General features: G+C 44.9%; 3 protein-coding genes and 1 long non-coding RNA gene across 7 annotated transcripts in view; 2 read left to right on the forward strand and 2 right to left on the reverse strand.

The window, feature by feature from the left end:
- Positions 1-8,639: 8,639 nt before the first annotated feature.
- On the reverse strand, positions 8,640-13,539 carry LOC125392091 (uncharacterized). Of its 3 annotated transcripts, XR_015005157.2 has the most exons (4): positions 13,357-13,539; positions 13,054-13,284; positions 12,869-12,979; positions 8,640-11,452 (listed from the first exon to the last, which is right to left on the reverse strand). It is a non-coding gene; the product is annotated as an uncharacterized LOC125392091 (long non-coding RNA). The 3 variants fall into 3 exon arrangements; XR_007229402.3 differs by lacking the exon at positions 13,357-13,539 and having other exon boundaries at positions 13,063-13,350; XR_007229397.3 differs by lacking the exon at positions 13,357-13,539 and having other exon boundaries at positions 13,054-13,350.
- A 4,785-nt stretch (positions 13,540-18,324) lies between these two features.
- Positions 18,325-33,070, forward strand: LOC146892044 (N-acetyllactosaminide beta-1,6-N-acetylglucosaminyl-transferase-like). Its single transcript, XM_087896673.1, has 2 exons — positions 18,325-19,804; positions 32,904-33,070. Exons 1-2 carry the CDS (start codon positions 18,883-18,885, stop codon positions 33,068-33,070), a joined length of 1,089 nt encoding a protein of 362 aa, XP_087752799.1. The 5' UTR covers positions 18,325-18,882.
- An 18,062-nt stretch (positions 33,071-51,132) lies between these two features.
- On the forward strand, positions 51,133-113,638 carry LOC125391899 (N-acetyllactosaminide beta-1,6-N-acetylglucosaminyl-transferase). Of its 2 annotated transcripts, none has more exons than XM_085699412.2 (3): positions 51,133-52,651; positions 107,073-107,165; positions 110,735-113,638. In XM_085699412.2, exons 1-3 carry the CDS (start codon positions 51,733-51,735, stop codon positions 110,923-110,925), a joined length of 1,203 nt encoding a protein of 400 aa, XP_085555538.2. In that variant the 5' UTR covers positions 51,133-51,732; the 3' UTR covers positions 110,926-113,638. The 2 variants fall into 2 exon arrangements, with proteins under 2 accessions (XP_085555538.2, XP_048277562.1); XM_048421605.3 differs by lacking the exon at positions 51,133-52,651 and adding an exon at positions 77,226-78,493.
- A 25,830-nt stretch (positions 113,639-139,468) lies between these two features.
- The window catches only part of C14H6orf52 (chromosome 14 C6orf52 homolog), a 5,201-nt gene continuing 490 nt past the window's right edge, over positions 139,469-144,179 (reverse strand). Inside the window, 3 exon segments of the mRNA XM_048430320.3 lie at positions 139,469-139,848; positions 139,850-139,899; positions 143,425-143,470. Of these exon segments, the coding sequence (XP_048286277.3) occupies positions 139,717-139,848; positions 139,850-139,899; positions 143,425-143,470 (228 nt within the window). The 3' untranslated portion in view covers positions 139,469-139,716.

Here is a 144,179-nt window from a genome sequence, read left to right on the forward strand (position 1 = left end):
TGGCAAAAAATGGCTAGAGGCAGCATGGCCTGATAGAAAAACTCTCCTAATTTTGTGATTGCAAGATTTAAAATAAAAATAAATAAATAAATGAAAAACAAGGAAGGAAGGAAGAAAGGAAGGAAGGAAGGAAGGAAGGAAGGAAGGAAGGAAGGAAGGAAGGAAGGAAGGAAGGAACTGTCTTGACTATATGTAATATTCTTTAAAAAATGCTAGCAGGCAGTTCCCCAGTGGCCTGCCCAAGATCCCCGGGTGGTAGAGACCGCTCTGGGAGCAGCCAGTGCAGGGGGGGGGGAGATGTGTGGCGGTGGCGGGGGAGGTGGCAGACACATGGTAGGCAGGAAGGAGACAGAGACATGGACATGTAGAGTGAGATTGAAATATTTATTCAAGGAGTTATGAAGGAGAAAGGGAGGGAGGCAGAGAGAGAAAGGGAGGGGGAGAAGAAGAGGGAGAGAAAGAAAGAGAGAGAGAGAAAGAGAGAGAGAGATGGGGAGATGCACGCAGCCCCCAGACGACAGCAGTAAGAATATGTGTTCCAAGATGGCGGGGAGAGGTCAGGGGTCGCCGGGAGTGGGCGTGGCTTGCCCCTTAAAGGGCCAAAAGAATAACAATATGACTATACCAACCTAAGCTTGTGGACATGACGGTCTCAATACACTACAATGACAGATACCTAAAAACCTAAGCTAAATTTGTCAGCCTGTCACAATCCATGGCAGGACCGCTGAGCATGGCTGGTACCCAGCCGAGGTACAACAGGCAGTGAAGGACTGTCCTCCTGGTCCCAAGTCCCCAGTGAGACACAGCCTTGCAGTGGAGAAAATGGCTTGCACCCCTCCCTGCTCCCAGCTTCAGCTAGCCAAGCATATCCTGGTCTCTAGCAGACAGTCAAGCTACAAAAAAGCAAAGCTAACAGCCCTATCCTAGCAGACAGCTTGGGGTGGCAGCAACAGCTTGGCCCTGCCTAGACAAGTGTCTACAAAAATATAAATAAGCAAGTTGAGCCTGTCAGTTAGGCAGACTTATAGTTTGGATTTAAAAGGTAGCTTATAAACGTTTGATAATATATCCAATGGCCATGGTTTTATTTATTGTTACTTATAGGGGAGCATGAACCCTTCGATAAATCATTAAATAAAAAAAAAATCATCAGTCGCCACAAAATGCCTTAAATCATGCCCACTTACTCTAAACTTTTTAAATGTGGATACCGGTGAGCAGTCTGCCACAGATAGATTTTGGCATGATGGCACCAAGGTGACCTTTGCTAAAGTAAGGTGAAAAGACCCTAGCCCTGGGTTATAGAAAGGACCTGATCCAGTCTTAACATGGGATCAAGGGCATATTTGTGCTTTTTTTCATAGGAAATGATGAGGTGAAGATGTGCTATACAGAAGGATGCCAGCCCTGCTGACATAGCAGCCGCTGATGACTCCACAGAAGTAGCGAAAAGAGATTCCTGCATATAACATCACGTTGCAATCTGAGAAGGGAAAGAACATTGTGCCGATGACTGGTGATTCCTAATTTCTTGGTGGACCTACTGCACAGTCTTCCAGACCTTGATGTGTCTTGTTTACTTTGGAGCCACTCCAAAGACACTGACAAAAGATTTGACAGTTTATCCATACTATATCTTGGGACACAGAACTCATTTTGCCACTGTGGTATTCAATCTGCTGTTGAAATAAAGGACCTAAAAACTGAGACCTCAATTTTCCCCTCTGAGGAAAAAAGACTCATTACAAAGAGTGACTGAAGCCCCCCTTCAGAGGTGAGGAGGGTAGCCTAAAGTTTTTACTGCTGCTCAGAGACTTGGACAATTGCTTAGAAGAAGAAATATAGTTAAGACTCTCACCCATCACAAAAACCTTTTCTTGGCTAGGCAGTGGTGGCACACGCCTTTAATCCCAGCACTCGGAAGGCAGAGGCAGGCAGATCTCTGTGAGTTCGAGGCCAGCCTGGTATACAAGAGCTAGTTCCAGGACAGGCACCAAAGCTACAGAGAAACCTTGTCTCGAAAAATAAGCAAAAAAGAAGAAGATTTTTCTTGTCTTTTGATTAAAATGGATTTAAGAGAATTATGATTTGACAAACTGTGTGTTTGTTGTTAATTTCCACACTAAAATTATATTGACCTGTTAATGTTTGTAACTGCTTTGGTTCACTATAAGATGCTACTGATATTTTAAAAAAAGATTTCAATTTGTCTAAGAAAAGTTTGACCTTACCGACAAGTTCTTGGATTGGACGTGTTTAATAAGGAAAATTTAGATTTTGATACAGCTGAAAACTGTTAAGATACACCCTAGACCAATTCAAAAGGGCATTCCCACTCCTGGTGATCCTCCACTCCTTTAATTAGGAGATACTGTAGCCGTATGCGTGTGTGTAACACAAAGCACTACTGTTTGTTTATCATCATCTAATTGCTGATGAACTTGCTTGACAGAAATTTGACTCAGAAACAGAGCCCAGAGGTGCACTCTTCCTTAACCCTTTGCTTACAGAGGCCGACAGTCAGAGATGGGTAAGATCTTTACCCCCACCCATCCACCAGGCACCTAAGACAAGGGCATCCATGAATAGAACACATGTAACAAAGACAGGTAAGTCTCTAAAATAAAAAAAAAATGTTCACCTAAGACAGATGCAATCATCTGTAGCAAAAGCTCAGGCTTTATTAAAATTAGTCAAAAGGAAGAAATATGTTGAGGCCCAAAAATGTGAACCTATTACACTGTCTGGAGGTCAGAGAGTTTCAGCGTGCTCAAAGTTGTTGACAACAGCTGTGGCTACACACCCTGACCTAAAGAGTGCTTACTTGGTGTTTTGAACATTAAGATGGCCCATAGAGGTATCCTTTCCACCTGACCAAAGGTCAGAGAGTTCAAGAATCCTTCTGCTTCTTTTTTTGAATTAGGAGGTTTGACCTAGGGAGTGGCTGCCTTCAGAATACTTGGTCTAGGGTGGGTTCACTGCCTAAACAACAGAATACTTTTCTCATGAATTAATGACTTGCCATCTCAAAGCACTGAAGCAAGTAATGTCTCTAGTTGCCTTTTATATTGTGTTAAAGCAGTCTTTTTGCCTCCCCTTTTTGTATTGGGGAGTAAAAGTGTATGGAAAATTAAACACGGGTGAACTCAGAACTCAAAACTCAGAAGTCAAAAGAAAATTCAATATTCAATATTCATTGACTCGCCATCCCAATACTATCATAAGTCTCTGTGGTTCTTTCTTTTCTCTGTTACCAAACTTCTCTTATCCTCGTGCCCCTACCCTGAAATATATGCAACCTCTGTGGCTAGGACTGCAGCATAAGTCACCCTAAAAAGGTGGCAGATGGGAGAACAAAGGGAGTGTAGGACACAGCCTAGCAATGACCTGGGCTTTCTCGGACACATGGCAGTCAATGGCACGGCTTACAACATTGCCCTTCTTCAATAATAGCTTGATTAACTATCACATGCCTTATGACATCTCTCAAGTATCATTGTGTTAGCTTTGCTGGAGGATGGGGCTGACCACACAGGCGACATGGGGTTTAGAACCTCCGAAGGTCACATGGAAACACTTCTCAAGTCTTCCAAAGTTTGCCCTTTTCTTCCAGCTCCTTACAGTGTGTTTGGGAACAAAATGCTCGCCTCCTCCCAGGCACAAACTTTTGCTAAAAAAAAGGGGGGGAGGGGATGGGGAGGAGCTGGGCCTGGTGGCATAGACCTGTAATATCAAGTCTGCACAAAGCTGAATGAAAAGACTGAAAGTTCAGGGGCAGCCTGGGCAACTTAGTGAGACTCTTTCTTGAGAAAGAAAAAGGAAATTGTTTAAGAGGATTAAAAGGAGCTGGACAGTTTGGTACATACCTTTAACCGCAGCACTCAGAAAGCAGACGCAGGTGGATCTCTATGAGTTTGAGGCCAACCTGGTCTACAGAGCAAGTCCCAGGACACAGTTACACAGAGAAACCCTGTCTCAAACGCCCCTCCAAAAGAAAGGAGGACAAAAGACTGGGGTTCAATGGTAGAATGCTTCCGAGAGCACGAAGGCCTCAGGTTCTATTTCAGCACTGCCAAGAAAGCAAAGGACATATTGAACTACTTTGTACAGGGATACTGGGTGGTAGCACCACATCTTGACCAAGTTTGGGCCACAGTTGGGCCACCATGGAGCCATGGGGGACTTGGCACTATTGGCAGTGCTGTGAATTTGCAGGTATACCTTAAAAGTGACTCATATAAGTAAACAATAGGACCTAGCATTTGAGAGTACTTATCATATGCTGGAGTTGAGTGAATTCCAGTTATTAACTCATCAGTTATCCAAACCATTTTCTCTTTATTTTTCAAAGAGATAGAAAGAGAAAGGTATCATATTGTGGGGTGTCCTCTAGAGAAGACCTCTCAGACACGGTTTACAGACAATTGAACATCTTTATTCTAGCAGGTTGGGGCTACACTAAGATCTTTGGAACTCAAGTGCAATGTGAAATGTTTAGAGTAAGTTGGCTATTTTGTTTTGTTTTGTTTTGTTTTTAAAGATAGTATCTCACTTGGCAGCTGCAGGGGGAGGTTTTGCACAAGCACACAGTTTAACAGAAGCTAAGGTAAACAGTTAACTGGAGGGGGAGGTTCCTACAAGCAGACTGTTTAACAGAAAATAAAAGTTAACTGAGGCAGCTTGACCTCAGGTTTCTAGAATAGAGTTAAATAATTTTCCATGAGATTCTCCATCAGAGATATCAAGTTCTGGTTAACCTAAAATGGCCTCAGCAAGAATACAAGATGGAGGAACATCTACACTGTTTGTCTTGTCAACAAAAAGAAAGAAGTAGCTGTGTGGTGGTTGTGCACACCTTTAATCCCAGCACTCAGGAGACAGAACAGGTAGATGTATGAGTTCAAGACTAGCCTGCTCTACAGAGTAAGTTTCAGGACAGACAGGGCTACACAGAGAAACCTATCTCAGAAAAAGGATGCAGGGGTGGGGAGGCAGAGAAAAGAGACAGAGGAAGGGGCAGAAGGAAGACTAAAGGAAAGGAAAAATTCAAGTTTAAGTCCCATGGTGCCGTTCACTTATCATTAGACAGTAGGTACCATTCAACCATTGCTTTTTAATATTTTTATTTTTAATTAATTATTTCTATTTTATAGATGAGTACTCTGCATATATACTTGAAAACAAAAGAAGACATCAGATCCTATTATAGATGGCTGTGAGCCACCATGCAGTTGCTGGTTATTGAACCTAGGACCTCTGAAAGACCAGACAGTGCTCTTAACCTCTGCACCATCTCTCTACCCACCCACCTCCATTCACTTCTTGTTAGAACACTCATCTTTGAGTTTCACCTTCCCAATCTGCAAAATGAGTATGCAGCCAACATCTCACTGGGTGTCCATGGGACAATGGAGACAAACCTGCTGCAGAATATTGGCCACCGTTCACTTCCATTTTCTTCACTGACAAATTGAGTTGACGTGAAAAACATTTAAGTTCCCTCCAGCCTTGAAAAGTAAGGCTTGGTAGTCTTTATTTTTAGATCCAAGTATGGAGCAATTGCGGCTGAGGGGTTGTCAGTGGAACCCATCTTAGTACAGCTATGATGGCCTGACTTGAAGAAATGTAGCCATCCCTTATGTTGTCAAGTGACGTCAGTGTTGGTGCCAGTACTTTCTATACTGGAAGAATACTCATAGAATAGCACACACTCCATCACCACCCCCCATGAGTTGTCTACCCTGAGTTGGCCACTGAGACAGGTTTGCAGGATCTTCATCCGGCATCGACCTGGAGGGAGAAGCCCCGCATCGACCTAGTCAGCTCCTCTATCAGCGAATCAGTTGTTTCCTGTGTTTCATTCTGAGTCCCTCAACTCCTTCCCTATCAGACAAGAGCCACAGACTTGAGGTTAATAGATTTTTCCATGAGATGATTTAATTTCTTGTTTCACTTCCCCTCCTTGCCAAAACAAGAAGTTAGAGCAGATCAGCCCTCACCCTGCGTCTGTATATAGATGAAGTCTGGCTGGCATCAGTGCCGAAATGAAACCAGGCAAGTGGCAAACCTAGACACGAACATCATAGGAAAAAAGGAAGCAGACAACATTCAGGGTTGTCACCGGTGCTGACTGCAGTGTCCACAATTCCTGTACTGTCTCTTAACAACTTAGTCCCAGAAAAATCCCTGAGAATAAGAAACATCTCAAATGTCTCCGTCATTACAGAAGTCTGTGACATGATTGTGACAGAGGGAAAAAATGTATTTGGTGAAAATATACCCATTACCCCACTAAGGAATAGAACTGGCCAAGAATATTTGCATCAAAATCACTACCCAATGAGCATGTCCATAGAAGAGACTGAGTTCCCTTCGTCTTATGTGGTAGTTGTTCACAAAGACTAGCACTTTTGAAAGGCTCTTCAGGGTCATGTACACAACCCCAAATGTCTACTGTGTTTGAGAAGGACACATTGGTAATAGGTTCTCTGCCACCCCTTCCCATAATAGGTTTCTCTGCTGATGCAGTAAGCCAGACCAAGCCAAATCGAAAAAGTGTAACAACAGGTTCATTTGAGCAAAGCAACTCCCATGTAGGTTCGATCCCAGAGATCAAAAGCTGGGGCAACCACAAGCCTCAGCTAAAGCAGGGAAATAGGATAGCCTGTAGGCAAGGGGTGATGTCATGTCCACCACAAGCTGGGTGTGTGCCCAAGGACAGTCAAAAACTGGAATGCTTAGGTGGGTACTTGGGCTGCTGGTGGCAACAGGAAAGGAAGTTGCAATAGTTGCCAGCAATACGAACTGGGCTTTTTGGCATCTTTGTTGGAGATTCTCTGAGAAGGCAGGGTTTGGAGGGGGGGTGGGGATGGGGCTTTCTGGATCATGCAGGGGTCATCAGGAGGTTCCAACTGAACAATCCAATTTTAAGGATTTGATGAGAGGGCTTCTCACTTGCTTCTCAAACGCCTTTCTGGCCTTGAAGAGGGAATCCATGGTCCTTCAAAGGCTTCAGAGTGACTTGAACTACAGGGAAGACCTTGTGACCTCCAAAGTCCCCTGAAAGTACGTCCTCAATGCCTGTGGGCAGGACTTCCTTCCCCCTGAAACTAAAATAGTTCAGGGCCTGAAAGGGCTTAATAGGACTAACATTACCCAGGGCATCTGCCTCCTCCTTATAGCATCAGAAGGACTAAGTATAAATACTTGGAACAGAAATACTTCATGGTGGACATGCATACAGAAATACCCTTCTCCTCATAACTTCAGCATTTGCTTTGGCTTTGTTTATGTGGCTCTGACAGGGGAATTTGTTAATTTTCTTCTTGTTTTTTTTCCCCTGAGACAGGGTTTCTCTACATAAGAGCCCTAGCTGTCCTGGAACTCGCTCTTGTAGACCAGGCTGGTCTCAAACTCACAGAGATCTGCCTGCCTCTGCCTCTCGAGTGCTGGGATTGAAGGCGTGTGCCACCCCCACCTGGCTTGAAGAGAGGGCCTTTGACTTACTTGCGTGGCCAAAGGATACTTACTCTCCTGAAGAACACTTCTTAGTGGCTGTGGCTGAGGACATAGCCTGTCAGGACCCCAAGGTCAAGTCAGTCCAGAGGCTTGAATACGACCCCCTGTGAGCTCTTACCACTGAACTGTATCCCCAGTCTTTGTTCATTTTCTGCATTGCTGAATGTCGTTTGGTCCCAGTGATGACATAATCTTGTATCCCACTGCTTTCCCTTAGCCGGCTGCCACACGACTTCTCCCAGCCCCCTGGAAGCAGGAACCCAGGGCTCCTGCTCTCACAGCCTGAGCAGACCACACCTTCCTCTCTGCTCTCTCGGTACTTGGCGTCCCTCCTGGTTCGCTTTACTTTGTAGTGTGTAATGTTCGCATGCAGGGTATTGGATTCCATGACGACACTTGCATTCACACAGATCATTCTGCATTGTATACTTCTCCCCCATGGCCTCCCTCGTCCCCTCGTTTCGGCTGGTCCCTTCCCTCTCTATGAGAGTCTTTCTCCTTCTGTACATGCCGCCCCAACAGCACTCCACGTATGACAGAAAGCATGATGTTTGTTTTTCTTCTTGTCCTGCTCTCCCATTGCACATTCCATCCTCTCCCATTGCACATTCCAGCTTGTATCCCTCCACTTACAAGCAATGCAGTGAACTGCCTTTGCCTCGAAGAGGCTAAGAGGATTGGGGGAGGGGCTCTGCGGAATACTTCCAGGTAATTTTATCCCTCTGGGAACCTGCAGAGAAGTGGTTGGGAAAATACATGAAGGAGGACACTGTAAGGACCTGGTTTGCCACCATTACATCCATCTAACTCCCCCCATGGCAGCTAAGACTCAGGAGACTCATACTCATTTGGGCTACACTTAGATTCTTCATTTCCAGAACCGAGTATAGTGTTGACCAGGGTGGGGTGGGGGGTTATATGATGGGATATGAGTGAGTGAATGAATTGCATTGGACCGTGACACCGAAGAACTCTGTTTCTAAAGGCATTTTTAATGAATAGCTTGTTGCAGGGACAGAGTCCTGGAGGAGTTGGAAGGGGAAGGGGGCGCATATAATCAAAATACATTGTATCCATATGTGAATGACAAAACAAAAATAATAACACGCTAATCATAATTTGTTTCTTACTATAACTTTCCACTTTTACTCAGTAAATTCACATTTGGGATATGATAAAGGATTATCGACTACATTTACATAAATATGGGGAAAATGCAAAGAGAAGTTAAAGCAAATGATATTTATGGGGTGTGGAACAATACTGGGGTTGGTATTCATAAAATCAAAACAAGAAGCCCAGCACATGTGTATGCGGTCTTTATTCCAGCATACGCAGGCAAGGCATTCTTTCTTTTTATTTATTTTTCTCTCATATATTACACTGTAATTGTAGTTTCTCCTCTCTCCTCTCCTCCTGGTCCCGCTCTCTCCCGCTAGATCCACTCCTCCTCCTTTCCCTTCAGCAAAGGGCAGGCCTCACAGGGATATCAACCAAACATGGTATATCAAGTTATAATAAGACTAGGCACATCCCCTCATACTAAGGCAGAATGAGACAACCCAGCAGGAGGAAAAGGATCCCAAAGGCAGGCAAAAGAATCAGAGACAGACCCTGCTTCCACTGTTAGCAGTCCCATAGGAACTGGAAGCTACATGACCATACCATATATGCAGAGGTTATAGATCAGTCCCATACAGATGCCTTGATTGTTGGCTCTGTCTCTGTGATCCCCTATGAGCCCTGGTTAGGTGATTCTGTAGGCCGTTTTTGTGTGGTGTCCTGACCCCCCCCCCCCCCGGCTCCTGCAGTCCTTTCTCACCTTCCTCTGCAGGATTTCCTGAGCTCCCCTTAATGTTTTGCTGTGGATCTCAGCATCTGCTCCTATTAGTCACTGGATGAAGACTCTTTGATGACTATTAGGCTAAACTTTGGTCTACAAGTATAGTAGAACATCATTAGGAATCATTTCACTGACTTTTTCTTTTTCTTTTTTGCCCGTCCTGTTTGGTTCTATCCCTGGTCTCTGGGCAACCCAGTCTCTGGTTCCTGGCCATCTAGGCATTGTCAGTGAGGGGCTCCCTCTCCCACCATGAGTCTCAATTCAGAGCAGTCATTGACTGACTGCTCCCACAAGTTCTGCACCACCTTTAACCCCAGCTCATCTGGCCAGCAGGACCAATTATAGGCCGAAGGTTTTGTGGCTGACTTGGTTTCCCAACCCCTCCACTGGAAGCCTTGTCTGGTTACAGAAGATGACCAGTTCACCTTCCATGTCTCCCGTTACTAGGAGTCTTAGCTAAGGTCACCCTCATAGATTCCTGGGAGTTTCCGTTGCATTAGGGTTCTACCTTGCCCCTGAAATGCCCCCCAATTATCCTCTGAGAACTCTCTACGTCCATCCCACACCAACCTAATCCTTCCTGTCCCCAGTTCACATTATTATCTGTCTTACTATGCCGTTAGTACCCATTGATATCCTCAGTATGACATTTGACATTTTACGAAAAGAATGCTTATATTATACTCCCCAGTTCCCTTTTTGAAAATAAGTTTTAAAAATTCTAGAAACTAGTAGACAGCAAATCAGTCCTTAATATAAAATTCTGTAGAAAGGGACACTGGCAAGAAGAAAGGCAAAGATGGCTTATGCACTAGATGTGGCTTAAGACAGTGTGGTTTTTCTGTTTGTTTGGTTTTTGTTTCTGCTTTTTTGTTTTGGTTTTTCAAGACAAGGTTTTTCTGTAGCTTAGGAGCCAGTCCTGGAACTAGCTCTAGTAGATCAGGTTGGCCTTGAACTCACAGAGATCCACCTGCCTCTGCCTCCCGAGTGCTGGGATTAAAGGCCTGTGCCACCACCACCTGGCCTGTTTCTTTTTTTTTTTTTTTTAAGACTAGGTTTCTCTGGCTGTCCTGGAACTCACTTTGTAGACTAGGCTGTCTTGGGTGTCCTGGAACTCAGAGATCTGCCTGTCTTTGCCTCCCAAGTGCTGGGATTAAAGGCCTGAGCCACCATAGCTCAGCAAGATAGTAGTTTTTAAAATCCTTGGACTGGACAGTTTTCTGTCCTCTTCTCCTATTGGTTGGAACTTACACTCCCAAACTCCAACTCCCCACCGCATTGGCTGAGGACACAAAGCCTCATCCAATGAAGAATTTGGGTTTGGGGTTGCCCCTCTCCCATTCTGATCTTTTTGACAAGCCTTTGTCAGAAATCAGCTAAGAGAGGGAAGGCTCTAATGCCTGCTTCAAGTCTTGAGAACTTAAGTGTATCTCAGGTTGCAAACAGACTGTAACAACTCATTTCTCACCCCTAGACAAGGTGAGAGGCTAAGAATTTAATAGATAATTGACACTCTGGATCTTAAAATGTATATTAACAAAATCCCTTCAAGAACATTTCCATGGAAGCTTGGACTTCCTGGAAAGTCCAAATGAAAATGAGCCCCTGAACCGGGAACTAGCGAGATGGCTCACTGGGTAAAAGGGCCTATGACCAAGCCTGAGGACCCGAGTGCAATCCCCAGGACCCACAAGGTAGAAAGAAAGAAACTTAGCAGGGCCTCCTTCCTCAGCTGGTGACACATTGGCCAAACAGAATAAAGCACCTATTGATTTATTCTTAAATATTATTTTTAATTTTAAATATTATTTTTATTTATGAAAGAGCTGCGGACTGCTCTTTAAAACACAGGGGGACTGGGCAGTCTGGGGTTCCCAGGCCTGGTGACCCTGCAGCAGGACAAGCTATTCTTTTGAGTACAATTATGACTGAGCAGAACATTGAAACTGGAAGAAGGGAGGTGATGTTCCGTTTTGGCACTCTTCCTAGTTGTCTCAGCCTTGTATGGATTTCCATCCACAACAGCCATCTTCCATTTCTCTAACGTCAAAGTCAGATTGTGGACTTGATGAGTACTGGAACTTTTCCCTACAATATGATGGCAGTGTGTAAGATATATCCCCATAATATAACACCAGTGTATAAGATATATCTGACACATAAAATCTATCCAACCATTAAAACACTTGTGACAGCTAAGCTTGGTTATGAACTTGACATATCTAGAACAAAGAAACCTCAGTTGATGAATGGCTTCCGTCAGATTGATCAGTGGGCATGTTTATGGGGCATTCTCTCTATTGCTAATGATGCAGGAGAGCCTGAATAACCGTAGATGGTAATACCCTCAGGCTGGTGGACCTAGGCTGTCTAAGAAAGGCAAGGCACCAAGGAGCACTCCTCCAGAGTCTGTGCTTCAGTTTCTGTCTTCAGGTTCTTACTTGAGTTCCTGCCTTGCCTTTCCTTCATGATGGACTGAGTTAGACCTGAGGGGGAAAAACATTTCCTTGGTTGTCTGATTAAAACAAGTTGTATTTAGAAGTGCACAAGGAACTGGCCAGACTGCCTCCCCCTAAGTTGGGGTTTCAGAGAGCAGTCCCTCTCTGGCTTTTGAGGCCCCTTTTATGGGATGGGTTAGGTTGAGATTAATTGACGAGTAATAACGTGAATGGAAGAATGGGAGACTCAGAGCTCCAGGGTGCCTTCGGGGTACATCAGTTGCTGTGGGATGAGGCTCTTGTACACTGTAAAGATTTGTCACTCGTATTAGTTTAATAAAAACACTGATTAGACAGTAGCCAGGCAGCAAGCAAGTATAGGCAGGGCAACCAGACTAAGAGAATTCTGGGAAGTGGAAAGGCAGAGAGTCAATGACCAGCCAGATGCAGAGGAAAAAGATGAGAGTGTCTCACTGAGAAAAGGTACTAAGCCTCATGGCTAAACATGGATAAGAATTATGGGTGAATTTAAGTCATAAGAGCTAGTTAGTAATAACCCTGAGCATTAGGCCAAACAGTTGAGGATTACTATAAGCCTCTGCGTGTTTATTTGGGACTGAATGGCTGTTGGACTGGGTAGGACAGAAACTTCTGTCTACAATAAGTGTGAGAATATATCATGTAGAAGAATATATATTATGTACAATAATATATCATGGACAATAAGTGTGAGAATATTTCATGTAGAAGGAAGGTCATCACAGTGTTCAGGAGTGTAGCAAAGGCAAAGGCGGTGGGCATATATCATGGGGTCACAAGTTCAACACAGTGAAAAACATGGTTTGCAGGATACATTATACTTAGGAATCAGAAACTTATTCTTATAAGGTATGGAGAATGACTATCATGGCTAACAATGTGACTCCCGAACAACCATGTGGCTCCTGTTCCGGTTTCATAGAAGTTGTCGGATGAAATAAACGCTTTCCTCGCCACGTTGTTATAAACAGCAATAGAAAACTAGAACAACACCCCATCTAAAAATAGAAATATACCCAAGTCAAACCTGATCATTTTCTGCAGCAAAGTGGGGCTGTCGAAGCTCCTGTGGTTTGGGGCTCCCCTCCTTCCTCAGCACTCAGCACACGAAGCCTGCAGCAGCCCGGGGCTTCTCTGCCTGCAGAGGAAGACAGGACGCTCGCAAGCACAGAAGGCCTTGGGCCTTTCGGCTCCAGTTCCAGCCTTGTTTACCTCACTGACATTTCTTGACTGGACTTGACAAGATGGACTGACGTCTCTCCTCCTTCCCCATTGCTCTGTTTCCAGTCACTTTAAGTTAAATCATGGAACCTGATCATTTTCTGCCCATTATCCTTTTCTTCCCCGTGGCTTGTCTTCAAGGTCTAAAATTAGCTTGGGCATCACTGGCCAGCCATGAGCGAGCGGGTTGGGGGGCGGGGTGGTGCCACGGTCTTCCCAGTACTGCAGGACATCAGTGTCGGTTATTTTAGAACTGAAAGAAAAGAAAAAGAAAGACTGAGACTCGTGGCTGACCTAACTCTGAAGGGAAACCAAATCCCGAAGCTGTCTGAGACAGAGCAGGTGGGAAGGGGCTTGTCTTCTCAAGTTCCACCCAGACGGAGCTTGGGAGCACGAGAACACATGACTATTGGAGGCTCCAAGCCTGTGGAGAGAGAGCCACCTCTTTTCACCCAACCCAGGGAACTTTTTAACCAGGCTTCCTGGCTATTTTAAAACCCCAGCGGGTCAGGCTATTTCCTGTGACTGCTAACACCAAGGAGACTGAGACCAATAGGGCTCAGAGCTCAGCTGTAGGAGCAAAGTAACTGGAGGAAGGAGGAAGGAGAGCAGGGAATGAGCCCAGCAAGATGCCCACAAACTCCACGTTAAAACACGAGTTTAATCTAGGTTCTTCTCTCTCTGAAACCTCACCAGGCTTTCCTAGATTCAGAAGTCCCAAGCAGTCTATTTAGCTGCAGATTTGGGCTCAGAGATGATGTCATGGTGAAATGAATTGTGGGAAAACTACCTGGGGTGGCATAGGTGAGCTGGACGAAATCCCCTCCCACAGGCGCTGGTGTAAATTCAGCTCTCAGTATAGTCGTCTTGATGTAATAAAAATTGGTTAATGTCCTTCAGTGAGAGTTTGTGATTATGCCCTAAGGATGTAGCAATATGTTCCGCTGACCTCTGAAACACCTGCGACCTGAGATTTAGCAAATGGTTAGCAGGTCTATACTGGTTCCTAACTTCTTTATTGTGCTTAGTCACCTCCTGAACTTGGAACGTGGGGTGTCGACTTTAATCTAATGTTCAAGCTGGATTGAACTGTCTCTGATCCTTTGGGTCACTTATTGCCCTGCCCTAATGGGAGAGCTTAGAAGTCAGAATGGCTGCCTCTGGGGTAATGAATGGCTCCAGATATGACAGGGCTGTAGAGATGATTCAGGAGGCTAAGAGCCACTAGCTGTGCTCACAGAAGACTTGAGTTTCGTTGTCAGCACCCACGGGGCAGTGCGCAGCTGTCTGTAACTCCAGTCTCAGGGAATTCAACAAGGCCTCCGGGCTTCCTCCAGCCTCAGGCACACACATGATACACATACGTAAATGTGGGTGAAATCTTATACACATAAAGTAAAAGTAAATATAGAAGATGAGAAAGAAAAATACAATCATCTTCATTTTTTATTATTTATGAGTATGTGTGCATGCATGAGTATGTACCTCTGTGTACACTTGGAGGTCAAAGGACAGCTATGGATGTCTTCTCTCCTGCTGTCCTGTAGGTCTCAGGGATTGAACTGAGGCGGTTCAGCTGGTTGGCAAGTGCCTTTCCTGATTAGCCATCTTACTGGCCTCTACTCATTCTTCTTGAAGTGACTAGTATTATTCAAAATTATACTGTAAATAATCACAGACATTTCTGGAAGGAGCCTTGTGGCATTTCAGGTGAAGCGTAAGATAACACTGCAACTGAGTACCAGCATCTACATCTATGGCTTTGCTAGCCAAACCTAGGGAGCTGAAAAGTCAAGGAACAGCCAGGCGATTCCAGATGCTTCTGTGTCTGTGATCTCTGCAGGGGTAGAATTGAGGTGACGTCATCCTCTGGATAAATCAGAAGGCTAGTCCGTGAGAATGGTTACCCCAGTTCAGGCAAGCAAGTGAGGCAAGGAGGTCTTCATGTCCCCTTCCCGACGGTCAAGTTCATTTAGTTTGTACAATTTCGACCTAGAGGGATATGAAACTTGAAGTACAAATTAGAAAAATTGTTTTCCTCTTCGGAAATATTTTTTTTTCCTGTATCGAGGAAGTGATATGTTGCAAAGTGGTGGGGGCTGTGGACCCCCAGACCCTGAATTTCCTGTAAACAACTTGCTTTTCTGTCTTTGCAACTGCTCTGAGCACGAGACCCTCAGGAGTTTCTGATGGCGGGGGAGCGGTTCCTGGCGGGTTTGGCTGGGGCGTGGCTGTCAGTTAAGGATCCCTATATAAGCTGCCCTGGAACATGATAAAGAGGGCATTCTTGTTTCAAGGATGATCTGTGTCTCTCTGTCTCTGTGTGTCCTTGTGTGTTTAAATCTCCAGGCCCTTGCCTGAGACTTGCTAACCGTCTTGTAATGCAGGCGCCACACTACATGCGTTGTACTGTAGTATGCGTAGTACAGGCAGACGGTACACCAAGCATTCTGGATGGACACCAGAAAGGCCCTTAAGGCAAGAGCGTAAGTGTTGGAGTCCTGTGCAGCTGCACCGTAGGAGGCACACAACTAGTTCCTGGAGCAACTAGAGGCTGTCACCGTCCTCAGGATTTGCCCGCAGCTCCTTTTCGTTCCCTAGGTCCCTGATGCACGTGACACAGAACTGGGAAGGATCCTAATCACATTGCTTCCAGCTGCGGTGGGAAATCAAGCCATCAGTGACCCTGGCCTCGACTTCTAAAATAGTGGATTCTGAAGTCAGTGACAAGAGCCACTTTGAAGGGCGATGGCCTGGCATCCCTGATTTAAACAAGAGGATAGAAACTTGAATATTCGCTTGGTTCGTCATTTCCTTATCTTTTAGTTGAGTTTCTTTACTGCATTTATTTGTGAACTGTGCTTGTGTGTGTGCACGCACACAAGTCTACCCAGATGAGAGAATAACTTTCGTTTTTTGTTGGTGGTGGTGTTTTTGTTTTGTTTTGTCTTGTTTTTTTGTTTGTTTTTGAGACAGGGTTTCTCTGTAGCTTTGGAGCCTATCCTTGGAACTAGCTTTATAGACCAGGCTGTCCTTGAACTCACAGAGATCAGCCTGCCTCTGTGAGTGCTGGGATTAAAGGTGTGAGCCACCACCGCCCAGCCTAGCTGAGAATAACTTTCAAGAGTCAGTTCTCTCCTGCTACCACGTAGGTCCCAGGCATTGAATGCCAGTCATCAGGTTTGGCAGCAAGCGCCTTCACCGGTGGCTGAGTCACTTCACCAGCCCTTGGTATTTTTTTCTAAAGTTGGGAACGAACCAATGACTTGCAGCATGCTAAGTAAGTGGTCTACCAATGAGCTACACTGGGGATCCTCTCTGTGTCTTTAATCAAAATGTGTATGTCTGTGAGTGTGTGTGTGGGTGGGTGTCAGATGAAAGTACAAAGTATGAAAACTTTATTTATAAATATTATCATGTTGCCTCTGTAATTAAGACACGTTGGAAACGCAGGGATGTTTAGTGCGACACATTTACAGGGACAAAATCTGTCTCTCACAAACCATCATTGCCTGCGATCTCTCACTAAAGTGAGCAGGGAAGCTGGGACGTGACAGCCTAAGTGTCCAGTCTGCGTCTATCTGATTGCTGTGTGCAAATGATGTGGAAAGTGATAGACAGATGAGGACACCAGTGTGCAAGTCCTTAGAGACGCCCCTTCACACGCATGCCGCCGGCTAGCAGACACTTATCAGTGGATTCTAACACATAACACACTTGGCTGGAGCTCAAGGAGGAGGGGTACAGGAGGAGGAAGATTTCAAACAAAAGTCAGAAACAATGTCATTTTCTGGAAGCATGGGTGATAGGGGATCTCCCCCTGACCTCTGCTGTGTGTGTGTGTGTTTCCTGTTCACAGTGGCACGCTGCTCTTTCCCCTGTCTCAACTTCTATTTGGTAAAGAATTCTTTTATACATTATCTGAAGTTTATTCTGATGTTTGACCTATGGTGATAAAAAATTGTTCTTCCTCCCTATGCTCAAAGACACACCCTTTAAACTGTTTACAATCTGAACTGGGAGTAGTGTCACCGGCTTGGAGTCCCAGCTCTTGGTAACAGAGGAGGAACTAAACCAGACTCCACCGAGATTAACATGTGAAAGAAGTCGGTTTGCAGAGGAAGACCAAAGACCTTTCTAACCCAGGCTTCAGCGTGTGAATAGCGCATGCGTAGAAACAAAACTCTCAAACTACAACCCAGAGAGGGTGGGGACTGAAAATGACCATTTGCTGTCAGGATTCTTTCCTCAGCTCCCTAACCCACATCCATCCTTGGGCGAGCAATTCCTTTTTCTGTTTCTTCCCACCCTGCGCCTAACTTAAAAGGTAATATCCCCCTCCCCGCCCCCCCACCCCGTGCGCCTCCACTGTTCCCTCCTCCCGGCCACTGCCCGTGTTTTCACTTGCGCTGTATTATAACCTGCACTGTACTCTTCTTTTAAACGCTAGTGAAGTAGTCCTGGTGTTTCTTTCCGAGTCTTTTTGTTTTGTTTTGTTGGTTTTGGAGACCGGGGGGGGGGGGGGTTCTTTTGCAGCCCTGGCTATCCTGGAACTCACTCTGTAGACCAGGATGTCCTCAAACTCTCAGAGATCTGCCTGCCTCTACCTCCCGAGTGCTGAATTAAAAGCATGTGCCACCACTGTCCGGCTCTGGGTCCATTGCTAAATTCTTGTATGAGTGAGACTAAGAACCTCAAAAGGGAGCCTCAGTTTCCCTAGTAAAACTGAAGAGTTCCAGGAGGAAAAAAAATCCACTGAGGTCTGTCATTAGAAGTCAGCCTGGACAATAAGTAAATAACCGAAGCTTCAGGACCTGAACGCCTTTACGCCTGTACTGTTTAAAACTGTCTTGGCTCCTCTCCCTTCTCTGGGCATCAGAACATTCCACCCGTATCCTGTGCAGGGGAAACACAAAACAAGCTTGACATTCAGTAACATTAGCTTCCACGGAATTTGAGAGTGATGGGAAGCTGTCGCTTCTAAACGTTTTCCTGTTTGTTTTGTTTTGTTTTTAAACATTTAGCCTTTATTCAGAATGTCCAGTAGCGTCATGGGAGTTAGATGGTGAGGTCTGCATAGTAGGTAATATGCCTTTTTAAGGACCATCTCTAGCAGCACAGCAAATTAAGCCCCGGAAAGAATTTGGCTCAACAGTCAGTCCTCTGCCTTGCTTTAAAGCGTACCCAGCCGGGGAGGAAAGGGGCGGGGAGTAGGGGTGGGAAAAGGCAGGGTTAAGCAATTTATTGTCAAGCATGACTTTTTTTTTTTTTTTAATTGCCAGAGTCTCTCTCCAGGCAGGGTTCACATGCTCAGAACTTTAGCTGGGCAGAGCTGGTTAAGCAAACAAACCCAGTCATTTGAATGCAATGATTAACAGGAAGCTGGGGAAGCAGGCACAGTTACCACCAGCCGTCCACTGGGAGAAGAAGCTTGGCTCAGAGCTCTAGAGCAATGCATTGCCGGAAGGTCACTGATAGTGATTTCCCTGTGGGGACGCATAGGGTCACTGACCCCAGGATTCTCCCTGGGGTGGGGCATTTTTGTTTAGTAATTAATTGGATTTTTGTGTAGTAGTTGGTTGTAAGTTGGTTGGAGGCTGGGCAACGGAGTTACTAAGGAAGTCTGTCAACGAAAAATGAAAATATAAGCAAGCGTGGAAGAAGGAAGAGGAGAGGAGAAAGGACCAAGACATTACACGCTGCTCATTAGAGCCACATCCAGGAGGGATGATGTCTGGACTTGGAGAAAATGTAAGTTAAAAGACACGCCTCTCCAATCCCGTCTGTAAAGACACTTTGCTCGTTTCCTGGCTTGAGAAGATGGGCTCCTGGAACTACCGGCGTCTTTTTAGTCTGTCTGTTTTTGTTGCCTTGATGTTTGTCTTTATTTACAACAGCAAATTGTGGGAGAACAGTCACTTCCCAAGGGTGATTCCCAACACTTCGGTCTTAGCAGAAGTCTGTTTTCAGATAGTAAGTGGGGAGAATTTTTACCCAGCATACAGTCCAAGGACAACTACCCTGGAAAACCTCACCTGTTCCGAGTACAGGGCTCAAAACCACTACATAACAGAAACTCTCTCGGAAGAAGAAGCTGGTTTCCCTTTGGCTTTCATAATGACTGTCCACAAAGATTTTGACACCTTTGAAAGGCTCTTCAGGGCGATTTACATGCCCCAGAACGTCTACTGTGTGCACGTGGATAAGAAGGCGTCAGAGACTTTTAAAGATGCCGTCCGGCAGTTACTAAGCTGCTTCCCCAATGCCTTCCTGGCCTCTAAGACAGAAGCCGTGGTCTATGCTGGTTTCTCCCGGCTCCAGGCAGACCTGAACTGCATGGAAAATCTGGTGGCCTCTGAAGTCCCCTGGAAGTTTGTCCTCAACACCTGCGGGCAGGACTTTCCCCTGAAAACCAACAGGGAAATAGTTCAGTACCTGAAAGGGTTTATTGGGAAGAATCTCACCCCAGGGGTGCTGCCTCCTGCTCACGCCATCGGAAGGACCAAGTATGTCCACCAGGAACTATTAAACTCTAAAAATCCCTTCGTGCGCTTTACGCCAAAATTAAAAACTCCTCCTCCTCACAATATGACCATTTATTTTGGCACTGCCTATGTGGCTCTCACCCGTGCGTTTGCTAACTTTGTCCTCAAAGATCAGCGGTCACTGAACTTACTCTCCTGGTCCAAGGACACCTACAGTCCCGACGAGCATTTCTGGGTGACACTCAATAGGATCCCCGGTATGTACATTCTGTTTCCTCTCATCTTCCTCTCAATGGTGTTACTTATTTATTTAAAGAGGCTTAGTTTGCTGTGTCCATCCTGGGCTGGGCTGGCCTGGGACTCATGAACTGTCATGACTTCCTGAGTATCTGGGCGATTTTGGTTATAAGCCACTGTATCTGTCTTCATTTTCATATATATATATATGAATATGACATGATTATATATATATACATATGACATGATCATTGCTCAATAAGCTTCTCAAAAGATGGTAGAAACAAATAACCATCTTTTGTGGGGGGTAGAATTTCGAGACTAGGTTTCTCTGTGTAGCTCTGGCTGTCTGACCTTGAACTTAGAAATCCACCTTCTAGGATCAAAGGCGCCTGTGCCACTGCTCCCAGAAGTAAATAATTTAAAATAACAAACTTGATCGTTTCCAATGTTTTTGAGCGTGAAATATTTATTTGTAATTTTTTTTAATTCCTGGTTTTATTTGCAAATCGTGACGTTACATGTTGATATGAAGGACAACTGTGAGATGAACACTATGAGATGAAGCTACCGAGGCTACCTTGCTTGCCTGTCGTTCCTGCAGGGAGGGCATGACTCTTGAAAGCTGCTGGTAGTTGATGTCCAGTCGTCAGTAGTTACAGGGTTATTCTGCCTTCTCTAACCTATTCCTCTGTCTGCCAGGGATTTTGCACCCTTTGACCAGCAACTCTCTATTATTCCCTTCCTACCGCCATCATTCTTCTCTCCTGTCAATTCATTTTTTTTTCTTTAGGGTCCACGTATCTGTGAAATCATATAGTATTTTATCTGTCAGTGTCTGACTTTGTTCAGTTTGCATAATATTTTCCTAGCCTGTAGTTTTTTTCCATGTAGTTACAAATGACTGGATTCCCCTTTTAAAAGATTTCGTGTCCCATTTCATTTATATATATATATATATATATATATATATATATATATATAAATTTTTGTTAATGTAAATAAAAAATTCCTTACAGGCATTCTGCTCACAGGCTGGGAGATACGACTCAAGCCTGTTTTATAGATAAACAATGGATTGGCAGAACCAAGGTGCAAACTTGATTGCATGGTTTGGTTTTGCCGACCTCCCCAGCTCTGGACCTGTAGACCCATCCTAGATGTGTATTTTCTCATGACACAGGCAGAAGATTGAGCAAACACTAACTACTCAAAAGGAAAAAATTAAAACTACTTCCTATTTTAGTAACACCACAAGGAGGCAGCCAGAGGGAACGTCTGTCATTAATCTCAGCCTTTAGGAAACAAAGGCAGTCCGAGGTCTATAAATTTACTTAATTGAGTCCCTGGCCAACCAGGACTACATTGTGATGGGGGGCGGGGAGAAAGAAAGACATTATAGTGTTGGAGAGATGGCTCAACAATTAAGAGCTTGTACTACTCTTTTTTTAATTTAAATGTTTAAATAACATTTTTTTTCATTTATTTTATATACTGACAGAAGTTTTTCCTCCTCCTCTCCTCCCAGTCACCCCCACCCCCACCCCTACTACTCCACCCCTCCACTCCCAAACTCCTCCCCTTCCACTCCTCAGTAAAGAGCTGGACTCCCTTGGGCTTGAGCAAAGGTGCTCAAGTTGAGGCAGAGCTGAGTTCCTCCCCTTGCCTCAAGACTGGGAAAGGCAATCCAGCATGGGGAACAGGTTCCCAAAAGCCAGCCAAGCATCAGGGACAGGTCCTTATCTCACTGCTAGAAGTCCCACAAAGAGACATGGACTCTGAGCTTGTACTACTCTTGCAGAGGACCCAAGTTCAGACCCAGCACCCACATTAGGCCGCTCACATGTACCTGTAACTGAAGCTCCAGTTGATCTGTTGCCCTCTTCTGGTACCCAAGAACACCTTCCTCTCATGCAGGTACCCACACATAGATAAGCCCCACACACAATAGAGTGAAAACAAATTAGCTTGCTTGAAAAGGGAATAACTTAAGGTTAAATAATATAAAAATAATTTGAATGGTGACTTAAATATTTTTACCCCCGTTACCTCATGGTTAAATTTCCATCCTTTTAAATGGGAAGTAGCTTGATCACCATGGTCTATGATCCCAGCATTTGGGAGGTGGAAGGCTCAGGAATTCAAGGTCATTCTGAGTGAAGTTCGAGGCCAGGCTAGGCTACTTGAGTGCCAGCCTCCAAAACCTAAAACTTAAAAGACAAAGTGGGGGAGGGGATCAGGGGGCTGGAGAGATGGCTCAGCAGTTAGGAGCACTGACTGCTCTTTCAGAAGTCCAGAGTTCAATTCCCAGCAACCACATGGTGGCTCACAACCATCTGTAATGAGATCTGGTACCCACTTCTGGCCTGCAGGCAGAACAATATATAAAATAAATTAACCTTTAAAAAGTGGGAAAAGAGATAACCTTTCTTTATTTCTCTTCTTTTCCATCCATCCATCCTCTCTCTCTCTCTCTCTCTCTCTCTCTCTCTCTCTCTCTCTCTCTCTCTCTTTCGAGAATGTTCCTTCTTGGAATTGAATTAGAAACATAAACGACCCCAAGAAGTTCTAGACCAGTGCCTTCTTAGCAGAAACAAAGACATTCCAAAACTGGTAGATCACACACTCATGTCTCAGTAGTGAAGACACAGTGATAAGCCACAGTCTCCTAAACTTCACCTTTTAAAGCTGATGTTTGTTTGTTTTTCAAGACAAGGTTTCTCCAAGTAGCCCTGGCTATCCTAAAACTCACCCTGTAGACCAGGCTGGCCTTAAACTCAGAGATCTGGCAGCCTCTGCCTCCCGAGTGCTGGGGTTAAAGGTGTGCGTCACCATCACCCAACTAAATCTTTTCTATTTTCTATTGTGTATCAGTTGCTCCTGAATTAACTCTACCTTCCTTGACACAAGTTCCAAATTATTTGAGTGATCTCAAGTTCCTTACGGTGATTTCAGTCAGTGCTATTTGAACTCAACCCTAAATAACAGCTCATGAAAAGCCGCTAGAGGTGGACTTGGTGGTACACATCTTTAATCCCAGTGCTCAGGAAGCAGAGGCAGTTGGATTACTGTGAGGCCAACCTGATCTACATAGTAAGTTATAGGCTAACCAGGGCTACCTAGTGAGAACTTGTCTCTGGGGGTAAATGTAGCTGCCATCAAAGTTCTGGTCAGATTAGAGTTTCTTTAGTTTGGAAATTCAACACATATTAAGAATGTTACCATCACCTAGAACTTAAGAAGACTGCCAAAGACTGCCCCTCTGAGGTTGGAATGAGTGGGCAGAGCTCCCCTGTTGGGTTATGAATCATTGAGAAGGCTTGTTTTAGATCTGTGCCCACAAAGCTTCCTAGACATAGGAAGTGTTCAAAGTCTGAATTTCTCAGAACAGGAAGCAGGCAATGTACTGGCTTAAAAGACTCAGGCTTCAAAGACAGGTTGGAACCCCTAAGTATATTATATCTCCCCCTCCCCCTCTCTCTTTTCCCTTCTCTCCCTCCCTCCCTCTCTCTGGTTTGTCGGGATAGAGTTTTTGCATGTAGTCCAGGCTAGCCTCAACCTCTAAGCAGTCTTCCTGCCTCAGTGTCCTCAGCACTGGAAGGAGAGAGATGTCTTTGTGCCCAGCCCTCCCCGCTACTTTCAGAGACGAGAATAGGAAAAGTGAAATCCCACTTCTTCCTCCCATGGTACTTACACTGTGACGCGGGTTCAGGCGCGCCACCAAACTCGAAAGCATTGTTCTTGGGAGAGCAGCCAAGTGTTAAAAAAACCAAACACCCCATTTCTTGTTTTCTCAGAAAGGACTAAGATAAGCAAAAAAAGTACTCAGTCTGGGAAAAACCTGAAGTTTCTTAATGAAAAACCTTGTCACTAAAGGAAGAACAATCTCTGCGGTGTGGGAAAAAGAATCTAGGGCCAGGTAGACGGAAGATGGCAGAAGCAGAGATGCTGGGAACCCAGTGGGCAGCTGTGTGACACAAACCTAAGCCAAGGAGGTACAGGCTGAGGAATGTTGTGGGGGAACCCCCTATGTTGGACACATACATGACCCAGAGTCTCTTCCATCCCAACTTGAGAGTTCATAGTTGTTACCGGTTGGTTAAACAGAAACTACTGACAATATCCTGCTTCTCTGCATGATCCATCCTTTGGACCTGGACTTCTCTTTGAACCCTGGTGGGCAGTGGTATCAGAAAAGAAAGGGAAACCAGAGATGCCAATTCAACTCTGCATAGCCCCTGGGTTAAGTGGGTGGAGCTTCCCTCCTTGCTGCGGAACAGAGTCTGGACTTGCCAACTCTTACCCTACTTAAGGGAGGCCTGTAGATAGGTCTGGGTCATGAGGGTAGAAGTGAACCAAAGATCTAGGTGTTGGTCTTGTTCAACGGTTAGGCTGCCGATGTGGGAAACAGCGGCATTTTTGTGGCAAGGGCTCTTCTAGTGATGTGTGCAGCTTTGGACAAGAGGACAGATTATTATGTTGGTCACAGTGATCGGAGATTTATAATGAAGATTCTCTGTGATGGCAAAAGGACAGAGAAAAAGATATCACAACTGGAAAGGAGCAAGGCAAGTGAGTCCAAAGGGCAGTGTCCATGGATCGCTATGAGTGTGGCCCAGCATATTTGTAGATGGCAAGGTCTTGTCATGATGTCAAAAGTTTGAACACGCTTGAACTGGAGTAGACAAAAAGAATATTCAATTTGCAAAGGGCTTGAAGAATCTTAATTTAAAGATTTGTTGTTTGGGGAGTCAGAGGCTAGAAGATTAGGAGTTCAAGGCCAGTCTTTGCTATACAGCAAGTTCAAGGCCTATATGAAACTCCAGTTCAAAAATAAAAATCTAGAATAGGAGTATGACTCAATTTATAAAGTATTTACCATGCAAGCATGAGGATCCAAGCTTGGTCCCTGCCAGCTACATAAAAAAGCTAGGCATGGCTGTACACACCCAGAATCTCATCGCTTGGGGTTTGCTGGCTGGTTTAGCCAGCCTAGCCAAACCAGGAACTCAAGGTTCAGGCAGACCCTGTCTCAAAAAAATAAGGTTCAACTAGCAATTGAAGAAGACAGCATTGACTTCTGGCCTCTGCACACACATGCTTATGAGTGCACACAAACATGTGAGCATAGAAACACACACAGTTTGACCAGGCGGTGGTGGTACACGCCTTTACTCCCCGCACTTGGGAGGCAGTGACAGGTGGATCTCTGAGTGTGAGGCCAGCCTGATCTACAGAGCGAGTTCTAGGGCAAGCTTTAAAGCTACAGAGAAACTTTGTCTCAAACAACAGAAAACAAAACAACAAGAAGAAATGCACAAATTTTTAAAATTTAGATTAGAATAAATTAAGATTCTCTAACAAATCAAAAATGGAACCAACCCCAATTTTGGAAGAAGAATCTAGGCTAACAGAGTCTAGAAGCTTGCTTTTGTGAAGAACGAGAACACTGCCCAAGAAAAGTGAATGCTGACTACGTGTCTACTTTTAAAGTTCATAGGTGCCACACTAACCCAAACAAAAGGAAACTGAGAAGTTGATATAAATAACATCATAAGTAACATAAATAAGTGTATGAATCAGAAATATCACTTCTCCATGTGGCCAGTGGGTGGGGACTGTCACAGACGGATCATGCTGCATGCTGTCCACATACCAGTTCTCTCTCTCTCTCTTTCTCTCTCTCTCTCTCTCTCTCTCTCTCTCTCTCTCTCTCTCTCTCTCTCTCTTTTGGTTTTTTGAGACAGGGTTTCGCATACCAGTTCTTGCTGCCATGAAGAAATGGTCAGTCTGTCTCTCTCTGCTTGTCTGGCTTTGCCAATTTTCCTCAAATTCCAGAGTTCGCACCTACTGGAGCAGTGCACTAACCTGTGACTCAGAATCTCTTCCCTCCCCTCTAGTGTATGTTTGATTCCATGCCCAGCCATCTCTGAATGCCACCTGCTTTAGATCCTGTAGCAGGAATGTAGCAAGATGGACGTTTACTTTCTTGCATGCAGCTGCCTAAATGTATGTTCCAAGTGGGGCATCTACTATAAGCCAAAAGGCTGTGTCCTGTGCTTCAAAAGAAGGAAGCAAAAACATGGCTACCTGCACATACAACCTTTGAGAAGTTCTTTCCTTGTGTCTACTCAGGTAGATGGGATATCTGATTAGCAGACAGGGAATTCACGCCAGGTTTCAGGGCATTACTCAATAAGCTTTGGTCACCATTGTGAAATAGGAATCCCTGCAAACAAACCAGGAGCCACGTTGTTATACACTGTTATTAAACCTCCCTACAAGAATAAGTTTCTGTTTCCTAAGCCTAATGTATCCAGCAAACCATGTTTTCCAACTTACACTAAACTTGTGACCCCGTGATGTATGCCCACCCTTTTGTCTTGCTGAACTCCTGAACTTTGAGATATGACTGCCCTTTTGCCTGACTAAAATGTGTCTTCCTACACACCTTGATGACTCTGCTTCCACGAGGTGTGTTCTTGCCCTTAATCTACCCCACAGCCAGCCTTGAGCCCTGACTACCCGACTCTTCTGTCCAGTTATCTCGACAGCTGATTTCTATCAACCCTAACCCTTCCTCATCAAAGGGATCTAAAACAAAAACAAAACAAAATAGTGAGGGTCTCCTTTCTGAAACCCTGACTGTTAGGAGAGGCAGCTGGCTATGGAACTGTGTTTTCCCTGAGGTCTAATAGCCTTCCTCACTTCTTCCTTGTCTTTCCAGTCCTCTCTAATCCAGTCACAAGATGCTGTTTAACTTTGAGTCCACCATGTTACTGGATTGTGAGTGATTTCCACCTGCTGTTTTCCCCAGGCTACTGATCATCCACCTGTTGTTTTCCCCTGGGTTACTCATCATCTAAGCTGCATGACTCCACTGCAGATTAGGAAATCATGTTGGGTTAGTTTCTTTGGTCCAGTATCCCTTAGCATTAATGACTTCCAAACTGATCAATGGTTTCTACTTCCTTTGAACCATAGTTTGTTTCAAATTTATGTTAAATTATGAATGAATGAGTGAATGAGAGAAGAGCCTTAGAAACTAATCTTTGTGAGAGGCAAGAGGGAAAGAAAAAGAATGCCAAGGTCTTAGTCAGCTTTCTGCTGCTGTAACAAAAACGGATCTTTATTTTTTATTGTTTTGTTGTTGTTTGCTTTTGGGACAGGGTCTCTCTATGCAACCCTGGCTGATCTAGAACTATGTATACCAGGCTGGCCTGAACTCACAGCTGCCCCAACCTCCCAGGTGCTGGGATCAAAAACATGCATCACCAAACACAGTCAAAACTGATTTTTAAACAATAATTGCACAGAATAATTATTTTTCTGATGTCACCTTCACATGAGGACTTCATGAGCTTTGCTCATTTCCCCAGTTACCCATTCTTGCCCTATCCTCCCTCTTCCCATGTGTCCTTGTTTGCCTTCTGTGGCTGTCAGACAGACACTGATCAAAATCAACTTGGGGAAGGGAATGGGTTTATTTGGCTTACAGACTACAGTCCACCAGCAAGGGAGCCAAGACAGGAAACTGAAGGCAGGAACCAAAGCAGAGAGCAAAGAGGAACGTTAAACATTAGTCAAGAAAATGCCCCCAGAGACTTGTCTTTGGGCCAATCTGATGGAGACATTTTCACAATTGATGTTCCCTCTCTGAAGGAAGATGACTCAAGTTTGTGTCCAGTTGACAGGCAGCTAACCCAGCACACCATCAATCCGTCTCACTCCTTTTATACCTTCATGCCTTACATATTTGAAATACATATACATCCATGTGTGTATATGTATATATGTACACACACACATACCCACACACACACACACACACACACACATATATATATATATATATTCATTTCCCACATGAGAGATAACAGATGATATTTATCTTCCAGAGTCTGACATCACTTGGCATAATGATCTCCAGTTCCATCCATTTTCCTACAAATGACACAATTTTATTCTTTAAAGCTAAATAAAACTCCATTGTGTCTAACAACACATTATCATCCATTCATCTGTTGGTAGACACCTAGGCTGACTTTGTCCGTCGACCCTGGTGAACCACACAGTAATAAACAGATATGTGCACATGTCTGTTGTGTGCTGGCTTAGATTCCCTGCCTGTATGGGCCAAAGGTGATATAGCTGGATCACATGACGTTTTTAGTTTTTTGAGGAACTTCCATGCTGATTTGCATAAAGGCTGCACCTTCTCACACCCTCTCCGGCAGGGGGCAAAGGCTCTCTTCTTCACCCACATCTTTTCCAACATCTGCTTTCCTGGGTGATCGGCATTCTGACTGGGGGAGCTGAAATAGCCACGTAGATTCGATTTGCATTTCCCCAGGAGCATCTATGTAAAGTAGTCAAGATTTAATTTGGTTTGCAGTTTCGGAGGGTTTAGCCCATGGTTGCTTGGCTCTGTTGTTTTTAGGTCTGAGGTGAGGCAGAGTATTATGGCCAGAGGCACACAGTGGAGCAGGCTGTTTGGCTCCAGGTTACTGGGAAGCAAAGCATTGGAGAGAATGGATCCGGGACAAATCATACCCTCCGGTGTGGGGTTCCACCGCCTGACATTTTTACAGTCTTCCAGCCTCCCTTTAAACTGTGAAACCATTGATGAGGTCAGAGCCCTCATGACCCGATCTCTTCCCAAGGCCCGACCTATGATCACTACTGCCTGAGAGGCAAAGCCTGAAACTCGTGAACTTTTGCAAAGATGTTTCACTTCCAAACTAGCACAGTGCCGAAAAGGGAAAGAATAGAGGAAGGAAGAAAGTGGCGATGGTGAGCCAGGAAACAGACTCCTCTGTTTCTGCATTCTGTTGCCCTTGGATCTGGGCTCTGAACCAGCACGCTTCACCCCATAGCAAGCATCTCTCCTGAACCCTGGACAGGGCAGGCTTACTGCAGTTTCATTTTTAGTACTGTCTATGTAATCCATTGAGACTGGTGTGTTCCTTGAGCCCAGGTACCAGGAGCTGAGATTTAAGTAGGGGAAGCATGTTGCCTCCGAAAGAAACAAGTAGACCACACCTGAGGGATGACAGTCAAGATTGTCCTCTTGCCTCTATAGGCATGCACACACACACACACACACACACACATACACACGCGTACACGTATGTGCACACACACGTGTATGCACACGCACGCGTGCGCACATGCACAGACACACACACACCTGTGTGCTCTCACCCACATGACACATAAAGAAAAGGAAAGAAAAACGTGTTGAACAATAAAGATTATGTTGCCCCAGGGCTGGAAAGATGGTTCAGTGATTGAGAACATCTATTGTTCTTGCAGGGCAGGGGTGGGTCCCAAGTTCAAGTCCCAGCTTCTACATCAGGCAGCTGACAACTGCTTGTGACTCCAACTCCAGTGGATAACACTAACCTCAGGTACATGCACATATATAAACATACACACATGTGCATGCAAATAAATAAAGATATTTTTTAAAAAGATTATGCTGCCCCTTTATTCTTATTTATTTAGGTCTTTTAGGATCTCAAAGAATCAAACAAAAACACAAGTCAGTTTTTATAATGTATTGTCCCTCTAGCAGCAGTACCTCTCTTCCCTCCCTCCCTCCCTCCTTCCTTTTTTTCTTTCTTCCTTTCTACCAAGCATTTCTTCCTGTGGTGACCTATCTTAATTTTATCATGAGGAAGTTAAAAGTCGATCGGAAGACCCAACAATATGGCTCAGTGGGTAAAGGCATTTACCATCGAGCCTGACGACCTGAGCTCAATTCCCAGGACCCACACATAGACATATACCAAATGAATGAATTTTAAGGCTTTTTTTTAAGTTTAAATAAAATTTGATTGAAGAAACTGAGAGTTGAGGACAATGGTGTTCTGGTTTAGATAGAAGCTGCTCAGTTCCTCGAGGGCCAGTGGGCCGGGAGAGGCGGAGGGTCCCAGGCGGGGACATGCAGCAGGTGACTCAAGCCCCGGAGGGTGAGAGAGAAGGATAGGCACACCATGCAGAGAGAGGGTTTGGGTATAGTTTATTTAGTGGGTTATGGAGGTGAAAGGGTGAAGGGGAGAAGGGGGAAGAAGAGAGAGGCACAAAGAGAGGGGGGTAGAGAAGAGAGAGGGAGAGAGAAGGAATGTGTACAGGCTGGAGGAGGCAGGGTATCTGCTTCCCTCAGCAGAAGGGTAGCGTTTGGGAGAGGGCTAGGCTTGTCTCTTAAAGGGACAGGGTACCCAAGTGACAGACCAGGCCAGCAGATCATAACAAATGGGACCAGAGCCGCTGATGTCAATTGAAATACATTTTAGATTTATGAAGACTATGGAGCAGGATCCATAGACAACCTACACATCTACGTATTCCAAACAGTCAGAAGGTACTCGTTGATGGGATATCATCATCATCATCACTACTGTGGTGCTGAAGGTGGCATCTGATCCTCACACAGGATAGGCATGGCCTGTGTCTACCACTGGCGCTACGCCCTCAAGCTAAAACAAGGAGAGTTCGCAGCCAGGAGTCCTGGCTTAAAGCCTAGCTCTACCATTAACAGTCTTCACACAAGATACCCGATTTCTCAGAGCCTAAATCCTCTTTTAGATTCTGAGGATGAAATATCTCTTTGTAAGTCTGGAAAAGGGTTAAAGAGTTCACAAACTGAACGTGACTCAAGCGACGCAAACCTGGTTTCCTTCCTTCCTTCCTCCCTCCCTCCCTCCCTCCCTCCCTCCCTCCCTCTCTCTCTCTCTCTCTCTCTCTCTCTCTCTCTCTCTTGCGCTCTCTCTCTCTCTCTCTTTCTTTCTTTCTTTTTTGAGTGGTTCTGCCTGTCCTGGAACCTGCTCCGTGGACCAGGCTGGCTTTGAACTCAGAGGTCTGTGTTGCCACTGCCCAGCAAACAAGAATTTCTTACTGTTAACTCTTGAGCATTTCATATCACTTTTCTAAAACTCCTGTGTAAGGTTAAGAAAAATAAAATCAAACAAAGCCCATGCGCGTCTGGCTTGGAAGGCATCGGGTGAAGTTTGTGATTAGGAGGGGGAATGTGCCCACAGGAGGTCTCAGGGATTTTGTTTTCTTCCTGTGTCACCTGTGTCTGTCTGGTCTTTACTTTCTCAAGGAAGTGGCACTCTGGGACTGGCTAAAAGTCTCTCCTAAGAGCTTAGGTCACTTTAGGTTGTTGCTCCCAAGACAAATATTCTGCCCGCCCTTTTACCTGCCCTCCCTTTGTTCTGGAATGTTCTTGACCTTGTTCTTTCCTATCAGCTGCCCTTGAGATCCAACGGGGTGGCACAACTCCTTTCCATTCGCCTCCCCCAGAACCACCCCCACATACTTCCCTTTTGACACCGCCTTGGCATCCAGTGGATCTCAGGTCCGCCTATAACTTGTTCCTCAGTCCTCTGCCAATACCAGATGTGAGGAAGTGAAGTGAAAGACTGCAACCCCATTCTATATTCACCTAACTTCATCATGCAGAAGGGTGCCAAAAGCTTATGGAATGAGGAACATGATTAGGGCAGAAAAGATCCATCATTCCTCTGGACAGGCTTGCTTTCCATCTTAGGGTTCAGCTAATCTTCAGGTGGAACATAGGAAAGAAACAAAAACAGCATCCTGATCTTTTCCTTCTCGTTATTTCCTAGAGTCTAGGGCCTAGACAATATGGTATATAACACTGCTTTTACATTGTGTTAAGTATTTAAAGTCATCTAGAACTGCAAAGTGGTGGTTCAAGCCTTTAATCCCAGCACTTTGGAGGCAGAGGCAAGCAGATCTCTGAGTTCAAGGCCAGTCTGGTCTACAAAGTGAGTTCCAGGACAGCCAGAACTGTTACACAGAGAGACCCTGTCTTGAAAAACCCAAAAATAAATAAATAAATAAAGTCATCTACAACTGATTTAAAATCTACAAAGAATGTTTAGGCTCTGTGCAGGCACTGTGCCATGATATAGAAGGGACAAGAGCATTTTCAGACCCTGGTTCCATAGAGGGGTCCAGAACTAAGCCAGGTGCCCACAGACTGTTGCACTATTACACTCATCTTGGAAAATATTGTCTATAAACACATTTTTCCCTTCTCTTGCACCAAGTTTATCTAATGATTTTTCAGCCCCTGACTCAAGTTTTTAAGCAGTTTTTGGGGAGAGTTCTATGCTACTGGGCCCACGCCCACGGGCTTCTTCAAAGGCCATACCCTTTGCCACCTCTGTGACACCATTCAGAAAACACTCTCGGGCGTGTGGGTGATCTGTGGGGTGGGGGTGGGGGGCTCTCAGTGGTCAGACTGCTCAGTATAAACAACCTCTTTATGAGTCTGAAGATTGAAGTTGTGTGGTTTTTGTTCCTGTCTAGAAAAATGAGGGAATTAAAAAAAAAGCATTTATGGAATTTTGCTTGAGTGATTTCGGCCCTGCAAGGCTTTGGTTTAAAATGTCCAGAAAATGTAGTCGAAGTGGGTTGTTTGGCTCTGACTTGGAATCTTGAATAACTGCTGTTCCCAGATAGACCTTTATGCCAGCTTTTCCTTTAGTCCTTTGCTTAGAAAAAAAAGTCATTTATTATTGATGATTATTAAAATTACGAGTTATTTTGTGGTGGTGTTGAGCCCACACGAACTGCTCTGGTGAGCCACCCTTTACATCCTGCTGCCTCTGCTCTCTCCCCACTGAGGAGGCACCACCTTGTTCCCTCTGCTCCTCCCCAAGTGCTTCTTATGGTCACATATCCTCCCTTTAGGGCTATGGTTTAAGACTATGTTAGATACGGGGATTTTCTCTTTGTGAGTTTCCTTATGTTGCAAGAGAATGACCATGAATTCAAAGCTAGCCTGGTCTGCCTAGCAAGTTTCTCAACAGTCAGGGTTACACAGTGTGACCCTGCCTGGAAGCAAATTAGTGTCGCCTCCAAGGGAAACCTAGCCAGGTAAGATGGTTCATGCCTGTAAGCCTACTCACTGACAGTCACTTCCCACACTAATCCTAACTTAGGATCACATTTTCTGGAAGGTGTGTATGAGTAGAAGCATACAGTTGGGGCTCCTTTGTGTGGGAACAATTTTACTCAGGCATGGCTTTGAGTTCATTGTTGTTGGGGCTTAAATCTATATCTCATTCCTCATCTGCTTTGCAGCACTGTTTCATGCAGGAGTGCAGGGCTGCAAGGATGCATGGCTGCAGGGCTGCATGAGTGCAGAGGTACAAGGATGCAGGGATACACGGGTGCAGGGCTACAAGGATGCAGGGCTGCATGAGTGCAGAGATCCAAGGGTACAGGAATGCAGGGTTGCAGGGATGTAAGGGTGCAGGGTTGCAGAGGTGCAAGGGTGCAGGGCTTTGTGCATCCCTTAGGTTACTGACAGATATTTGTGCTGTTCCTGCTTTTACCTCTGAGGAATGCTGCTACTATGGACATTGGTGAATAACTTTGGGGGACACATGCTGTCATGTCTCCTTAGCAAATAACAAGAGTGGAAATGATGATTCATATTGTACCATTATGCCCAATGTTTTCAAAATTTTGCAATGGAGCCCAGGACCTCACACACAGAAGATAGGGGATCTACTGCCATGCTTGGGGTCCCCAGATTCCAAGTTAGTCATTCTTCTGTGTCAAATGGCTACATTTCTGCTAAATGAGATCCGCGAAGAAATGGTCATGCTGGCTGGTGGCACAATCTGCAATCCCAGCTATTTTACAGACAAAAGCAGAAAGACATAAATTAATGCCATCCTGGACAGCTTGGAAAAGGGGGAAGGAGAAGGGGAAAAGAGATTAACTGTCCAACATAGTATAGTTAAGGGTGAATCCAAGTTTCTGCCTAACCAGGCAATTAAACAAAAATAAATTAAAGGGGGAAAAAAAAAACAAAGCAGGTCATTTGATGTGAACAGAGCATGTGGTCACTGTAATTAGGCCCCCTTTCTGTGGATCTATAGGAATCAGGTGGCCTGTCTGTCTGTCCCCTCTCCCAGCTTCCTAGCCTGGAGCTCTCTGGCCTGTCCTAGTATTTCAGGGAGTGTTTGCGACTTTTGCTATTTGGTTTCTCTCACCTCACAGTCTGTCCTCTGACTACATTCTGTTGTAGGCGGAAGGGCGCTGTCTGAGTCTGTCCTGTTGTGGATCTGAAATCCTTTTCTGTCCAGGAGGGCTTTTAAAAAGGCTAAGCTGTGGCCTGACGAGAACGAAGGCTGCTTTGCCTTTTGGCCCTGCCCAGTCCAACATGTTGGAGGTCTGTTCATTGCCTCTGAGAGCCATTCTCTCCGCCCCAGGTCCAGGTCTATATTGCCATGAAGCAAGTTGTAGCGCTCTGTTCACAAACCCCATTTAAATGCTCTGTAGCCAGACCTCCCCAAAGAATCAGAGTTTGTGCTTTCAGCACTGCCCCAGAAGCCGCTCTTCCAAAACTGCACGTTTGTTGTTGTTGTTACTGCTGAACCAGGAAGACCTCTCTTAAAGGAGCTGTGGTGTTCCTGCTCACCACGAGCAAACAGAGCAAGAAGCTGCGTGCTAAACTCTTGGTGTGTGTGTGTGTGTGTGTGTGTGTGTGTGTGTATGTGTGTGTGTGTCTAGAATTTCTTTTCAAGTTCTCTCAGGCTTTTTAAAAGTGGATTTAGTCAACCCACATTGGTGCGCCAATCTATAGTACTTGCCATACTTTTATTTTCTGTGCATTAATATTTGGTTTGTTTTTTTTTTTTTTTTGAGACAGGCTTCCAGGCTGGCCTCAAGCTCACTATGTAGTTAAGGTTGGCCTTCATCTTCTGATGTTCCTGCCACCTGTTATATGCTTGGATAATAGACAAGTGCTGCAATACCCAGCTATGCTTTCTTATGGGTTCTTGCTGCATTGAGGATTCTTCTGTGACTTAGCTTGTCAAATCTGGGAGAGTGTCTGACAGCATTCCACACACATTTGCATCACTTTGGAATAGTCCCCAATGTGTTTCTCCCTAGTTTCCTTATTAGGACTGAAATCAGCTTCCTACCATGGTTGCAATTCTAACCTCCTTTTAGGGCCACTAGGGGTGGTGGTGGCATGTGCCTTTAATCCCAGTACTCAGGAGGCAGAGGAAAGTAGATTTCTGAGTCCAAGGGCAGCCTGGTCTACAGAGAAAATTCCAGGACAGTCAGGGCTACATAGAGAGAAAAAAAAAATTTTAACCTTCCTTTGATATGGGATGTCCTTCTATATATGTGCTGCTTTTATGGGTTAATGAATAAAGCTGCTTTGGCCAATGACTTAGCAGAGGAAAATCAGGAGAGAAATCCAAACAGAGATATAGACAGAGATTAGGTGGAGTCAAGGAGACACCATGTAGCTGCTGAAGAAGAGAAATGCCAGAACCTTACCCAGTAAGCCACAGCAATACACAGATTAATCAAAATGGGTTAGTTTAAGATATTAGGGCTAGGTAGGAAAATGTGTAAGCCATTGACCAAACAGTCTTGTAAATAATATAGTTTCTATGTGATTATTTGGGTCTGAGTGGCCAGGAAACAAATGAGCAGTCTTCATTTACAAAATGAGGCCCACCTTCTTGGGCATGGATCCACATAGGACCTTAAAAAAATTAAGAAGAAAAATAGAAAGCTTCTAGACTGTTGGGTCCATAGACCCCAACATAGAAATTATTTTTCCCTAACTGGACCAGTAAGGAGGCACGGGAAATAATGAGACATAGTTCACACAGCAATATCAGAAGGGCATCTCAGGCTTCATCCATTCCTGAAGATCTCCCCGTGTTTATTATTCAAACACCTTTTATCCCCTTAGGTAAACCAAGGTGGAAACTCATTAATATTCTCTTTCCGGGGGACCTGGACTACCAAAACACCTGCAATTTAAGTCACCAGCTTGGAATCAACACCTCTCCCCAGGCAATCTACATTTTAACAAAAGAGAAGGAGCCATACATCCTAGCCTTTGTTAGGCAGCTGTCTTGGAAATTAAGCATGGCCAGAGAGCCTGGATGCTCATATCTTGTATGAAATATGGGCCTACACTAGACTTACAAAAAATGGGAGCCAAGTGCAGTTTCTTAGTAGCCTCATTTTTTCAGATTAGCTGTTTGCTGGCCGCTAGCAGAGATGCTGCTCCTTTAGGAGAAGGCTTCCTGACTCAGCATTAGCCTCCAAAACTGCCCAGCTTCTTTAAGGGAAGACTTCCTGGTTTGTACTGGTAGCACAAACTCTGGCTCTTTCAGGAGGTCCTGGACTTAGATGGGGTTTTTGAGCCATGTGCTACTAGTTACTTATGACAACATAGACCAACTGCATTCCTGGAGCCGGGGCAGTGAGCAGCTCACAGGGGTGGTGAAGATACCTCCGCCATGTTGGACAGAGCAGAGCCAACAGGCAGAATCATGGAGTTGGTCCTAGCCATGCCCGCTTAGCATTTAGAAATATATAAATGGCACTCCTGGTCAGAAAATAATGACAGATGTGCAATAAAGACAGATTCAGAAATAAAAGGCCTCTAAATGAGACACAGAGGGAAATGTACATAGACTTGGAGAGAGAGGAAAAGTATAGGCAAGAGTGTAGTCATCGATTAAAGGAGTAAAGGTAATAAAATAAATATTAAAAAGTAATAGAATAAAAAACTATTTTCCACATAAAGATGGAAAATACACGAAGAGTCTGGATTATATATGTTATTGTGTGTTCCTTGAATTTTTTGACTGAATGAACTAAGGACAAAGAAACATTTTATTGTGCAGGCCACTAAGCTAAACCAGCATATATATTTTAAAGGTATCTTGACTTCAAAATTTGAGTCTAAGAACATGTTACTTTGGAAAAGAGGTTCTGCTTTTGTTTCTACAGAAGATTAGAACCTGTGAATTCCTTCCATGCTAATATGGTTTGATAGAACAAGAACCCTCCCAAAAAGTCTCCATGAACCCTAAAAATACTTCACTCAACAAACAGCAGGAAACAGTTTGGAGAAAAGAATGTCCAAATTTCCAAAATGATTGTTTATAAATGATATGATACAGAAATCAATACTTCATATTGGTATGGACTTTGATATATTGATACAAATTTAAAGCCAATTTTGTTATGTGTGTGTGTGTATGTGTGTGTATACCTACTGGTGTTTAGGGTATTGTGCTTATACAGCTCATTTAAAGATATAATATGTGGGCTGGAGAGATGGCTCAGTGGTTAAGAGCATTGCCTGCTCTTCCAAAGGTCCTGAGTTCAATTCCCGGCAACCACATGGTGGCTCACAACCACCTGTAATGAGGTCTGGTGCCCTCTTCTGGCCTACAGACATACACACAGACAGAATGTTGTATACATAATAAATAAATAAATCTTTTAAAAAAAGATATAATATGTAATTTAAAATTACAGATTAATAGTCACTTATAATAGTCAAATTTATAGTCATGTTAGGGTTTGTAGATATTCAGAGATGTATTGCAGTTAGATAATCCTCAACACTTCAAAGACCTACAGAATATGGCATTTAAAATGTTTTAAGAACTTAGACTTTTCTCAACAGTGAGACATATCTGTTTCTGGCAGCACCAATTATTTCAGAGAGGTTGATGGGCATCAAAGAAACTCACTATGGAATTTGCCTTCCGTGTGGCAAGGCTAGACATTTGAGCAAGAAACTGCTCTTATCTGGACTGTTTGATGGTATGCTGTATGAACAGGACATGCAGGACCCACAGAACAGTGAGTGACTGCTGAACTTTACAAAGAGAGAGAGGGAGAAAGAGAAAGAGAGAGAGAGAGAGAGAGAGGTCAGAGTCAAGGAGACGCCATGTAGCTGCTGAAGGAGAGAAATGCCAGAACCTTACCCAGTAAACCACAGCCTCATGGTCATACACAGATGAATAGAAATGGGTTACTTTAGGATATAAGGTCTAGGTAGGAATATGCATAAGCCATTGACCAAACAGTCTTGTAATTAATATAGTTTCTATGTGATTATTCGGGTCTGGTGACCAGGAAACGAACGAGCAGTCTCTACTTTTATTCTTTCACCCTTGGTGAAGAAATAATAACAATTTATATGGAGGATAAGCCAGTCTCCGTTGTATAATTTTCAATTCAAATACAGAGCCATGCAAAGCTCTTTTTTGGTGCTCCTGTGACTCGATAGGGCTCAGTCCTGCTCCATGAGACTCCAGTATCTTTACTCTAACTGTGCAAATGCCAGGAACAGGGTGTAAATTTCCTCTGGTTTCTAGACATTGAAAGGGGGATTAAGACAGAGGGGGAGAAGCTGGAGGGATGGCTCAACTGTTAAGAGCATTTGCTGCTCTTGCAGAGGACCCAAGTTCAGTCCCAGTACCCACAACCCAACAGCTGTATCTCTAGCTCCAGAAGATCTGAGGTCCCCTTGAGTTTCCATGGGCGCATACACATATATACGTATAGACAACATATACGCATGCATATAAGCAACAAAATAAATCTCTTTTTCACAGGAGGAAATGAAATCAAGGGAAAGATAGAGTTAGGAATAATACTAACTTTGATTGTAGTGCACTTGACCGTCATCTGGAACAGTGTCTGTCTTTGGTGACCTTATCTTCTTGGAAGAATTCAGGTTGGAAAAATTCCCATAACTAGATTCAGTTTATCTTTTGGGTAGCAATCCTAAAGAAATAGTGTTACCAGGCTTGCCACATTTATTTGTCTCCATGGTAATGAAGTTACTTTTTATCATTTAGTTAAGACAGTGCCTGCCTTCCTCTGTGAAGTGAAATGATAGTATTTTACATTTGTTATGAGAGGGTTACCATGTTGTAGACAGATAATTCTACTTTTTAGATACCCTGTCTGACAAGTGTGCAGCTGTGTTTCATTCTCTTACAGATGGGTTTTAAAATACTCAATCGTTGCCTTAACAGTTGCTAAATCCTGTTTTTCCTTTAACTTTTCATTCTCTGTTTATTAACTGGCATTGGGCTATAATACGTTCTGTATCCCCATGGGTTTATTTGTATTCCTAAGGATTTGGAGTCCTGGTTCAGTTAGTTGGTTACAATACATTATTACTATTTCTCCTTACTTTGCTGCTCAAATTGTTCCAGACTTAGCTGGGGGAGCCCCTTCAGCTGTGTCCTTCCAGCATATCTCTGTTGCTCTTCCTGACCCAGCACCACATATAAAAGGCAGGGTTCACATGTGGCAAGTATACCAAGAAATAGGACTATTGTAATACAATCAAGTAATAATGGAATTTTACTTATTTCTCTCTCTCTCTCTCTCTCTCTCTCTCTCTCTCTCTCTCTCTCTCTCTCAGAAAGGTTTCGCTATGTAGCCCTGGCTGTCCTGGAATTAGCTCATGTAGACCAGGTTGATCTGGAACTCAGAGATTCACCTGCCTATTCCTCCTAAGTGCTAGGGTTAAAGGCGTGCACAACCACCACCCAGCCTAGAAAGAAATATAATGAACAGACCCCCACCGCCAGACAGGATTTCTCTGTGTAGCCCTGGTGTCCTGAACACGAACTCACTCTTCAGGCCAGGCTGGCCTCAAACTCACAGAGATCTGCCTGTCTCTGCCTCTGAAGTGCTGGGATTGAAGGTATGCACCACCACCACCATCCAGCTAAATTTACTCCTTCTAATCTTGAGGTAAGAATGGTTAGAAACATGTACTGTGAGGCTGTACATTTGGGGGAATGTTTGCCTGACATGTACAAGGCCTGGACTCAAACACTTCTACAGAAACCAGGTTGGGGAGAAATAATCTGCTATCCCAGACCCTAGGGAGGTAGAGGCAGTAGGATCTGAAGTGGCAGGTCATTCTTGGCTACATACTGTATTTAAGAGCTACCTGAGAGTCGTATAAAATAACAATGAAAAGAAAGAGAAAATACATTGTAGACAGAACTCTTGGAGAACAGGGACTTTCAGACTTCTGTCCAAGATTATAGCTATACTAATGTGACCAGCAGGAGCAGGGCTAAAACCGCCTCTGTAATCCCAACAAGCAAGACCTGAGGCGAGTAGATCCCTGAGAGTTCCAGGCCAGCCTGGGCTACATAGTGACAGACTGACTCAAATAGAAAGAAAAAAAAATCTGAAAAAGAAGAAGAGGTGAGGAGAGGAGAGTGGGGACAGAGAGGGAAGGAGAAGAGAGAATGGAAGGGAGGGAGGGAGGGAGGGAGGGAGGGAAGAGAGGGAAGGAGGGAGAAAGGAAGGAAGGAAGGAAGGAAGGAAGGAAGGAAGGAAGGAAGGAAGGAAGGAAGGAAGGAAGGAAGGAAAGAAGGAAGGAAAGAAGGAAAAAAGGAAGGGCAGCTGGACTGAGCTGGGCTTTGCTGACAAGCAGAATGGGTGAATGGGTATGACAATAGGGATCAAGTATTGGTGACCCAGTTGCTTTCCAGCACTAGGGACACTCAAGATCCCCTTCTTCTCTGATGAGCAATTCCTTTTGCCTCCTCCCTGGCACACCCGTCTAGAGCCAGAGTTCATTGGCGTTGTTTATACTGACTGGCCCTCTGGCAGGGTGCCTAGAAGTGGGGTAGGGACTGAAAGGGCCACGTGGAAGCAACTGGGTGAAATGATGTAACATTCTGGTGGAATTTTGTTACAGTATGTCAATATACCTTTTATAGGGGAGGGAGGTCCCAGACATACTCTTCATAAGGTGAAAAATAAAACACGTTTTGCAAAAGAGATTGGGGCACAGATGAGTGAGGATGATGCGTAACTGGAGACACGAGGGTCAGAGCTGAGCAGTCACTGTGCTAAGCGGGGTGACTTGGTCGTAGTGAACTGCACTCTGCAGAAAGAGAAAAGAATGGCTGGTTAACTGCTTTTTCTGCTTTTGGACAGAACACCTAACAAAAGGGACTTAAGGTGGGATGGGTTTATTGTGGCTCGCAGTTGGAGGAGGTGCAGTCAGGCCTTCATGGTCGTGAAGGCGCATAGCGCAGGAATCAGAGAGGGCTGGCCATGTGTCCGATATTAAGACGGATGAGTCTGGTACTCAACCAACTTTCTCCTAGTCCCTTTTTATTGGGCAACCCCAGCCCTTGAGATTATGAAAACTGTCCTCTCATCTTCATACCCATGCTGGGGTACGTGCACCCACACAGAAATAAATTAATAAATATTTTTAAAGCTAGTCTGGTTATAGAGTCACAGGGGGTAGAGCATGAAGCTGATTTTTCAAAGAAGAGAGAGAGCAAGCCAGCACCCTTCATGTTTGTTGGTCACAGAGGTCAGAGGACAAGTCTGTGGACAAGAAAGTCTGTCAGGCATGGGAAACTTCCACCTATTGCCCCATACCACCCCCTCCAGACTTTCCCTTTTAAAAAGTAGGGACTGTGCTTTGGAGGTTTAACTAAAAGTATCTCTTCCTCTGATTCCTGTTGCCTGGTTTTTGTGTATGTGTATTGTGGTGGATGTGTTTGTGTGTGTGGTATATGTGTTTGTGTGGTGGGTGTGTTTGTGTGTGTTGTATGTGTATAGCCAAAATCAACCTCTGGTTTCATTCATCCAGTGGGCAGCGGTTCTTACTGGTCAGAAGCCCACCAATTAGGTTAGGCTGACTAGCCAGGGATCCCCAGCTCAGGGATCCACTCATCTCTGCCTCCCTAATCTGGAATTACAACTATTTTCCATCATATTTGACTTTTTTTTCCTTTCACATAGATTATGGAGCTTAAACATAGGTCCTCTTGCTTGCATAGCAAACACTTTACTGATCGAGCTATTTCCCCAACTGACTTGGGTTTGGGGGAGAGGGGTAGGTAACAAGTAGAGCATTACAGTTTCATTTATTGGTTCTTATTGAGATATAGGCATGCTATGCCAGAAATCAAGAAAGACACGTATGCATCTTTTCACAATGTCAAAATTTATTATAACATGCTACATCAGTTTCTTTAGCTATAATGTGCAAGGTAGTCCAAATTTCAGTTGATGACTGGCCACTGGCAAACACAAGTTCTTAGTCTGTAATATTAGTTACTGACTGATATTATCAGATCACACATTATGTATCACTCAGTAGTCATACTTAGATATGTGGATATACATAGATTACTCAATGAATAGAAGAAGGTTAAAGAGGCCTGCAGTCAAGTTTAAGGAGTTGTGAAAGCCTTTCTGAAAGCAAAGGCAGCTAATTCAGCCTCAAATGGAACTCACTCCGTATGGTGTAGGTGGAGTTTCCCTGTCTCAACTGCCTGCTCCCAAATAACTGGCAGCTGCTTCCCAAATAATTGACATGGAGACTTAATATTAATTGTAAATGCTCATCCGATAGCTCAGGCGTATTACTACCTAACTCTTACATTTAAATTAACCCGTATTTCTTATCTATGCTTTGCCATGTGGCTCTTGGTTTGTTACCTCATTTTCTATACATCTTGCAACTTCTGATTCTGCCCTTCTTCCCATCATTTTCCTAGTTTGGCTGTTCTGCCTCTAATTCCTGCCTGGCTACTGGCCAAACAGCTTTTTATGAAAGCAATCTGAGTGACAAACCTTCACAGTGTACAAAAGGATTATTCCATAGCAGTGAGAGCCTTCCTGGAAGCAGAGGCAGCTAATTTAGACTCAGAGGGAACTCAAGCACCTAGTGAGACAATATGTTGATGACCCCAGTTTGGAGAGTTGAGGTGAGCAGAGCTGAGTTGCTGACTGGCGAGCCCAGCCATGCCTCAAGGTTGAGTTGAGCTGCAGAGGTGAGGTACAGGACCATGGAGGTCCTATCAGCCAGCCCCGGGGATCAGGTCCAGGTAGACAGACAGATGGGTGAACAGATGGCATCTCTAGTAGGCTGCACCAGTGCTGGGGACCAGACTGATCTGAAGCCACAAGGACGGGTGGACATTCTCTAGGGGCGTTTTAGCACACACCAGGTGGTCAGATTCCAAAGGACAGAAAGACAGGGACAACTGTGAGGACCTGAGAAGGAAAGCATGAGACAGAAGGTGTGCCTGACCTGCTCACGGAGTCAGGAATCTTCAGGCCAAAGCTGCCCACAATGACGGCTGTATCTTTCAAAAGACACCTTGTCAAGGGCTAACCCGGCTTACGTAGTGCCAGGCTGGTACATCATCTCAATTTTTCAGTACTCCTCTCTCATTCTTCAACCTAAACCTAAACCCTACCCTCATAGATCCACCTGACAGCTTTGTTTGCACAAGAAAAAATTCCTATAAACTGTAACTGTAAAATTGTAAAACTGTAACATTGCTGTAAACTACAACTCTGAGCAATTTTAAAGTGTGTGTGGGGGGTGCTTTTTAGCAACTTTGAGGCAAGTAACTTGGCAGTCACCCAAATCCTATCATAAAGCAACCTACTTCCGACTCCCCGCTGTGAAGCCCACACCACAGGTAGAACTTTGATTCTCTCCTTGACCATCTCTCTCTTAACTTTTGTGCTTAAGACATATCTTAAAATATCTTTTAATAAACCCCAACTTTGTTTCATACTGGCTCATCCCAAAATTCTCTTCTGTAGTGAAATGGTCAGTCTTAGTTTTGCTTAGTGAGGGTTCCTAGGGAAAGGGATGCTTCAGACTTCTGTGGAGGATGGAGTGGAGCTGTGTGTCTGTCCCTATTACTAGTGACAAGATGGCAGATCAGTGGGCATTGTCATGCAGTATTAGGTGCCTTCCTCCTTTTGGGGTCTAGGTGGGGGTGTTGTAAGCTTCTTCAAGCTAGTGTTTTGGGGAGATTCTTGGGCCTGTCTGGTTGGTTGGTCTCTACCCATCCCTAGGCTCATATGAACCCAATCCACTTTGCTAACTGTATAAATGTACTTTCCGGAGCATCATTTGTTGATCTGTGCTTATGGGTGGTACTGGGCAGGCGTGATGTCTATGGGTACAGTGAGATACGGTCACCCTGCCTCTGTGTGCTCAAAATGGAGACAAGTGGAGTGATACAGAGCCTGCAAGTCACACCTTTACTCGTGGAGTAACTGCGAGCAGGACTCAGCAGTTCTACAAGCTGCCTGTTATGAGCTAAGGGTCCATCCTCCATGACACTCAAGCTTGCTAATATCCTGCTAGTGACCGAGCATCCCGAATTTCAGTTCTCTCATCAGGAAAGTGCGGGCTGTAATTGCTCCCAAGGCCAGTGATTAGCCCCCATCACTTATATTTCCTGACTCCTGTGCTACCATCGATCAGGCTGCCTGTGAGGCCCCTCCCGCCTCCTTACATAATCTAGAATCTAGCTGCCTTAAAGGGCCAGTGCCTTGTTCTGTTTTCCAGAGTGTCCTTTAGGATTAAGTGTTAGCCTCCTGATTTTCCTAACTGATTTTCTGCTTCGCATTGTTCCCTGGAAGGGAGGTGACCGCTATGTATAATGGCTAGGTGTCTGGTGTCAAAAGAACTAGGCTAGAGAAACCCTGAATGGTCCCTGCTTTAGGAAGAATTTCTTTGTGGAGGACAATCTGGGATATGGTACTATAGAGGACCTATAGCTATGAATTATTTGAAAGCGGCTATTGATCCCGGACTCACCTTAAAATTATTTTCTGGGGAAACAAATGTAACTGAGTTTTGGAAGCAAAGTCCCAGGCTCTAGGAGCCACAACAGGTCCCCAAATGATGGTGAAAGCAAACAATGAAGACCAGATGATGGAATTCCTTCAGTGTGGCCATACTGGGAAGAGAAATGGACAGAGGGATCCAGTGAAATCCATCTACAGGGTCCTGGTAGGAAATTTAGGTTTATGTAAAGAAAGGAGTGAAGTGGAGGGCCCCAGGTGTGCTAACTCTGCCCTCCCGGTCTTGGGGGTCAGGTTGATAACGCTCTGGTTCTGTAAGGTGGCCCGAAGAAGTCTTTATCACTGTGGCTGTCATCAGCTGAAGACATCATTCTGATTCTCAGAGAAGGTTTCTTCCCCTCCAGGGTGCAGCTTGCCCTGATCTGGCATGGAGATGTCTGTTTCTGGTATTTCGGGAATCCGAGCTAACTCAGGAACAGTTCTGGACAATGATTTACATCTGTGCCTTCAGCCAAAGGAAAAGAGACAGGCATGAAATGGAGGCAGAGTTGTCAGACTGTCGGACATTCTGCTCTGAGCTACTGTGGGCCTGTGTGTGTGTGTGTGGGGGGGTGTCTATGCTTTTCAGTTCTGTCAGTTTCAGAACGGGGTCACTCACTCATTCATTCCTGTCTGATAAATGCACACATGTTCAGTATGATGCGCTTTCATAATACCACACACACCTGTGAGCCGCACTCCAGTGGAAACGTTCATGTTTAACGGCACAGATGACTGACATTCACCTATTTGCGTCCTTATAGAGATAGAGATATACAACATGGCAGGCACTTTTGCATCAACATTGTGTTCAGGAAATTTCCTTTTTCTTATGACAGGCAGTTGAATTTTATTCAGGATTTCTCATTACCAAATACAAAGAAGGAACAGGACCTGGAGACTTTTGTGGTGGTCACAGCTGGAGGTTGAGGCAGAGAATACTACTAGAATCCAGAGGATGGAGGACAAGATTGCTCCTAGGCATCCTACGTTGTACACAGAGGCCCTTAAAAGGCATTTCAGCCCAGGGTGTCAACAGTGCTGGGGTTGAGCAATGCTCTGTGAAGTAGCTATTAACAGACATTTGTTTTATTTTGGGTCAAATATGAGTCACAAGTTTGTAGAAATGACTGAATTATATGTCATTTGATAAATAAGTATCTTTCTCCTGAATGAGTTCCTGGCATAGGGAAGGGGGGGAGAGGAGGTGGGGGCCCGAGTTGACTGCTGGGTTACTGTCAGCTTTTCTAAGAGGTATAAGTACCCTTCCTTCCCCAGCAGATTCTCAGCGTCTCATATCTTCATTAATGCTGACATTTCTCTCCCCCCCGCCTCTTTCTCTCTGTGTATGTGGTGTTCAAGCATGTGTATGGGTGTTCACATGTGTGTGGGTACATAGGCAGGCCAGCGGTCAACACTAAAGGCTCTCCACCTTACTTGCCGAGCCAGGGACTCTCTGAACGTGTAGCTCTAAGATGCAGCCAGTTCACCCCTGCGGGTCCCTACTCTGGCATCGAAGATAGGCTACCACGCCCACCAGGCTTTTGTATGCTGGTGCCAGGGAGCCGAACTCCTGTCCTCACACTTGTGTGGTAAACATCTTTGTCCACCAAGTCACAACCTTTGGCTCTCAGGCTAGCCTGCAGGACAACCTTGAACTTCAGTTCCTCCTGCCTCCATTGTCTGAGTGCAAGGATAAGAGGAGTGGATTACCAATGCTTGGTTTACGCTGGAGCTGGGGGTGGAACCCAGGACTTCCTGCGCACCCTACAAGTGTGCTCTAAACTGAACTCACGCCAGCCGTTTTTGGGTTCCACTCTAATTCACACAGCCCTGCTCATTGAGTTCTCCTTTCCGGCGGCTTATGAAGGATGGATCACACACAAGGGTAGCCACTGTGCTTTGTAATCGGAGATGCATCAGGGGGACGAATGGCTGGTAACCAGGGTTCTCTCATTTCAGTGGCAGTGGCCACATGTCTATGTGCTCAGCTTCTCAAATTCTTTCTATAGTTTGGCCTGTCATACCATGACTCTGAATCCGTGGATTCAACAAACCTCAGATAGGAAATATTCTCTCAAGAGAATATTGCATCTGGTAGTTCGTGTGGTGGTGTGCACCTGTAATCCTAGTATTTGGGAGGTGAAGGCAGGAAGACTAGGGGTTCAAGGTCAAACTCAGCTACTTAGTGAGTTCAAGGCCAGCCAGGGCTATATGAGCTCTTGTCTTAAAAATAACTGTACCTGTATTATGCAAGTACAGACTTTTTTCTTATCATTATCCCCTACATAACAAAACATGACAACTCTTTATATGACAATTACATTGCATGAGGTGTTTGAAGTCATCTAGCAGTGATCTTAAAATATACATGACGATATACATAGGGTTTATGCAAATATTGTCTTTTTCCATAAGTGACTTGGTCATCCCAGATTTTGGTATTCTGGTAGGGAGCAAAGGATGCCCTATAGAATATATAATATCTTACATCACTGATGCTCTGGGACAACCACCCTGCCCATTCATTTTCCATGATAAATTGTGTTGTGAGGATGAGGTTATCCATCATCCTAATTCATGATGATTTTTTCTACATTGCGAGGTAGTTTTTAATCACAAAAAAAATCACAAAACATTTTTTTTTCTTAAAGCACATTACTCAGTGAAAGAAGTCTGGTGTGACCATGGAGGAAGGGAGGGAATCAAGGAGTTTTGGACTCTGGTCCATGGGTTCTCAAACTTTGCTCCAGAGATCTGAATTACCATTATTATCTAGAACTGAAATACAGGTCATCTGACTCCCCTGGTACCTACTGAACCCCTGGGGTGAGAATCCCGATCTTGGACATTTTGGCACCCCCACCACAATCCCAGGAAATGGGAAGAAATTTTGGCAAACCACTGATTCGTTCTATCCTTACCCCACAGCTACAGACAAACCCAGTTTGGCAGAACGCTTGTTTTGGTAACATAGTTAAGAAGTTGCTACCTTCCCAGGGTTAAACAATTAATCTCTACAAATAAATGTAAGTTACATCTTGAAATATGATTCAGGAAATATTACCAAGCCTTGCACCGAGACTGAGTGAGCTCCAGGTCAGCCAGCCTGGACTACAGACTGAGACCCTTTCATTCTCTAAGGCCCCAAAGCCAAAATGGTGTTATTTCTGATTGCTAAAGGCAACACTGTCACTGCATGCCCCTTAACATGAGTTCATCTGGACGCACTGTAAACTGTGTTTTGCAAGTATTTGCTTCAAATCATCTTGCAGTCAGAAGGTCTTGGCGGTTGACTTTTGCCTCAGCAGCATTAGGTTCAGCTCCCTCTAGCTCATGCGTGATGCCATGGACTGGTGACCACTGGGGCATTTGAAGTTCTGCATGTTAGCTCTGCCCCTACCCACACTTTGACAAGAATTTAAAATAATGCTTTGGGTTCCTCAGATGAGAGATAACAACTTGCTCTGTTGCTAATTAGATAAAAGGGATAGAAAGCAAAACTGATTGGCCCCAGGAGGATGGTTTTCCCTGAGGACTCTATTGGAAGATGTCTGAGTTGTGGAAGAATTGTTGTTATGGTTAAAGATGGGCTTTGGAAATGTCTTCTTCCTTCTCTTTAGAGCCCTGATCATCACGATTGAAACATAAACCAAAAGCATCTTTTCTAAACCATCAGTCAGCCTGGGATGGAGTTACTTAATTGACTAGACAGAGTAATTGGGATGTCAAAGTCCTCTACTTTCTCAGCTTCAAAGTGAAAACCAAATCCTTACATTTTAAGTTAAGAATGAATCCCTGAGTCATTTCTCTTCCTTCCATAACAAAGTCAGCTGCAGAGCCAAGCATGGTGGCATGTGGCATGGTGGAGTGCCTGTCATTCCAGCACTCAGGAGGCTAATGCAGGAACATTTAGGGTTCTAGGCTGGACTGGGCGCCTCCTAATGGCCCTGCCCCCAAATCAAACCAAACCTCAAAGCAAACCACCTAAACATGTCCTTCCAAAGAGAAACCCAAGACCTGATTCAAGTTCGCCTCGTTTTGTGAGCCCTTTCTGCCTGGAAGACTTGACCCCCTCAAAGCAGCTGCAATCAATTCTCGGTCAGTTCTCTCCCAGCCACGCTTCCTGTGTCCCTTTTTGCTGTTATTTAACTTTACTAAGCTGGTGTTTCTGTATGAACCTGCGCCTTCTCTAGCTCTTTCCTGAGTAAAGAATAGTGATTAATTGGGGATGAAAAACAAGTCCCAGAACAATTATGAAAGCACAATGAAGTGTGTGCGTCAGAACTGCAGCTCAGCAGAGGGAAGGTGCGGGGAAAGCCTGAAATCTTCCACTGGTTGCCCCAGCTTGCCTGGAGGTGTTCCTGCACTTGATCCTTTGTGTATTTCTGGGCAACAGGATTAAGCCCAAACTGTTTGTTTTGCTTTTGCATAACACCCCGGTCTTGCCTCCCTTACAGTTGATTGGGTGGGGCAAGCAGCAACTTTCTGAGCGGTGGCCTTTACCTTGCTTCTGTCTGGGTTTTGGGTTTTGCGGGGTCAGGTGAACTCAATCTTGACCCTCTTTAAGGGAAGGTCAGAGGTGCTGAGTGTCCAAAGGACAGGCATCCTCAATCCCTTTGATTGCTTTTCATTTCTTTCCTATCTTTTTTGCAGTGCGGGGGAGTGGGGGGGGGGGGAGTTTGAACCAAGGGCTTCATTCAGACTAAACTGATCCCATTGAGCTGGGTCTCCAGCCCCAGTTCTATTTTGAGATAGGGTCTCATTAAATGGCCCAGCCTGGCCTTGAACTTGTTATCCTCCCTGCTTTAATCTCTAAAGTGCTGGGATAACAGGACTGTGATAGGTTCCAAGTCTTCTTTTGTTTCAGATAAACAATACTCTATATTTTGGAGATGTTCTATATAGGTTAGTAACGCTCTCTCTCTCTCTCTCTCTCTCTCTCTCTCTCTCTCTCTCTCTCTCTTTCTCTCTGTGTGTGTGTGCACGCGCGTGCACATGTGTGTGCTCTCCTTGTTGAACTAGGTATTGAACCCGGGGCCTTATGAGTACTAGACAGATGCTGTACCACTGAGCTACATACCCAGCCCTCAAAAAGACGTGTTGGATAGTGTTCACCACATAAAGGGTTCTGACTGCAGCAGAGAGAATGTCTTTAAGGTGGCCCCAGGGAAGGGCAGGCATGTCTAGCCTGATTAATTGACTAGTTCAGGAGTAATTGCTTCCAAAGTGAGGACCAAGGGCGTGGTTGCTAAGCCTGCGGGTATCCACTTTGTTCTTGACTCTAGGAAAAGGTTGGTAGAAAGGCTGAGACTCCCCTGCTCAACAGCCAAAAGCTCGCAGTGTCCATTCTGGATAAGCGTACTGGACTGCAGCTACTGTTCAGAAGGAAGAGAAACAGGCAACTAGCACCCTCTAATACAATAACCAGGTTCATCAAACATTCTCCTACAAGGTCTTTTAGTTCAGGATCCAAGAATGGGGACTTGGTCCAAGAGCAGACAAAAAAGGAGCAACAGCTGTATTTTTAAATATATGAGCAGCCCCACTGGTGTGGTACTGGATTAAATTCTGAAGCATTATGAGACTTCTTATTTTGGTCAGTATCTGTACTTCTTAATATAGTAATGCCGTTAATGTTTATCTCTTCAGTCTGTGTAAATCTGAACTCCCATGTTATTGGCCAGTTGGAAAGGGTAATGAGAACAGATTTGCTTACCCTCGTTAAGTTATGTATCTGTATACTTTGTCAGGCTGCAGCGATTTCAGTATTCATTCTAAGCCACAAGGCTTCGCCAAAACGAAATTACTGATGCCAAAATTATACTCTGCTGTTTAGACACAGCAGACGTAATAACCTAATATTTAACAGGGTTATTTTCGGAAAGGGGATGAAGCTGGAGATTGAACTGTCCTTTGCCATGACCAGAGAAGACACTGGAAGAAACGGGAGCCACTTTCTGAAAAGGCTGCATTTTCTTTTGCTGCTGACCTAAAGACCCAGGGAAGGGCTCCTTAGAACATTTGTTTGAGGCAGGTGCAGAAAGAGGGTAGTAAGGGGGAAGAAAAATAATCTGCAAGCAAACAAAACATGTAAATAATAAAACCTGGAAGAGTGAAACTCCATCTCAGGACAGGGTACGCCATTGGGCTGGAGTCTGGATGCTTTGAATCTCAAGTCCTTGTAGGAAGGGATCCCCTGGCTAGTCTAGTCTACCAGCAGAGACTCTGCAGAGGGACATTGAGAACTGAAGGGCTCTCTTTCTTCACAGGCTGGAACAGAAGCTCATTTTCCACTGGGAGTCAATGCACAGGGCAAAGACTCCGACTTGTGAAGTGCAGACACATAGTGAAGGAAAATGGAAAGGCAATCGGCAGCCTAGAGGATGCTTAAACTGCCTCTAAAGTGTGTCATGAGAAGTTGGGTATGGGTGAAAGCCAGCACTTGGGAGCTAGAGTCAAGAGGATCGGGAGTCCAAAGCTAGCCTCTGCTACCTAGGGAGTTCCAGGCCAGTCTGGCTTGCTTGAGATCCTGTTTTGTTTTGCTTTTTAATATAAAGTCATGGAAAAGTCCAAGAATGGAGATCGTTACGCCCTTAACGCTGTTTAGATGCAAATTCTTCACGTTGTTTGTAGCCAGGATTCAAACTCCGTTCTGCGAAGTCTTCAGGTTTCATCCAAATTAGAGGGTATAGCTTACCACCTGCTCACTAGACCCCAACATTCTGTAACACCAGAGCAGATGCCTGAGTAAGAGGAGAGGGGTTCGTGTCAAAGTCGCCCCCCCCCCACCTCTGCCGTGTCAAATCCCCTAGGACCGGAACTCCTCCCCCTGGGAGCTCTTGTTTTGGAAACTGGTGGGGTGGGGCTAGAAAACATTACAATGGAGCGGGGCTGGAGGAGGTGTGCTTTTATTTCAGATTGTGTCATTTGAGCGGACTCTCCCGAAACTGCAGCTCACAGAACGGAGGCTGTGGTAGCTCCCCTGGGTTGTTAAGCTGGCACACCCCGGAGAACAGGCAACAGAGCAGGCGAGGGAGGCAGCAGGGGAGGGCAGCAAGCCGCACGCCTAGCCCGGCTCATCCCTTCAACTTTGGCTTTTGCTGTGTTGATTGTAACAGGAGGAGGAAGGGCTAGGAGAAACCCCTGAGGACATAGAATTGAAAAAGAGGTAGCAGTGCCCGTAAAGCAGCCCGCAGATGCAAACGGGGAGGCCCAAGGAAGAGGAGGAAAAGGCTGGGCTCCGGCAACCTGCTGCTTGATTTTACACAAAGGAGGTTTGAGAGAGGCGGGATCAGATTCTAATATCAGCTTGAGGCGAGAGCCAGCCGCTGAGCTCGGGAAGATGAACCGGCAGGAATTCACAGTGCCTGGAGCATGTACCACAGCGAGAGCTCCCAGGAAAAAGTAAGTCTGGGAAGGGATTTGCGGAGCTTGACGGGAGCTCTGACATCTCGCCCCTCTTGAAGGCATGCCTCCGTCCCTGCGTTACCTCTTCGTAGTCTCTGTGACTACTGTCATCGTTTTTATTGTGCTGTACGTGTTAAGTTTTGGGGGACATCAAAGCTACCAGAAGCTGAACGTCTCGGACTCCGTGATGCTGTCTCAGGTGTGCACATCCTTTGTCAACGGGAAAACCCCTTTCCCGTGGAGAAACAAACTAATGATCCACGAGACGCCTTCTTGCACGGAATATGTGACCCAAAGCCACTATATCACAGCCCCTTTATCTCAGGAAGAGGTTGAGTTTCCTCTGGCCTATGTCATGGTCATTCATCACAATTTTGACACCTTTGCAAGGCTCTTCAGGGCTATCTTCATGCCTCAAAATATCTACTGCATTCATGTAGACGAAAAGGCAACCCCTGAATTCAAAGGTGCAGTGGAGCAGTTGGTGAGTTGTTTCCCCAACGCCTTTATGGCTTCTAAGATGGAGCCCGTGGTCTATGGTGGAATATCCCGGCTCCAGGCCGACCTGAACTGCATCAAAGATCTGTCCGCCTCCGAGGTCCCGTGGAAATATGCCATCAACACCTGCGGGCAGGACTTCCCCCTGAAAACCAACAAGGAAATAGTTCAGTACCTGAAAGGGCTTAAGGGGCAGAATCTCACCCCGGGGGTGCTGCCCCCAGCACATGCCATAGGAAGGACCAAGTATGTCCACCGGGAGCACCTGAGCAAAGAGCTTTCCTATGTGATCAGAACCACGGCACTGAAGCCACCACCTCCCCACAACCTCACCATTTACTTTGGCTCTGCCTACGTCGCTCTATCAAGAGAGTTTGCCAACTTTGTTCTCCATGACCCCCGGGCAGTTGATTTGCTCCATTGGTCCAAAGACACTTTCAGTCCCGATGAGCATTTCTGGGTGACGCTCAATAGGATTCCAGGTATGTGAGAGTCCATGTTGCATGCAAAGGAATGCCTGCAGGCCATCTTAGGCCGCGTTTCAGGGGTCAACCTATTTTGGATGGAAAATATTCATGGGAAAAAGAATGTGCCTGTGTTGAGTTCATGTAAACTTTCTTCTTATGAATCCTTAAACAATGCAATTTAACAATTATCATATGGCATTTCCACTGAGTTAGGGGTTACAAGTCATGCGGAGAACATGCCAGTGAATATACAGGAGGTTGTGTGTGCATAGGTCTTATGAAAATGTTGCACCATTTGATGTAAAGGACTTATATACATGGGCTTTCATCACCCAAAGGGGCCCTGGAACCAATCCCCTAGGGATGTTGAGGGGTGACTGTGTTTAAAGGACTTTTGAACTATCTGCCTCTTTAAAAAGAAGAAGAAAGAAAGAGAGAAAGAGGAATTAGAGATGCAGACTGCAGTGTAGAGCCCTCACCCTAGTCCTTTAGGAGCATCCATGGTGCTCTCTGTGGGATGATTCCCAATCAACACCTTCCCATGTGACGCTGGCAGCTTACGTCTGTCAGTCATCTCTTAGTACTGTGTTTAGTTCATCCTAGAAGTTTTTCTTCTCCACAGATTTATCAGACTTTCTCTTAGCCCAAGATCTTCGCCTGAGCCTCCCTCCTGCCTTCCCCTAGAACCACACAGACCACAACTCTCCAAGGAGGGCTACTCTTGTCAACTACCTGCCCCTTCCCCGCGCACAGCCGTGTGCCAGCACACTGCCCAGTTTTCCCTTTAAGGAGTCACTGTGTATAATGATCATGTATACTGATCCGCCTGAATTTGTTCCTGGCCTTTCCTATGGGAGCTCCGTGAAGTTGAGGTCATTTTCTGTCTCTATTTGATTGCTATATCCTCAATGATTAGATCCCATAGTAAACGTTCAGTAAGTTTGTGTTAGATGGAATAGCGTAAGTAAGCAAGGGGTAAGAGAACAAATGGTGAACCATGGGGCTTTACTACATATGGGGCCCTAGCAGACTGTGGAAGATGCAGAAGGCTGAGAGATATTTGGATGTATACGAGTACAGGGCTGGAGAGATGACTTAGCCGTTAAGAGCACATTGCTTGCTCGTCCAGAGAACCAGAGTTCATTTCTGTCCCAACAACCATCTGTAACTCCGGCTCCAGAGAACTGACTCTGGCCTCCACAGCCACCTGCACTCACCTGCAGCTACTTGCACAACAGACATATTTACATACAGGAAATTTAAGAAATAAATCTTATTAAAAAAAAAGAAAACCTTACATTTCACTTCATACAAATAATGAGATCCCAAGACACAGCCCCTTCTTTCTCATCAAAATGCTTTTGCCTTTAATAATTGACAAGGTAAGTTATTTTGATTACAGTTTTATTTATCTTGTGTGTGTCGGTGGCAGAGTATGTCACGGCACAGATGAGGATGTCAGAGGGCCATATTCGATATCCCAGGAAACCGAGTTTGATGACTTATCCTCAGTAAGCCAACTAGCACAGCCACGTTAACAGTAAAAGGCAAAAGGAGATCTATCTACTGCGGCCACAGGGGGAAGAGGGGATACAGGGCATCACTTTAACTTCTTAGGGTACGTACTGTGACCCCCCCCATAAATTCAATATTGACTATGGCACTGGGGAGTTGGTCTCCTCCTTCCTCCGTGAGGATTCTGGGGCTCAAACTTTAGTCAGTTCTGGCAACAGGTGCCTTAATCTGCTGAACCATCTCGCTAGCTCTGAATCATGCTCCTCGGAAACATATATAAAACGTGGTAGCATTTCTCTGGAAGGCAGCAGCATGCTCTGGACTCCGTGGAAAAGGCAAACGGATTGCTAATGAACTAGACAACACTGGCCAGTGAGAGAAAAGCAATCATTGTTCTGCCATTGGGGGAGTGCCAAGTTGGGAATGCTGGTAAGCGCTCTGGGCAGCAGGGCCTGGCTGGCTGGGTAATAAACATACCCGTGTTCTGGAAAATACCAGGGGGTGTGGTCTCTGAATCCCAGGGTGACTGCCAGAGCCACCTAGCTTAGGTTCAGCGCGCCCTGTCATCTTTTCACCCTTCATCTATTGTTTCCATTATTGGCATGTCATTTAGGGACAGCACTTAGAAGCTGATTTCCATATTTAAATATTTATCTCTTTCCTATTTCCAGTATTCTCTTAAAATTCATGAGAGTTGGAGTCTGGCCATGTGCACTTTGGGCACGGTACTGAGTGAGATAAGGTCATTATGTGACTCTTGACAAAGTAGGGCTTGTCACTTTTTGTGAGATAGAGAAAGAGATGGCTAGGCGTGGCAGCACGTGCCTGTTCTCTCAGCGCTCAGGAGAGGACCAGCAGGATGTGAGTTCAAAGACAGCCAGCTTAGACATCAGGGTCCTGCCTCCGAAACTAGGGATGGAGGGATGGAGAGACAGAGGGAAGGACAGAGGGAGGCAGCTATGAGACTGAGTTTTGATTTTTGGGAAATATCTCTATTTCAGCAAGGGGTGAACAGTTCGACCCATGGCAAACCAGTACCAGAAAAAAAAAAATCAAGAACAGAAGAACTTACTTTCTCCCTCAGCCTCCTTTCTCTTTCCTGTCAAAGAATGACCAGTGTCACCAGGCAGGTGACATCTACCTGCTATCCCAGTGTGTGGATGCCGAGAAGGAAGAGACTCCTTTGAGCCTAGAAATTTTAGTTTAATCTGAGCATCATAACAAGACTCCATCTGTAGTGACATTTCATTTTTATTTTATTACATAAAGCTTGCCAGAAGATCAGAGAGTAAAACAGCCCCGCTGGTTAGACCAGGCAGTGGTGACACACACCTTTAATCCCAGTTTACCATAGAAACTGGGCAGTAGCGGTGCACACCTTTAATCCCAGCACTAGAGAAGAATATAAAATGAGAGGAGACAGTTCCCAGACACAGCCTTATTCTGAGGATTCCTGGAGTCAGGGTCGCCATTTTGGACTAAGGTAGAGGTAAGAGCCAGTGACTGACTGTTTTGCTTTTCTGATCTTCAGGTTGAACTCCGATATCAGTCTCTGGGTTTTAATTAATCGTGCTACACCCATTTTGAAAATAGAATAACTAATTTAGTCCTAGGAGAGAACACCTTTGTGGCTGGAGGTCTGTAGTGTGGCTTGCTAGCTTCTACCTTCTCACAGCAAAGTAGAACCGTGAAAGAAGTGTGCAAGTTCACCCATCTCCAGCTACTAAATAAGAGGTTCAGCCAGAAAGAGTCCACATGTTCCTGCAGAAAGACACAGTGCCCGGAATATAGCACCCGGAGTAATCTGGGTGACAGTGCTTGGCGCCTAGGGGGTCACACTGCCTGTTAGCTTCATTGACAGTGCTCCATGCTCTGCAGGAGCTGAGGGAGACGCACTTCAGCTGAGCAGCTCCCCGTGGAGGAGGCCAGGGCAGCCCATGCCAGTGACCTGTCCACCCCAACTCTGCATGAGACACGCTTCAGGATAATAGGTCACTTCCTAGGGTTCTGCCTTTTTTCTTTCTTGGACAGTTGGGATTGTTGTGATTTACGGAGAAAGGGAATCCTGTTTGTTAGGTGTGGCATTCCCAAATTACAAGTGAATTCGAGCACACACCACTAAAAGTACTCTCCAGTCTTCAAACCAATGTAAAGGTCGAATCATGCTTGGCTAGTCTTGGCATTTGACTGTGGAGCCATCTTGGTGGTTTACAGTTTGGGGTGTGTGTGCGAGTCTCTACTCCTAGGTAGCTTTTAATCACATTAACTTCGCGATCGGCATTGTCACCTTCCGAAGAGAAAGGCTGTCCAGGGCCAGCCCTTGACGTGCATGTACAAACAGTGTTATTTATTCCTTCAGAGCCGTCACCGCTTCTCTCCTGAAGACTTCAGAGTGTAAGCGTTAGGAAGAAGCTGCCCAAATGGATTCACTTCCCCAAAACGGTCCCAAGAGAAATATGAGTGAGAGACTGAGCTGTATCTGATATGGTGTCAGAAAACGAAGTATGAATCATTTAAGAGGCTGAGAAGAAAGGCTACTCTCAGAGGCAGCCCCGTGTCACGTGACATCACACGGCTCTTGCTTCCTTTTTCCTTGAGTTGTCTTTCTATGGGGAGAATGGCTTGTTTCTTAGTGTTTGTCATTGCGGTAGAAGTGGTGTCTGGGTGGGGGTGTGGCTTAGTGCTACGGCATTTGTCTATTCTATGAGATGCCCTGGGTTCCATCCCTAGCACAGAAAAACAAAAGAAAAAGTCAAAACAAAGAAAAAAAAAAAAGTGTGACCGGAAGTTATCTATACTCTGTGAACTCACTCTCTTAAAAATTTGAGGAACTTGGGGTTATATAAAAATGAACCGATGGAAAAAAATATGTAGATTAATTCCTGTACAAAAGAAGTGTGAGAAAAAGAAACCACAAGTACCAGAATAATCTCTCTGAAGACAATGAGAACATCCCAGGATGATGATGCATTCTTTCCAACTCTCTAAAAGACAAGAAAAATGGTCTAAGGCAGGGAAGAACAGCATGAGTCAGAATGAGAAAAGTGAAAGAAAGGGGGAGAAAAACTGCAATGCTACTTTAAGGTAAGAGAGCTGGGACTGGAGCTTGGTGGTAGGACCCTTGCCTGACAAGCAAGGCCTTGAGAAAAAGATGGAGGGGGGGAGGTGGAAGAAGGGGGACAGTCGGGGAGGGAAGGAGAAAGGGGCAGAAGAGGAGAGGGTGGGTGATGGAAAGAGGCAGAGGAGAATAGGGGGGCTTGAAAGGGGGAGGAGAAGAAAAGGTAGAGGAGAGGCTGAGGAGGAGGGGGGCTGGGAAGAAGTAGGTGGAGGAGGAGGTGAAAGGAGGGAGGAGAAGATTATTGGGAGGAAGGGAGAGAGAGAGAGAAAGGGTCAGATAACTGGGAAGATCACAAAGAGGTCCAGTCTCAGGCATCCAGAAAGCCAGAGAGCATGCCTGTTGTTCTGAAGTGGTTCTTGTGACATTGTGACATTGGGCAGCCAATTCTCCCCCTTTCAGATCTGAAGAGCACTCTCAGAGAAGGCCCAGTGGAACCCCAGGTTGCTCCGACACTAGGCAGCCTCAGATGCTGAGGTACCAACTGCCTTGACACCCAGTGCTTGCCCCATACTCTCTGTTGGAGGCCACCTTAAAAAAAAGGGGGGGCTTTTTTTCCCCTAGCTCTTCTTGTTCTGACATATTTTTGTTTGCCTGCCCACGACAGAGCTCTAGAAGCCATGTAGCTCTGGGTGGCCATGTAGAGTTGTATGGCATTTTATTGTATTTGGGGGTGGGTGGGTGGGTAAAATGGATCCCCATCTATGGAAGTGTTGGCTGGTCTAGTTTTTTTCCACAGCCTGCTAGAATAGCTAAGTTATCTTTTCTCCCTTTAGGACAGGCCATATTCTAAAGAAAAGGTGAAGTTGCTTTGGTTTCTGCCCTTCTGCCCTCTCTTCCCTCCCCCCACAACAGCCTTGTTTGTTCTTGGGAATCCTTGCTCATGAGCAAGCTGACCTTTCTCTGCCATGATTTTTTCCGTCCCTAACAATGTTTTCATTTGCTTCTTTTCCGTTTTCTGCCCATTTGTATACGTATTTATTTCCAGTGCTTCTTTGTCAAACAAAATGGTCTTCACCTTAGAAGAGACCACATGATCCCATTTCCTCCTCGCATTTTAAATTCTAAAAATAACTTATTTCCTCCTTTGATTTATTTTGCCATTTTTAACTGTGACACATTCTTTGGGAGAGCGCGCTCACATTTTAGGTTGCCAGTGACAGGCACTCAGCTCAGAGTAGCTTAAACAAATCCCAGGGCTTGACTCAAGAAGCCGCATCCCAGGGATCTGGCCTCCAAATCGAGGGTGAAACAAAGTGTATGGTGTCTTCCTTACAAAGCCCTCTATCCAGAGGAGACCAGCCATCCTTGTTTGTCCAAATCCGAGTACTGGGGGTGGGGTGGGGCAGGGCCTGGTACTTTAGTGCCTAGAACCAGACTCGTCCTTGGGCAACATGGATGAATTTTGTTTCCCTGTCTCTGACTTGCTCTAACTTAGCTTCTCTTGGGCAGTTTTTCTCCATGCAATGCCAGACAGGCCAGAAATGGCTCCAACTTTATACTTGGTTTGGGTGACTGGCTTTCCTGGGAGAAAGGGAAGATGGTTTCCTGGCAGCTCTAGAGCAGATCAAGGAGGGAGGCCCATACATCAGTACTGCTTGGTCCACATTGCCATCAAAGCCAGGCTTGCAAAGTGCTGATGTATCTTTCCTGGGTTGCTTTCCTGCCCTAAAACTAAAGGCAAAGGACCAGCCCCGGTTCCGAATGGCACTGTGGCAGGGTGAGATCAGAAAGAGGCACACACCGGTCTCCCTGTCCTACACCAGAGAGCTGTTCATCTTGTCCTCACTTGGTGTTAGAGGGGAACCCCCTATGTGGCTTTAGCCACCTGCGAAGTTATAGCTTGGAAATTTATCTTCATGGGATAAGTAGTGAATGACTTCTTCACCATATTGTTTTCCTGCAGAAAGTATTTATTTTTAACATGTATGATTTAAATTATTTCTTTGAGAATGTCAAACATGCATACAACAATGTATTTCAATCATAATTACCTCCACCCCTCCCCCTAACTCCTCCCAGAGCCGCTCCTTACCTCCCTACCTGCTCCCAATTGCATGACTTTTCTTTTTTTAAATAACTTACAGTGTCCAATCTGTGCTTCCCAAATGCTTGCCATTGGGGTCAATCTACTAGAACATGGTCAACCTATCATGAGCCATATCCTTAAAGAAAATTGACTCTCTCTCTCCCAAAAAATCATCACCTATCAATAACTCCTCTGTGAAGGATGGGGTCGGGTGAGCCCCTACCCTGATCCGTGCTGGAAAGCGATTGGCTTGACCTTGTTCTGGTCTTGTTTAGTCAAGTATAGGTGCTGTCAGTTCATGAGTGTAGCTATCATGTCCCAGGGGCACTGTTTCTTTGAAGTCCATCTACCCCCACCCTCTGACTCTTATAATTTTTCCGCTCTTCCTTCCACAATAGTCCCTGAGCTTAGGTAGGTGGGCGGATATAGATGTCTCATTATGGCAGAGTACCCCACAGGCATTTATTCCCTGCGCCTACAACGTAACCAGCTGTAAGTTTCGTCATTAGCCGCAATCCACTGCACAGAGAAACTTCTCTCATGAGGTCTGAAAACCATATTCATCTATAAGAGAGTGTATATTTAGAGATTAGTTTGATGCTATGTTAGTTTATTAAAGTAATAGCAGTGGGGTTCACCCCTTGGGCCCGTGAGCTCCCCACGATGGGTTCCTAGCCAGATTTACAGTCCCAGGCATGTTTCTTCCTGTATAATGGCTCTTCCATCCAACCGGAAGAACATATCTGCCAATATAATACCCAAGGGCGTATCTTACCATACCAGTCATTATTGTAGCTCACGGGGATCACAGCTGGATGAGACTGTTGATGACCGCCCCCCCTCCCCAGCAGCCTCCACAGCACCTTCTAATACTATGACAGAAGGAAAGAAGGAAGCTTCCATGGTCCCTCCACTTCCTGTGACTAAAGTGTGCCTTTAGCAAGAGTCTTACCAATAAGCTCTGTAGGCAACTAGGAGCAAGGACAGTTACCTGTGTTACTCTGAGGGTCTCCGAAACACCCCTGACAACAGCTGGAGGGATGGAGCCAAAACAATGGGTTTTTTATTTGGCAACCTAAATGGGGAGGGAAGCATTAATAGGGAGAGGGATGGGAAGTTAGGGCAGAGATGGAGGAGGTAGGAGGAGGTGTAACTAACACTAAGAATGTTTGAAAAACCCATCTGGAAACACTTTATAAGCTTCCTAAATATAATATATATATATATATATATATACCTATATATATGTATATATATATCACACACATATATACACACAAAAAAATCATACATGTCTGTACATTTTCACACACACACACACAGACACACATGAGTTTAACTGGAGTTAGCCTGCACAGGGGATAATGCTCCTCCCAGAAGCCATGGAAACCTTGGAATCACAGTGTGACTTCATTGTGTGTGGACACGCTTAGATTGCAAGAGGATTTCTTCTGCTTGATCTCCTTCAGTACTGATGGTGTTCCCATGGAAGGAGGCCTGCTGTGCTCGGTGTACAGATGAGGAACTTCACATGATAATGTATGACGGGGGAGGAGTGAAAAGGCCCAACTGTATTTGTGTGGGGCAAGTGGTACATGGTAGAGGTCTTGCTGAGAATGCTCAAGGCCCTGGGTTTGACCCTGGAAATACACACACACACACACACACACACACACACACACACACACAGTGATACATGTCTATGAAATATCAGTGACACTCATTTCTTTCTATGTTGCTGAAAAAGATTTTTAAAAAAGAAGTAAATAACTTACCTGAATACAAATATTAAGTATTTCTGATAAGAAGGAAAAGCAAACAGAACCATATAATAGACAGGGAAAAGCAAACTAACACATTATGTACTAATTTTAAATTAATTCTAGTTTTATTAATCCTTCATTTAGTTATTATAGTAACTCCAAGAGTCCAGACAATGGAAGGGCAAATTCATATTTATTAAACTGTGGAGTGGTTATATAATTGGGCCTACAAGCATTTTCCCCTTTCTTCCTAATGGTCCATTTTCTCGGATATCTTGGCTTTTTCGAGTGAGAGAGCCCAGAAAGGGGAAGGAAATGCACACTGACTGAGCATCGTCTGTTGAATCTTCACAGGAATCCTATTGGTGGGTACAATGGGAAGATGTCCTCTGGCCTATGAGTACCAGACATAGTCTGCTCCAAACACTGGACACACCGGAGCGCACACACATCTGGTGTGCTGTCCACGCTCATAAACTCATGGCCCTCCCTCTGCAGGTGCCCAAATTCTACCCCCCATAGACTAGGATCTCTCCCACTGCCTCTCACCCTCACCGATGGAAATTTGGCTTTGTCTGGGACACAGGCTTCCGAGACAGAGAGTACCAGGACAGAGTCCCGGCTCTTCCAACCCCAGCCATGCAATCTGCCATCTGTGAAGTTCGCTTAGCAGGTTTATTCCATGTGCTAAAAGCATACACCCTGTAGCCCCAGGTTTGAATCTGGGTTCTTCTATGTACAAGATGTGTGACCTTGGATAGGTTACCCAGCTTTTGTATCCCACTTTTTCTGTCAAACACATGATGAGGCTTTAATCATTTAGACCAGTGCTTTGAACAGGGCTGATGTGTCACGGTAACTAGTTCACGATGTGTATCCCATGCCTGAAATATCCGGATGCAAACATGTTTCAGATTTTAGAAATTTTTAAATCCCTTAACAAACATAATGTAGTATCTGAAAGGTGGGACTCAAGTCCAAACATGAAATTCACCTATGCTTTATATACATAGCCGTAAGGTATGTATATAAAATTTCACATGATATTTTTAATAATCTGGCGCACAAATTTCCATGCTGAAATTCTCCACTTGTGCAGCCAATATTTAGAGTACTTCAGATTTAAAACTTTTGGATTAGGGGTGCATAATGGAGAACAGAGTTTCATCTGCAGAGTGGTGATTCTGTCAATAGATAGGTAGGGAGCTGGGTGCCGACCTGGAGTTTAGTCATGCATTTGACAAGTAAGGCCCTTACCTTATGAAGTGAATATTCCAGAAGAGAAAGGAAGAGAATAAAGTGTTTGAAGCTGAACAAGAGAGTTAGAGAATTTGGTAAAGGCTATGCTACACGAAAGAACATTTTTCAAGTCAGGTAGGTTACAGAATCCTTTTGGCAGGGATGGCATACCGTCTGCCTCTCCAAATGAGAGCCGGCCACGCACACTCTGGGAAGGAAGTCACGGGCAGAGAGAATGGAACCACAGAGATCCTGTGATGGGAGAGCAGGCAGGGGTGGAGGGTAAGAGCAGGCAGGGGTGGAGGGTAAGAGCAGGAGCTGCAGTGGAGGCAAAGCAGGCACAGCATGAACGCTATTGGCTCTTGTGCGAATGCTGTAGGGTGATACACGCGAACAGCACCCTCCCCAGGGAGTAGCGGCAGATGCAGCCAGAGTTGAGGGAGGTGCTAGGCTGAGCACTAGGTACAGGCATCCAGTAAACTGCTTCTAGCCCCCAGCGCCCCAACCACCAGCGCCCCAACCACCAGCACCCCAACCACTAGCTGCCTCCCTATTCCTGCTGTCAATCATCCTGTGAACTTCTCTTAAAATAATGTCTTCTAAAGCTGACTCCATTCCAAAAATGATTTGAATCTCACTTTTCTTGTGGGTGTGCGTGTATAAGCCACAGTACAAGTGTAGAGGTCTGAGGACGACTTACGGCCAATTCTATCTTCTTCCACTGTGGCTTCTGGACATCAGACTCAGGTCATCGGTCTAGTGGGACAAGTGCCTTTATCTGCTAAGCCGTCTCATCTCTCCAAGCCACTTTGGCCTATCCTCCAATGACAGATAATCTCTATAAAACTATGCTTGGTCATATGGTCACTTCTTTCCTTAGAAACATACGCATTCATCTGCTACAGCGTGACATCCCAGCCTCTTTGCTGGACCCATGATGCTCACTGCCACCTGGTTTGGGGAGTTTCCAGCACTTCCTCGTACTGGGCCCCATTCTCTTGTACATTTCAGCTCTACCAGCTACCTTTGGGTCCCAGCTGTGCCGAATCCAGCTTCCCTGTCACGATCCAATGTTCCTCTCTCTGCCAGGATAGAATGTTCTGGGACGTTCTTCTAGTCTCGCCCACACCTGACTGACAGGTGTTTTTCTCTTAAAAAGCAGCTTAGAGTCTCACAGCCTGGAAAGCCTCTTCTCATGCTTGCTCTGGGCTCCCACACTTCGGCTGTCAGTCTTGCACTACTGTCTCGAATGTTCCTAGGTAGCAACTGTTCATGTCCCTTAGATAGACCACAACCACTGAGACACACACTAGCAATGCTGAGTACAGTGATGGCTTCCATTCATGCCATTTACATACACTAGACTGGATGCTGTTTGCATTTTGACTTTTTTTTTTGACTTTTCCTAAAGATTGACCCATTTGCTCCTGGGAGGAGAAAGGATTCCACTCTGTTGGGGACTGCAAACCACCAGACCCTGAATTTCTTATAAACGACTTGTTTTCCTCTGCTCTGAGGAGCCTGCAGCTGCTCTGAGCACGAGACCCTGATGGCAGGGGCGTGGGTTCTGATGAGTCTGCAGTTGAAATATCCCGAGAGCTGGGGCATGGCCAGAGCCCTATATAAGCTGCCCCTGAGCCCAATAAAGCGGGCTTTCTTGGCATTCTTGTCTCAAGAATGTCCCCGTGGCCCTGTCTATCTGTCTCTGTCTGTGTTTGTGTGTTTTTAAATTTCTAGCCTAGTTCCCGTAGCGTGTAGCAAGTAGAGCGCTGAACGTAACCGGTGTAGTTTCACACCAGTCAAGCAGAAGTGTGTGTGGGTAGGGGGCTACATGCAGGAGATTGCTTACAGGAACATGGAGCTGCACCAATGAGTCCTAAAAACGTGTCCCTGGATTTTCTAAGCAGCTCCAGAGACAACACGTCTGAAGACCCTCTCCTATATCAACCATTTACTGTTCTGTAGCATCCTGGAGGGGTCTTTAGAGTTCTGTAAGTTTTACCCAGTGGTGGTGGCGCTTGTCTTTAATCTCAGCACTTGGAGGAGACAGAGGCAGGCGTTTCTCTGAGTTTAATGCAAACCTGGTCTAAAGACGAAGTTCCAGGACAACCAGGGATACAGAGAGGAAAACGAAAAAGCTCTAAGTTTTTTATGGGTGTCATAAGCCTCGAAATCTCCCTCCTCTCTCCTGGAGAGAAGTTTCAGTCTTGAGGAAATCTTATGTAGATTTATTTCCTTCTTGTCTTTGAGTCTTCACTTTGTAATAATCCAGGCCAGCTTCAAACTCGTGTTCTACTTTTCTCAGTCCTCCAAGTGCTAGCATTATAGGTATGTGCCCACGCCTAGTTTTTACATAAATTTAAGTGGTGGGAATCATCCCAGCTTGACCTCTAATTCCCCGCCCCCCATGAGTTTGGGGTCCAGAGAGAGGCCAGGACTCTGCTTACCACTCTGCAGTGGTGTGGTCCCGAGGCTGATTAATGTTAAAGCCCAGTGCACATCTGTGGCAGAAGAGCCCCAGCGCTAGCCAGCTTCCCCATCTGTTACTCATTAGGAGAAACAAGATTAAAGGGGAAATTGTCTGTGTTGGAATGATGGAAGGCCTGCATGTCATCTTAGTATGACACATTCCCAAGGGATTTTCCCAAACGGATTGAGTGTTAACAACACCACTGTTTTCCAGTAAAGCCGACTTTGCTCCTGACCCCTGTGAGGATATATAAACTGCCTCGACGACTCGACTCACTGACTGTATAGGGCAGCTAGCAATTGCCAAAGCCAGGGAAAATTCATTATCTTTTTCCGTGCAATTCAGCGTTCTGTCCATTGTCCACAGTGCAACAGGCAGACTCGTTCTTCCAGAGTTGTGTGGTTGTTGTTGCTGCTGCTCATTTTCTAGACGTTGTTTCTACTTAAGATGGGATAAAAATGCCAGGGAGAGATGGCTCAGCCGCTAGGAGCACTGGCTGCTCTCTGAGAACTGAGGTTCTGTTCCCAGTACCTATAGGGAGGCTTCTGTTTGTGACTCTGGGAATCCCGTGGCCTCTTCTAGCCTCCTTGGCACCAGGCAGGCAGATGATACACAGATATACCTCAGGCAAAACACCCATATACTTAAAATTTGAAAAGTTGAAATCAATCTCCCAGAGAGAAAGACGGAAGCTAGATGTCTTTGAATTAAGAATTTGTCGTAAAACTTTCAGCTCCAACTTCAAGATCATGACAGGGCTGTCACGCTGCCAAATGGGTCGGAGTTCATGGTTTTGCTAATCCCTCCTTGGGAAACTTTTACTGAAATGGATAATTTTGTCCTTTGTGTATTCTTGGTCACCAGTGTTAGAAATGATTCTGGGATACCAGCTGAGTTTAGCACAGTCGTTCTCAGGGAAACTGGAATGAAGAAAATTGAGGCTTTGGGTGAACACATTCCTTATTTCTGTTCTTGGCTTCCCCTTTTGACCTCACTGTTTCGTATTTATATCTCGGTGATCTTGACATTGGCAGCACATCCCTAAAACCGTGCATAGTTCACCTGCCCCTCCTCTGTATTTCTCTTTGCTTTTGGGGTGCCTGTTTCCAATCTTCTCATTCTTACTTGACAGATCCTCCCTTCCATCGGTCTCCCCACCACCACCACCATTATTCCTGGTAGCCAACTTCCCTGGCCAGAACTTGCTGCCCCCTTCCTCCCATCTAACAGCATGTTCTGTGCATCTGCCCGTGAAGGATATCTCGTGAGTTCTGGGTTCTCACAATTACCACCCTTACCTCAGGACCTTTCAGTTTTCATAAGCTGCCTTCTAACCCATCCAGATGATTGCTGGCCTGTGTGCCCCTTCAAAATCATCTAATGCTCTGGACACACAGCCATCAAGGCATAGCTCTGGCAAAGACATTTGTCTAACCTATGGCTTTCTGTAAGTTGTCACAGCTTATTGAGTCACGTGGGTAGTCTGGACTCTGAGAGAGAAGCCCCAGCACCCCAGAAGCTTGGTCTGTTTATTATATACAGTTGAACAGGGATGTGGGGTTATTAGATTTAGTCAAACAAAAAGACAGGGTAATTAATCAAGCTAAGCAATCCCTCTGGAATTGTAAGCTCCAAATAAACCCTTCCTTCTACAAGTTGCCTTGATCATGGTGTCTTGTTCCAGCAACATGAAAGTAGCAAATACAGCATGCTTACCTGCTAAGCCACGTTGTGCATTGAAGAAGCAAAAATGAGCAGTCAAGCTGGGTGTGGTGATGCATGCCTTTAATCCTAGCACTTGGGAGGCAGAGGCAGCTGGATCTCTGTGAGTTTGAGGCCAGCCTGGTCTATCTATAGCGTGAGTTCCAGGACAGTCAAATACACACAGAGAAAACCTGTCTTGAAAAACAAAAAACAAAACAAAACAAAACAAAACCAGCCCACAGCAAATCAAATCAAAGACCAATGCTTCAAAGAAGACATTTGTGTAGTGGCATTTCAATTGTATTTTAATAAATAAATAAAGCTTGCCTGGGGATCGGGAATGTAGCACAACCACACTGGTCAGCCTTACAGCCAGATTGAAAAGATCAAAGTTTAACTGTGAAGATGGGGAGGACACAACGCGGTTCTTTCTCAAGGAAGCCCGAGACTCAGGTTGACTTAAGAGATTTAACTCTGTGCCAAGGTCAGCCTGCTCCCTCTCTGGATGCTTCCTGTTTGACCTCCTCAGTAGCCATCTTTTTTCTGCGCCCCAAACCTTACATAGCTCCCACTTCACTGAGCTGTACTGTAGCCAAGTCTGAGTTCTATCTCCACTAGGGGTTCTGTAGAAAGGAGACCCCCTGCCTCGAACTCCAGCTCTTCTCGGGTTTCCTACATAGAAGCTGCTTCCCCCTGACCCTGCAGTGCCAGGAAAGGCTGACAGCTCCCTGTTTTCCCTTTTTATTCTCCCACACAGTTGGTGCATGAGCTAGCTGCCCTCTTCCCCCACTTCACAGCCTTTTTGGTTTATCTCTATTATCTTACAACTTTTGGACTTCGCCTGGCAACCCCTCAACCTAAACCAAGTCTCCCATTGCAACTTCCCTATAAAAACAGCCCTTCTTCTCTTTGTGACTAGTGACAGCATTTCAAGCCAGAGGGAGCCACAGAGTACTTTTTATTCCAAACTTAATGCGCGAATTTGGAAATTATGAGCCAGAGAGACGAAATGACTGTTGATTGGCCTGTCCTTTAAAATGGTTTTCAGGGCTAGAGAGATGGCTCAGTGGTTAAAAGCATTCATTGCCTGCTCTTCCAAAGGTCCTGGGTTCAATTCCTAGCACCCACATAGTGGCTCACAACCATCTGTAATGAGGTCTGGTGCCCTCTTCTGGCCTGCAGGCATACATGTAGACAGAATATTGTATCCATAATAAATAAATATTAAAACAATGATTTTCAAGCCTCTTATCACTTCCTGATCATCTTAGAATAAACATTCTCATTCATAATATCATCCTCGCTTTCAATTAATGCCACACAATATAGTAAGATCTCCAATTCACATGTGGTGGGGTAAAGGGGGGGGAGATTTGGTATCATTTATGATGATTATCTTTTTAGATTTCTCCATCATTTGTGACTAAAACCTCATGTCCACGAAGGGCACTGGGAATTTGTAGTAAGCTTGGTTTAAGTGCAGCCTTCTGGGTTCACTGAGAACTCATCCTGGGAATGTTCTGCCCCAATGCCTCACTAGGAAGAAATGTGAAGAAGGTCACATGGACTTTTTTTGTGCTGTAGACACAGCCTTGCCAATTGGTTCTTCCCCCAGCCTTGCCAGTGGTTTGAGGTTCTCTTTCCCTTTCATTCTGATCAATTAGTGACTATTCTATAATCAGTGATACCTTTCCTGGAATGATTCTCAATCTGGGCATGGACAGAGACCGGACACGAGGGACAAGACTGGATGAGGATGGGACACCAGCTCTTTCTGGTTTGCCTAGGACTTACTAGGTTTTAGCACCGAGCTCGGCATGTTCTGGGAACGCCCTCAGTCCTGGACAAACAGGGACAGCTGGTCACCCTGAGACTCTTTGGCTCTACTCTCACTCACCCTTCTTTCCCCAAGGCATGTCAGAATCAAGAATTAGAGACTGAAGATGTAGCCCAGCTGCTAGAGTGCTTGTCTAACATTTGAGACACCCTGGATTTGATCCCCAGTACTGTATAAACTGGTGTGGTGGCAGACAGCTGCGATCCCAGGTCTCAGCAGGTCAAGACCGGAGGATCAGAAGTTCAAGGTCATCCTCAGTTATATCATTTCAGGCCAGACCAGAATCTGTACCTCAAATATCTCTGCTCTCTTCGCGGATGCCTCTTGCGATAACTGCTTAGCACCCAGATGGCTGGCTGTTGAGAACGGCTCTCTCATGCAGCTCAGCAACTCCTCTCGGTATAGATAGGCAAGCTTCCAGACCCTTTAAGAACACATTCTGACAGAATAAGCAAATGGTGCTGAATACGCAGTTTCACTGTCTTAGGAAAAGTAAGATTATAGATTAGGTAAGTTCATTTCAAACAGTAGTGACTTCAAATATAGAAATGTTGAAGCTGGAGTAAGTGCTCATTTTTACGAGAGAGAGAGAGAGAGAGAGAGAGAGAGAGAGAGAGAGAGAGAGAGAGAAGAAAGAAAAAAGAAAAGGAATTGTGACTAAAAAAATTAAATGTCTATGTCTCCTGGACCAGCACTTTGAAACTAAAGCCAGTTCATCCAGGAGGAGCAGCAGATGCAGAATCTGATACTGGTGCAGGACATATCTTGCCGGCGGGCTTGTGGGTCAGCTATAATTCCCAAGGGAGCAGAAGAAATACCTGAATTTGGTGATTTGCCCAAGAGCTCTGTCCTAATTAACAAACTGTCCAAACTCAAGTAAATGTCATCAGGCTCTACTGAAAGAGTGGATTGGGTAAGCTAGAAATGAATTAACAATTTCATAGGGTTATTGAAATTAGCAGCTGGCGTAAGTGGCTCCCTTGTTTTGTTTCCATTTATTTGAAAACGTCCAGACAATGGAATCACGATGATACAGACTCCTGGCTGCGGCTAATGTTGTAAAATGTCTCGTCTCCCAGTCTGGTTGGAGCTTGGTGGAGACTTCATGCTTAGCTGTGGGAGTTGGAGATTCTGTTCCCAGCACCCGTACTGTAAGACAAACAAACAGTAAACCCAATTAACCAAACCCCCGTGCATCTGGCAACCAGTGGGAAGTGGTTGGTGTGAGATGGGACCCCAAGAACATGAAGATTTGGACCCGGAGTGCCGAGATTTGTCTTGGAAATTTGCAACTCTCCCCATCCCCACAAAGGAGATGTTGGAAATCAGATAAAGGTTGTTTCAAAAGACAAATAGTTACTCAGGCTGTTCTTTGACAGGGAACTAAATAGCCACATAGAAAACGTAGGGTTGAGGTTTCCTGTTCGCTGCTGGGTTTGGTTTTTGCTTTAGGGAGCCTTACAGCTGGCAAAGGGAACAAACACTGCTACCCAGCGGGGCTGACTAAGGAAGCAGAAAAGTGTGGCAGAAAAAAATGAACTAGGCAGGTGGGAATGGGGGGGACACACAGGTGGCTTGTTAGACAGATGCCATTGCTGTTCTCCTATACTTTTTCTTTCTAACTAGAAGCCTTAGCTGATCATGAAGGCACACGCCACCTGTGATCACAGCGCATGCTGGTGGGAGGGGCCAGGCAAGAGGATCAGGAGTTCAAGAACAGCCTAGGCTACATGAGATCCTGTCTCAAAAAAATAACACCGCCTCAATTATATTCAAGAATAGAGATACTCGGGCACATTGAGGGCAACAAATGCCCTCAGGGTGCACAATTGGGCCACCACACTGTGCTGTACTTGCCTAGTTCAATCTTGTAATAAGACTGTAAGACACTGTGAGCTCTTATTTTTAATGTTCATATGTATGTGTGTTTACTTGCATATGTGCCTGGGTACCATATACATGGTTGGTCCCTGTGGATACCAGAAGAGGGTGCTAGATCCCTTGGGTCTGGAGTTACCAGTAGTTGTTGCCGTGTGGGTGCTGGGGATAGAACCTGGGTTCTCTGGAAAAGCAGTTAGTGTTCTTAACTACTGAACCATCTCTCCATCTCCATCCAGCTGTGTTTTAATATCTCCATTTTATAGAAGAAGAAGAAAGGAAACTGAGGCATACAGGAACATCCACCATAAATGACAGGATCAGTCTGCCCGGTCATGTCTAGAGCTAGCCAAACCAATTTGTCCACTCTTGATTCTTTGGTTGCCCTCTTAGAAACCAGGAATGGGTGGTACCAGGATATGTGTGCCAGTGCTTCTGTGCACACTGGCCCATTTCATCTCCACGACCTTGGAGCTTCTGCTATCTGCATCCTACAGATGAGGAAGTTGAGGTTAAGAGTGTCAGTTACTTGTCAAAACTCTTCCTAAGCCCAGCACTGCGCCCTGACAAACAGGGTAGGTAAAAGGGCGTCCCTGTTTGTTTGAGGATGATCAAGGTTCCCATCACCCCTTCCTTCCTCCTGGGCAAAGATGCAGATGGCACAATGGATTTCAGCAACAGGTATGTGGCAGTATTCAGCCTGAGGGGTAGAATAAAAAAATTTAGGGCAGAAATCAGTCTGAGATTGTCTGTGGCCTTACCCTGGCCTGTTCTGGTATTGTCCACTATTTCCTCCTCCTCCTTCCCCTTTTTTGCTTTGGTTTGCTTGTTTTCAGGACGAGGCTTCTCTGTGTACCCCTGTCCTAGAGCTCACTATGTAGACCAGGCTGGCCTTATACTCTAGAGAACTGCCTGCCTCTGCTCCTGAGTGCTGGAACTAAAGGCATATGCCACCACGCCTAGCTTCAGTTTTTTTTCTCTTTAAGATTCTTCTTAAAATTTTTATAATATGTGCATGAGTGTTTTGCTTGCATATGTGTCTGTGCACCATGTGTACTGTGTGCCTGATATCTGTGGGGACCAGAAGAGGGTATTAGGTTCCCTAGAACTGGGGTCATGGTTGTAAGCTGCCATGTGCGTGCTGGGAACAGAACCCAGATCTTTCTGCGACAATACCCCTTGTTCTTAGCTGCTGAGCTATCTCTGCAGTCCTGGTTAGATTTTCTGCAGACCTGCCTCTGCCTCCCGAGTGCTGGGATCAAACTTGGGTGCCACCACCGCCAGCCTGGTTTGATTTTCAGCCAGTTGAGAACAGCATCGAAAGAGCAGATTGCTTCCTGAGGAGTTGTGCTGCTTTCCGATTTCAGTGACTGCGGAAGCGTCACTGGATGGCGTTGTCACACCTGGGCTCCAGCAGCCGTGTGGAGTCACAGCGAGAGAATGAATGACCGAGCTAACCACAGGCTTAAAATATCCACTACCTGGCCCTTTCAGAGGAGGCATTATGATAAACATATTTGCCTGGAATTTTTGGAGAAAAAGTTGGATCACGATTGTGAGTTTTCTAGGCAACACAAGCCTACTCTCTTGAGCACAAAATGATTAGTTCAAACAGATGGCCGGACTGGTGAGCGGCACAGCAGTGGTGTGTTTCCCTAGTGCGCCGGAGTCAGTGCACTACACACACATACACACACAGCACTACACACACACACACAAAATGAGTAGATAGCTTTCAAAAGTGTGGGACTTCTGTTGTTCAAGAAACAGGCTTAACTCGCTTGGTTTTTTTTCTTGTATAAAACACTATAGGGTTGCTGGGGAGGTGGCTCAGTTGATAGAGTGCTTGCCCAGGCATGGTTGGCTCCTGCCTGGAATCCCAGTCTTTAAAGATATAGGCAAAAGGGCCACATAGTGAGTTCAAGACCAGCCCCCGGGATACAGGAGAACAAAAGCAACAAGAGCAACAAAATGTCTGTGAGTCCTATATCCTATGCAGGGAGACTCTGGCACGGGATTTTCAGAAGATGATCCATGAGTTTCTGATAGGGAGAGCTGATGAACATGGTGTGGAGTTTCCAGAGGTCAGAGGTCTAGGAGGTGACATCAGAAGTGGCCTCAGTGAAGTCACCCATGTGTGAGTGCAGCCGCTGTTGAGGTGGAGCCGTCATTATAACCAGCATCAGCTTCTTGGACACAGAAGGGGAGTAGGGGAAGCAGTGCTGAGGTCTGTCCCCAGTCACAGGATGGCATGGACATAACCGTGTTATTTTAGCAGCCTGTCTGCACAGGATCAGTGAGGATCTTGATCAAGTTAGAGAAGTTAACACCAAGGCCATCGTGACCATTTTAGTTTCCAATGGTGACAAAATCTTTGGTTGTTGTTTTGAGACAAGTTCTCTCCATGTAACGGTCCTAGCTGTCCTGGAACTAGCTCTTGTAGACCAGGCTGACCTCGAACTCACAGAGATCCGCCTGCCTCTGCCTCCCTAGTGCTGGGATGAAAGGCGTGCGCCACCACTTCCCTGCAGGTGAACCTAGTCTAATGGCTAGTATGAGTCTTCTTATACACTAGCCTGATCTTCAAAGCCTAACCCTTGAGGGTTGCCTGCAGGAAAAAGTCATCATTTTTGGACTCTTTGATGGGCAGAGGGAAAAGACCGACCTTTCCCAGGGACTTGTTCTTTATACTCTTGACTTAGCATCCCAGCTTGGTGATGGAGGCCATTGCCTGCCTTCACCCCTGACTTCATGACCCCTGTGGTCTGGCCCCAGGCTGCCACACAGTCCTAGGAAGCCATCATGGTCCCCTGGGGCCACGACTGAAGCCTCTGTGATCTTTCAAGCCTGGGTCCCTGGAGCATCTGCCATTTGCTATTTTCTTAGCAAAGAGAAAAGCAGATTTTTCAAACAAAATGAGCAGGCTGTGTGCCTGTTGGTTTGAATTTCTATTTAGCCTTTGTACTCTGCTGATTTTCAGAGGAACATCTGGCGTTGATCTAGACGTGCTGACATCAAGCTTCTTGGTCTTCAAGTCCTTTCACGGCTAAGAATTTACCTAGTTTTGTAAAAACTTGAGATGTTAGTCTTACACAGTAACAAGCCAGTCATTGAAAGGAGGCATGGAGGTGGCAGACAATTTGTAGTCTCGGGCCTCAGGAGGCTGAGACGAGACAGGAGGATTGCTGAGAGTCTGAGAACAGCCTGGGTTACCTAAGTGAATTCAAAGCCGGTGTTGGCTACATAAACAGAGCCTAAATAAAAAGAAGGGTTCTGAGCTCTACCATGATGACTATTTAGAATCTAAATAACCACATGAGATTTTGAACTTGAACTTGGTTCCTTCTTGGATCATCACCTGTTGCTCACAATAGGGTGCATCTGTTTGTTGGTCCCATATCCCTGCTTGACTCTAAGAAAGTTTGTTATGATGGTATGCTAAAAAAGAGTGAATAAGGCCAGCTTCCAAAGGGACTAATACTGTTTGAGTTTTGATGTGTAAATGGGAGGTGGTAAAAGGGTCATTCTGAGTACCAAGTACAATTGTGCGTGTGTGTGTGTGTGTGTGTGTGTGTGTGTGTGTGTGTGTGTCCCCTTTGATTTTAAAATCAAAGATTTTAAATCTGTTGATTATTTGATAGCAATTTAAAAGCTGTGAATTATTCTGATGAAAGTCAGATTATTCTCATGCTTTGGAACGTCAGAAGAGCTGACTGGTCCAGGTTCCTGATTCAGTATGGTGTTAGTTGCTAGCAAGGCAAGGGAGATGCTTGCTCTGGGAGGGAAGGGGTACAGGTTCTCGTTCCCTCCCCCACCACCGTCTCCCTCTTCTGATGTCCACACACCTTGGCCAGGTGCTAACTCTAGCTGTCAGCTCAGCCTTCCTGCTTCCCCCAGCAGCAGGCTCTCATTTCCCCCTGCACGGGAGAACACAAGGCCTACCCACAGCTTCTGATCATTGTGTTGGTTGCTGAAGGATTTTCTGTTTGCTTTTTGACCTCCTTTTGGGCCGAAGAATCAGAAGCTGCTGGACAGACATAACAGAAGCCTTCCATACAGGACAGGTTGGAGTGATCTCGCTGGAGTCTGGAGGACTCAATCGACCCGTTCCTTTTGGAACACCCACGAATGAGCGAAGCCATGCAGGATTCAACTTGTGCCTGGGTACAGGTTCTGTGGTGTGGCACAGGAGGGTAGCCACGATCAAAACTTAATTCTGCCTTTCAGAGTAACCAGTGCAGGAAGATAGAGGGCTCCTAACAGAAATAATAGTAACTGAGCAATGAACGTGAAACTCTGATGCGACCCTGGAATGATGCGGGGACATGCTGAATGACAATGCTGTGCCCTGCAGATGCAAGTCTTATGTCAGCTAATAAATAAACCAGCATCCCCTTGGTTCCACAGCCAAGAATCACACCTAGAGTTCTAACCGTGTTCTGCTTCTGTTAACTGGAAGAAAAGCCTCTTCAAAGTTAATGAGAAGTCGGTCCTTGCAGCGAGGATGGTCCTGTGTCAGCCTCCCTGATTGCTCAGTTCTTTGTTGGTACGTGGGCCTAACCCTGTGCGCTGTTAGTTCTCTTCTGCCTCTTTTGTGATCATAAAGGTTATCCTGAGCCGCAGAGAGGCAGGATACAAAATGTTCACTTGAGGACAGTTTTTAGTAGTGATATCCAAGTGGCGTGAACAGAGCAGAAATAATGCCCGCGATGGAAGTTAATCGCTCTGCTCTCCCACTCAATTGCTAGAAGGGAAATGCCTGCCTGGTTACCACAGAGACCAGGCCAAACAAACCTACTGCTGAGGCTAGTCAAGAAAAAGGCATGGCAGCTTCCTCCCAGCCCGTTCATCAGAGCTAGGGCCGATGTGCCAGCACAAACTACAGAAGTGCTTGGCAAGGTATGGTTTGGGTAAACTACAGAAATGGTGACATATGGTTTTGGTGGTGGTGGTGGCAGTGGCCCTATATTATGCCTTTAAACCATAAATTGCATGCCAACATCCCAGCCTCCCATTCTTCCTCCACCCCGCTCCCATCTCCCAAGTAAAATCTGCTTGATGATAAATTCTTGAATTCTTTACTTTGATATCCATCGACACTCCCTTTGTAAGATCAGTTTGGGGCAAAGGGGAGGAGCAAAATTAGAACCTCTAATTTCCCCTCTGCTGTTAGCCACTGCCCAGCCAAGGATATATTTTGCATAAATGAATGAAGCCATCAAAATGGTCTATTTGGGTACTCCCTTTATATAGCATTCTCTTTCTTCTGTCTCTGTCTTTCTCTGTCTGTCTGTCTCTCTGTGATTAATTTTTTCTTGAACCAAATTGGGGGGGGTGAAGATAAAGAAAAAAAAAAGGATTTTGTTTAGTTGATTTGTGTGTGTGTGTGTGTGTGTGTGTTTGCTTGAGACAAGCTTTCTCTGTGTAACCCCAACTGTCCTGGAACTTTCTATATGAACCAGACCAGTCTCAAACTCCCAGAGATCCACCTCCTCTGTCTCCCAAGTGCTAGGATTAAAGGACTGCACCATCACACCCAGTCTGATTGCTTTGCCGAGACACAATCTCATTTGTAGCCTGAGCTAGCCTAGAGCTTGGAATTTGCCATCTTCCTGTCTCAGCCTGCCAAATGCGGAGGTTGCAGGGATTAAACTGCCACACCCTGTTCAAGGTGTGAGTTTGAGGGATTAATTAACCCATTTAAAAGCTTTAAGGTAAACCAGGTAGTAGTGGCACATGTCTTTAATCCCTGCACTCAGGAGGCAGAGACAGGCAGATTGCTGTGAGTTCGAGGCCAGTCTGATCTATAGAATGAATCCCAGGACCGGCTCCAAACCTACACAGAGAAACCCTGTCTTGAAATGCTCCATCCCCCCAAAAAGCTGTAAGATAAAAATTTTCTTTTATATTATTAGACACAGAAATCAAAATATCAGTTCATTAATAGGATCTACTAGTATAGGCTACTTTTCAAAAGAGGAAAATGTAACCAAAGGCAACACTTTCTGAATCCACACTCAGAAAGGAGCCTGCTTCCTGCTGGGGTATGAGCAGGAGGAGTCTCATTGAATCAAAGGGATCTGCAGTGAGGCACTTGTGCCATTTCTTAGAGGGAGGGCCTGGCGCTTGCAGAGGCAAGGAACTTCTCCCTGGAGCAGCTGCCAATGTCTCCCAGCTTCGTTCCTCTAGAAATCGGCATAGGATCAGCCTTGGTTCCCCAAGTGCTCGCTCCGCATTCCTTGTGAGCTGGCAGGCCACGCCAGGGTGCAGGTAAACTAAAAGAATTCCGAGTCTTGCCACCAGACCTGCTCTTCCTGGTTTCCCTGAGTCACAATGACTGATACTTCCAGGAATTTTACAACAGCCCAGAAGCATTTGTTCTTTCTTCAGAGTCCAGGAAGGGCGAGAGTAGGGTGGGCGGGAAAGAGAATAGAGAATCCCAGGAGTTTTATGAAATGACCACAAATGTGATGGCATCCTGCTGTTAAAGGAGACTCCGTGGCTAGGTGCTCGGACATTGCAAATAATACTGCGTTGACAGTTCAAGACATCTGAAGCTCTATGTGAAACGGAAACCAATGGCTATCACATTTCGCCACAGTGTCCTCAGCTCAGACCCACTGATATGAGAAGTCACCTTCAAATCGCGACCCGTGGTTTGATTCTTAGTTCCCTCTTCTCGTCGTCAGAGTAAGAAGAACACAGGCAATGATTATTTAATCCAGCAGGGCTCACCACAAAGTTTTTCTTTCTTTTTTACTGCTGATTATCTATTTAGGCGTGTTGCAAAGCCTTTTTCCTTTATCTCTACAGAGATAACCCTGAAATGAAAAAATAAACTAGAAAGAAGAGAAACAAACACCTAGGAGCCCTTGCCCTAAGGTTGGCCAGAAAACAGAGCCACCGCTTCTGGAAGGCCCGGGGTGTGCTAGAATAAAAAGCAGTTTAGAAGGTAGGAGGGGAGGTGGGTGGGGTTGATGCTTGAGAAAGTCGGTTCCTGGTCCCAGCACTCGGTTCCAGAGCGCTGATTACTTGGAGGCACCTCTTGCTTTTTCTTTGCCTACGAAAAGGCTTCTCGGAGGCTGGGCGGGGCTGGGCTCCTGCTGGCGTGGGTTTGGCAGCTAGGGGCTACTGGCTTGGGCTGCGGCTGCGAGCGCGCGCGCTGTGGGAAAGCTGCGCATCTCTCCAGCCCATCCCGGAGGATGGACCAGACTTAGCACTGGAGATCTGCGCTTTGAGAACTGGGGAGCGCGAGCCCGCAACTCTGCGGGAGAAGCCAGCGAATCTGGGGGAACCAGGTCCGCCTCTCGTGCCTAGGCGTTCAGAACTGTGAGCGCTTCTCAGTCCCCGGAGATAATTCTTCCCGCCTGGAACTGAAAATAATGAACCTATGGATGAGTTGCGTTTTCGCTTTCACTGCGCTCAGCGTGGTGATTTTTGTGGTCTTTTATCACAGTCAGCTAAGCCCGTACAGCTTCTACCAGCCGCTCAACAGCTCCAGCGAAAAGACATCTGTCGTCGCCTGTGATTACGGTTTACGAAATCATACGTTCTCCATGTGGGGGAATACATTGCCACATCCTTTGGGAAGAAGAATCTCTTGCCAACTATACCAGACTCAGAGCCACTATATCACCAGACCCCTGTCGGAAGAAGAGGCTGCCTTCCCCCTGGCCTACACCATGGTGATCCACAAAGACTTCAACACCTTTGAAAGGCTCTTCAGGGCCATTTACATGCCCCAGAATGTCTACTGCGTGCACGTGGATGAGAAAGCTCCCGGGAAGTTTAAAAAAGCGGTGTGGCAGTTACTCGAGTGCTTCCCGAACGCTTTTCTAGCTTCTAAGACTAAGAAGGTGGTCTATGGTGGCTTCTCCCGGCTCCAGGCAGACCTGTACTGCATGGAAGATCTGTTGGCCTCCAAGGTCCCCTGGAAATATGTCCTCAACACCTGCGGGCAGGACTTCCCCCTGAAAACCAACAAGGAAATAATTCACCATCTGAAAAGATTTAAGGGGAAAAACATCACCCCAGGGGTGCTGCCTCCAGAGCATGCAATTGTCCGGACTAAGTATGTCTTCCAAGAACATACAGGCAAGGGCGGATTTTTTATGAGAAAAACGAACACTTTGAAAACTCCACCTCCTCACCAGCTGACCATATACTTTGGCACGGCCTACGTGGCCCTCACCAGAGACTTTGTCAGCTTTATCATGAATGACCAAAGGGCCCTTGATCTCTTAGAGTGGTCTAAAGATACCTATAGCCCTGATGAGCATTTCTGGGTGACACTCAATAGGATTCCAGGTCAGTGCCCAATTGTCATTGACAATGTGTCTTAAAATGTCATATTACTCTTTATTTTCAGATTGCAGATGTGTGTGTGTGTGTGTGTGTGTGTGTGTGTGTGTGTGTGTGTGAGGTCAGGACAGCTCGAGGGGGTCATTCTCTTCTTCCATCACATTGGCCCCAGGGATTGAACCCAGGCCTGAGGCTGGATAGCAAGTGCCTTTACCTGCCCATCCATCTCAATGGCTCCTTTGCTACCTCTTACTGAGTAATCAGAATGCATTCATTTAAGTTACTTGAAGGAATTTTTTTTTTAAGTTCTTGAAAATGATGAGTTTGGTTGCGTTTCCGGACAGTTTTGTGCTGGTTCTGTGGTCTTATAAATATCCAAGAAGCTGTGATCTAAGGGATACCTCAGCCACTGGCAACGCTGTGGTTCTACCTTCTACTGTGTGCTGGATGCGAGTTGGGGTTTCACCCCATCTTTAGAGTTTACACTAGTCATAGTCCATCATAAGGACTGAAGTCTCAAGCATTGGGAGATGGGTCTTTAAGTCAGCATTCTAGAACACTTGAGGTGGAGCAGGCCATGTTTCTGTCTGAAGGAAGTCACTGAGTAAATTCCATGCAAGGTTGTGGGCGGGGCTGTTTCTACACATTGGGACACCTGTTCGGATGTTCATAAAGCTTCGCTCTGATTCACTCTGGTGCCCAGGTCTCAATTAGTCTCTGCTGAACAAACCCAGCCTGATGTTTCGTTGCCTAGAGGAGTGGGTAACAGACACACGGGGAGTGTGGCTGGAGTCCGTCCATACAGAATTCTCAATTTTCAGTCCCCAGTGTTTTTTTTTTCCTCTAGCCATTCCTGTTTACAGCCTTGTGCCTTCACCCATGGGAAGTCTTTTTGATGGTTTATGGTGACTTGGAAACGGAGCCAAGGTATGCCAGGCAGCTGTCAGCCGATGACAGTAACAAACTCCTCCTTTGATTCAGACCCGGGCTGCTTTTCAAAATTGCTGCCCATAAGTCGTGTGAGCTACAGGGGAGTGTCCCAGCATGCTGCTTTCCAGTATTGCGCCAGATGACTGGAGGGCGTCAGTTCTGGGTAAAGATGGCCATATACCTGCCATTTTTAAAATAGTTCCCGACTTTCTGAGTTGCAGCCTTATCTTTGGCATATTTTCGAGTTCTGTTGGAAGCTATCTTCATACTAGACTCAAGGGAGTTATACATATTTAGGTCTCCCATAATTCAGCATTGCTAATGGCTGAACTAGAAGGGTAGTCTCAGAATTTTCTGGGACTGTGCCTTAGAGGCAGAAAGGGAAGAAGAGAAGCCCAGGGGCTAGGGACAGACACATAGGCTGTCCTGTAAGAGTTTATTTCAGAGATGCCAGGTTTTCAGTTGGCAGAGATTCCCAGAAGGATGCAACAACCATTAGGGTACATTAGTAACTCTATTCTACCCATTTCTTTTTTTGTTTTTAATGTTTTATTTTGACATTATTGTGTTCATGCTTACGATGAGTGTGGGCCCATGTGTGGTGGTCAAAGGGTTGTGGACTGTACTCAGGGACTGTACTCAGATCGCTATGCACCTGTACTTGCTGAGCTATCTTGCTAGTTTGACCGATTTCTGTTTAAAACACATGTCAATATTCTGCACGTGGCAACCAGTATTGTCTCTGTTGGTACAGTGTGTACCAGATGTTAGGTCCACTTTGGCTATCCCCGTGCGGGGATGAGTGGAGCCTTAGTTTGGAGAGTGCGTGTGCTTATGTGGGTCACACCGTTGGCCTCAGATCAAGCTGGGGTCTGGTAGCCTGAAGTTTCAGCTATTTCTGCTGCAGCAGGGAAAGAAGGAATAGTCATTTCTTCCTCCCTGCATATCAGAAAGAAATGTTCTACCAGAAAGGACAAAGAATGGGGAAAAAGAGATTCTCAAGGACGTGTGTATGTGTGTGTGTGTGTGTTGGAAAGCAAACACATGAAACATTTTTGGTCCACTTTATTACCCAGAGTCATAAGGAATCTCTTTAGGAATTAAGTATCATCTCTCTCTCTCTCTCTCTCTCTCTCTCTCTCTCTCACACACACACACACACACACACACACACACACACACACTTCTGTGCCCGTTTCCTTGTGTCCCCTAAAGCACGCTTTGGTCTGACTCCTCTTCTCTAAGCCAGTCAGAGGACATGGGGAGTAGCCATCAGTGAACGTTCTCAGGGGCTGGGAGTGGGAACAGCAACTGGGCTAAGACACTGCCCTCAATCACTGTGGCGATAAGAGAAATGGAGTTTACCCTCTCGCCACGGCCTCTCACGTTTTCCCCATCACTGTGGTGGGAGCACCTGACTGTGTGCTTCACCGTGGCCTCTTAACAGACTTTTAGGATCAAGAAACAAGAGCAAGGTTGGCCAATTCCTTCTGCCTTCTCAGTCTCTGTGTGTGTGTCTCTCTCTCTGGTGATCCACCCCTTCTCTACCCAGCCCCCACAGTGACGTCGGGTGAAAATGTAATCAAATCAGTTATGTTTCCAAAAGGAGCTATTGGAAGCCAGGAAGTGGGTTTTCCGAGGAATTTCACACGAGATAACTGACAGTGGGTTTAAGCTGTTACAGGTCACTGTCATCTCGCCACAACAGGCTGGCAGAGTCACTGCCCTCCATGCTGTGAACACTCCTTAGGGCGAAAGATTCTTTCCTTTGTCTTTATGCTCAGTAATTGTAGGTTGCTTCAGTAATAAGTATGAGACTTCTTTCTTTCTTCCTTCCTTGCTTCTTTCCTTCCTTCCTTTCTATTTTTATTTATTTATTTATTTTGAGACAGTTTTATGCAGTACAGGCTGACTTTAAATTTGTGTGGTGGCGTGCTGATGACCATGGACTTTTGATTCTCCTTCTTCCACCTCGGAGGCTGGGATTGCAGGCTTCTGATAGTATGCTTACTTTCTGAGGTGCTGGGGATTGAACTCAGGGCCTGCTGTTTGAGAGGCAGACACTCTGATCAACTGGCCTACATCCCCAGCCCCCCGGGAGATCTTGGTAAAGAAGAAAGGAAATGAAGTGTCTTGAGGACTTCGCACTCACACAGAGTGGAAAAGAAGTTTTTCCAAGTAATGACCTAGCTGCCTTTATCTCTTCATGGTAACGCATGCGCACACGCACGCCCACGCACATGCCGCGGCATGTCAGATGACAGTTAGTGCTCTTCTTCTACCACATGTGTCCTGGAGAATGGAACACAAGCCGTCAGTCTTGGCAGCAAGCACCTTTCAGTGAACTAGACTGACTCGACATTTTCAGACATCAACCGCTTCTTTAGTTCTTACTGTGACAAGCGCTGTTCTTTGTGCTGGGGAGCAGCCAGGAGCAGCCAGAACTCCATACTGTTTGTGTTTGTGGTTGTTTTGATTTGGAGCTAATTGCCCCCCCTTTAACCCCACAAATTTCTTTGTTTTGCTTTTTATTGGGGGAAGGGGAGCTGGGGTTTGTTGTTGGTTTTGGTTTTGCTTGTTGTTATTTTCTTTGACTGTCTATCTGTTTCTATTTTTAAAATATTGAGCTGCAGCCAGGTAGCACGTGCCTTTCAGGCAGGTGGATCATCATGAGTTCGAGGCCAGCTGGTTTACAGAGCTAGTTCCAGGACAGGCTTGGATAGACTCCAAAGCTACAGAGAAACCCTGTCTCGAAAAACAAAAAACAACACAAAACAAAACAAAAATATTGAGTTGCAGAGATATTAAGATTAAGAGTTAATCTGTTAACTTAAGATTAAGAGTTAATCTTAAGGTTAAGAGTACTGTCTTCTCTTTTAGGGGTTCAATTCCCAGTATCCAAATGGTGGGTGGTTCACAACCATCCACAACTGTAGTCTCATGATCTGATGGCCTCTTCTGGTGGGCAAATAGATGTACATGTAGATAAAACATCCATATACGTAAAATAAATCACATATTGTGTGTGTGTGTGTGTGTGTGTGTGTGTGTGTGTAGGGCTTTTAAAAAATAGGAAGGGCTAAAGGTGTAACTCATGGACCAGAGGATGCTCAACATACATAAAACCCTGGGTTCAATTCTCAATGCAAAAACAATTTTGAAAACGTGTCCAAAGGCTCAGAGTTGTGAAGGCTGTGTTCTCTCAGCCACTGAATTCACTGTTTCTTTACATTTCTTCCCATGGGTATTTTATTATGTTTTGGAATAATAATACCACTAGCAAAACACTGTAGGAAACACTCCAAGTAAGTGTTTTATAAGCTCACTACAAATATATCCAGTTTTTTTTTTAAGTCTTTCTTTTAGGCCCCATACTGTGTGCTAGGAACAAAATTCTGCATGGAGTATTTGTTCTTTAAACAGGTGGTAGGCAGACATGTTGGGGGAGCTATTTTCAATTCAAAAGCCAATTCTTTATTTTAAAACATTTTAAAATCTAGGTCTAACGAGTTCTGTGAGGTTTGGTGACCGGGGAACTTTGGTGCCAGTGTGTGATGGTGGTAAGTGCCCAGTGTGGTCAGGCGGGCTTGTGAACACATCCATCCCTGCTTAAAGCTTTGCCCTGGCTTCCCATTACCATCAGGGCCATGACCTCCATCCTCCGCACTTCACCCATCCCCCTACCCTCATCTCTTTTTATAAAATGACCCACACTTTAACCGCCAACAACTTCTGGACCCTAACATTTCTGCAGTCTACATTGTTCTATTTAGTGTTGTTTGATGACACCCTGCCATTAAGGATTCCCTTTCTACCAATCAAATCCGACTTCTCTTTGTGCTGTGTGACCGCAGCAGATGACCTGTCATTTTAGGCCTTTCTGATGCCCTCCTCCAAAACAGCTGGTGTTCCTTATCTGGCTCTCCTATAGCCAAGACTGCTTCTTCCAGCACCAAGTCGTGGTGACCCGGTAGTAAACATCTCCTTACCCCACCTCCTCCTCGGCATTTGCGCCTCCAAGAGCAAGCGACGTGACCTCCGTCTTTGTGTTCCTTGTCTCTGCCACACACTGCTCATTGTCGCTTGTCATCCTGCTCACAGAAAATAAACACAGAATGCTGGATGGTTGCAGAGCTTGGGGAAGGTCAGAGAGGAGCTAACCAGTCAAAGGCGGGAATGGTGTAAGAACGTGCCCCGTGCCGTGCCGGAGGTGGGGATGGATTTTGACAGTGAAGAGATAAAGAGAACAAACGCCGTGTGGAAATATGTTCCAGTTAGGCAGACAAATGGTATCTGTCAATGGGGGAAGGAAAAGAGAGAGAAAGAGCGAGGCACACTTAGTAAGCTCCAAAGCTCCAGATGGAATGCTAAGAGGACCGAGTACTTTGTTAGAAAATACGATTCTCGGGGCTGGAGAGATGGCTCAGTAGTTAAGAGCACTGGCTGTTCTCCCAGAGGACCTGGGTTCCATTCCCGGCACCTACATGACAGCTCACAATTGCCTGTAATTCTACCTCCAGGGGATCTGACACCCTCACACTGACATACATGCAGGCGAAAGACTAATGTACATTAGGTAAAATAAAGTTAGAATAATTAAAGTCATAAAAAAAAGAAAATGTGGTTTTGAAAGACCTGAATAAATCCAGATTCCCCCTAGCAGGAAAAAATAGAGCCAAAACTCTAAGCAGGGAGAGAAGAATCAGAAATCTAGGATTTGTCGGTTCAGTGACTGTTTCAGGAACTAGCTGAAGATAAAGTTAGATTGTAATCTTGAGAATAATCTTGAGAAACAGGGAGTTGCCCCCTTGTGATCATCACTGGATTTTCGGAATTTTCTATGACGCCCTCCCTACCCCCTTCGGATTACTGGGCTGTGGTTTCTTCCCTTAAAAACCACTTCTCCCAGTGACTCGGGGTCGAACTCCTCCCCTGCGTGGGTTATGAGTCTCGGCCCCCAGTGCACTGGTTCCTCTCTTGTCAAATAAACCTGGTGTGATTGCAGTAAGGACAGTCTCTCGTGAGTTACTGGGGGGATCGTGTTATCCTGAGACTTGAGTGAGAGTCTCCCCACTCCGGGGGTCTTTCAGTTTTAAGTAGCCACCCTAGGACAGTGATGCAGTCGGTAGTCATCAGATACCAAGGCAGGGCACCAGCAGGCAGTGCGTGCAGACGCCTCCACCGAGTATCTGCCTTACACACACCTGCACACACACCTGTTTTGAGTGTCTCCCACACTTGGCACTGTGTCCACCCCGCTGTTGGTACCCTCTGGGCTATTCCATGATTCCTGCACTGTCTGCTCTTGAGAAAGGGCTTTATAATGCTAGCTTAGGAAATAAGCCAAGACTGTGAAAGGTTGAGAAAAGACCATGCCCAAGCACAGGGCAGAAGCTTAACACAGATGTAGCTCTCACCAAGTCTAGACACTGACCGTGTTCTCCACAGCAAGGTGCCTGGGGCCTTAAACAAGGTGGAGCTGGATCCGTACCAGACCTTTTCAGATCATGTATTGTGTTCTCTGTGCATCGGCCCAAATTTCAAATGCAGTTTCTGGAATAACTCCGGATGCGCTCACTGCGGTCCACTGTCCTCATGGCTGGGAACGATAACCCCCAAGGGTCAGTAGAGTCCGACTTTAATCAGCAGCTCCCAACACTTAGGTCTGTTTTTGTGTATAGAAGACAGTTGTTTGGTCAATATGGAAACAAAGTCAATATAGTTAAAGGAAAAATTCTACAACATGTGTATCCATGTGTTTCTGTCTCCTGAATAGTTTCAAAATATCATTTTTTGCATAGCTAGATCATATCAAGTTCATGTCATAAAAGGAAAACATGATTTCAAAATACTGCATTGGTGTTGGGTGACCTATTTGGCTTATTCCTCTTCTTTGGTAAGCGACTGGAGGTTCTTCTCTGGCCAGAAATCCAGATAGGTTCATGAGGCTCTTGGGGGAAGATTTATATCTGCACTGTTCCCAGATCTTCTGTAATCTAGACTCATGGGTCAAACACCCTTAAAATGCTGAGTGCTTGGTAGAGAAGCCAGGGATAGATCATAGCATCTTAGATAATCAAACTGTGTTGACAATGTGGCTGTTTATGGAGTCGTTGTAATCTTTCCAGTCTTGAGCTCTAATAAAACAATGTGCCACTCCTTTAGTGGGCAGTCTGTGCCCAAGCATCTTTGCTTTCTACCCACGTGGAAGGAAACTATTAGGAAGCGCTTCTCTTAATTAAAATTGAATTCCAAATCGCTAGACTGTTTTATAAGATAAGAAAATTCGGAAATCAGGCATAATCCTGTGCACCTGTAATCTCAGCACTGCAGAGGAGGAGGAAGAGGCAGTGGGAAGGTCATGAGTTCAAGGTCAGCCTGGGTCTCATAGTGAGTTGTTGTCTACAAAGTGGATTAAAGCACATGCGAATATTTCATTATGTACAAATGCAGCTATAACTGGCAAGCATCTGCCAAATTGAATTTAACATGAATTCAATCCCAGGAGAAAAGTCCGCTACAGTTGCTGCTTTAGAACTGTCAACATTGTTTTCTTTCCAAATCTGCCATCCATTCATCATTCTGTAACAATTGTACAACACGGACCTTTTCTGGAAGCTTCTTTCAACAACAATAAAAAATGTAATTACATTTCAAGGATTCCTCAGAATGATTTGATTTTAATTGTATACAAAAGTCACAGATAGTTGATATAGAAAGTTGCCATAGGGTAGGGACAACTTTCAGGAGTTAGTTTTCTTCATTGCTACTTCTTAATAAAACCTTGCTTCACCTTCAAAAATTGGATTAAAATATACGTGACTTTGTTAAGTATAAGTCTATTCTTATTGGATGGGAGAGGGTAGTAGAGGGCTTGTGACATGAAAATTGGAGGAGGAACAATTGGGGGAAGGAAAGGGACCAGCAAGTGTGGAGTGAAGGTGTGGGGACAAAGTAAGAAAGCATAGAAAGACACGTACATATGAAAATGTCATATTGTGTATTTATTTACTTGGCATTCTATTATTTGTTTTTATCTTGTTATCTGTTATTTGGTATTCTAACTGAAATTAAATTGAAAAAGGATGTGCAAATATATGGAAAGAAGTTTAGAAAGCTGTATGACAGATTTACATGAGATACACGTGTTAATAGCTAAGGGTCCTGTGAGATGGCTTAACGGGCAGAGGCGCTTGCTGCCAAGACTGTTGGCCTGAGTTCGATCCCCAGAACCCCTATGATGGAAGAACCAACTCCTAGAAGTTCACCCATATGATCTCCATATGCGCACATGCTCACACACACAATAGATAAATGTAATAAAAATAGTACATTGACTATTAGCATATGCTTCATACCTTAAGTATGGCCTTCTTTGAATTATGAGACTAAAAAAATATTTTTTCCAGCAAACGGGGGCAGGGGGGTTGAAACCAGAAAAACATTGTTTAAATCCTTCTTTCCAGTGTTAAGATTCTGTTGAGCCTTAGGGTGGTGACTCTGTGGAGTTCCCAAGACATACACGTAGTCCTGGGGTTGCCAGAGCTCTGCCCACCTCAGAATCCTCCTGAAGAGCCATTCCAGCGCAGGTTCCCGAGTCTCTGCTTCAGCAGCTTCGGCATCTATATATCTCCAGCAGATGCTGTGGAGTTCTCTCTCTGGGACACGTTGAGAACTGCTGGGCTACCCTATCCTTCATAGACCCTGGCACATTAAAATTTGCAGCAGATTTGTGGGTTGGTATCTTAAAGGCTATTGACTGAAGGAGCGGAAGGAGCTGCCAGTGGCACTGTCCCGCAAGGGACGAGCTGGCTGAGGGAAAGGTAGCCACAGCTGAAAAGGACACAGGCTTCCGTAAGAGAAAGTTTGATGGTGTTGACTGCCTGTGGCAGGCTTTCTGACAGTCACGGACAAGTGGCTAGTGTCTGGAAGATGCCCATATTAAGGAAATAACAGGGGCTTTGATGGTAAGTAATTATAGCGGTGAGGTTAATCTTGTCTCTGTCAGCAGGGGAACCTTGCCTGACGATCTGAGTTCAGCCCGGGACCCACACTGTGAAAGGAGAGAACAAACCCCTGAAGGTTGTCACCTGACAGCTCACAGTAGCCATTCACACCAAAAATAAATAAATAAAAGTAAAAAAAAAATTTTAAAGAACTAACAGTGAGCATAAAGTGTCTACTGACTAACATAAAGAAAGCCTGAAAATGGTCTAAATTCCTATATTGCAAAGACGCTGAAGATATTTTTTTTAAAAAAAGACGTTAATTTTAGTCTTTGTTTCACTATCAAAGGATGTGTGTGCCTTGGCTTACCCACCATGTAAAACTAGGTTTAACTATCCCCCCCAAAAAACAGCAGAGATTCAGGGAAACTCTTTTGTTTGCTTGACTTCCTGGAATGTTATTAGTGTTTTTGTCTTATTTTGAGACAGTGTTTCTCTTTGTAGCCTTGGCTGTCCTGGAGCTCACTCTGTAGACCAGGCTGGCCTCAAACTCAGAGAGATCCTCCTGCCTCTGCCTCCTGAGTGCTGGGATTAAGGTGATCACCACCACTGCCTGGCTATTGGTGTGATTTTTTTTTTAAGACTCCTAAAAGCCCGGCTGAGTCCACACCACACAGCAGTGTGTTAGCCACCAGAGCAGCCTGTCCACAGCGGCACAAAGAACGGCAGCCACATCTGGGGGTTCCTTCTGAGATCAATCATACTGCCTAAAAGGAGCAGGAACTGGGGTTAACTGACAGCTTTGTTTCCTTTCGTTTCAGAAAGGACTTGTTTGTGTAGAGTATAACAATTACTTGGAAGAGGAAATTCACACAGCCAGGTCTTAGAGGCTTCCCAGAGCCCTTGGCAGGATCATGTGGGCTCGCAGTTGGGGGTGACAGTGGCGGAAAACCACTGTAGTAGAAGGAGCCTGCGGGGTCACACTGCATCCACAGTCAGAGAAGAGAGCAAACGGATGCTTCTGTTCAACTCACTTTCTATTTCTTTTTTCAATTTTTGAAATGATAGTATAATTACATTACTCCTTTCTTTTCAGTAAACACCTCCATATAGCCCTCCACACTCTCCTTCAAATTCACGCTCTCTTTTCGCTAATTGTTATTGAGGGCACATTTATGTATGTGTGTGCACATGTGTGTGTGTGTGCACACATATATATTGTTAAATATAACCTGTTCAGGCTGTATCATGTTATTTATATGTGTGTTTTCAGGGCTGACCTTTGACACTGGGCAATCAATCGGTGTGTTCTTTCCTGAAAAGGACCACATCTACTCCCAGCTTTAATCCAATTGCCTGTAATTCCTTGGTATGGTTAAGGCCTCGTGGGCTTTTTCCCGTCCAGTTTGGCGTGTCCATTAATGTCATTCTTGTTTGGGCAGTCATGCTGGTGTGGCTTCGTGGGTAAAGTTACTAGGAGACACAACCTCATAGCAATCTCCCTGGTCCTCTGGTTCTTACACCCTTTCTGGTCGCTCTTTCCCAGTGTTCCCTGAGCCTTTGAAGTGTTTTGTAGATATGTATGTTGGAACTGAGCTCCCAACTCTGCAGTTTGATTAGCTATGGTTTTCTGTAGTGTTTTTCCGTCTGTTGCAAAGAAAAGTTTCCTTGATGAGGCAGGAAGACTACAATTTTTTGTGGGTATAAGTACAAACGTTTATGGATTGCTGTCAGGCCTTATTTTGGATCAATTGATAAGTAGTTATAGATTCTCCTCCAATAACCATGACTTCAGCAGCTCCGAGTCGTTGGCTAGCCTTCCAGTACTAAGTATGGTATCCTTCTTGTTGCCCGGGTCTTAAGTCCAATGAGAGAACTGATGGCTCCCACGAGGTTATATGATCACTCTGCACTCTTAGGGTTGTCATGCCATGCTGGTCATTGATTTGCTTCATAGGCGTCATAGAGGAAGAACTGTTGGTTTGCCTCCTTCCTTTGGTGCATGGTGCCTTCTGGTCCTCAGGGAGAAGGCATTCTGGTCAGTTCCAGCTTAGTTGCCTTTGGGTCCTGGGTCTGAGGTGCATGGTGTCTTCAGCAAAAGGAACTTATCTTCCACCTCTGGTGGGGGAGGACACCAAGGCAAAGGCAATAGGTTGTATGTTTTGGGAGTCTCTTGGGCAGCCCTGACCAACTACTCAAAAGAGGCTTCTCATGTAGGGTGTTGGAGTTTTTGCTAGGTGTCCTTTGGCTCTTGGAGGGAAGACTTTTGATTTGTTTGTTTGTTGTAAATAGTTAGTAATATGATTCCTTGTGCATTTTCCAGACATTCTCATTGTTATTTTACCTCCCTCCTTTCGTATTCATCTCCTTCTTGGTTCCCTACAAAGCATCCCTTTTCCTATTTCCTATCAGCTCGCGTGTATCCTGCTGTCATTGCTTTCTATTCTCCCATCTTCTGTATTTATATCCCTTCCCCTCCCTAAGGAGCCCCTCTTTCTTATTTCTTTGATCAGATTGCTTGCACCCTGCTTTCTCCCTGTCTTTTTCTCCCCAGCTCCCGTATCCTGGCAATGGTCTCGGGCTTTGTTTTGTTTGTTTCGTTTTTTCCTGGTTTCTGTAGTTACCACAGGCTTTGTATTCACACCTGAAGATTTGAAGCTAAGAGCTTCCATTGGGGGGGGGGCATTCAGCATCATTTGTCTTTCTGGTTCTGGGTTACCTCATTCAATATGATATCACTTTCTCTTTTTTATATTTCAGGATCTCAGCCCAGTGGGTGTTTCTCTTAGGTGATACTAAATCTCATTAAGTAGAAAACTGAGATGGTGTGTGTGTGTGTGTGTGTGTGTGTGTGTGTGTGTGTAAAATGTATGTATATGTTTATATCTATATATGTATGTGTAGGTATTATGTATGTATGTGTTTATGTGTGTATGTACAAATGCATATGCATATATCTGTATTAGGTATATGTTTATATATATGATATATATGTGTATGCATATGTATATATAAGTTTACATATATTTTAAAAATAAAACCAAAGCCTGGACCCACTGCGTGACTCTTAGATTATCAGTTCTATTTTTATTAGAAGTAGAATATTCAATATAAAGAAAAAAGACACCCCTAAACAGCACACTGCCCTTAGTCTCCCCTCTTCCCCAATACCACAATAAGAAGGTCAAGGCCAAGAGACTGGGAATCTCAAGCAGAATTCTAACTCTCCTAATTCATAAAGAGTTGTGCTTGCAGATTCAACTTATAAAAAATAAGACAAAGAAACACAGTCTGATTGATGTATTCCCTAAATGTTTAAGTTGGTAAAAAGTATTTTCACTTTTCAACCAATTGTTGTGATTGGATTTACAAGAGGACCATGTAGAATACTCATTGACAAGCATAGTAACTCACAGGTTTGTCATACATGTTAGTTTTCTTACAAATTGTAACGTGGATAATTCCTGAGCCTGGCGGATGAGCATCCGCTGTCATGTGATGTGCTTGTATATTTGCAGTAAGGTTTGACAATTGTCCTTGCAAGAAGCTACAGTTGACATTCATGTTAGTTTTGAGGAGTCTGAATACCCACAGTGGGCAGGATGTGGCTGGACCAGCAAAAACAAGTAGAGTGCTTATGGGAAGGGCTCTGTCAGGCTAACATTTGAGGCCCTGTTATCAAGATTCAGCGCTTTCCCTGAGGTTTCTCTGCCCTTCAGTGGGGTATAGAGAAAAGAATATGGGCTCTGGAGTAGGAAAGGCCTTTGGAGTCCTCCCCTTGTTGCTTCACGGCTTGTCTGACCCTGGACGAATCATACAACCGATGCAAATACAGCATAAGAGGTTTAAAGCAAGGTGTGGTGCTCTGTGCGCAACCTTAGCACTCGGAGGCTTAAACAGGAGGATGTCGGGGCCACCCGGGGGTTTGAAGTGGAAGGAAAAGAAGTTCAGATGGTGTTTGAGATTTTGTTAAAAGGTCGGAATTGTTTGAGTTCAACTTCATCCCCATAAAGCGTATCTGAGATATATCTGGAGACAAAGCGCTGGTAGATGTGTTCATGTGTTTATATTTTCTTTCTTATCTTGTCTTTCCTTTTATCTTTTATTTTTCTTCTTTCTTTTCCTTCCTTTCTTTCTTCCTTCCTTCCTTTCTTTTCTTTTTTCCTTCCTTCCTTCCTTCCTTCCTTCCTTCCTTCCTTCCTTTCTTTCTTTTTTTTGAAAAGGTTTCTCTGTGTGGCCTTGCCCATCCTGGAACTTGCTCTGTACAACAGGCTGGTCTCTATCTTAGGGATCCACCTGCCTCTGCCTCCCAAGTGCTGGGATTAAAGGCGTGCACCACCATGCCGGGCTCATATTTCTTTTAACAGATATTTATAGGATGATGGGGATTGACGGGCAGCAGTAAGAGACCCCAAAAGACTGTCAGAATTGGAACAGTGGCTTGTAATTTTTTTGGACAGACCCTCTTTCCTTCGTTCCTTCGTCCGTCCGTCCCTCCCTCTTTCTTTTCTTTTTTTTTCTTTGTCTTAGTTTGCAGTGTCAGCAAGTGAACTACAGCCCCTGCATGTGATCACTTGAGCCACAACTCACACCTAGCACGTCTTTGACTTGTGTGGATATGTGTGCATGTACATTTCTCTGTGTACACAGGTGTGAGTTCTCGTATGTCCGAGTGTGATGTAAGTGCTTACAAGGCCCTAAGCAGTGGGAAACAAGCAAAGGCAAGGACCAGATGACTGGCATTTCTACAAAAGCTCATAGTTATTTTATAGACTTATGTAAATATTGGATTCCTGACCCTTCAGCAATGTCAGTGTGGTACTGCTGTGAGGTGTTCTTCAAAGAAGACTTCATAGACATGGGATTGAGTCAGTAGAAACACTGGATGACTAGCCAGTGGCTACCTTGGGTGCCCGCGATCCCAGTGTAGCTCTGAGCCTTTCTCAGAGTGAACTTTTAAGCACAAAAAGATATGTTTTGGGTTGAAATACTGTCGACGGATTTTGGGGTGGGGGCCTCACCAAAAACGAAGAGGAGACTCATATTAATTATGAAAGCTCAGCCTTGGATTAGGCTTGTTTCTAACTAGCTCTTATAATTTAAATTAACCCATTTTTATTAACTTACTTCTTCCTCGTGGCCTTATCACCCCATCTCTGTAGTGCCCATCCTGCTTGCTTTGCCGCCCCTGGCATCTCTGCCTTCTTCCCAGCATCCTCTCTGCCTGGAAACCCTGCCTAGTCCTTGCCCAGTCAGCTTTTTTATTAAAGCAGAGTGACTCATCTTCACAGTGCACACCACACAACGACACCACAACGACACACCTCAGTTAAAAAGAACAGTTAGCCGGAAGCAGAACTGCAGAAGCCAGGAAGCAAGGCTAGACATTTAGAGACTCCTCCAGAGCTGTGGATGTTGATGGATCAGGTCTTTGTTTCATCTTGGCAGGTGATACTACCATCTATATGCTGAGTTTTATGATCGACATGGTACTTCCATCATGGAGTCAATTGTGCTAAGGTCTGGGCTCTGGTGCAGTATTGCATATGGAAACTGTACACATCAGAATGGAACAGAGCACTGTGTGAGGCTGCTGAGAAGGGCTGAGATGCAGTTATCACTGGACAAGGGTCACGTGTGTGCTGCCACACCCAGTTTAATACAATGCTGACGTTTGAACCCAGGGCCTTGTGCATGCCAAGCACAGACTCTACCAACTGGGCTATATCCCCAGCCTCAGCTCACTGAGGTTTCACTGCTTCTTACCCATTTAGCCCATGTGAGAAAGCGTATTCTCAGTACTTCCGGCACCATTGAGAGTTCCTTTCCCATCCCTTCCCACTGACATGACTGTTCTGACCCCGTACATTAGATGTCTCATCCTGTGTTGCTGTACAACTTGTTTTAAATTTTGATTTTTACTTTATGTGTGGTATGTCTGTACCCTTCTACCCCACATTTGTGTAGTGTGGCTAGAGGGCATGGCATCCCCCAGAACTGGAGTTACAGGTGTAAGCTCCCGTGAGGGTGCTCGGAACTGAACCCAGTGCTCTCAACTGCAGAGCCACCTCTCCAGTCCCCCGCTATATAACTTCTAATTGAAGCCGTTGCTGTTCATCCAAATGTTCGGACTAAATGAATGCTTGAGGGAAACGATTACAGGCCTAGGTTTCTTCATTGCTGCATCTTCCTGAGGACTGGGCATAACAAGGGCACCCATGTATCCCAGGCCCAGGGCAAGACCTTTCCCTCACGGTTCTTCTCTTAAGTTAGCTGACAGAACACTCCACATAGACCCGGACTGCTGTTTTGCAGGAAAGGCGAGGCTCATTATAGACAGAGGCTCGGTTCCCAGAACTAACAACCTATATATACCCCAGTTTGTGCAACAACAAGTAGAGCTCGCCGTTGACCTTCAGCAACTTTTGACCAGGGCTGGTCTGTCAATCAGGGCTAAAATTAGACAACCACCCTGTGTGAGCGAGTTTTTATTGGACTGTTTGTGCATGGATAGGGAGGAGTGGTGGTTACAAGCTGTAGCTGAATTCTTGAGTTGCAGCCAACCCCGGGTAGCCCGTTGCCTACTTTTGAAGGTGAAGAAGGCACTGCGTATAGAGTAAAAATGACAATCTGCTAACGGGTCAGGAAAGGCTTTACCCTGGGCAGTAAAACAAACCGCGCCAGCCGGGCCATTCTGATGACTTTAGGAAAGCAGGACTCTGGTGCAGGAGGTAAATCAACACTGTACTTCTAATTGAAAGTCACATAAAACCTAGTCAGTTCCACATGAGCTGAAAACACCAACCCAAGCTGTATATAAACATGCGAGCTGTTTCTAAAGACAGAGGCTGCAGGAAAATCTTAGCTAGCAGACTCTCCCAAGTTTCCAGAACTCGGTCAGATTTATGTTCTTAGGAAGTAGGAATTTTGTTTTGGTTTGGTTTGGTTTTGCTCACAAGCCCAGCAATTAGAGATGCCTGAACTCTGAGTTAAAGAAACCCAAGACAGCTGGGCAGTGGTGACGCACGCCTTTGATGCCTTTAATCCCAGCACTTGGGAGGCAGAGGCAGTGGCAGAGGCAGGCCAACCTGGTCTACAGAGTGAGTTCTAGGACAGCCAGGCCTACACAGAGGAAATCCTGCCTCTAAAAAATAAAAACAACCTCCCCAAAAACCCAACATGCATTTATCACCTTAAAGATGACTTGCCTGCTGGATGGTAGCACAAGCATTAATCCCAGCTCTTGAGAGGTAGAGGCAGGTGGATCTCTGTGAGTTCAAGGTCATTTTGTCTACTTAGTAAGTTCCAGACCAGACATGGATCCAGAATAGAGAGACCCTGTCTCAACCCTGTTTGCTAAAGGTGGCTTTAGAAAGGTTATTTGCTAACTAGTGTAGACTAGTTAGCTAGTTAATAGCCGTGTAGTTTGGGTTGGGAGTGTATGTAGATCAATGGTAAGCAATGTGCTAAGCATATATAAGGCCCTGGGTTCAACAACCAAATATAAATAAAAAACCCTTACATTCTGATCTTTGACATAGGAGTATTTATTTGTGCAAACTACATACTTTACAAAATAGCATTTTTCTCATGCGTATTTACTCTGTTATATATGGTTATTATTTTAGGAAGTTTCTAATGTACTAGGTATCCATACTGCCTCTCAAATACCCTTAATTTTAGGTCTCTCCCTAATATTCCCTCCCATATCTCCTTCTCCTTTTCCTCTCCACATTTGATCCTCCTATTCCAGCCCCCCCTCCATCCATATCTATCTATTCTATCTCCCTTTCCTAATGAGGCATATATGGTCTTTTTAGTCCCTTACTCTATACTTACCCTCTGTGGTTCTGCAGATTACAGTTTGGTTATCATTGACTGAATACCTAATATCCACATATAAGTGAATACATACCATATTTGTCTTTCTGGGTCTGGGATACCTCACTCAGGATGATTTTATTCATCATCCATTTGCCTGTAGTTTTCATGATGTCATTTTTTAAATGGCTGAGTAATACTCCACTGTGTAAGTGTACATTTTCTTTATCCGTTCTTCTGTGTGGGACATCTAAGTTGTTTCCAATATCTGGCTATTATAAATAGAGAAGCAGTGAACAAGGGTCTGAGCAAGTGTCTCTGTGGCAGGATGAAGCATCCTTTGGTTATACGCCCACGGCTGATATAGCTGGATCTTGAAGTAGATCCGATTCCCAGCTTTCTGGGGAATCGCCACTCTGATTTCCATAGTGGCTGAATGAATTTGCACTCCCACCAGCCATGTTTGAGAGTTCTTCTTATTCCACATGTCACTTGTTCTGTTGATCTTAGCTATTCTAGCAGGCAAACGGTGAAATCTCAAAGTAGTTTTGATTTGCACTTCGCTGAGGATTAAGATGTCGAACATTTCTTTAAGCGTCTCTCAGCCATCTGAGTTTTCTCTTTCGAGAATTCTCTGTTTAGATCTGTAGCTCATTTTAAAATTAGAAGATTTGTTTTCTTGATATTTAGTCTTTTGATTTCTTTATATATTTTGGATGTTAGCCCTCTATCAGATGTGTAGTTAGTCAAAATCTTTTTCCATCCTGTAGGCTGATGCTTTGTCTGAATGATGGTGTCCTTGGCTGTGCAGAAGTTTCTCAGTTTCACGAAGTCCCACTTATTAATTGTGGGCCTTAGTGCCTGGGCTATCAGTGTTCTGTTCAGGAAATTGTGTCTTGTGCCAATGCACTCACGGCTCTTCCCCGCTTTCTCTTCCATCAGGTTCAGTGGATCTGCTTTTATGTTGAGCTCTTTGGCCCACTTGGACCTGAGTTTTGTGCAGGGTGATAAGAATGGATCTATTTGAGTTCTTTTTCGTGAAGCCATCCAGTTTGACCAGCACCATTCATTGAAGATACTGACTTTTTCCCTGTGTATATTTCTAGCCTCTTTACCAAAAATCAGGAGTCCATAAGTCTGTGAATTCATGTCTGGGTCTTCAGTTTGATTCCACTGATGAATGTATATGTTTTTGTGCCAATACCATGCTGTTTTTATTACTATAGTTTTATATTACAACTTGAAATTGGTGATGGTGATACCTTCGGCAGTTCTTTTATTATTCTGGATTATTTTAGCCATCCTGGGATTTTTGTTTTTCCATATGAAGCTGAGAATTGTCCTTTCAAGATCTGTGACAAATTATGTTGGAATTTTGATAGGAATTGCATTGGATCTGTAGATTGCTTTTGGTAGCATGGCCATTTTTACTATGTTAACCCTACCGATCCATTAGCATGGGAGATCTATTTTCTGATATCTTTTTCAATTTCTTTCTTCAATGTCTTGAAGTTTTATCATACTTCTTTCACTAGCTTGTTTAGAGTTATGCCAAGGTATTTTCTATATTATTTGAGGCAAGACAACCCAGGTCACATGAGTCCTTTCTAGATAGGTAAATAGATAATCTGAGGTGAGGCCTACTTGTACTCTCAGTCCTGGAGTGGCAATGACCAGGGGTATTGGTCTCACAGGCCAGGCAGATTAGCATAACAGGTGAACTCCAGGCCTATAGGAGACCTTATCTGAAAGGAAGTGGTGATATTCCTGAGGGTGGCATGTAAGGATGTCCTCTGGCTGCCACAGGCACACATGCACACAAATAATTAGAAATAGTCGTGGTTGGACCTAGTCCAGATCCCCAAAAGGGAGTTTAGGCTTTGTTTGTGACAGGGAACAGGCAGGCCTGGGAACTGACAATCCTCCTGCCTTACCCTCTCTGGTGCTGGGAATCACATTCTTGCGCAACACCAACACCAGTCGGGAGGTGCTGGGGTGGTTCTGTTTTTCAGAGTTCCTCAGATGTTTCTAACATTGCCAGAGGGATGAGACACCTGTATGTAGAAGTTAACTACAGATAAATAAAAGATAGGGCCAGAGAGACAGCATGGTGGCAAGGAACACATCAGATCCCTCTGGCCTCCTGCACCCATGTGCACCCCACCCCATACACATAATTAAAAATAACAAAAATGCAATGAAATTGTAAACACTGTGAAACGGGACCTCCCGGCTGGTCTGCTGCACCCGACTTCAGTCCTCATCACCGCTGCTGCTGTGAAAGGTCAGGGAAGGGTTTGCCGAGAAACAAACAAAATCCTTCCCCTGGAAGAACGCTTTTGAGATTCTGTGCCATGTTCTTCTGAGCGAGTACTGCCGGAGCTCTGGGTGGTCTTTCCCTCGCGAGAACTGATCCCTTCCCCACTTGGTTCTTTAGCAGACATCCTCTCCCAGCCTTCAGCCTTACCCACACCCCATTCTGATTCTTTTGGTAGCCTGAAGGGAGAGCCAAGATCAACAACTTGGGGGATTTTTTTATTGTTGTTTTTTGGGTTTTTTTTTTTTTTCTGAGACAGGGTTTCTCTGTGTAACAGCCCTAGCTGTCCTGTAACTAGCTCTTGTAGGCCAGGCTAGCCTCAATTTCGTCATTTTGTTTTTGAGACAAAGCCTTGAAACCCTGTCTCAAAAGATAAGGTGGATGATGCCTAAGGTTGCTTTCACACACACCACACACCACACACCACTCATATGCCACTCACACACACACCATACACACACACCACGCACACCACACACTCACATGCACTCTCTCTCTCTCTCTCTCTCTCTCTCACACACACACACACACACACACTCACATGCACACTCATACACACACACACCACATTCAGCACTAAGGCACTTGACTAGTTTAGCACTGGACTCACTTCCCACTGCTGGTAAAAGAGTGTGTGTGTGTGTGTGTGTGTGTGTGTGTGTGTGTGTGCCTGTCTTTTTGTCTGCGTCTGTGTACCACCAGCAGCTACTCTAGGATATAGGTGTTTTGCTGGAAGCCCAGGCCCTGGCATCCGCACACCCAAAGGATTTGGAATGTTGTGGTGGAAGCTCCACCCCAAGCCCCCTCCCCCATCTCTCTCCAAACCCTGTTGCATCTCAGAAAGCCTGCCAAATGATGACCCTCTGCCTGAGATGCTCAAGACCATTCCCAGGGGGTACTTACACTGACCCCCAGAAAACAGACACATGATTTTCCAGTCTTCCTTTCCCATCTCCTCTCTGACCACTGGAAAATCATCTCGGGAGCATTTTATCCCTTAAACCTGGGCTTTTTCTAATTTAGTTTGATTTGGTCTGATTTGGATTGTTGAACTGGCAGAGAGGCTTATCAGGGTGCAGAAACTTTTCCATAGGAAATATGTAAGAAAGAATTTAGTTACGTTTTATTTTAAGATAAATTTTTAATCTTGAAGTAAAATCAACAAGTTGGGCTGAGCTGCAGTTCAGTGGTAGAACTGGGTGTTTAGCATGTATAAAAACCTAGCAAACTCTCACCCCACCCCAAGCCATCCCTCCACACTCCTGACTCACTTCCATCTGTTTCCTGGGTTCCAGTTAATACAGATTGCAACAAGTGGGATGTATTAGTACATTTATAAAGTCACTTAGGTTCTGAAACTCTTGTGGAGGTTTTCCCTTTCTCTGTTTTGCCCTTCCCCATTTACAGTCAGAGAAGAGTCCATTCGTTAGCAGTGATCAGATAAATGCAAAGATGTTCCACTGTGGATGCTAGGTGACTGTTTAGGGACTGAGCAGCTGTAGAATGCACACCCACAGTAAACAAAGCAGGCCTTAATCAGATGCTAACTGATGATGTTTATAATCAGGACAGGGTCTAGCTGCCCTGACACCACAGTCCCCTGCTATTAGCATTCAACCTGTTTATCATTAAAGATAATCAGCACTGATGTTTTTCTATATTTTTATTTTGTTGAATTATTAACATAGTCACAGGCCCAATTACTAAATCAATGATTCATATATATATATATATATATATATATATATATATACACACACACACACACACACACTATTTATTAAGAAGTCTTAACATCACAAATATTTTTAAAAATAAACTATTTCCTTGACTTGGTTTTTGTTGTTGTTGTTGTTGTTTTGCTTTTGTTTATTTGTTTTCAAGACAGGGTTTCTCTGTGTAGCCCTGGCTGTCCTGAAATCCACTCTGTAGACCAGGCTGGCCTCCAGATCTGCTTGCCTCTGCCTCCTGAGTGCCAGGATTAAAGGCGTGGGCCACCCCTGCCAACCTGACTCACATTCTTTTAAAGATTTATTTATTTTTATTTTATTTGTGTTTTGACTGCGTGTATGTCTGTGTGAGGGGTGCCAGATCCCCTGGAACTGGAGTTAGAGACAATTGTGAATTGTGAGCTGCCTTGTGGGTGCTGGGAATTGAACCTGAATCCCCTGGAAGGGCAGCTAGGGTTCTTAACTGCTGAGCCACCTCTTTTATACAAGTTGCTGATCTGGGTGTATGTGCTGCTTTGTTTGTTGTTTTCCCATCTTAAATAATGAAGGGTGACCTGAGCCTCAGGGGACAGCTGGCAGTATGTGTAGAGATGTTTAATTGACACACTGGGGTTAGAGGATTGTTACTGGGTCGTGGCCAGGGCTGTTGCTAAATTTCCTGCAATATACTGGACATCCCACCATAGAGAATCATATGTAAGTTGTTGTGGTTTGAAAGTAAAATGTCTTCTGGGGGGCTCATATGGTGAAACATTTGGTCCCCAGCTGGTATCGCAGTTTGAAGACTGTGGAACCCTTAGGGGTTGGAGACTTGATAGAGGAAGTACATCTTTGGGGTGGGCTTGGAGGTTTTATAGCCTGTCCAACTTGCTGTTCCCTCTCTACTTCCTGAGTGTGGTTGCAGCCAAAATGATCTTTTTCTCTGTGAAGTAGATTTTGTCTTTGTATTTCATCACAGCAGGGGAAAAGAAACATGCGTGGCTCCTGAGATTCTAATGGAAGGATTATGTTTTCAAATTTCCATGAAGTATCAATTACTAAACACCGTACATGCATTGTGTCTCTTTTACTGGTCGCCTCTCTACCCTCACTGCTTCCACATCTGCAAAGCCAACCAACCACAAACCAGAAGTACTTAGAACAAAACAATCAGATCTCTATGGAGCGTGGACAGGTGCTCATTCCCTTGACAACACAGGATGAGAACTGTGAACACAGCATTACATTCTGCTAGTATTTTACATCTCCGAAGTTCTGGAGCGCCCAGAGCCTGAGCTCCGACACCCTTAGGCCTGACTCAGCTGCCCACTCTCCATTAGCCAGTTAAATAGCTGACTGTGAACAGCAGCGAAAGGAGATTTAGTCCATGCTGGCCACATTCCGAAGGACAAAGAGGCTCACCCTAAGCCCATCTTCCCCTGTTGGTATGAGGGTTAGGTTGAAGTAGAGAGCCTGAGGCACACAAAGCTAAGCGGACCCTGGACAAGGTGTGACTTGGTCCATCATTGTCTCTGCTCCGAGTCCTCCCGCAAAGTGGTCTGCCATTGCCGGAACCTGTTCCTGGGTGCCAAGTTCTCCCTCTGGCTGGCACCAGGCTCTGCCAGCAGTGTCTCTAGAATATCCTCCTTAGGCCGGCCATGGTAGTACACGCCTCTAATCCCAGCATTTGGGAGGCAGAGGCAGGTGGATCCATGTGAGTTGGAGGATAGTCTGGTCAACACAGAGAGTTTCAGGACAGCCAGGACTACACAGAGAGATTCTGTCTGGAAAAACAAACAAACAAAAATGAAACAATAACAATGACAAAAATAGACCCTCCTCTTTCGTGCCGGGCCGGTTATATGGGCAGATCCTACACCATTTTCAATGAGGGACTTGAATATTGTCAGATTTTGGTATCCAAAGAAGCAGGGGGAGGGGATCCTTGATCCAGTCCCGCAAGGATAGCCAGAAATGGCTGTGCTGACCAAATCCTGCCAGGATTTGTTACACTTTGTCTTCAAGAGAATAATTGGTTGTTTAAAGTCAAACAACTAATTGTAGCAGACAGACTTAAGTCCTGACTTCAGAATTCCGTGTCAGTCAGTATGGGTAATGATGTCACAGTCAACAGCCTCAGAGAGGCTTACAAAATCTTACAAAAATTATTTTCTTATTTTGATATTTCATTTGTACTGTAAACAAAGTTTGCCTGAAGATCACAGTGCGAAGCTAGCCACACTAGTTAGCCATAGAGGCCAGGCAGTGGTGGCACACACCTTTAATCCCAGCACTTGGGAGGCAGAGGCAGATGGATCTCTGTGAGTCCAAGGGCACCCTTGGCTACACGAGATTGATCCAGTCTCAAAGAGAAACAGCCAGGCTGTGGTGACTCAAGCTTTTAATACCAGTACTTGGGAGTCACATGCCTTTAATGCCAATACTAGCGAGGTGGAGACAGGAAGGCATATGGCTGGGTAGAGTGAAGAATTTAAAGCGGGAGGAGACAGGAGCTCCAGGCATTCAGTCTGAGGACTTGTAGAGACAGGATATCCACTTCGGTCTGAGGGTTTTTTTTTAGAAGTAACAACTAGTGACTGGCTGCTCTGCTTCTCTGATCTTTCAGCTTTCACCCCCTAATATCTGACTCTGGGTTTTTATTAGTAAGACCAATGAGAGTTCACGCTACAGAATTGGTTTGAATGGATAAAAGCAGGGTGCAGTTATGGGAGCTTTTCCACCTTGTTAGACAAGCTCCTTCTACGGCTGTCTCATTGTCTAGCACAATCATTAAACTGTGAGACATCTCTTTCAATATTTGATATTTAAATTCCTTGTGTGTCTAACAAGTGTCAGGGGACATATCTGAGCTCGAATCGAGCAATTGCTGGAACTTGTTATCACGCACGAGTCTCCCCACGTGAGGAGGAAGCTCTGGGAAGATAATGGGGAGAAACAGGGTTCATATAAACCGAGCTCGTATTTCAAAGACTCCTATTCATTTATTTAACAAACACAGTTATTTGGCCGGTAAAGGCCGAGACCCAAGAAAAACATTCCAGGTCCCTCTGCAAACCGTATCTCGAATGTTCTATTTACAGACGCCTATGAAGAGCAAATGAGAAAATTGGATTTTTTGGTGAAAACGTTTTCTCTGATAACATTGACAATTTCCTTTTTGCCTTACCCTGGAAACAATGAGAAAAATGAACCTTCGTTAGGTTGCGTGTGAGTCAAGATGCACTCTTACCTAGATGCCCTGTGAGGATCCTTTCAGATTCCTGACCAATAAGCATGATAGTGACAATAATAGGAGCAACAACAACAGAATGGAAGCCTGAATATAGAATTTATTTCTCATCATAGTATTGAGAAGATGCTTTAGTGTTCGTGTGTGTGTGTGTGTGTTTGTGTGTATGTGTGTGTGTGTGTGTATGTATGTGTGTGTATGTATGTATGTGTGTGTGTGTGTGTGTGTGTATGTGTGTGTTTATTTCAGCATCTCATGTATCCCAGGTCCTCCCCAACCTCACTAGGTGGTAGAGGATAATCTTGAACTTCTGATCCTCCTGCCACTGCCTCCTCAGTGGTGGGATTATCAGCATCCAGGCATTTGCCACCACACCCAGTTTATTCGGTGCTGAGGATCAAACCCAGGGCTGTGTGTATGCTAGGTGGGCATTCAGGGCTGTGTGTATGCTAGGTGGGCATTCTACCACCTGGGCTGTACCTCCAACCCCCACTTTTTGACCAGAATTTCCTAAAGGAAGCTAGATAGCGGTATAAACAAATGTCACGCATGTAAGAAGCCTGAGTGCTGTTTTATGAAACTTCTGTTTGTATTATATGAGTGTGTGTGTGAGAGAGGTGGGTAGATGATGTCATTTCCCTCCCTGGGGTTTGCATACAGTCTAAACTAAAAAGCCACTGGCTTCATTTACTCACTTCCCTGGCGCAGAAACTCTCAGACTTTAAAAAAAAGGCACATAATACTGAGCAGAGGACCTGGGTTTGGTTCCTAGGACCCACGTGGCAGCTGGCAAGTCCAGTATCTCCAGTCCCGGGGGATCCAGCACTCTCTCTGGCTCCTAGGATACCAGACACATATGTACATGGAGATATACCTGTACACATACGCATAAAATAAAAGTAAATGAAAAACAAATACATATGTCCCAAAGACACAATTAGACTGAAGAAAGGATAGAAGAATAGCAACCCTTGACTATTGGGCAGATTTGAGTGGGACAGGATAGAAAGAACAGGATTAAGCTTGCATGAGATGAAGGAAGGATCTCAGAGAAGGAGGGGAAGGGAAGGTGCCATTGTGGCCTCTTCACAACGTCCCTGTCCCTCATCTTTTCTTACACTTAGCCTTGCAGAGGATTCTGCTATCCTAGGGAGGTGCTGGTCCTCTTCCAAGAAGTCTGGGTGGAGCCCAAGATTCTACATTTCTAGCGAGTTTCCAGGTAATGCCAATGTTTCAGTCCAAGAACCACATTGGAACAGCTCGCTTTATGCCAGGAGCTACACCCATTTCTTCTAGACTTCTCTATGCCCCAGGAGTCTATGGGAGATGTGGGGGGGGGGCACAAAGTGAAATTGCTCCCTCTTCTGTTAATAAATGTCATTTTATGCACAAATGCGAACCACAGATAATATTTAAGTGGACATGTTTGAGGCCTGTCATCAGACAGAAGGTATAGGAGTTAACAATTTCATTTGCTGGAGATTAATGAGTGCATGTGTCTATTCAAAAGGTAGGGCGTTCTTGTAAATGTGCTGATCCTATCGCGGGGATAATGGAATGCATTTCTCAATTTGTGCAATCAATATTGATGAGCGTGGAAGAGAAAAATGCCTTCTCAGAAGTGTACTTGCTTAAAGATTAAGGGCTGTAGTGTCAGGGAGGTGTTTTATGTCGTTGTCTGGTGTGCTTATTTAATCTAAATAGACTCATAAACATCACACACGGATTACCTTGACAGAGTCAAATAAATTGAATTCCCTCCTGGCTTTCCACACTCCCCAGACAAGTTTTAATATACGCTCTTTTACTTTTAATCTAGGTTATTTAAGAGTATGTATCAAGAGCAAAATAAAGAAGCTTCTTTTTGGATAAGCAGGTACTATAATCACCTTTAAGGTGTTTAAGCACAAAGCAGAAGGAAGTGGTCCCACTGTAGTGTTTCTGTTGAATGCTTTCAAGCTTAGGAGACAAAACCAAAAAGAAAAAAGATTCTTACTGGTAGAGAGTCCTAAGGGTTAAAGATTCATACTATTTACAGGAAAGATTGTGACATTTCATTTTAGTTGGGAGACCTGGTACATAATTATCAGGTCGGCAGAACAGGACTGTTTTCTTCTGAAATGTACATTTTAATTAATTTTTTAAATAGATGGGTTAGTTTTATATTATATCTTAAATGCTTAATTCTATTCAATTTCTTTCAAAGTTTGGGTCTTTGACATTCCTTTCACCCCCCCCCCCCTATTGGAAGATGCCAGCTTCTTCAGTAGTCAGTTTTCATTTTGAGACTATAATAAGTCACATTCTAGCTGTCCTGGCGGGGAAAGGGTAATCTAGAGACACACAGGGCCCTCCTTTCAGTCATCAGTCTTTAAAGTAGTGAATCCCAGAGCGTTAAAATCTGCTGCCAGGAAATCCTCGCCGGGAGAAGGGAAAAGCTGAGGGCCTGGTGCCACCGAAGGGGACCGCACCTCCCAGGAAGGGATTTCCCACAGTTCTGACCACCTTACAGAGCGATAGAAAGTCAGTGATAGGTGAGACCACACCATACCCAAAGCTGCTGAATTATGCACAATCCTTGCACTCTACTTAAGCCTAAACCTCACATCAGGACACTAGAAAGACTAGCTTTGGGGTAGAGACTGGCTTCGGGGTTGGGTCGGGATCCCATGATCTGCTCTTCCCAGTGTGGCCACATTGAATAAACCTTTCTGTGCTTTTCACTATTGCTTTTGTCCAATCATGCTGAGGACAGGTAGATGGTCCTAGCTTGCAGGAGCACCAGAACCCAAGCCTTTCCCCTAAAAAGTCCAGGACGATTACCACAAAATTGAGAGTTTAAACAACACAGAGATTGTCTTGCTGTTCTAAGCTTGGAAGTAGCACTGACTGAAGTCGGAGCACTGACTGGACCGTGACCCCATCTGCTTCTGAACACCCTCCATTTCCTTGCCTTTGCACCTGAAGTCCTCACTGCGGGGGGTGGTGGGAGGGGGGGCTGCCGAGGAGTCCTTCAAACCACCATGGCTGACCACGTCTTCATCCTTCCCCTTCCACTGTTACTATAAACTGGATCGTGAGAAGCCCTGAATCCTCATCCTGGAGTAACTAAGAGTGGGTGAAAGGGTGGCTTTTTGTTGTTGTTGTTGGCCTTCCTTTTGCTTCTGCCTCAGGAATTTTGCTTATTCTGCACCTAAGGAGTGTCTGTCTAAAATCTGAGGCTACTGAAAACTATTTCATCTCCCTGGAGGTCAAAAGGCATAAAGATAAAAGGAGCAGGCACCTCCCTGTCAGCTTTTTCAGCATCCTGCTCTGGGGATGCAGAACTCCAACGCTCCACCCAGAGTGGCTGGAAGTCTCTAGTGTTTGTCCTGAACCTGCACTGTGCTGAGTTCTAGGAACAGTAGAGCCTCAGAGATCTGCTTATCCCATGGTGAGATCACACCCAAGCCAGGGCAATCATCTGGGAACTGCCCTTGGCCCGCCAAACTGTCGGGATTTCTTCCAGCCACCTTGCATAACCAAAAGGGAGATAAGGATCAGCCAGGTCAGGTCTTGTGAAGACTAGCTTAATCTGCCTGCCTCTTGCCTCCCTCCCACCCTCTAAATAGTTGTCCGTCTATTTAAACTTAAAGCTCTCATGTCTGTACCCCAAAGGTGAAGACGGACACGGGATTATGACCCCCCCCTTTGTACTTCCCAATATGCGTGAAATTTTTATTCCCTGCCTTTGACCACTGATCTTATCTTTGATTGGTGTACTGGAGTGAAAGGCTGAGTCTAGTGTAACCATGCCTCCCAGGGCTAGGGCCTTTGCCCTAACGCTGGTAGCATTACTGCCTACTCGTGATGAAATTGCACCCATCCAAATAATTCAGGGTAACCTATTGAAACCCAGCTGAAGAGCAGTCCCATTCTTCTTTGCCATGTAATATAGCATATCCACAGGTTCCAGTGTTTAGAATGTGGAAGAGTGTGTGTGTGTGTGTGTGTGTGTGTGTGTAGAAGGGACATTATCCTTCCTACCAAAGTATGTTTTATCACCTTAGAATTTCCTAAGAGAGGACTGCTGCATCTGGGGCACAGATATCTGCATAGCCATCTTTACCTCTAAATGACATTCTGTATAAATTAAATTATAAATTGTATCCGTCATGGTGAAAAGGCCACAGCTCTCGCAAAGCATGCCTTTCATGCTTGTGTTGATTCCATTCACTCTCAAATGCTTTGGAGGTCTGCATTCTAAAACCCTCCACCATTCCCAGTCACGAGTTCTGTATTATTTGAGGGTATAACTGCCCTGTATGGCTAAGTGGGCCCTTTCCTGACTTATCCAGAGTGTATTGAGATGAATGGAGTCTGCTGAGATAGCTTGCCACTCACTGTGTTGCTCGAATAGGACAGTATTGTTTCCCCATAGGACGTGAGGCAATGCTTGCAGACATTTTTGGTTGTCACATTTGGGAAGAGGGTGCTATTGTTGTCTGGTGTGTAGAACCCCAGGGGAACGACTGTCATGCGGTACACAACAGTCCGAAAGACAAAGAGGGGTTGTGGAGAGTGAATTGAGATTGAGCTCCTGGTTCTTATTGCTCTTTTATTAACATTGCAGGAGTTCCTGGTGCCATGCCAAATGCCTCCTGGACGGGCAACCTCAGAGCTATCAAATGGAATGATATGGAAGCTATGCACGGAGGCTGCCATGGTAAGGTCTCCTGTTCTGAGGCTCTGTTGCCTGTTGCTGTAGGCATGAGGATGACTGTAAACGTAATAGAGGGGGTTCTTGCACAGAGAAGGCTGTAGTACACAGACTGATCGGGGGTTGTCAGAGACGCCTGATGCTGCCTCACCTTGTCTCCTGACGATAAGTTTCCATTTCTCAGACATTCTCAATCTCAGCGCCGCCAAGGAGAGACAGTACTTTCAAGATAAAGTGAACTTTGTCCTTGCTAATTTCTGCTTTCTCATTGCCCCTTATTTACCATTTCTTTGGGACAGGTGATGTCACATCCTTGTGACCGAGTATGCTCACACCTTGCCCCCACATCACAGGTCAGGGGTGACTTGGCGAGCTTCAGGTGTTTGTGACCCCTCTGGCACAGGGCAGGTGATGTCAGGGAGAAAGGACTCTTTCCAAAATAGACAAGAACTAGAGACCCTAAGTCATTGCCTTTTGCAGCAAGGTGGGGGATGGGATGAGACAGGGTCTTAGGTAGCCTAGAGTAACCCAGAACTTGCTATGTAGCCAAGGAAGACCTTGAAATCTGGATTCTCCGCTTCTGTCTCCTAAGTGCTGGGGTTGCAGAAATGTGCCCCGCCCGCACTCATGGTCATTGCTGTAGACCCGTATGAAGAAGGAATTCCGCCAGGCATCATGCACTCCCGACACCACCTAGCACATAGTGAGCTGGCACATCTACCTCCTTGTGCTGCTTTATCAAAGCAGCACGGGTTGGACGACCTATACAGCAGAAACTTCCTCATTTTTCTCAAGACTGGAAATGCAAGATCACGGGTCACAGAATTGGCTTTTTCTTGGCCTTTCTCCTGTGGCTTTGAAAAGACCTCGTCTCCCTGTGTCCGCATGTGTCTTTTTACTGAATCCTATTTTCCTCTCACAAGAGCCCAGTCAGAGCTGGGCGTCATGGCACATGCCTTTAATCCCAGAATTTGGGAAGCAGAGACAAATTGATCTCTGTGAGTTCAAAGCCAGCCAAGTCTACATAGTGAGTTTCAAGACAGTCAGAGATACATAGTGAGACCCTGTCTCAAAAAAACCCCAAAACCCAGTCAGGTTCCCGGTTTCTATATAAATTACCTTCACCATTTCATCAAGCCAACCACACTCTGCCTCCCCCTAGAATATATACAGTCCCCTCTGATTGCCTCATCCACACCAGCCACCCAGGTGGCATCATTGCCTTGAACTATAGCCTTCCCCTGTCAGAGAAGCTACTGCCCCAACAGCACAGGCTTGCCTGCAGCCTCTCCTCTCTGCTTTCTCCCATGCCCTGTCCCTCCTTAGTCAAGAAAGGTGGACTGATCAGCCTTGTAGTTTTGTAGGTACCCTTCTTGCTCTCCAGCTCAGAACCAAGCTAACTGTACAGAACCCGAGCAGCCCAAGCCCACCTCAGACTCATATTTCATCTTTCAGCGTTAAATACCTGCTATGCCAATGAACGCTGGAAAGCTTCATACCGTGAAGGGCATCAATATTGCCCTCCAAACCAGTATGTAGGGAGCATGGAGAGGTAGAATCCAGAGGGACATTGCGTGCCATCACTGCAGTGACTCAGTAACACAACATAGAAGAGGTTCTGGAAGGACACTCAAGTGTCCACCTTTTCTTTACACTCTTGAAACAAAGTACCCCAAGGCATTGGGGGTCCCCAGGAATCTCCTGCTGGAGAAGGAAAAGCCTGAAGCCTGGTGCCAGTCAGTGGGAGAACTTGTCGCCCTGACAGCTTGCCTGACTGCCTGACTGCTGGGCGGAACCACACCGTGACCGGGACTGTTTCACACCTCTGGTCCTTTAAACCTCAAAGAAGGGTGTGAAGCGAGTCACTGGGTCTCCTTGCTCCTCTCCTCAGTGTGACCACATTTAATACATTTCCTTTGTCTGCTTCTCATCATTATTTGTTTGGCTTACTAAAGATGGGTGGTTGAACCTGACTTACTGCAGCTGGGACCCTGGCTCTGACCCTTAATGACTCTCCTAACACTGCCATGGAGCTCTGGGGACCAAGCCAACTTTCCACCCTTCCTGTTTCCAACTCCTCTCCAGCAGAATCCCGATTCAAACAGAAATTTCCCCGTTCTACAGTGTTTCCAGAGGCATTGCCTTCAGTTTTTCCACAACCACTACCAGTCACGCTGTGCTTCCCAGGTGAACCCATCCACGCCCCTCCCTCCCAGCTGCCTCCATTCCTACACTCAACTGTTACTAATGTAATGCAGAAATATTTACCAGCCACTGTTCCAGAGGCAGAGGACGCAGAAAGGGGCAAAATGGTCTAAAATCCCTGCTTTTCCGGAGCATGTAGTCCAGCCCAAGAGTAGCAAGGCCTTGCCTTTCAGAAAGAAGGACAAGAAATAGTATCTCCCTTCTTTTCAAAAATGTGTAAAACACTGCAAATAGATAAATGTCACATATATCATAAAATATTCATGTGTGTCATTTATAGTCTTAACACATTTTAAAATACTTATGACACATAAAAATGAATGTATATTTAAAATAATAGATGTGCAAGGTTTGAATATAATTGTATGATATTTGTATGTATATTATCTACACAATACACACATCTATGCATGTGTTCCTTTGTGCACACACACTCATTGGTAGTAAACACCGAAATACAAGTGAATGAGGGTGAGGTGGCAGGGAGGGTCTTACTGAGAAAGTGACCTTGAGGGGGTGACCAGCGCTGGGCTGTGTGTTATCTGGGAGAGAACAGGTTATAGAGGTATAGGGGGAGCCCCTGGGAGAGTCAGGGGGAGTGAGGCTGCTGTGCTTGGGGGCTGGCGGTGGGGGGGGGGGGGGCACATGATGTGCCTGAAGTAGTTGAAAAAGAGCGAAGAGTGACCAGAGTCAGGAGTCTCAAATGCCAGACTCTGAGCAGAGAAAATTTATTCCACCTGTGTGGTAACAGAACCTCTCTGGCTGCTGCGCTCTGTGTGTGTGTGTGTGTGCGTGTGTGTGTGTAGGTGGTGGCTGCAGAGTATGATGGGACAGTTTGGGGAGGGGCAGTTGTGAAAGGAGACTATTAAGAACTTCGGTGCTAGCCTGGCACATGGAAATGCAGCATTCAGGAGACAAGGCAATGGGATTGCTAACTGAAGACCGGCCCGCGCTACATAGAGAAACTCTATCTCGGAGTCCACTGCTGACTGACATGCTACTTTGGTGAGGCTTACGGTAGCACTCAGAGGAGGAGGCAACAGTTGCGTGGACTCCATCAGAGCTCAGAGAAGAGGCAACACAAGCCGAAAGGGCCTCTTTCATCTCTGCACCTCTAGAACTTACCTGTAACTCCCATGTGCTCACACATGAACTGCTTTAGGACCCTGTTTCCAGTCTTCAATGCTCATCTTATTCAAGTGCATGTTTGTGCCATTTGTCCTAAGCGCTTTAAGCTCCTAGCGGGCTAGGTAGGGCAGCCCAGTCGTGTTTCATTGATCTCACCATACTTGATCAGGTTTCTGCTATTTCTAGTTCACCGCTCTAAAGACAGGCATGTCTAACTTTTTCTGCCCCGTCTCCCCCAACAGGTCACTATGTGCATGGCATCTGCATCTATGGAAACGGAGACTTAAAATGGCTAATAAATTCTCAGAGCCTATTTGCTAACAAATTTGAGGTCAACACGTACCCTTTCACTGTGGAATGCCTGGAGCTGTGGCTTCGAGAGAGAACCCTCAACCAGAGTGAGACCGCCATACAACCCAGCTGGTATTTTTGAGCCACAGCAGCTCTGGCCAGAAGGGTAAAAGAAGACGTAAAGCAGAGCCTTCCTCTCCAGGAGACCCTGCCTTGGCTATGCAGGAGGCTTCAAGAACTGGTTTCAGGAAACTATCAAGACCTGGCTTCACGACTATGCTTAAATTATCCACTGGACACTGTGATACACTGACAGGGTGGCAGGGTGTAGCTGTCCTGCCATTTTTAGCTAGTCTAGTCATTTCCTCTGAACGCCTCTTCTTCCTCTTCTTTTTTTCTCCTTTTTTAAAGACAGGCTCTTGCTGTATGTCTCTGGCTACCTTGTTTCTTGCCAGGTAGCCCAGGATGGCCTTGAACTCTCATCAGTTCTCCCGCCTCGCACCCACCAAGTGCTGCTATTACAAGTGTGTACAAGCACACCTGGCTCTGCCGTCTGGCAGTCACCTGATGCTACTGTTGCGGTCGATGATAAATTTAAATGCATTAGCTCTTTGTACCAGATGCTCATATTAGTATATCCTGCTGGAAAGGAGAATGGCGGGGGGTACTATCTAAGGAAATCAAAACTTGGTTTATTGGAGGAGGAAGCATTCATAACCATCTTCCCAGCAACTGTGTGTCCAGCCACACATAGGCGTAGAGATGGCTTCCTAGTAACTCACCGATTTCATTTAATCAGGAACGGATTGACTGCGGCGGTGCACGCCTTTAATTTAAACACTCCGGAGGCAGAGGCAGGCAGATCTCTGAGTTTGAATCCGGCTTGGTCTATGGAGCACGTTCCAGGACAGCAAGGGCTACACAGAGAATCCCTGTCTTGAAAAACAAAAACAAACAAAAGGAACTGATCTTGAAGAGCTGAGGAACTATATAGTTCAGTGTCTGAGCACTTAACGGACACATGTGTGGACTTGAGCTTTGTCTCTAGCATCACAAACAGGCCTGTGAACACGGACATTCTCAGTTTACTTGTGTCTGAAGTTGTGTGTATAGTACAAAAGCCATTAACATGCGACAGAACATGTCCTGAAGACAGGAGACACTCTGTGGCTGCAGGAAGAGGACCTCAGGGATGCCGGGCGTTTCCATGTTCTATTCCAGAATGTTCTCTTTCCCACCGAGAACCCTGAAACAGCCTCAGAGGAATGAAGGGATTCTTTCTTCCCCACAGGAAAGGTGCTAGTGTGTGGATCTGGAGACCGTGAATAGCTCACTTCTCGGGTTCTGTTTCTATATGAGAGATAGGGACCCAGTTCTCCTGTACACAGCTTTAACCACACCAGGACAGCCTCCACGTAGCTTGCAATGATTGGTGCTGACAGGACCTCCTGGATACTTAAGAGCTGGATTGTAGGTGGGCATCAGTGTCATTTTTCAGTCCTTCCTTCATCCATTAGTCTAGTCTGCCTTCGCTAAATGCCTCTCGGACGTCTGTGATCCTCTGGACACATGTTGACCCATGAGGGAAACCAGACAGATATTTTCTCTGCTGTAAAACTGGGGAGTGTATCAGCCTCTGAAACCCTGCTCTAGAGTCTTACAAATGACTGCACTGCGCATGTGCCCTGGCCTGGCTATATATAACATCAGACCATAAGGATCAGTAATTACAGTCAGGTTAGTCCAGAGACGTGGGGGAAGGAAGAAACAAAAGCTAAAGCCTGTTGGCCCCCACCAGCTCCTTCTTGTCTCGTTTTATTCAAAAGTCACAGCCCTCTCTCTCGAGGATGACGTGAGCATCCACATCTCTCAAATGGTCTAACAAGCCTTAGAGCGACTTGTTATAAATTCTTATATTTGCTCCCTCACAATCATAAGTGTCCTTCTGATCCTCTCAGCTCATTTCCATAGGGCTGTTGAGAGAAGGTAAAATAAAAGCCATACATAGTATCTCCAGAGAAGGCAGAGCTTACGAATGGACTCTTAATTTGGAGGAAAAAATTAGATCATTCAGAAAAATGTGAGGTTAGGACTCAGCAGGTGGGGGTGCTTGCCACCAAGCCTGACAACCTGAGTTTAATTCCTGCGACCCACAGGATGGAGGAAAAAGAGTTCACGCCCACAGGATGGAGGGAAAAGAGTTCATGCCCACAGGATGGAGGGAGAGGGTTCACACCCACAAGTTACTCTATGACCCTAACACACATGTTGTTGCACATGGTCACTCCCCAACACACAAACGAATAAGTGTGATTTTTAAAATGTCACCATCTTTGCTAGCTCTCTTGTATTCATAACTATTTATTTGTTCTAATGGGAAAAACCCTTGTTTTAAAGGGCACCACTTAGCATGATTTCATTCTTGCACTGTAATTGTACCTGCTGAGTGCTGATCGTCTTTAAAGGGAATCCTGTTCACGTAAACCTTTCTTTTTCCTTCTACCGAAAAATAAAATGGCACTGTATCGAGGACTCAGGGTTGAAAGCAGGGATACGTGTGGTCAAGGTCAAGTCTAAGACTGGCCTCTTTTTTTGTTACTTGGATGATAGCACCTGAAAAGAAATGTTTTACACTGGATCTCTCCTGGGGAATGAGAAATGTTTTCTGGAATAGAAGTTTACATGCCCGTTGCTGGTAACCTCTTTCTTATAAATACTTTAATATTGGAAGAGAGTAACATCTGAGCTAGTGCGCTGGCTGTGAAGGTACCCTCATCTACGATATCCATTTTGGTTTTGATGTTTTCTGTTTTTATTTTCTTAGAAATAAATTAATATATTGTTTCCCACCTTCAGGGATAATGTGTGTATTTATTTGATAACTGGTTAATATGCATTAAAGAACATACATTAAAAAAACCTCAATGTCTCAGTCTCCCCAGCTTTTAAAAGGATGAAAGAAACATATTTATATGTGTGTAGCTGCATAAAATCATCTGCCCACTAAAAAAAATAAGTAACCTTTCCCTTTATGGGGTGAGGGGAGAGTGATTGAGAATAAAGATAAAATAGGAAATTGGTTTTATATGTGCAATTGTGTGTGTTGTATGTATGGACACTGTCGTTCCTAGAATTTTGAGCTTGCCCTTTGGGCCGGATTGGCTGGCTGATGAGCTCCAAGGATCCACCCACCTTCACTTCTCCCTTGTATTGAGTGATGGGCATGACCTCTTCCCTTCTCTGGCTTATACCGTGGATGCTGGGGATCCTAACTCAGGTATTCAAGTTTACCGAGCAAGCATTTTACCAGGCATACGTCATCTCAAAACTGTCTACTGTGTTGGTCAGGCTTCCGGTCCGTAGTCACGGTGACCAGATGCTCCAGGGAAGCAGTTTAACTGCAGGAGCATTTGTTTAGGGTCACAGCATTGGAAGTGTCAGTCGAGCATGGGAGGAAAGGCATGGCAGAGCATCTGGGAAACGGAAAGTTTGGTTTTGATTCAGGAGGGAGCCGGAACAAGAGAGAGATCCCAAAGGTACAGTCCCAGCAATCTACTCCCTTCAAGGAGTCCCCACCTCCTATGCAGAAGGTTGTGCATCTGTTCAGGCTCCCTGCAAAGACAACTGCTTCCTGCCTGGTAGGCACTGAGCTAGTTACTGGAGACCAACCGACAAAGCCCGGCTTCACAGAGCGTACCACAAGTAAGTTAGCGATTTTTCAGGAGCCGTTCACATCGGGTTGTCTAGCAACAGGAAGTGAATGACACCTTTAACATTTGTCACCTGTCCAATGTGATGCCTGAACCAAGTCCCATGTGATCTCTCCTAGTCACCTGTTCTGTTGGGGGCTGCAGACTGCAGCCCCTTGACTTTCTTTGCCTGCCTCAGACCCTTTGCCTGCTGGAGTGAACAGAGTAAACAACTTGTATCCCTGTGTTTGCAGCTGCTCTGAGCACGAGACCCTCAGGAGTTCCTGATGGCAGGGGAGTGGTTTCTGGTGGGTTTTACAGCTGGAAATCCCAAGAGTTGGGGTGTGGCTATCAGTTAAGGATCCCTATATAAGCTTCTCTGGAGCACAATAAAGTTGGCATTCTTGTTTCAAGGATGACCCGTGTCTCTGCCTCTCTGTCTGTCTGTCTGTGTGTGTTTTTAAATCTCCAGCCTAGTTCCCGGCTCACATACTGCCCCATAGTGTAGGCACTTCACTGTTCCAGATGGAGCAAGCAAAATTCTGAAATAAACCAATGAAGTTTTAACAGTGCTACCAGAGCAGTGTGGTGGCACAGGGGCACAGATGGGGGGACGGGGGTGAGGGCTTCATTAGATGAGGTCATCAGGAAGTTTCTGCCTAGTGGGGTACTTTGCACTGCAATTTTGCCATCTGCAGGTGAACACAAAGACTGTAGCTGAAGATTAGAGTTTGCTTTCATCATTTTTCTTTCTGGTCTTGGGAAAATTCCAACCAGTTACAGACTCCTTGGAACATAGCTGGTTCCAGAGCTTAGGCAGGGAAGACCAGACATGAATCGGGAAAACACTTTTGTAACAAGCGTCCTAAAAGGCCGGCATCATGTGTCGCAAGTTCATGGGCTGACTTGAACTCTCCTACTCCATCACAATTGTGACAGTAATATATTGTGACCCAATAACTAAAATAAGAAACCATGCATGAATAATACATGCATATGCCCACACATGCATATATATAAATGCATGTATAAAATATACACATTATCAAAATGTGTCAGAAGCTCTTGACTAGAAGTGAGTTCTTGCTCTTGGTTCCAACAGTCAACCAACAAATCAGTCATGGTTCTTTCTGTTACCCAGGACTGAACAAAGAGATTCTGTGATGGCCTAGGCAGTAAATGTGACACAACAGCGCCCCACCCCTACCCCCTTCACCCCCCCCACCCCCGCCCCAGTCCAAGGGCTACTGATACGTGCAGAGTCAATGAATTAGACACATCAACCAGGCATGGAGGGATGCACTCAAATCTCAGAACACAGGCAGTAAGAAGGCGGTGCAGTTGAGGGAGGCCTGTCTAGGTTACAGAGTAAGACCCTGATCTGGTCTGGGGCTCAGAACTCAGTCAGAGGGTGTAGCCTAGGCTCACTAGATGGTTAAGAGGTGTGTTGAGGTACCACGTGATGAGACTGCAATTGTAAAACCAGCCATTGGGGTGCCGGCAAGATTCAGTAGCCAACCGGGGCACTGCAAAGTTTGCTGGGCAGGCTCCCCCAGTAAAACGATGGGAAGCCTTTCCGCTGGATGACTTGAACCCTTCTGTGAAAGCAACAGCTAGGACGGTGCCAACATCCTCTCAGCTACTTTCTGGTTCGTCCACAGAGTTCGCCAGAGGCGAACAGCACCGGGCATCTTTTAACCTCATTAGAGTGCCCAAGTGACACCCAGAAGCCACCGGCAGGGCATTACTGAAACTCACTGGGAATCCGCCCTCCCACCTGCTGAGTTTAGCCGAGTAGTCAGCTCTGAGCTACCAAGCTCAAGGCAAAGGCCTACAATGAACGGAAAGGAGACTACTTCCTCTTACGGAAGCCCTCGTTCTGTCTTTACTGATGAAATAGCTGTGAACGGGCAAAGGAGCAGTGTTTCAATGGCCCAGCTCTGTATTGGAACGAAACACACATTGGAGCTGAAAGGGAAGAAACTGCCCAGCACTGTCTGCCCCCATTGTGTTTCCATTGCTTGTCAGCTCCCACAGAGCTTCACAGGATCACAGGAACATGGCGGGGAGGGGGGCGGGGGAATACAGTCCGCAGTAGCCCCTAAGTGAAGACTTGTAGCAAGTTTGTTTTTTGTTTTTGTTGTCGGGCTATCTTTGGACTGTCTTATTATTAATTATGAAAGCTTGGCCGTAGCGTAGGCTTTTTCCTAACTCATACCTTAATTAACCCATATTTTTTAATTTACATTTTGCCATGTGACTTAGTTACCTCTTCTTAGTACAGCACATCCGACTTGCTCCCAGTTCGCTGTGGAAATTCTGTCTAGACTCCTCCTTCCCGGGAGTCCCGCCTATACCTACTGCCTAGCAAGTTATTGGCCATTCAACCTTTTACTACACCAATCACAGCCTTACATCTTCCCACAGTGTACAACTATTCCACAACAGAACCGCTTCCCCCAACTGGAAGATGGGTTGCCCTCTAGTCAGCCGATGGTCCCTTCTTGTACAGCAATTTCCTCTGCGCTGAAACATCCTTGTGGGGAAGAGGGATGCTCAGGAGGCTATAGAAAATCAGCATGCTCGGGTGCAGAACGTTACAAGACTCGGGTCTCTCCCCGCATTCACACGGACAGTAAGCAATGGCGGTGGGAAAGGACACTCTTCTGTGAGGTTGCCTGCAACTTGAGCAGGCATCTCCAGGGATGCAGCCTTTTGTAGTCTTCACGGTTCTTTAATGTTGCAACTGCCTTTAGGTGCGCTCCCACCCCCACCATGCTCCTGGAAATACCCAGAACACACTAATTGGTTCACAGAGCTATTAAGTGTGGAATGGCTTCTTTGGTGTGTCATCAGTGCAGTATCTGGGGCGAATACATGGTAGCTCCTTTCTCCCCGGGAGCTCATGCAGTGGTCCGACTACACAATTACAACCCAGCGGGATGCTCTGTTACCTTACAGCACAAATCTAAAGTGGATCTCCCATAACTGACATAGAAAGTAGCAGTGAGGAGGCGAGAGATTAGAAATGGTTATCACGTGTACAGAAATACACACAAATAGGAAGCACACAAGGCTACTAAGTCCTTTACAGCTAGGATGTATCTGTGAATTTCTTCCACCATTCATGTTCCGCTTCAGCCTGGCCTCAGGCAGCTGAGTTTATTTCCCTCATGGAGTGACTGAGATCATCTTTTCTGAGTTGTATGACTCTCAATATTTTTGTTTTGTTTCCTTTGGGCTGCCCCGTAGTCTTCAATGAACCTTTGCGATTGGGCTTGGAAATACTGAGCGATACCCTATCTGAGTTCCAGTGTTTGATTCGCACCCACCTTCCAATGGGTGTGCAATTTCCTTCTTGGGAGAATTTGATCAATCATTTTCCCCAGTAGTTTTGGGTAAATGGGATTAGCAACTTGGAATAGCCAAGCAAACCTCATCTTTGGAAGCTGGGGATCTATTGTGCATCTGATGATCACACTGAAAAACCAGCCTGCCTCCATCTTAGGTTTAAAAGACACCTTATAGTAAACACAAGCTAGTTTCATTCCTGTTTATGATTAAATTTCTGTTTCTCAAGGATTGGCTATGCCCCACCTGTACCCTTAACTACAAATGGTTCTGTACTGCCTATTCCAGGAATGGCAATCATGTTTTTGTTTCAAAATGTTATTTATAACCATCTTGCAACCCTACCTCTGTTTCAAAAGATTTTATGACCACCTATGACTACATCGTTATGACTACCTATTGTAATGACTACTTTGTTACGCCCACCTTGCAATTCATGTGATTGTGAGGTCTAACTTGTTTGCCCTGCTCCTATAGCCCCACCTATTTTTTCTGCCAATGCCCCCCCCCATTTGGAAACCCCCTGCCCTGAGCTATGAAACCAAGTATTCCTCATGTCTAATGCTGACCTCTCAACCCGGGCCTTAGCGGGAGGCAGCCTGTGTACACAAATAAAAAAGCTTGCTTTAGTTAATTGCTTGCTTTAATTAATTTGGTCATGATGATTGACATTGGTGATCTTTCTCCTCCCATCTCTGAATTTAACACACACCTCCCCCACTGAATTCCAAGGTCTACTGCTCAGCTAAATTCCAGCGTGAAAACAATGAAAGTGAATTAGTAAACACAACTATGGCGCCACTCCCATTAAAGGTTCTGATTCCCTGATCCACGTGTTCAGAGAATGTAGTAGACAGAGTGTAGTCCACATTCCAAGTAACAGTAAATTGACATTCTCCTACAGTCAATACTTCGGGCAATATGTTGGGTAGTCAAGACGGTTAATCTCAAACGTCAACTTAAGGAGATCCACAGTTACCTGGGAGATGGGCCTCTGGGGGATTATCTTGGTTAGACTGAGTTAGGAAGACCCCACCACCCGCTCTGTGTGCAGTACCCTGGACTACATAGAAAAGAGAAGTGAGCTGGGCATAAGCATTCATTGGTTTCTACTTTCCGAATGCAGCTGCAGTGTGAGCAGCTGCCTCAGGCTCCCGTTGCCATGACTTTCCTGTCGTGGTTAACTATGCCCCTGTTGTGTGACACTATTCCTGAGGAGACGTGAGCAAACTTCCTAGACAGGAAGTCACCCCAGATAGGAAGCTGACCACAGGCCACAATGATTTTACAATTGAAGTCCAATTTGGTGAACCAATGAGTTCCTCCAGGAGTACGTGAGACAGGTAGCTCAGAGGAGCTGGGATGACTCAAAGGCAACGGCCTCACTGAAAGTCTACCCGATGGTGGGTGGTGATTCACAAAAGCGGGTCTCAAGAGCCCCCTGCATCTTGCAGGCATCTTGACAAAAGGGAAAGTCTCTCCTTAGTTGTCCTTACTAGCGTCTACCATGAGGAGAGTGCAGGATAACTTGCATACAGGGACTTCCTGAGACTTGCGAACTTTTTACTTCCTGAGCCTTAATGAGCTTTCCTCAGGGAAGGGATATTTCAATTCAGAGGAAACTGCTATACAGGACCCTTGACCTGTGAGCCCAATCAAACCCTTTCTTAAGTTGCTGTCAGCAGGGGATTTTATCAGAGCGACAGGAAAAGGGCAGGACTCTGCTTTGGGGAATGCATAGCAGCGCCTAAATCAGCTCATTACATAGTCACACTAGAAAACTGATAGCAACAAAGTCTTGTTACCAGGTGGGCACTAGACAGCTTCAGCTGGCCACTATAACAGCACTAGCGGAGTGCACACACCAAGGAACTCTCCCTTGGAGCAACTTCTCAAGCCTGCAATTCCACCATTAGCCTTGCCTTCTCTCCTCCTGCCAATGATATATCTTTGTTCAGATGTCTCCTACATTTAATGTTGTAATGCGAAGCTTCCCAGCATCCTTTCAAATAGAGTTCCGTGAACTCTCACAACCCTATCAACCAACTTCACAACTGTCTGTATGATACTATACTTATCCCCTTCCACCTAAAAACAAAACTGGAATACTTCAAAGCATATCTAGGGCTTTATATAATTTTACCTCAAAGTTCTTCATTGCACATCTTACAGGCAGAAAAACCTAGGACATTTCTCACCAAACATAATGTCATCATCACCCGGATAGGATCAAGCCCTTTAATTAATTGAATTCCCACTTCAACATCCTCTAAATGTTAAAAATAATAATAATAAAGAATTAGGGCTAGAGAGATGGCTCAGCAATTAAGAGCACTGGCTGCTCTTACAGAGGACTCAGGTTCAATTCCCAGCAGTCACACAGCCGCTCACAGCTGTCTAACTCCAGTTCCAGAGGACCCCGCACTTCACACAGACATTCATGCAGGCAAACCACCAATCAATGCACATAAAAATAAAAATAAATAAGTCATTGAAAAACGCATAGAGTTGACTCAAGGAAATTGTAGTGGTCTGTCCTGTCCTTTTAAGAGACAAGCCCTGCCCACTCACTCCTTCCGCAGAGGCAAGCTGATCTTCCTTCCTCTTCCAGCCTGCAAATGCAATCTCTCTCTCTCTCTCTCTCTCTCTCTCTCTCTCTCTCTCTCCATCTCTCTTCAGAAGGGCTGGCTGTGGCCTCTTCTCCTTCTCCTCTCCCCACCTTCTTCTGTCTCTCTTTTTCTCTGTCTCTCTTGTCTCTCTCTCTCTTCCCCCCCTCCCTTTTACTGAATAAACTATACCCACTTTCTCTGCATAGCGGCTACCCATCTCTCACCCGCCATGGCTCCTCATGGCTCGTTGCCACCCCTTGGGGAACTGTGCCAGTTTACCTAAGCCATTATAGAAATAAGAACCTAAACAAGATGCCTCGTTAAATTTGTTCATAATCTCTTTGAAATTCATTTTCTTTAGCTCTTTCACTGTAAACTATCCCACACTCAAAAATTGACTGATCGCATCCTTATATTATTTTTTTGACTTGTTACTTTGTCACTTCCTGCAGACCAAGAATCAGATGGCAAATCATGTTTGTATTAAGATTTGGTTGGCTGGGAGGACAGGGAACTCTTTGGGTCGAGGTGAGTGCTTTACCTGTATCCTGATCCCTTGTAGGTAGTTACTAGCTTTCCCATTTTAGTATGCTATAATCGCTAAGTGATTTCCAACACGTGCTTCTTTCAGACACCCACGAGTGTACCCTGGGAGAATCTCCCCACTCCTACACTGCTCCTTCTGCATTCACCTGCCTTCCTTCCAGGCAGGACCTTCTGAGACAATACAGCCTACATATTTCTTTTGGGTTGGCTCCCACGTTCTAGAATTCTTGTTTGTCTTTAATTCTTCTTCTCCATTCTTTAAGCAGAGAGACATTTGAATAATCTTAAAATAAGCAGAACTAATGAAGGACAGGTTCATTTCTTTGATTTTTCCCAGGCTGACTAGCTAATCCTTCTTTGTCCTCCCTATTCACTTTTGTTATTCCTTTAAGACTGGGTTTCTCGCGTTACAGTTAATGTGTGGTTCTCTTCATAACCAGGTTGACTACCTTCTGAAAGACACAAAGTCTTATTCAGCTTCTTAATTTCCTTATTAAAGGCTACACGCCTTTAATCCCAGCACTCAGGAGTCAGAGGCAGACAGACTTCTGTGAGTTTAAGGTCAGTCTGGTCTACAGAGGACAACCACGGCTGGCACACAGAGAAATCCTGTCTCAAAAAATAATAAAGAAAGAAAAAAAGAAATGATGTTTATTGTTGAATAACAATACCTCCTTACAGGTAATAATAAATATTTGAAGAAAGTTAATAAAAGGTATTTACCCATTATAACTTTATTGTGCTTATGTTATACTTAAATGTTTAAGACAGTAATTTAGTTTTATATTAGTAATTTTATGTAGCTATACGATATATTTACAGGGGTTAGAGAGATGATAGTTCATCAGTTAGATCACTTGCTGCTCTCACAAAGGACCTGGGCTCAATTTCCATCACCCACATGGCAGCTCACAGCCATCTACAACTTGAGTTTCAGGATACAGGATGGCCTCTTCTGGCCTTTTTGGATACCAGGCATGACAGTGGTGCACATACATACATAGATGGCAAAAAACAAAACAAAACAAAACAAAAAAAAACCCACACCCATAAATAAAAATGAGTAATCTTGTTTAAAAAGAAAGAAAGAAAAATTGTAATTCACTATTTAAGACTAGAGTGATGATGCTTATAGGAATTTTGGGGTGAGGGGCGCACTTATAGTAGCCATTAACAACAAGACCCATGTGACTACTATAGAATTTGTGTTGATGTCCAAAGATAAATTAGGGATACTGGGAAGTCAGTTGCATATGTACAAAAGAGTTACTTGTGGTGCCCCAATATCACTGTATATTATGGTTCTTTAGAGGAACAGCACAGATAGAATACACACACACACACACACACACACACACACACACACACACACACTCTTATGGTCTTTTGAGGGTTTCTCTTTTTTTGGCCTTACTTCTCTATAGCTTTGGGACCTGTCCTGGAACTAGCTCTTGTAGACGAGGCTGGCCTCGAACTCACAGAGATTCCCCTGCCTTTGCCTTCCGAGTGCTGGGATTAAAGGCATGCACCACCACTGCCTGACCCGACATTATGATTCTTAACAGTAGTAAAATTACAGTGATGAAGTAGTCATGAAATAATTTTACAACTAGGGATCATGACAATATGAGAAACTATGTTTTAAAATTGCCGCAGCACTCAGAAGGTTGAGAAACATGCACTAAGAACTTTTGGTAAATGGTCTCGGTTTATCCCATGAAAGCCACGATCCAAGCCCTGTTATGATTTTTGTCTTTGGAGAGGCAGACATTGCCATGCAGTCAACAGGTTGTAAACAGAACGCGCAAAACAGACTATTTGACATGGGGCCAGTTCTTCTGGCCCTGTTGCATGATCCCATAAGAAAAATCTCTAGCTAGAAAACAGTTTGACATTTCTTGATTAGGGAAGTTATGATAGAGGAAATATTTATTATCACATCCTCCTCCGGTCTACCTATTGCCCAAGATGTCCAATTCAGCTGTTTGGTCATCTCCCTGCAGCTTGCCTAACTGCATCTACCACCCTAATTTACACATTTTTACCTCCCTATTTCTCTCCGCCACCCCAGTTTCATTTTCCTTGCCTTGTGTGTGAAAAGAAGAAATACGGTTTCTCTTTTCAACCCTTGAGAGTTTGTGGTAGGCACAGGTTCCTGCTAATAAAGGCAGTTTAACCTAGATGAAAACCAAACAGTAAGTGTTTCTTCATTATACCAAATCTATACGATGTAAGGAAAGGGACCGCCAAGAAAGTAGTTCTCTATTAGTATTTTAACACAAAACAGTGCATCTTAGCTCAGTGACAAGACAAAGGAGCAAGGAACTTCAGATCTCCATGCAGGAGAACTCCGGGAAAACAGTTATTTCCAGAGATTCCTGTTGGCACCATCTCCAAGCTGCTAACAACCCAGCCCAGCAGTCAGTAAACAGAGAACCTACATCTAAACTCAGGCAGGAACTGAAGAGGGGAGAGGAAAGACATTTTGCTTTTCTGTTTGATCATCATGAAAACGATCAAGACAGACACTCCTTCTCCTCCTTCTCCTCCTCCTCTTCCTTTTCTCCTCCTCCTTCTCCTTTTTCTTTTTTCCTTCCTTCCTTTCTTTCTTTCTTTCTTTCTTTTTTTTTTTTTTTGGTTTTTCAAGACAGGGTTTCTCCACAGCCCTGGCTATCATGAAACTCGTTTTATAGACCATGCTACTCTGAAACTCACAGAGATCATCTGCCCTGCCTCCGCCCCTCCACTCTCACCCAAGTACTGGGATTAAAGATGTGCACCATCTTCCAGCTGAGACACGCATTTTTTTTTATTTTTTGTTTTTTGCTTTGTTTTGTTTTGTTTTTTGAGACAGGGTTTCTCTGTAGCTTTGAAGCCTGTCCTGGAACTCTCTCTGTAGATCAAGTTGGCCTCAAACTCACAGAGATCTGCCTGTCTCTGCCTCCTGAGTGCTGGGATTAAAGGCGTGCGCCACAGGGCGACACCCACTTCTTTAAATAGCCTCCCGCTCCATTTTTAGGGGAAATGAATGGTTCAGTTTCCTTCTGATGATCTCTCATACAAACCTCTCTTGGGGCAACCTTTTCAAGGTTTCTCCCCTTTACCTCCTGGTTACATCAATCTGGACATGAGAAGTTTCAGAATGGAATCAGGCATCCAGCATCTCCATTCCTGCCCTAAGTACTGCTGTATCAGGCTGGGCACCATCACTGCCCGTTGCCTCACTTGGCCTCGCTATCATCCAAGCTCTTACAAAGATGCTTCATTGCCTGAACATTTCCACCGCCTGCAATGACTACTTCAGATTTTTTTCCACTCCCAAGCTGACAGCCTCCTCCATCAGTCTCACTCTGAAGATGATCTTCCTTCCAAAGTCAGAGTAGCAAAACAAGCAGATGGGGATATCTTTAGTTCCTTGCCTGCAGTTGTATGTAGATTTTGTCCCATAAGCTTCCCAGTTAAAAACTTGTAGCGTATGACATAGCTGGGCTGCCCCTGCTCTATTACTTCACAAAGGACTTGCTTTCCTGTCACAGAGGCAACTCCCCATGTTGAAATGCTGGCACATCTGGAGTCGTGATACTATGATTAACAAGGGACCACAGACTTGCACATGTTAATGTAGTAATGGGGAGCGGTGGGGCGGGCTGTGCCCCAGCGGCCTGGCTCTCTGCTAGCTTTATGCCCTAAATAATCAAAGGGGATCTGTGTTAATTAAATTACTGCCTGGACCATTAGCTCTAGCCTTTTATTGGCTAACTCACATCTTGATTAACCCATTTCTAATAATCTGTATGTCACCACACGATTGTGGCTTACCAGGAGAGATTCAGCATGTCTGACCTGGCAGTTGGCTCCATGGCGGCTCTCTCTTTCTGCCTTCTTCTTCCAGCATCCTGTCCTGTCTACTCCGCCCACCTAATTTTCTGCCCTATCAAATGGCCAAGGCAGTCTCTTTATTTAACCAATGAAAGTAACACATAGACAGAAGACCCACCTACACCATGCTAACTCTCTCCACAATGCCAGCAGTCAAGAGGCTGAGGTAAGAAGATTGCTAAAGGTTCAAGACCAGCCTGCAGTACTGAGTGGGACTTTATCTCAATACAACAGTGGGCTGAAACACAGAGACTCTAGAAGGTTGTAATGAAGTTGAAAAGTTCTTACTGCTTAGTGACTTTAACAGTTATCCTAGCATCTCAGATTTGGGGCTCAGAGCCTGTGCCCCAACCCAGGTTCAGTCACCCAGGAGCCTATTAAAAGAGTCTAAAAGCATGAAAATCAGAAAAGGAGATTCATTCAATGTGACCACACTGGATGGACGAGTGAGCTGGTGAACCCTCCCAAGTCTATCTTTGGAGTCCTGAGTAAGAGTAAAGCTCAAATAGAGGGCCAAGGATATGCAGTCCCCAACAAGGTATGGCCCATGGCTGTCTGGACTTCAGGATCACCTTGTAAGGTGGTCTGTCAAGTTGTTAGAACCCTGTGAAATCTCTTTCTGGGAGACAAGTACCCCTCTGACTGGAGCCCTCTTCCCCCCCCCCACCACAGGGTGAGATTCAGAGCAGGGAAATTCTCATTTCTTTAGAAGCTAATGTTTCAATAGTTTCATAGACTGGGAGACACAGTTTCTCTTTAGAATACTTTCCTTTTTTTCCCAGGTCTGTTAAATCAGCCCAAAGCATGCCTCTTGTATGTGTTAATGAGGCACAAACACCCCTTACCTTCTAGAGAACTATAGCAATACAAAGATGGACATATACAAAAATCTGCTGTTCGTTTGTGCATTTACTATGCCACCTTTAACTTTTGTGTTGTTACTTTAAAGTGCAGATCCTCTAACCTAAAAGAAAAGAAAAAGGCCACATTATGCACGTGGCAGCCTCGAACACCTCATGTTTACCACATCTCATTGGCATCAAGACCAGGGGTAGGGATTGACCTAGGCCATCTAGGTTACATAAATCACTCTGTGGTGTTTGCACAAAGATGAAACTGCTTGGTGACACATTTTACAGCCCATCCCTGGATGATAAGTGGCACATGGCCGTACTTTTATCTGTGCTCTAGATCTAATTCATTCACCCATCCAAGGTGGTTTAGATAGAGTGGGTAGGGTGAGACCAAAGATGAATTGGATACCCAAAACCAACAGAAGGGCAAATGAGAGGCTGAGCCAGATGAAGCAAGAGGTGGGAGTGTTCTAAAACACCACTGGGTAAAGGATTCTATCCCCTACTGCATACTGTGTTTATTTCAACTTTATTTGCAATAGCAAGGAAATGGGACCAAACTAGATGGTCATCGGAGGATGAATGGCTAACAAAAATAAATAATAGAATTTATTTTGTCAAAAAAGAAAAGGAAATTTATAGAAAAACAAATGGTAATGGTTTATTCTAACCATTATTCTAAGTGATACAGAAAGATACCATATGTTATCTCTCCTATGCGAACCCTAGCATCTAAGTTATGTATATAAATTATATGTGTGAGTGTGAGCCTGGACAGATGTCATATAACCAGAAGGGGGACCACAGATGGGGTAAAAGAGGTTTCGAGTCAGGGAATGGGGCACAATAGAACACCTGTAATGTGAAAGCTGAAATGGGGGTGCTAGAGAGATGACTCAGTGGTTAAGAACACAGATTACTCTTCCAGAGGACGTGGGTTCAATTTCCAGCATCCATATGGAAACTCACAACTGTCTGTAACTCGGGATCTGACACCTTTACACAGATGCACATAGAATAAAATTTTAAATTTTTTTAAAAAAAGAAAGCTGAAAAGGTACTGTTTATGATGAAAGGGTACAAGACAGGGGTAAGGGCATAGTAGAGAAGAGGGTCCTAGTTTGCTTTCCGTTGCTGTGGTAAACACCATGGCCAAAGCAACTCTGGGGGTGGAAAGGGTTTCTTTCAGTCTACAGGGTTCAGGCAGTCCATCATCTAGGAGAGCTGCGGCAGGAGCTCATGGCAGGAACCTGGAGGTGGCTGCTGAAACAGAGACCTCAGAGGAACATTGGTTGCTGGTTTCATTTCATGGCTTGCCCAGCTTGCTTTCATAGATAACCCAGGATTATGTGCTTAGAAGTGGTATTGCCCACAGTGAACCAGGCCCTCCCACATTGGTCATCAATCAAGAAAACACCCCCTCAGACACGCCCACAGGCCGATTGGGTGGAGGCTGTCCCTCAGTTGAGAGTCCCTCTTCTCAGGTGACTCTATTTAATGTCAAGTGAACAAAAACCTGTAGGTATTCATTTCCTAGCTGCTCAGACCCAAATAATCACACAGGAACTATATTAATTCCAACACTGTTTGACCGATGACTCAGGCGTATTTCTAGCTAGCTCTTATCTCTTAAATTAACCAATCTCTATTATTTTGTATTTTACCACGAGGCTCGTGGTTTGTTACCTCTTGCTTCTTGGGCAGCTCCATGGCATCATCCTTCTTCAACAGTGACATAGCATCTCTCTGACTCCACCTACTCTCTCTCTATATATATATATCTGTTCTGATTTCTCACCTGGTTGTACTCTGCTAAACCATTAGCCAAAAGAGCTTTATTCATTAACCAATAAAAGAAACATATATACAGAAGGACATCCCACATCAAGAACTGACCAGGACATGGGGAAAAGGAGAATCAACAAAATTGAAGTATGAAAATGACATATATAGGGCCAGTGAGATGGCTCAGAGAGCAGGGGCTCTTGCTACCAAGTATGATGTCCTTGAGTTCGAACCCTGGAACTCACATGGTAGGAGAGACATGACACCCCTAAGATATCCTCTGACCTCCGCATGTACAATATGGCATATATACCTAAATTCCCCATGCCCAATAAAAAATAGCTTTAAAAATTGCAGATAATGCTGTAATGAAATGTATTTCTTTGTATTCTAAGAATAACAACAACAACAAAAAACACTAGTGAGCTGCAAGCTAGAGGCGTACATTGTGATCCCAGCACTCAGTAGCTGAGGCTGGAATACCAGTATGTGTCCAGAGGCAGAGGCAGGAGAATCATAAATTCAAAATAACCCTTAGCTACCCAGCAAGTTGAATGCTAGCCTGATTACATGAGACCTGGCCCAGCACACACACCCCATTCTGGAGTGTTTCCTCAACCATCCAAACCTATGAAGTGGATTGTGTGCTGCTTTGAATAAGAAAGGCCCCTATAGACTCATATATTTGAATGCTTGCTCCCTCTTTTGCTTGCTTGTTTCTTTCTTTCATAACCAAATCAGGGCCTCAGGCATGACAGGCAAGCACTCTTCCACTGAACTACTATGCCTGACCCAAATGATTGCTCTCATAAGGGATCTGGCCAAAAGTGTAACACTCAATGGTGGAAACAGGCTGATACAGGTCATAGTGAGCTTGTAGGCTGGATAGAGAACACTGCCAGCCCCAAGGCCAGAGTTTCTGCCTGATATAAGTGACTTCCTCCCAACTGCAACCCATACACAGAAATTCCCTACATTTAAAAACAATTGTAATTATTTATGGCGTAAATAAATGTGTTTGGGCACATGCACGCCATGGTTTGGAGGTCAGAGGACAGTGTGTGAGAGTCACCTCTCTTTTTCCAGCACAGGCTCCAGGAATCAAACTCAGGTTGTCATATGGGTTCCAGGGATGAGACTCAGGTAGTCAGGATTGACACCAAGTGCTATTACCCACTGAGCCATGTACTCAACACAGTAAATCCCAGATTTAACTCTGCCCACCTTTAATTCCCCTACCGACATGTATGTCTATCCTTGGAAGAACCGGACACGGTGAGCATGGCTTTAGGCCCAGCAGAGGCAAGTGGATCTTTGTGAGACCCCTCTCTCATCCCACAAACCAGGTCACATTAAATCTGCTAAATCTGCATCCTGCTTCTTTCCTGATACTGCTCTTTTCTCACCACTATGCAGCCATCATTTGGCTTCTTGTAAGCACATTCTAACGAGCTCCTAAGACTCCCTTTGGTTCCGTTATCTAGTTTGACATCAGTGTGATGCTAGAAAACCACAGATCTGCTATTTTCAGGTCTCAAGAACCTTTGTCTTTTTATGCAAAAGTCATGAACTCAGATTAAAGTGTGCAACCTTGCAACCTTGACAGGATCTTCAGAACCCCCCCTTTCTCTCTTCTTTCTCCAGCTATATAGGTGTATGTGTGTGTGTGTGTGTGTGTGTAAGCATGGCATACACATTCCATGTATATCTGTATGTTTGTGTGTATTTATATATATAATCTTTGTGTATGTATCTCCTAATCAAAAAAAACATGAACATTTACTCATTATACAGTATGTGGGCATCGTGTTCCACACAGGAATGGGAAGGCATTACATTACATTACAGGTTCCCTAAGTATCACAGTCTGGAAAAAAGTTAAGAAAAGAGTGGGGGAAAAATCACATGATACTGGGAATCATCTCACATTATGAGAAATCTACCAAGAAGCATCTCCAAAAGAAAAGCCTTTGTTTGTATAGTAGGTTTAGGCTGCGGTCCTTGGAACGTCAGTTTTCCATTGACAACATCTTGGTATCGGGAAGCTTTGTTTGAGCAATCCCATGTCCATTTCTACACACTTTGGGAAGACTTCTCTAAGGTGAAGGGACAAGTATCAAAAGTCCACAGCCCTCCCCTATGATGTCAGCAAGATCAGGCTGTCCAAAATGCCTATCAGAATCTCATGGATTTTGTTTTGTTCTGAAGTAGCAAAGGAATGAGAGGGCTCTTGAGGCAATTTTTACAAAAGTCGGTTACAACCACTCACCAAAGCTCTACCAGGAACACATTATTTTTTAAAATAATTTATCTATTTGTATTTTATGTACATCGGTGTCTTGACCATATTTATGTCTGTGTGAGGGTGTCAGATCCCCCGGAACAGGAGTTACAGGCAGTTGTGAGCTACCATGTGGATGCCGGGAACTGAAGCCAGGTCTTCTGAAAGAGCAACCAGTACTCTTAACTCCTGAGCCATCTCCTCAGCTCCTGAACATGTTCTTCTAAAAAGTGAAAAGACCATCATCAGTCTTCGAGTCAGCATAGACATGGTACTGTAGCTAGACTAGTTGAGAAATTAAACTATTGTTAAAACTTAGAAAAGAGGAGCTAGAGAGATGGCTCGTGGCTAAGAGCGCTTGCTATGCCATCCTGAAGACGGGTTCAGATAGCTGGCACCCACATAACCATCTGGGCATCCTGTGCATGGCTGTGCATGGCTGTAATCCCAGCTCCAAGGAGGGTGAAGGCAGGAGAATCTCTGAGGCTCATTGCTTCTCAGCCTAGCAGATCCCCAAGTTCAAGGAGAGATTCTGCGTCAAAGGAAAGTGGTAGAGAAAGGTACCTGGTGCTTTCTTCTAGTCTTTTGTGCATAGGCTCAGGTGTGTTGGCACATGGGCACACACACATGCATACACACAAACATGCACATATGTACATAATAAAAATGCATCTTTAAAAAAATTAGAAAAAGGAACTTTTCTCTCATATGTATTTTTAAGCTTATTTTAAATTTCACATTCACAGGTGTTTTCCTGGATGTATGGCTGTGCACAGAATGAATGCTTGGTGTCCACAGAGGCCAGAGGAGTTGGAAGTTACATTGTGAGTCACCATGTAGATGTTGGGAATCAAATCTGGGTCCTCCGGAAGAGCAGCCAGTGCTCTTAGCTACTGAGTCATCTCTCCAGCCCCTCTTATGTAGAATTTAAGTCAAGAAGGAAAGCTTCGTTATATTTACCCAGTCTGTGCCTGGACTTTTAGGGACATTTTCTTCATTATTACCAGAAGCTTCAAAGCAAAGCCATTAGTACCACTTAGGCTTAGCTGTGAGTTTCCATTATTTATTGGCTGCAATTTTTCTTATATTCCATTTATCTTTTCCTTGAATTAATATTTTATATGGTTGGAGTACATTTTTGAGTAATCATTTAATAAATGTTTTGGAAGTGGTGCAAACTGCTTGTGGTTTTCATTTTCATTCTTAAATTATAGATAAATATGAATTTAAAGTAATTTCCATTACAACTTTGCTTTGGTCACTCTTAGTATCAAGTGTCCCTAATGAGGAATTTGGCACCAATGAGATTTTTCTCTTTTCCAAGGGATGCATTCTAGTATCTCTCTTTAGGATCTTTGTAGTTTTCTCCTTGTCTCTGAAAGCATGGGATTTCACTAGGAAGTGTACAATGTATGGCTTTTTAAAGAATTAATATGCTTGGCCCTCAATACATGTTTCCAATGAGAAGATTTGATTCGTCCTCAGTTCTTGAAAACAATTTTCTCATCAGGTGGTGGTGGCACACATCTTTAATTTCAGCACTTGGGAGGCAGAGACAGGTGGATCTCTGTGAGTTCGAGGCCAAGCTGGTCTACAAAGCTAGATCCAGGGACAGTCAGAGCTGTAACACAGAGAAACCCTGTCTAGAAAAACCAAAGTAATAATAATAATAATAATGATAATAATTTTCTCAATGTCTTTGAAGGTTCTTGTTAATTCATATTGACCCTGGGATCTTTCCCTCTGGGAAAGAAAGCCCCTAAGCCATGGTGACAGGAACCAGGGCTCAGTTTCTGTAAGCACGTATCTGTTTCTTAGTCTGCATGGCTCTTCCTTCGAGCTTCTTGGCACACATATAGTTTGTCCCTATCTGGGTCCCAAAGGCTTCCAGCAGAGGCAGCTTGGTATACAGCCTTGAGCATCCAGATGTAGCTTTGTTGGTAACACCTACAACATCACACCTGATGCCACAGGTCCTACAGTTCTTGAAATCAGTATGCCTTACTTGTCAAAATGCAAGGGCTCAGGAGTGATTATCTGTACCTCTGTCCATAATGCCAGGTGCCCCCCACCTCAGCCCCCAAAACTAGAATGATAAAAGAAAGATATACTTAAAATATCATGTTATGTCATGGTCCATATTAGTTTCAGATCATTTTGTTTGCTTGTTTTAACAAACTACTCAAAACACAAATGCATCATCAGCTCGCAGTTCAACAGCACGGCATCAAGCCTGGTCTCACAGAGCCAAGGTCATGTACTAACTTGACTGCCCTCCTAACAGGAGGGCCCTCTGCTCCCTTGTACTCTGTCCTGAATAGCTTGGTCCTAAAAACCCTACTGGGGGCATCAAAAGGAATAAAGAAAAAACAGACGCACAGTACAGTAAAACTGGGATCAGGTGGCTGTGCTTGCTCAGATGGAGTGCATCTCCTACTCGGCAGCCCAGAACCTCCGTGTGTTTATTATACAGCACAGAAGGAGGCATCAACCAGACTAGGTAGGGGTCTGCGAGCCAGCAGTCTCGGGCTATACACCTCTTGGAGGAGGAAGTTGCACATACTAGTTTTTGCACACACTGGTGAATCTGTGGTGAACACTGGTACTTGCATACACTGTCAATATTTGCACTCAGATTGGAAAATGTCTTTGCCAGTTCTGAGCTTGACTATATGGGGAAGCGTGAGAACTGCAACCCTAGAGGGCGCCACCTGAGGCTGAGTCTGTCTACCTGCTGGAAATGTCTTAAGGTTTACTTTTTAAAAAAGATTTATTTATTTATTATGTATACAGCATTCCTTCCATGTGTGCCTGCAGGCCAGAAGAGGACACCAGATCTCGTTACAGATGGTTGTGAGCCACCATGTGGTTGCTGGGAATTGAACTCAGGACCTCTGGAAGAGCAGCCAGTGCTCTTAATCACTGAGCCATCTCTCCAGCCCAAGGCTTACTTTTATTTGACCAGGTTCATAAACATTCTGGTTATTTCTAACGTAAATAAGTTAACCTAGTTAACTGTATTCATGTCTAGCTGTTTAGAAAGTCACATTAGAATGAGAAGAAACAAATAATTTCTTGAGTTCTAGATATATTAGAGAGTGTCCAGATGTCTTTACCCAGCTTTGAGACAATCATTTGGTCAGTCTCTGTCTTTGCAAAAAGGAATAATAGTCAATGGACTTTGCAGAAAAGAAATACATTAAGGAATGTAATGAGTCTTTCTCTGTTCCACTAGCTAGTTCCCAAATAACGACATGGAGACTTATTATTAATTATGAAAGTTCAGCCTATAGCTTAGCTTTGTTCCTAACTAGCTCTTATAACTTAAATTAACCCATTTCTATTAAATGACTTTTTACCCTGTGGCTTTTTGCCATTCTCTCATTCTGTATGTTCCACTCCCTCCATATCTTGTTAGCATTCTCTCCTTTCTTCTTCCCAGAGCTCCCTCTGCCCCAAAGTCAAACCTAAACCTCCTGCCCAGCTATTGACTGTTCCACTTTTTATTACACCATTCACAGCAATACACCTTCACACAGTATAAAAATATCCCACAACAAAAGAATGGGTAATTTACATCCTAATACTCTGGCTAGGGATGTAACTGGGTGGTAGAACTCGTGGTTAGCATGTACAAGGCCATGTGTTCTACTTCAGACACTAGCATCATCAAAGGAAATTCTGGTCTATCTCCATGTTTACTAGTGTTGAAGACTCAGAGGAAGACCATACCAGAGCGCCCCAGTCCTGGGATTAAAGGCGTGTACCACCACACCCGATTCTTTATAATTGTCTGGTTTTCCACTCTCAGCTCTTCATGCTTTCTCTGCCTCCACTGTCCCCTTTGCTGCCACCTGAACAGCCTCCTGGGCAGTTGTCGAATGGCTGGGCTTCTCCAACTCTCCAAATGAACAGAAGTTCTTCTGTGACTAGAAACTGGGAGTGGGAAGCTACCAATCACAGCAAGCCTCCCATGCAAATGTGGGTTTGTGTTGCAGCATTCACTACAGGATCCATTTAGAACCCATCACAGCAGTATGGGAAGCACTTCCTCTTTGGCCCAGTAGATATGGCTACAATGTTATTCACATGGTTACAATGTTATTCACACGCTTACTGTTATTCATACGGTTACAATGTTATTCAGCGCTTACTGTTATTCATACGGTTACAATGTTATTCAGCGTTCACTAAGGCTGGTTGCCACAGCAAAACTTCTGGTGCTGTTTAAAATAGCCAGGACTGCCTCTCCCAAGGACTGCTCGCTCTTCCTTCAGAAATCAGAGCAAGCAATGGGGCTAGCTGCACAGTGTTTCTAAGAGTCCACGGAATGTTCCAAACTGTTGGTATTGGCACAAGAGTAGTCAAGCTGGCTAATTAACTGAAAGTTCTTTTCCTGAAGGCAGCCAGGGAAGCAAGACACACCCGCCAATTAGGAAGTCATAGTGCCCCTCCCTAGCCCACCATGCATATATAAAAATGAGTATTAGAAGCAATAGGAATAGAAGTTATTGTAATGCTAGTAGGGATTTCCTAATTAGTTAATTATTTATTTTTATGTACATTGGCATAAGAGTCAGAGTCCCTAGAACTGGAGTTACAGACAGTTGTGAGCTGCCACGTGGGTGTTGGCAATTGAACCCAGGTCCATCTGGAAGAGCAGCCAGGGCTCGTCACCGCTCTCTTAACCATCTCTCCAGCCTTCTGCTAGTAGGGGTTTAAACAGATTTTTAAGACTGATTCCATCATAGCAATGCTAACAACACCTGCCCAGTGCCCAGGGGGAGGTGGGTTCCTCTCTCTCAGTCCAGCTCTCATCCTCTACAGATATTCAGCCATGTACTGCATGCCTGCCAGTGGGAGTTTTCTTGTTCTTTGGCAGTTCCCATGGTGTTCAACATGATTCCGGAACTTGTTGTAAATGCAAATTCTGGCGCTTCATCTAAGACCTACAGAATCCACACCCCTACAGGGTGGAAAGGTGAGGAAGACACTCAGGTTCCTTTTGTGGAGGGGATCCTGATGCACCCTCACTTTTAGTAAACCCATTGGATGAGGAAATGCAAGAGTTTTAATTTAATTATTAATCTAATTTTAGAAATTTAGATAAGTAGTTCATTTGAAACCTTACTGTAAATATGGAATGAGCTGGGCCTAGTGGCACAGTCTTGTAATCCCAGCTATTTTGGAGGCTGAGACAAGAGGATTGCAAGCTCAAGGCCTGTCAGGGCTACACAGTGAGTTCAAGACCAGACTGGGCAAATTAATAAGATCCTGTCTCAGAGCTCTTTAAAGAAATTTTCAAAGGGCTGGGATCCATCTTAGCAGTAGTGTTTTCCCATCGCACACAAGGCCATCACTACAATCTCCAGGACTCAAGAGAGGAAATGTAGTAAATACCTGCCTGACAATGCTGTAGGCATGCAGCTCCCACACTGGAGAGTCAGACAGCTACAAACAGGAAACATTCAACAAAAAAAAACCATTTTGTCTGCACTGAGCATGTTCAGACTTCTGGTCATTGTTCCAGAACCAGACAGGGTGGCGGCGACTTACAGAGCATTTGCTTGGCGTTAGGCGGGATACATGATTTAGAGTGTGCCGATAACAGCACTTGTGGGTAGAGACAGAAGGATCCCAAGTTAGAGGCTAGCCTGGGCTATGGGGCAAGGCCCTGTCTTTACAGAGAATAGAATATAATAGAATATATAGGCGAGTACTGCAACTGCTTCCTCTTAGTGCCCAGATCGGTCTACAACTCCCACTTGGGACTCACATGAACAAGTTGCTGACATCTTCTTTCTGGGACTTTCCAAGAACAGTGTGTGGAGAAATCTTCACTTTCTCTTTCCCACGCACCACCAGACAAGAACTCTTCCTTTAACCAAAAAAAAAAAGAGGAAGAAGAGGAGGAGGAGGAGGAGGAGAAGGAAGGAAGGAAAATAAGAAAAGAAAAGAAAAGAAAAGAAAAGAAAAGAAAAGCCAGGCGGTGGTGGTATGTGCCTTTAATCCCAGCACCCAGGAGGCAGGAGCAGGAGGATCTCTGTGAGTCCAAGGCCAGCCTCGTCTACAGAATGAGTGCCAGGACAGACTCCAAAGCTATAGAGAAACTCTGTCTCGAAAAAGAAAAAACAAAACAAAACAAAACAAAAAACCCCAACCAACCAACCAACCAAAAAAACTCTTCCTTTGCTGTCCTTGCTTTCCACAGCGTGGCAGGTGAGGAGAGTCACTCTAAGGTGACATTCTTACGGGCTCTAGTAGTGACTTTTCTTGTTGCTGTGATTTGGCCAGACTAGAGGCCACTTAAAGGAGGAGGGTTTTTTTTTTTTTTTTGTCTTCAGTCTGTCATGGTGGGGAAGGCATGGTAGCAGGATCATGAGGCAGCTGGTCACACTGGCTCTTCAGTCAGAAACAGAAAGTAGGCAGGACTTGGGACCTTAAACCCACCCCCAGGGACCCATTCTTCTAGCCCGGATTGATTTACTCAAGGTTCTAGAAACTCCTGAAAAAGTCCCACCAACTGAACTTCAGACCAGATGTTTGAACCCATGAGCTAGTGGGGGACATTGAACATTCAAACTGCAATATAAGCCCTGGGTAGAAGGAAGCAAGGTTTTCATAAACGATACTTCTGACGTATAAAGGACATATGCTATTAGGAAATTAAGCCTTTCTTCCCTTCGACCTTGGCTCTGGGGATTGTATAACTTTAGAGAGTTGATTCTCTCCCCCTACCCTATAGGGTCTATGGATCAACTCAGGTTGCCAGGCTTGGTGGCAAATACGTTTACCTGCTTAGGGATGTTGTCGATGCCACACATTCTCTTTTAAATATTATTTGTGTGGTACTGGGCATGGGACCCAGGGCCTTGACAACATGCTAAGTACCCAATCTCCCACTGAGGTGCACCCTCGGCAAGCCTATGTCCCATTTTATTTTTATATTAAGATGCCATATATAGTGGCGCATGCCTTTAATAATCCCAGCACTTGGGAGGCAGAGACAGGTGGAGCTCTGACTTCAAGGTCAGCCTGGTCTACAGAGTGAGTTCCAGGACAGGTAGGGCTACACAGAGAAATCCTGTCTGAAAAAAAAAAACTTTAAAAAATATGTCATATCTAAATGTAAAATGAAAGGGACAGAGAGTGCAAGTCTTAAAGGGAAAAACAGTTGGCCACTCTCTATTATGGTTGTCTTTTATGGTTTCCAATCGATGAAATTCAAATGTCTATACCTGTCTCTAGGTCTCTTTCTTCTCTGAATAGGGCTTCTCACCCTCAGTGACAAAGAAGTGGTACTTTCTTTGTGTCCAGTTTTGGATTTGCACTGTAGAGTGAATTATTAGAAACCACAAAACTGCTCGGGCTATATGGTGCTGTAGAATATTAGTTAAAGATGTGTTACATTTCTTTATGCTGTGGAATATTTGTTTAATGATGCAACGATGTGTTGCATTCTTTTATGTTGTATTTGTTTAACTCTGTGAAGCTGTGTTACTTTGCCCGTCTGAAACACCTGATTGGTCTAAGAAAGAGCTGAACAGCTGATAGCTAAGCAGGAGAGAGAAGTAGGCAGGGCTGGCAGGCAGAGAATAACTAGAAGCAGGAGACCGTGAGAGAGAGAGAGAAACAGAGACAGAGACAGAGAGACAGAGAGACAGAGAGCGCAAAAGAGGAATCAGAAAAGGAGAGGAGGCCACAAGGGGCCCACCACCCAGCAACACAACCAGACAGGGAATAAGAAGGAAAAAAAGATATACTGAAATTGAAAAAAGATAAAAGCCCAGAGCCAAAAGGTAGGCAAGATAATTTAAAAAGCTGACTAGAAACAAGCCAAGGTAAGACCGGACAATCATTAGAAAGAATAAGTTTCTGTGTGTTTATTTGGGAGCTCAGCGGTGGACACCAAAAAAGCAAATAAAAAACAAAACAAACAAGCAAACAAACAAAAACCAACCACACTGTGGTCATACCACATTGCTAGAGGGGTTTCTACTATGGCCTGATTTCTACAATAACTTAATGTCAACAGCCCATTTCCTCTGCAGAACACACCTTCAGTGCATACATTAGAACACTCCAATACCAGCGAGGTGTGTGAGGTAAGGGGCTTCCACTATAGTCTGGCCCAGCTTAGACTGTATAGCAAGACCATGTCTCAAAAACTTAACCCAACCCAAAGAACAGCCACCAAAAGAGACTGTTTGCCTTATTTTCCCCTCCATCTCCAGCGCTGGGAGGAAAGGATGCACCGTCATACCCTGCTTAAAGAGGATCAAACCCTGCTTCATGCGTGCTAGGCAAGCACTTGGCTGAGCCATATTCCTAGCCCTCCTTTTTTTTTTCATTTATACACAAGACAGATGTAAATGAGGTTAAATTGGTTGTTCCTTTAAAACACATATGGAAACAGTATAGATTTGTGGTCATTTCTCTAACAAAGAATTACTTGACTAAATTCAAATTTTGCCCTGCTGATTTGTGTCTGTGTCTTTTTCATTTTACTGTCAAATCCCAGAGCAAGCTTTCCGACTGAGTCTGAATACATCGTCCTGGAGCCCGGTAATCTCCGTCCTGTTCTAGTCTTCTTAGGTGAGGGCACAGTTTCACCCTTAGGGGGCAATTGGCTATGTCTGGGGACATTTCAGACACAGTAAGGTACAAGAGTACCTGGGCAGAGGTCAAAATGCTCAAGGTCATTCTTACAGGAAGGAGCATCTGGCTCAAAGGGCAAATGGAGACAGGGTGGGGTAGGGAAGCCCTGCCCCTGCCTTTGTTTGCAGCAACTACAGCCCACCAGACTTCCCGTGGGTCTTTCTAAGGCCTGTGCAGTGTGTGTTAGCATACATTAAGTACCTTTAGAAAGGTACTGATCCCCTTGCTTGTGGTCTGAGCAACCCTCCTAAGCATATGCTTTTAGCTTTCAAGTCCATGACCTCAGCCCAGGGAGTCTCCCTAAGTGTCTGAGGCAAAGCAATAAACCGGAGCACAACAGTAAACCTATTTGAGTTTTTATAATTACTATATGAATGTGTTTTGCCTGCATGTGTGTCTGTGCACCACATACATGCCTGGTTCCCATGGAGGACAGAGGAGGGCATCAGATCCCCTGGAACTGGAGTTACAGGTGGTTGTGAGTTGTCATATGGGTGCTGGGAATGAACCCAGAGCCTCTGGAAAGGAAACCAGTGCTCTTAACCACTGAACCATCTCTCCAACCACCCCACTCCCACTTCATAAACACAGTCACGATGCACACTGAAGCTTCACAACTGGCTTGTATAAATTCCCAGTTCCCTAATCTTAGGAAACCCATCAGGCTGTGTGGATGAGGTGAACGAATGTTGTCCGTGCTTAGGAATCTTTCTGTTCTACTGAGTGACTCTCCCTTGTCTTCTACTATGAAATCAACTTCCTTAAACAGAGTCTGGGGCCATTGAAGACTGAGCATCTAGTCCTAATTGACATTTGCCAGACTAGACGCCAAGAGAAATTTTATATCCTGTGTGCATCTGATTTCTCTCCGTGAAGCTACTGTTGCAGGAAGTCAGGAAAAGGCAGTGGCGAAGGTCGCCAACCCTTGAGCTCAACTCATCTCTATAAAATTTATCTTCCAATGTCATTTTGTAACCTCTGCCTTGTCCATTATGTGAATTCTTCCGGAACTGACTGAAGATAACACACTTCCTGGAATGGCTGCTGGTAATCTTTATTTACATCGTATTCCATCCTGTCAGTCTCACTGAAGTCCCAGAAATTTATATTTACATACAGTTTCTGAGGGCGGGGGCAGAACTCAGTGGTAGAGTGTTTTCCTAACACCCACATGACTGGGTGTAATCCCAGTACTAGGAAAAAATTTAATAATATATTCATAATCTGATAAATTTCTGGATTTTTTCCCCTTCAAAACCAAAACAAGATACAATTAACTGGTCAGCTGGAGGGCATGGTGAACACTTGTTTCACATTGGGGGTGGGGTGGGGCTCATTGGGGGTGTTAGACAGGACGGTGTCCAGAGGCTGCCAGTGACAGCTCATGAGGGAGTCATACAGCTCTTCACTTTTCTGCCATGAACTCCTTGTTTGATTCTTCAATATTCAAATGAAGGTCTGGGTCTGCAGAAGCCAATCACAGACATGAGAAAAACAGTATCACATAACACATACTGGTAATGGCTGAAAACTAGAGACTTTGTTGTTTTTTTTTTTTTAAAAGAAAGCATCAGTGGATATATTACAGAAATTATAGCTAAAATTTTTATCTTGGGGGAAATATGCTCAGTGTACAATATATACTCTTTACATGGCATAATACCATGCACAATGAATATACACAGAAAATAACAAAAGGTATGGGGGGGGGGAATGAATTCTATTTCCTCCCACCAAAACTTGAAACCAACAATTCAAACTGTAAAAGTGGCGTCATCGGGCTCAGCAGCAGTCTAGACAGTTGGAGGAGATGGCAGAAAGCAGAAATCCAAAGATGTTTGGGGGGAATTCCATTTAGGAGAAAGGCAAAGTCAAGGATGAGACTGGAGCCGCTGGCCTGAGAACTCAAGAGGATGCTTTGTACCTGTCCCTGTCTGCTTACCAAACAGCCTGATGAAAGTGAACGAGCTTCATGGACCAAGGAATTCTAAAGCAGAGGAGAACCTGGCCTCCTCTTTCAAAAGCCTGGGATCCATGATAAGGAGATTATACCATGACCATAAATAACGATACCTGGGTTTTCCATCCAAGCGGTCAGGCTTCCTGAGGCTCCCAGAGCTACAAAGTCACTTTTTTTTTTTAAAAAAAAAAAAAAAAGCTAATCCTTTTTTCCCTCCTTGCACCGAATGTAACTGAAGAAGTTCTTTGTGCTGTTTTGTGATTTTTGCAAGTCTAAATGCATCCAGGACCATAATTTGCCTCCATGGGTTCATATTCCTCGGCAAAGCTATCAGGGACTGGATGCTGTGTTTCGTATACTGAGGTCTTAGCACCTGTTTCAATAGTTTGTTGGAGTGGGTCACGGGGTAGAATCCTGGTCTGAGAGGATTAATGCCCTTGAGTGAGGAGGAAGCAGAGCTTACTCCCTCAGTTTGATTCTCAACACCAAGAAGAGATCAGGTGAGGGCATGCAGAGGAATGCCATCTACACGCCCAGAAGAGAGAATTGGAGCCTGGATCCTCCAGTCTCCGGAGCTGTGTGGCTAGAGTTGTATGGTCAGGGCTGGAAAATTGGTGGGAGGAGCTTCCTTTGTCTAAGACCCCCAGTCTGTGGCACTTCGGTACAGCAGTTCTAGCAGACTAATACAGCCCCCGTTGGCCATCACCTTGCATCAGCCGGTTGGTGTTGTGCTGTCTGAGTCTTAGCCTTTTGAGCCATATTTATTTTGAGAAACTTGAGGTTGGGACTTCCAGCCACCCAGGCAAGCCATGTGGTCAGGGCTGGGAAACTCCAGCCTAGGTGAGACAGCACATGCCTTTATCTCTGCAAGTTTGAGATCAGCCTGGTCTATAGGGTGAGTTCCAGACCAACCAGAAATATGTACAAAGACCCCATCTACTGCATCTTTTTACCTTTTCTCCTGAACTTGCTGATTTTTTTTTCTTAAATTCAGTTCTAGGCATCTTTCCTGTGCATTAAGCAGTTTCGGAGTTTGTTTTGTTTACGTGTTGTGGTTGGGGGAGAGGTATTGGGATGACATGACACACTTAGGTGTGAGCACGCCCTCTCTCTCCTCTAGCCTGTGGTTAGGAGCGTGATGAGCAAGCCTAGTAAAAGCAAGGCAGGGAGATTCACAGGCGCCAAGGTGGACAGTTATATCCGTGAACACTGGGAATGTCACATGGAAAAACAGTGAACACTCAAGTTTCCAAGTCTCTTTGGTTTCTCTTTGGTTTGCCCACAAAAATTTAAACTCATCTTCTTGGGCAGCTGGTGTTTTGTGTTGATTTCTAGTTAGCTATGCTTCTCTTGACCTATGACCTAGCTATCCCCTGGCGTGGTTAGTGTGTGCCAGGTGCTGTGAGGACACACAGAGCTCTTTAGATGTCACACTTGCATATCTTCTGAGCTAGATATGACAATCCACTTTACAGAAAGGAAGCCGACTAGACAGTAATCGGTCTGAGAGAGAAGAACTAGTAGGTAGGATTTGAACCCTGACAGTCTGTATTGGGAAAGTAGATACTTGGAGGTGTTGTTTTGATTTCTGGAGATAGTGTTTTTATGTAACCCAGGCTGAGTGCTGAGACTGATGATCTGCCACACCTAGCTTGCTGCATGTCCCCATTGTGTGTTGTGTAGCTCATGAAGGCAGAAAGAGCAGGTTCACATTTTAACCCAAAAGAAGTCCCCTGGGAGCTGAAATGAGCACCTTTTGTTCCCATGTAAATCTAAGGATGAACATCTAGAACAACTAATACAAATATTTCATGTCTTTTAAGGGGAAACAACAAGCAGGCAAACTCCATGATGACCACCAGAGCCCCAGAACACAATCTCCTGCTCCCTTCGTTAGGATAACAGAAACAAGGATGGGTCTGCCTAGCCCGGGCTCAGTAGGACATGGTGCCCATTTCTTTATATCTCCTGTGAATACCAATAGGCAGTGGTGCCCATTTCTTCATATCTCCCTTTCTCTTTTCTGTGACAAAGTATTTCCTCCCCTTCCTCAAATATGACACATTCAAAAACTTTCTGTGGGCCCAACTTTTTTGGCCCAATGAAAATTTTAGAAATCATGTCCAGCCTGTCACTTCAGAGACACTTGTTGCGTCCCCAGCAATCAATGGCCTAGAGGGGCACCAGGAAGCCATAGCTACAGAAACTAACCACCTGCTTTTTCTCTTTAAAAAAAAAAATAAAATGTGGGCGAGGGAAAGGTCCCATGCACCATCTCAGCTCTCACACACAAAACTGGAGCGTAATTAATCCTTAATCCACTTCACTGACACTCATACAATGGACAAAATGCATTGACTTAAATCCTAGAAGCCCAAAAGTAAGGGGTGCTTTGACCCCTTGTGGATGGTAAAAGTGAGGGGACGCAGGGGACAGAGAGGAAGGAACAGGAGGAGCTACACGGCTAGTTCCAGCTGTATTAAGAGTCCATTCCCACAATGAGTGAACTGCTCTGCCTCAGGACTTGTTCATCTCTTAAAAGTCTTGCCTCTCAACACTGTAGTGCTGGGGGTTAGGTTTGCCAGCACTTGAACTTCAGGGGCCACACTCAAGCTGCAACAAACCTCAAAGTCTAACTTATGAAGGAAACCAGTCTTGAAAACAACATCATATCTTCTTCCATTTGCAAAGGTCCAGGGAGGAGACTCTGCTGACATTGACCCTGACTGATTGGAGCCTCCAGCTCAACCCTGCATGGTCCAGGAAGCCCTGTTCCTCTTCCTCCTTTCTCCCTCTTCCTCTCTCTTTCTCTCTCCAAATCCTGCTGCTCAGATACTCTCCGAACAAAGGGAAGGCATCAAAAAACCCAGCTCCACATTCTTGGTGACTATTGCAACTTCTTCCCTTGATGCTGCCCTAGCACTCAAGTCCCCGCCTAAGCGCTCAGTTTCTAGCAGCTTGAGAGAATGAGGGATCTAGAAGTACCTTTTTCTTTTTCTTCAACCATGGCAGCTCAAGGTTTACATTACCTGCTAGAAGTTCTTCCTCTTCATTTCCAGCTGGGGCTGAGGTTTCCTACAAAGAAAAGGAGAACAGACACAGCTTTCAGGGGCAGGGGTAGGAGTTTGAGGTCAGCCTGGTCTACAGAGCAAGTTCAGGACCATCAAGGCTGCACAGAGAAAAATTGTCTCAAAAAGCAAAACAAACACACACCAAAAAAAGTATTCATGAAGAAAGGTAAGAGAGGTTTGTTCAACCACTAAAAGTCCTTCACTGTTAGGTGAAGATGTAATAAAAATTACAACTCCTCTAAATAGCATTAATTGAGCTGTTTGAGACAGGGTCTCACTATGGACCCCTAGCACTTTCTTCCAAGCTGAGAGGGGATGAAAAAAGAGGTGCAGATATGTTTTTGGGGGACTTAGAAACAACACATCACTAATCACTGTTAAAATACCTTTCTAAATGGTCTTCAGGTCTCCTTTAGAATTGGAAAGGACTTTTGATTAAGAGTCAGCAAAATCTATTTCCATGATCATCTAAAACTTAGTAGCAAGAATTTTAGGTCAAGATTTAATGAGTTTATTACTTCAGTTTCAGAAGAGTCAGAAAGAATTTAAATCACTTGCCTGTCCAAGAAGGAAGGAAAGAAAGAAAGAAAGAAAGAAAGAAAAAGAAAAAAGGAAAAAAGATAAAGAAAGGAAGAAAGAGAGATTAGGAGGAGAGGGGGAAGACAAGGAATTGATCGTTACATTATCAGGTACATAGATGGCTAAGATTTACT

Source organism: Myodes glareolus, chromosome 14, assembly GCF_982192425.1.
Source record: "Myodes glareolus chromosome 14, mMyoGla1.1, whole genome shotgun sequence".
NCBI lineage: Eukaryota > Metazoa > Chordata > Mammalia > Rodentia > Cricetidae > Myodes > Myodes glareolus.

Bases quoted from the DNA above. Each gene is read 5' to 3' on its own strand.
- LOC146892044 (XM_087896673.1), top strand. From the start codon at position 18,883: ATGGGCTCCTGGAACTACCGGCGTCTTTTTAGTCTGTCTGTTTTTGTT. The intron at 19,805-32,903 runs GTATGTACATTC...TCTGCTTTGCAG, and splicing joins GACACTCAATAGGATCCCCG to CACTGTTTCATGCAGGAGTG.
- LOC125391899 (XM_048421605.3), top strand. From the start codon at position 77,569: ATGAACCTATGGATGAGTTGCGTTTTCGCTTTCACTGCGCTCAGCGTG. The intron at 78,494-107,072 runs GTCAGTGCCCAA...TTAACATTGCAG, and splicing joins GACACTCAATAGGATTCCAG to GAGTTCCTGGTGCCATGCCA. The intron at 107,166-110,734 runs GTAAGGTCTCCT...CTCCCCCAACAG, and splicing joins TATGCACGGAGGCTGCCATG to GTCACTATGTGCATGGCATC.